Source organism: Chelonus insularis, unplaced genomic scaffold (genome assembly GCF_013357705.1).
Source record: "Chelonus insularis isolate UGA/USDA-ARS -01 unplaced genomic scaffold, ASM1335770v1 contig_284_pilon, whole genome shotgun sequence".
Classification (NCBI taxonomy): Eukaryota; Metazoa; Arthropoda; class Insecta; order Hymenoptera; family Braconidae; genus Chelonus; species Chelonus insularis.
In genome coordinates this window covers 1-118809 of record NW_023276468.1, presented here as the reverse complement: position 1 = coordinate 118809, position 118809 = coordinate 1, and the positions used below count along the sequence as shown (strand labels likewise).

Below are 118809 nucleotides of genomic sequence, written 5' to 3'. Positions count from 1 at the left end.
TTATTTCAAAAGTTTTTTGTTATAGTTGATTACCACATCAACACCTGATGTTATAAATGAAATATTTTTTATTTAAAATAAACATTTGTCTTTTACATGATCTAATCATGTCACTCTTTTATCAAGTCACGTTACCTGTACTATTTATAGCATCATTAGAAAAAAGTTTAGTTCGTATGAAAGTGTCAATTATTCCATCATATCTGTGACATTTTGATCTTTTTTTACTTTCAAAAATTAACTGTCAATATTTAGTTTGAAATTTTGCAATATTTTATTTTATTACTACAAATGAAAATGCATGTAAAAAATAAATGAGGGAACAATTGTTAAACATCACATGATGTAGACGACATAAATTAACTTTTTGCTGAACAATATTTACTGATAAATTTTAAACAAGTTGGTGAAGATTTCTTAGACGTAGACAAGACTCTTGTCGAGGCTACAAATTGAGTCGGTAAGAGTCGATCGATCTCAGAAATGAAGCAAACTCTGAGAGTTGTGGCGCCGACGAGTAGACAGGCAGCGATGAAAGAAAATTGAAGACGGAAAAGCACTGAGTTATCTCTTGAAAATTTACTCTTTGCTTTTGAGAATGTTTCTTAATTCCATTAATTTTTTTATTCCGTAAAAAAAATTCTAACGTTGCATTTCACTCTTGAAATAATACAATTATTAAATAAAAAAAAAAAAAAAAAGAAAGGAATCTTAAAAAATTCAATTTAATTCAATTGTCAGAATTCTTTCCAGGTTTCTTGGTTTCTCTTAATGTAAATAACTCGAGAGATTCATGAAGATCATTATTATAACTATGAACTATTTTAAACTAGAAATATTTCAAGATCTAACGATATATTAATGTCAATAGAAACGAAGTAAATGAAGAACATAGTAAAAAAAAAAAAGAGGTTATAATTCTATTTCTTTCTTTCTTTTTTTTTCAATGAATAGAATAGCAACATTCAGATTCTTCTCCTAGTCTATTCTTTTGGTAAGTAGATTCATTAAGAATACTGATAAAATTGTTTTTATAGCAAAAAAAAATAAAAAAATAAAAAAAAAAAAAAAAAGCTATTCATCAAGAAAAATCGTCAGAATTTTTCATTATTTTCATTCAACGAAGAGTAAAGATTTTTTTTGTTACTTCCTTCTCATGTTTTTCAAAAAATCAATTACGAAAAGACATTGTTCTCATCATTTTTCAACAATTTTCCCTGCAGGTCCTCCATTTTTCCACGTACATAAACATTCTGCTATACTTCAATTTTCTTTAACAAGATCAAACTACCCCGTAGTTCTTAGTAAATGTAGCGAAAATGTAATATTACCTCGGAAAGTTATTATACGTCTTTTAAAATTCCTTTTAGAAAATTTTATTACGTCAAGAATTTTTCGTTGTTACATTTCATAAGATAACTTTTTATTAGATATTTAATGAATAATTTACTCTATATAAAATTAATAAAATGAATAATAAATATTATTTAAAATGTTATTATATAAAAATAACTTGTTTAAAATTTATTCGTACATTTTTTTATCCATTCCATTAGGGTTGATACATTAATAGACGACAGATTAAAACCACTAGTTAGTTTAAGTCTGTCTGAAGAAGATAGACAACTTTTTCTGTAGATACATTTACTTAATAGCTCGTATTTTCAGTGTGATCAATTGGTAGAGAAGATACTTTTCAAGTAAATTATTTGTTTTCATTCAATAACCCAGCCAAGCAATCACTTGCAACATTAATTTATAATTACGAATTAATTAACACTGAGCAGTAGAATAATTTTAAATTGTGCATTGAATGAATTCATTGGATCAAATAAACATACGTACAACGTTCATAATAATTTAATAGCAATTTATAATAAAAATTTAATTACTCATCAATAACTTATTAGTGAATTGAATAATTAAGTTTTATTCTTCATTAATTTATTATTAATTATTTAACTGAAATATTAAAATTTCTGGTCTATGAAAAATCTCTATGTAAGAAAGATAAAATAAAATAATTAATTGGAATAATAATTTTCAATTATGCATAGGATGGTAGTCATAATCTATTACTTGGTGGATGGTAATGGGCCATTTGGGCCCATTTAGAGTACATTAACATTAAGATGAATTAAATTTACGTAGTTAAATAATTATATTAAATAAGTATGTATCCATAATTGGTTGAAATGAGGCATGAAAGTCAATTTATGCCAGGCACGATCCACAGTGGTCCGACCGGTACGTCCACTACTACTCAGCAGTAGCACACAATGCAGAGAAGTGCATCGTGCAGGTGGTACCGACAGCATACAGTTCTGTATGCTCTAAATTTGCGATCGCGGACTCTATTGTCGTCCTATGTTTTGACTCAGTACCGCCTACCATTGTATCTTCATGACAATGCCATGATGAGCGACCATTCTGTCCCTGAATTTCCTATTTGCTCATCAATGACTTCAGGAATGTCCTCATCACTTCCATCCATCTCAGCATGTCAAACAAAAGAAACTCCAACAATGCTGAGTTTCAAGACTTATCACCAATAATTGATCATTTATTTTATCTTAATTATTATTTTTTTTTTTTTATTAAAATGATTAATGGGTTAGGGGTCATAATGAATCTTTGCACAATGATTTTTAAATTAATATTGTTCTTCAAAAATAAATTCTCTTTCACTGGACTAAGAGAATAGACATCATTTTCAAATAATAATTATCTATTGATTATAAAGCTAAGCTTTAAAGCTAGAGAATTTTTTTTTCACATCATAAAAAAATATTCTATGAAAAAGATTCACAATACCATTTTTTAAATTATTTCCGAGATTGATCCTTTCACTTTTACCTTTAAACAATGCTTTGATTCTCTATTTTTGCCTCTTGTTCATGTCAAATCACTAATACCTCTCTAAAGTGTTCAACTTTTTCCTGACAATTACTTCTATTCAAAATTTAAAACAGTCTTTTTAATAATGTTGTGTTAATAAAATAATATTTGTTGATGTTTTTAGATAATTGTTCTGCACCATAATTGAAATATTTACCATTTTAAGACAAATAGTTAGATATAAAACTCTGTCATCAATTAATAAAAAAAAAAAAGTAATAGACTTTCTTCAATTGGATCCCAATACCAATAGAATTTTTTGTAATAGTTTTCTCTAATGTTTATACAATTATAACAATATTACAAAATTAAACCAGAGCTATATTTTAGTAAATTAGTGAATATTTATTTCTTATCAGTAGGTTATTTTATTTTCCTATTTTTAAAGAGTAGATTAACTGACGATAAAACTAAAAAAAAATCTGATTTAATTTCTCCATTATTATTTTTCAATCCAACCAATTAATTTTGAATATTCTTCTACATACAAAGCTCTGTAATAACGAATAATTTTACGAAGCAGATAAAAAGTCTTCTTATACCAAATTACTTTTCAAGTAATAGAGATTTTATCATTTCTCAATTATAAGAATCAAGAAAAAGCCCTCCTAAAAGAAAAAAAAAATAAAATAAGGCAAGCATAAAATAAAAGCATCTTATTATTTCTCCAAAAAAACATGAAAGAAACTCGCATATTTTATTTAATACAAAAATGTTAAGTAATGCTTGGCATTACGACAAAAGTAAATAGTAACTGTAGTCAAATTTGAGGGGAAATTATCGTTGTTGTGGAAGTAACAACTCTAGGGGATTTGTCTCATCCAAGAGGATCGAGACGGGCATGGGGATTAGGATTTGATTTAGATAAGCTCACGAGCTCTTTCAGAAGCTTATCCTGAGACTTCTTTAGTCTCAATGGGGAAAGAAGAAAAGCTTGAACGCGTACCAGGCTATGAAACAAGGTTCTAGAATCTTGAAGTGAACGACTTTTGAATACTCTTTGAATCATGGTTCTGGACATTGATAAATATCCTGCCAACTAGAATAATCTGACATATATACAGCTCAAGCTTTTTTTGAATATACTTATTCTTTTATTTATTATACTATTTGAATAAATAAATAAATCCCTGTTATTTGTCTTGAAAAGCATTTGAAAAAAAAATCATCATTCAATTGTGATAAATTTAATTTTTTTCACAGCTAAAAACTATTTTATTTTCCAGAAAAATGACTCTATCAGTTAATATAGATCTTCATTCTTGCATGTTCGAATGTTTGCAAATCAATTTAAAGCAAAAAAAACATTATTTCTTAAAAAAAAAAACTCTCACGTTCCCGATGTACTTGTTAATATATTTCCAGTGACTTGCTGCTGCAAATTTGAAAAAAAATGTCTTTAATGTATGGCAATAGTCGGGAAATACGATGTTACTGTGAAAATATATTCTATAGTTTGTAGAGGAATTTATCTCAGCAAATAAATCCTTTCCCTTGAGCTCTCAACCATGTCTATACTTTATGAAACAGACTCATTGTTTCTCAAGCGTGAGATCAAAAGATTTCTCTCAACAGAACTGAATTCGAGAACTTGTAGCTTCCTCTGTGCATCTTATTTGAAATGACAAGTATATTTCTTGGCTAATAAATTTTCTCTTTTAATTACTTTCTTTTACTGGATTCTAGGTGAACATTGACTAATAATAAAATTATTTATTTCTGTGACTTTATCAACAAGAGTTCATGGTTCTTGGAGATGTTATTGCTTTTGGAGATGCTATCTTTGCCAAAGGTATCAAATAGTATAATTACTGATGAATGATCTCTCGGAATAATATTTAGAGAAGGTAATATCTTAGTAATTACATAAATACAAATTAGTATGTTTAATAACCAAAAGTTGGATGAGTTGTTTTCATTTATATCCTAATAGTTTAACATCAAAGCTTATTTCATTTGTTGAGAGCTTGATTATTTACATACTCAGTTAGTTAATAAATAAGCTAGATTTATGAGTCATTTTTAATTTAAAAAAAAAAACATTCAAAATAATACTTGATGCTTTAAGAGTAATTTAAATGCAATAAAGATTGATATGAGTTTGGATTTGAAAATAGTAAGATGAATACTAGTTGAGAAAAGTTAAAAATTTAGCAGTCAAATATTATCCTTAACGGATGCTTTGGATGGATCATTTAATTGTAGGGGGAAATAAAAAATAAAATACCGGAAGAATGAGTCTCTTGGGGTCGATACGTTGAGTAGAATCACCACAAACAATTTGACACGTGTTCGAATTCTCCATCACTATCTTTTAACTCACATTGCTTTCACCCACGAGCTAGTAACTCATGAGCGTTTTACAGAAGCTCCAACACGAGCACTCGTAAATTTCATTCCATGACTCTCTGGTTACCCAGACCTCTCTTTTGGTGATGTGGGAGTTCGGACATGCGGGAATTACGAGGCAGTTTGCGTTCAATGAGAGAACATCACGAGATATATATTCTTTTGTATCGCACAAAAATGTAATCGAACTGTTATAATTCTTTCATTGTTTAAAATTAGTAGAAAGTTGGGATAAAAAATCTACTTTATAGCCTTCCAACTTCTATTTAAACTTTTAGCGATAAAAAGTCTATATTTGATCTGTGGAAATATTTTATTAATGGATTTTGTCATTTTATTTGAAGCTTTAAAAAACATTTAGCATTGATAAAATTAAATCATAAAATATTTCTCTTGATATGATAAAGAGAAAATAGCAGGTGTTCTAAAAAATGGTTCAGAGATTTGTTTGTTTGTTCAATAAGCTAATATTCAGCATCAATATTTTTATGAAATTTTATTGATTCTGAAAATTACCAGTATTAATATTGAAATGTGAACGGTTAAATTATTCAGGTATTTACAGATTTTTATTTGAATGTTATTCCTCCTTTTTGATGTGCCCATTTACTTTTAATTACTGCATTTGTCATTTTCATTATCATTGCTATATAGAATAGGACTTTTAAAAAGTTGAAATTAAAAGGCTACTGACAATTTTGTAATTATTGCGTAAAATTCATTCAACTTTAATGACTCCAGTTAATGATTCTATAACTTTATTATCAGCTCTTCAACATAGAAAAATTGATTTCAATAAGCTAATTTTTTTCTAAAATCATCTTTCATCATTACTAGTATTTTTAAAAATTATGATTCAAAATTTAAAAAAGGACCTAGATGACAATCAAACTCAATTCTATAACTGTTGATAGATGATAGAACAAGTGAAAGAAAGTAATAGAGAATGCAAAAAATTTTTCAAGCTGAATTCTAAACTTATAGTTCACAAACATGCAATGTCAGTGATGCAAAGTTCAATTTAAAGCAGAAACTTCCAGTTACTTACTTCTCACGAAAACTTATTATTGATGTAAAAACATTAATTTATTCTGTGGACATGAGAGAGCTTGCAATACTATAGGCATTGTTAAAGACAACTTGAAAGCAAAGACTTGAGAGAAAGGAAAAAGGAAAGAGCAAGACAAGAAATAGCAAAAGAGTTAGCTGAATCTTCAACTCAAAGGAAAACTTAGCAAGGGAAATATTTATCATCCTGTCTGTGTGGATGATAAAATATCTTATATTTATTATCATATTTGATCTATAGAATAAATTAAATTGAGTTTTAGAGTTATTTAAATAAAATATTTTAAACTTTGTATTTTCCTATGTCAAAATAGATTGAATTTCAATTATTTAAGTACTGAACTAACTCCATTATCTACAAACTAACTTGCTACAAGACATTTTAAAGTAATATTAATGGATGTTAAAGAATTCTCTAGCATTTTTAGCAATTTTGTTCGAAGAGTTCATCACTTTCATTAAAATTCACTGGAAGTTAACCAAAGAAATTAGATAACCATGATTGACTAAGAGCTTTTGGGTTAGCAGAGCTATTTGTTGCTGTTACTCGTAATGTTAGAACTAAATTGTAACTAAATGTTTGTATTTAACAAATAGATCAATTGTTTGGTGATGGTACAAATGTTGTTTGATGGTGTTTTGTGAAAACTGATGGAATAATTTTTAAGTAAAGCTTAATTGTTGATGTTATCAAATGTTACTTGGTATTTATAATATCCTGAACTAAATTTAGTGTACCATTCATGAGTTATTATTAACTTTTTATTCCCACGGTCGTTTTTGACTCTCATTTATTTCATTCGTGGGCCATTAACTTTTCAAGTCAGTTTCATTTGGTACTTTTAAAGTTCTGAATGATGCTTTAGCAAAGTAGTACATTGAAAATCATCATTACTATGAGAAAGAATTTATTACTGATTTTAAAAAAAGTTTATTGCATGTCTTAATTGTTTTAATGTAGCATTAAGTTAAAGTTGAGAGCTAAAAGCATCATAAAAATGTCAATAACCGTAGGAAAATAGTTGAAAAATTTAATTAATCATTAAAATGAATATAAAAATAAACATGCATGTATTAAACATTGAGTTTTTTTTTTAATTATATTGAGTTAATTAAAATAAATTTTATTGTAATGGTGTGTAGGAGTATCCCTGAATAGAAATCTTTGGAAAAATATCAAATACCAATAAAGAGCGTCATGTTAGAGGTTTTATCAGATTTGTATATAAGAAAATATATAATAAAATAAGTAAATATTTGGTAAGAAAAATAATTGAATTTCGATAAAGCAAACATTTTCATCGATGTGAATAAAATACCAACATAAAAATATTTCTACAAGAGAATTTTTGCTTTATTAAAATTTGGTTCCATTTATCTAACAAGCCTGAGGGATCGAAATTCAATTATTTCAACATCACCAAAATAGTATTCTAGAAAAAATACCAAAACTCACTTTAAGTGGTGGTCTTGTGGGATCCTTCCGATACTCTGCATACCTTGCTTCAAAGCTATCATCCCAGTATTCTCTACTTCTCATCCAAGAAGGCTGAAAAAAAAAGAATTCAGAATATAAAAAATGATTATTTAAAAAACAATTACTTATCTTTTATTATACACAGACGAAGAGGCCATCAAGAAAAAGGTAATAAAAAATTTCGAAGAAAATACAAAAGTCGAGAGAGAAGGAAGTAGAATTCCTCCATAAACATTTCCAAGCCAGAATTGACTGGAAGGAAGAGAAAAAGACCCAGCTGGTCTCGAGAGTCCATGATCCTAGATATAGGTGCACACATTCAACGCCATTTTCCAAAAGTCTGTAGAAGCCCTACACACAAACTCTGTGATGCAAGAGAATGGAAGAGAATGTGAATCCCATTCACGAAAGAGTTCTAAAAGCTTTCCAGACGATTTAAGCGGCGCGACCGAGATTCGTCCGAGAAATTTGATAATGGACGAGACATGGAAGGCTGGACAATAGAACATTGCCGGAAATTTCTCGGCCAGAGCATACCACATCCTCAATCCATCGAATGTTCTAAGGGATCAACGTTCAAACTATCCTCTTGAGGAGTATCCAAATGGCTGGAGATCTTTCCCGAATATCTCTCGTCTCCTTCTACGACAATCCAATGCGCTTTAACGAGCCTCACGGGAAGCTCCTGTCGAGTCAATATAGAACCTCTCTATAGAAAGCTCCAACATAAAAATCACGCTCGCTTGAGGTGGTCCGCGTAATCCACGCCTGTGATCCCTAGGGCCACATCTGTAGGGATTATTGAGCTTCCGCTTGACGATTGATCGACTTTTCAGAGCCTTCAATAATCGTTCAGATGACAGAGGACTTATGAATTTGTCTACAATCGCTTCCTCCTTGTCAGAAGGGAATTAAAAGGTGTTCTTAGCTTTTCTCGGTAAGGTTATTTCATTAGGGGTCGGGGCTTTTTTTTTGGTGAGAGTCAATAAGGGAAAAGAGACGTAATTTGATCAAATGGTAATTCTGTTTTTTTCCCTTTAGATAGATAAATGGATTTTCCTTATTTATGTACACACATATATTTTTTCATGTTTATTTTGAACAAAAAAAAAATACATTGTTACTTAAAATATCTTTTTATCTCAAAAATTTATTATCATAATAATCTTTTATTTACTCTTTATTTAAATTAATAAATAAAACTTATTTTGTAAAAAAATTACTGTAAATAAATGTCATTAAATAACTTTTTTAAAAACATTAATTATCAGTATTATTAAAAATAGTATAGTTTGAAAATTTTAATTAATATTTATTCCACAAATTATCATTTAAAGTACAAAATTATTATTTTTTAATTTCAAAATTCTCAATCAACGGTGGAAATTTAATTTTAATTCCATTCTACACGGAAAAAATTAGAAATATAATCAAAATAAAATTCAAGAAGAATAGCAAGAACAATATTTGTGGTTTGCATGAGAGTTTTCGACAATATTTACACAAATGAAAAATTCTACAGTAATATTTACAGATGCATGGTCTCATTGTCTTCTTATGCTTTGAAAATTTTAATGAATACCCACAGGAAACACGCTTGGTACGGTTAATTATTTCCAAAATTCAAGAGATGCACATTACAGGTTTTCATGTTGTGCCATCTTTTATTTGAAAATATGTATTATATAAAATGCATAAAAAAAGTATTTAAAAAAGAATCATGACCCAGAAATATTCAGCAACTGAATGGACTGTGATAGAGATCTACTTATTGCTGGTGAATTATTTTTTACAACAAACTCCAAACTATTTACTTGATTACTTGAGCTATAGAGTGATAAACCTTTGTGATCTTCATTAGTTAATAGAAGAGATTTCCAATAGAAATTGGCTGTATAGAACGCTATTGCTATAGAAAGAGACTTGAACTTCTGTACCATGATCCAACCATACTTTGGCTTAATAGCTATGGCTTTATCTACTGCAGGAAAGTTTGATTCAAATCTTGGATGCTTCCTTGGTAACCATGAAGTACTTGGTTAGCCAAAGGATGGAAATAAAATTTCTTCTTCAAAAAAAATTAAATTATGATTATACGTTATAATATCTGAAAAGAAATCTAATTAAAATATCTAATGACAATGTAAAATAATAATTTTAAAATAAATAAATGGAACTTTCTATCTGTCTTTTCAATTGTTTTGAAGTTAAGAAGAGTTTTTAATGAAAAGAAATATTGTTTTTTTTTTTGTGGATAAAACTCTAAACATCACTTAAATCTTGTAGAGAAAATTAAAAGTCAACTAAAAACAATTTAAAGTGAATTTATTATGAAATTTATTATTATTTTGTCAGAAGTAAAAGTGGGAAAGCTCAATGTGTTGGAATTTTCATCGAAATTCTTTCCAACTTTATGTGTAAAAGCTGATAAAATTTCTCTAAAAAAAAATAAAACACATCAATTCTCTAAAATATTTACATCAACTTGAAAATTTTCTATATCAACATGTATTCATTTAGTAGTTGTTGCAAAAAAAAAAACTCACTATCAATATATTCAAATTAGTTGACTTTGTGTTCTTTACCAAGCTCCATAACTGACCATGTGTCATACCTAAGGATAATTTATGTGCTAATTAAGACTAATTGATGTATTAAATGAATATATTGGATGGACATAAATCAAACTGCAACAAGCTAATATTTCAGAATCTAGACTCGAGGTGTAAATTAATAGCACGAAGGTAACAATAAAAACTGTAATGAGAAAATTGAATTAATTATACTTCCAAAGAGATTCTATCATCAATAATAAACTCATAATATTTCTTCTTCCAGAACCACTACACTGCTTCAATCAAATTCACAACAAATTCTCGATTATTAATCAAAGAAGAAGCGGATATTAATCAACATCAATATGCAGCCAAACTACAAATTGAATATGCTAGGATGTCTTAACTAATCATCAGCAAAGAGAACTTGATAGTCATCATCAAAGATACATTAACCTACTAAATAGCCATTGGTTTCGGACATGGCTATATTCTCCAAACTCTAGCTAGCAGAAAATGCGATTCGATCACCATTAACCTCGAAAGCTTCCTCTACATCAACATGGAAAAGCTTGAAGATGTATACTTGGTGGATATGCTTTTGAAGAAAGCTCTGTCGTAGAGTATCTGCAAAGAGAACGAATAACGATGGTATATAGGATAAATAGGAGGAAAAGAGAGATAGTAACTATGATTTATAGCCTGCACAATGTCGACGAGAATGCCAGGAAATATATGGAAATACATTCTACCGCACATCGTGGAGGATCAAACTGCAACTGAATAATAGCTATGGAGTGCAATAGAAAAGAGAAAGATGAGGCCATATCTGGTAGTCTACCATGTAAACGGCACACCTAAGTACTCGTCAGCATTAAGACCAGCCGAAAAAAAAGAAGAATTTTGCAAAAAAATTTTTTTCCTTCAATTTTATTCTATTTTTAGCTACAGCAAATGCTTCAGATACATTCAATCCTTATTTGCGAATGTCTTTTTCATCTTATTCTACTGCTTACTACTTTTCTACTCGAGTTTTAAATCGCATTAACGTGTTCTTGTGTTTTATTGACCTGATTCTTTTTTTTTTGTCTACCATTTGGAAGAAGAATAAAAATTTCGAGAAAGAAAATACCCAGAAGTTGGATTTTCTGCTCTTTTAAGTTGAAAAAAGTGATATGTGAGAGAAAATAGGATGAATAATATTTAAACCACAGAAAATAGTGGCAGAGTTTTTGTAATGACAATTCCTCGGATTTGTTGAAATTTTTCTAAGTGAAAAATGTCATTTTTTTTATTTCTTTTAAAATTAAGTTTAAAAGAATTATAATTAAAATTATAATTATAACATACTTTTAAATGTATTAGTTAATTAAGTGTGAATAACAAGAAGGAATTTAATTTCATTTTTGAATTATTGTTTTGTTAAATTAAGGCAAAGGAAATATATTCTTTATTTAATTTACAAAGTTGAACAATACCAGAAATTAAGTTAAATCATCATTTAGAGAAAAAGGGTGCTCTCTTATTTGCTCGCTTTTGTCTATTTTACAAGGCTTTTAACAACAGCAAAACTTCCTTAACTTTTTACTTTATCTTACCTCTCTGGCATTCAGGATTTTTTCCAACATTGTTACTGTACTATAAGGCATTTAATGAGCAAACTTAACATCAAAGATACTTTCATTAGTAAGTACTCAACGAAAGCGTGAAGTGATATTCGACACAACTAGTTAAAAAATAAATATTATAATTTTATAAATAAATATACAAACTTTTATAATCACTACTGAAATATTTGATAGACTCATTCAAATGAAAACAAAAAAAGAATTTCAAGCATTTTTTTATTAATCTGATAAGATAGAAGAATTTTAGGAAATGTTTCAAAGTAAACTCGACAAAGTATCTTAAATATTACTTGAAGAAACTTGGTTTTTTTTATCTCAAAGTTGAGATCAAAAGACTGAAAAAATGTGCAAATCATAAAAGTAGAATTCTTTTTTATTGATAATGGTTTTCATCAAAATTCAGTCTATATATAAACCATTGTATATCTATGTACATAGGAAAGCAAGTTTGATAATCTACCCCATGGGAAGTTAAAGTTTAGTTATCGTGTTCTCAAGGGCGAAACCCTCTTCGAAGGGTTGATCGTTAAGGGGTTGTTTTGCTTCCAGTGATCAGGCTTGTAATTATGATAATTATCTGATAAGTGATGATACTGTTATATATAGTAATTTCATTCCCCATCATATTATTTTTTCAAGCATCTACTCATGTAAATCCTCTTTCGTGATAATTATTACCTACTTCTTTTTGCTCCAATGAACTGATTACCTATTATTTGTTATCAAAGCACATACTTAGGTATTCTTTCAATTATTATTAATTTAATGAATAGTTCTTTAGGTACTAATATTTTTCTATCCAATATACATTTTACTAATAGATAATTTTTAAATGAATATGAATTCTTGTTTGGATTGAAAATAATCTGACAGGGAAAGATTCCTTTGTTGCCTTTGATAACAGTAAAAATAAAAAGGATAATATTTGGGCAATATGATTAATGAAAACAATGAGGAAAAATTTTTCAATCCAACTGTATTTATAAGTTGTAATAAATCTTTTTAAAATGTTTTAGTTAAATAAAATATCACATTCTCATTAAATAAATGAAGAAGATAATTATAATCTGCTTTTAAATTTAATATCCTACTTTTAATTGAAGTGGAATAACAATGCATAGTAAAAATATTCAGGGGAATGAAAAAATTATTCTTTTCAATATTTAACTGTATCTCAAGTATAAAAATGAATTTTTATCATCAAAATAAACCAACTATCAAAAATCTTAGCAGCAAACTTACTGATATACTGAATAACAAACACATTCAACATGTCATGAAAGTTACTCTATATATCATAATAAAAAAAGAATATAAACTGATCAAGTTTTATTTAGTAACAAAAACGATAATTTATTTTTGAAATTGTATCTAACCGAGTCCATAACTACAAATCATCTAATTTCTTGTTAGTACTTTCAATTAAATTTGTTCTTGTTGACTTGTCGCTTTACTCAGGATAAGTCATGATATTGAACGTCTCAAGCTTTATCTGCTATATATACTGATATGTTGTTGGAGGAACTTATTGCCAGAAAGTTCTAGAACTTGGATCTTTCTTGTCTCTGTATTGATGCTTTCATCAAAGTGAATCCTTAGGAGTAAGTGGGATGACACGAAGACGATCGCTAAAGTGGAAATACGATACGTTGTGTGAAAGAGAACACCAACGTGTACAATACATCTACACGTTTGGAGTCTTCAATTCTACAGAAGCCTGGCATTTTAACTTTTTTCCAAAGTTTCCAAAAGTACCGAAGTAAAACTACGAAAAAATGACATTCCAAGGACAAAAAATAAAGTCAATAAGACCACCAAAAGCAATTGAAAAAAAAAAAAACTTGAAATAAATTTGAATACTTATGGAAAATTCAACTTTCAGATCTACTTTGTTTGTCGAGAGTGATTCACTTTATAAACTGGATAATAAATTTAGGTAAATTTACAGTTTATTCCAATATTTCTTTATCACGTCACTCATATGAACATGATAAACCCTCAAAGACAGCTCTAGGATTTATTGTTCAAACTATTTTTCAGCCTAGTTTGGTTTGCCACTTTCTGTTGGCAATGGGTTGGGGAGACTCTATGCATTCCCCACAGTCTGCTACTTCGTTACTGTAACCCGACAAGTGGTCAGTACTTGCCAAACGTCTGGATTGTTAATGATATCGGGGAAGCCTAGTATGCTCAGTTTCCGGTGAAGAGAATGTTACTCCTTGCATATATATATATAACCCTCACACTTTCTTGGTTTCGTTCTCAAAGTTATGTGCACATTGAGAAAAAAATTTACTTTATATACAAAATATTTCATTTGATCATTAAAATCGAAATTTTAAATAGTCGTAATGAAATATTTCTTTAAAATTATAAATATTTTAATAAAATCATTTTATTTAATCAAATAAATAAAATGGCATTTTTTTCAAACTTGTAACATTAAAATGAATGACAAAATGTGTTTTTGATAACAATATTATTGGATCAAATAAAATATTATCTTGAGAATACTTCAAATTCCTTTTATTGATTAAATAAAAAATTCTTTCATTTTTTTTTTCAGTGCAGGAATAAATGAAAGAAGAACTTAGAACCTCATGAGTATTTTTATTTTTTTTTTAAAAAAAAAGGTATAGAAATAAAATGTAAAGAAGACTTTGATTTATTATATAATATTTAAAATAGATATAAATGTGTGGATATGTGATCCATTTGTATTGTTATAAGTAAGTAAATGGAAAGAAGAAGAAATAAAATAATAACTGATGAAAAAGAATCTTTAAGAAGAACTTTTCAATGGATATTTTATAGAAAATAATCCTTCAGAAGAGTCTTTGGGGTAAAAATAAAACAGTTGTTGAGAAATATAATTATTTAGAGTGAATATATGATTTTTATGATTTTAGTGAAAGTTGAAAATAATTATTTGAAAATAATGAGTCTTTTCATTATTATATGAGATCAAATGAATGTTATTCATAGGAAGAATAATAATGTTATCTAAAAAACAGAGGGATGAGGTAATTTTTCACAATTGGGACTCCTGGCATGCAGATGTAGAATATTTTTTGCTCTACTTTTAAGTTTAATATGCTGTTGTTAATTGAAGTGAGATGAAAGAGCTCTAAACAAAGAGAAAAGTTTTTTAATTTTTTAAGTTTTTTTTAATTATATCTCCAATATGGAGTGTTTAATTTCAAATAATGAATATTAATGTAAATAAGTAATTTTATTAAAATAAAATTAAATAATGAATGAATAAAAAATATAAAATTGATTTGGTGAAATGTTCATAAGCAATTTAAACGACCTGACACAGAATATTTTGCTGCATAAAAAAAGGAAAAAAAAAAAGAAAAAACACATTTTGAGACTTCTTATATAAACTGAGTAACGTATTAGTATTATATTTCTCGTCACGTATCGAGTTCGATTGCTTTTGGTAACTAGATTACTTCCTTTTCTTACTTTCATTTTGCTCTTAGAGTTGACCCAATCGCTGCTAACCTTTTGAAAAGCAGCTTCTTGTAACTTTTCTTGATGAAGAATCCAATTGTGATGTACATTTCTCTTAAATTTTTATAAGTTTGTGAGCTGAAATGCTGAAGAAGGAAGTAGAAGGAAGATATGAGAGAGATAATAAGAAGTTGAGAAGGAATAAAATCTTTTTTGCTACCAATTCTCTACTCACTACTACAACTTTAAGATACCCATTATATATCATTTTTATTGATACATTGAAACGAAATGAAGAAATTCTTATTAGCAGTATAGGAATCATGAACTTCATTTTCGTAAAAAGTGTATGTACCTTAAATTACATTTTACATCAAATAAATATTCTTGGATAAATTACTTAACGATTTGGATAACAACATTATTAATTCGATTAAAAGAAATAATCTTTTTTAAATAAATTTTTGAGCAATGAAAATAAAGTATCAATTGATTTTTATCAAATATAATATGACAACTGATCTCTGCATTAGTTTTAGAGTAAAAAAGGATGCATGTAAGCTTAAAATTATAAATGAAAGCAAATGAATATAATATTATTACAAAAAGCTCAACTTAAATAAATATTACATAGAGAAATCTGTCAGAGAAAAGTATATAAATTTTTTAATAAAGATGTGCTTGACATTCTAAGTGGCAGACTGCTGGAATAAATTGAATTAAATGGGGTCAAAAGAGATGGAGCGAAATGAATTTACATAGGACGATGGTAGAAATGCGTGCGAGTTGGTTTAAAGGGTACACGCATCCCTTATTTCTCAACTAGCGTAAGTACTGGTTATGTGACATAAATAGAAACTCATCTCCCTTTCTCTCTATCATCCTTTATCATTTTCGAGGGGTTGAATAATACTAACACATTATACGTCACAAGGATCTTCTCCTGTTTTCCTGATAGTAATTTAATATCGCCTGGCTCAACGTTTAAACTATGTATACGTAGGATAATAGGTACACGCACGAGGTTTCAGCCCCGGATTATCGATGTTATCGTTATCGAAGCTGACATCACTTTACATCACTTAAGCGCGAATTGTTGCAAATGGCTTCCATTTTCTCTCAACTCCACTCTTATAAGATAGATTTAAAAGAGTAAAAAAGTCACGTCTATTTCATGTTTTAATCAACATTTCTTTCGTTGGTTCGTATATTACTTTTCGAGTGCTGCCTTTAAAGCGTTCAACATTTTCCGAGCTTTTGTTGAAAACAATTTAGCTTTCGATATAGTGATTTTTAGTTTTAAAAGAAAAATGAGTTATAACATTGAAAATTGTCATGTCAATTTGATTTTTCTTATTTGATTGAAAAAAATTAATTGAACCATTTTTTTGTCCTTAATTTATATTTACTTTTTCTCATATTTTTGAAAAAATGTTTGAGAGAAAATTCATTAACTTTAAAAACTATTTTAGTTTTGATGAACTTGTTTCATCTAGATTAAATTTTTCTTTCATTATTAATGATCACATTTTTATTTAATTGTTAATTAAAATTTTAATAAGTGACTATTACTAATATTAAGGGCAATTTTTTTTCCAATTATTTATACTCTGTTTGAATTAGTTATTTTATTAAATTTTTGACAGAAAAAATGATTGATTTAAGCATGATGAATATTGTCTTTGAATTGAGAGAATGTATTATGAAAAATGGTTATTACAAAACCAACCATCGAGAAAGATTTTATTTAAAAAGGAAACTATAGTAGGAAGTTGGTTGTGAAAAGTAAATGATGAAAAATTGCAATGGAATCTATTCTCCTTGAGTCTACTTTTATTAAAGAGTGATCTCATGGATGAAAAATAAATACTCACGAGACAAATGTATTTCACTATTGATATACTTCAATATTAACAAAAAAAATTCAAACACTATTCAAAATAATTTCCACTCTATTTATTATTAAAAAAAAGTATCATGTTCTTTGAAAGCAATCTGGCGTGAAAAATTCATCCATAAAAATCCAGGTCTAGTCGTATCATTGAAAGTAAATAGTGAAAATGATAATGAAATCAGTACACGAAAAGTGCAAAATGAATACTATGATAAAAAAAAAAGATGCATTCAACTATAGATAGAATGAGTGAATCAATTAACTCACTCTGATGTTCACCAAATCGACCTTCTATTTTTATTTGTCAGTGCTCTCATGCATTTTCAATTTCCGGTCAGCTTAATCGATTGTGATTCCGACCTTCATTGTTAATAAGTACATTGTCCCGGTCTTTTTTTGTCTCTCTTTTTACACGAGTTATCGTTAGCATATTGATTCATATATTTTTTTACAATCAACTTTGATGTAAATCATGATTTAACTCTTTTTAAAAATTTATTTATCATCAATTATTGGTGAGATATATTTTTATAAACAAATTATTAAAATAAAACTAGTTGATTATTAATTTATGGGCAATAAATTTTTTATTAAACATTAAGTGCACTTAATGTTGATTATGATTCTTTAGGTAAAAAATTAAAAGTGAAAATAAAAATTTTTGTGTTTAACCTAAGTAGAGGATAAAAGGCATGTAGAGAGGATAGGATATATCTATTATGATGATATAATATTAGGAATTTTTTGGTCTTCATTCATTCACACTCATTTAGAACATTACTAGCAAAAAAAAAAAGGAACAAAGTGCAAATGAGTGTAGTATAAAAAAATAAAGTACTTTTTCTCGTGAAAAGAATGAGACTGGGAAGTAGAAGAGAGAAAAAAGTTTACGCCGTTCGCCTTTTAGTAAAACGGATGGTTCACTCTTTTTTTAATAAGTGAAGCAAATCCAACATTCTGCGTAGATACTTATTAAAGAAGATCCAAAGAGATGAAAGAGAGTTTTTTAACTTTAATGATTTAATATTATAATCACATAATCGTATTTTTTTCCATTTTAATTACAAAGAGCTTGTGTCTATTTTATAGTCAAGTGTCTTCATTATTATTGTCATATTTATTATCAACAATTTTATTATTTATAATTATTAAGATTATTATTTAATCTTTATTTATTTCTATTAATTACAACCATTTTTTTTTAATCAAATTATCAAACCATTAAATTTTAATTTCATTTTATTACAATTACAATTTAATGTAATGAAGATAAAATATAAAATATTAATATAATGCATAAAATCAATATTCATAATTATGTACACTGTAACTTTTAGTGTTTTATTTTAAAACATTAAAAGTGTTTAAATATAATGTCACCTATTTGATTAACATTGTCTCGATTTTAAAACATTTTAAAATGTCATATTAAAATACTTTTAATGTTTTAAAATAAAACACTAAAATCTACAGTGTAATTACATACAAAGATTATAAAACAAAATAAAAACACCCAACTTTACTTTATTTATATTTACATTTAAAAAATTCATCAAAAAAAAGATATATTTAAAGAATTTTTTACTTTTTGCAAAATGGTCACAATGCTTTTCATTTATGTTCTTTAAAATCGAAAGGATAACTGTCATCATGATCCTGGACAAAGGAATTTTAAAATTAAGAAAAGTATTAACTTAAAAAATCGCGTGATCATCTACAATCTTTCAAGATTTCAATGAAATGTAGATATACTGGAGTTACTGTTCAACGAACATGCTCTCAGTAGCCATTTATTGTCGCATTTGAAAAGTCGCCACCACGAGTTATCGCAAGCGAAAGAATCTCCATTCATTATACACTTTGGTGAAATTCACTAGAGCATTCAAGAGAATACTTTATTCCGTTACTGTCAAAATTAATGGTCCAGTAAAAAATGCTAAAGACAGCTATTTAATCAATTCTAAAAAATAATTATCGTAAAAGCTTCAGTATAAATTAGAAATTTAATCAATCCTTCAAAAATTCATGATAAAGGATGCTGTTTTATTTTAAATGAAATAAAAGATGAAGAAACAAAGAAAGGGGGTTTCTTTATTCAGTCATTAAGAAGAGAAATTTATCGCGGAAATTTTCTTAAATTTCTCGTGACAATTAAATTTTCTACGCAAGCAGATAATTGTTTATTCAAGATGTAAATACAATTCATGATGATACTGTGCTAAAATTTTATCTCTAACGACAACATTAAAGGCCCGACCTACTAACATTATAGGGGGTTGGAGCTTTCAGATGAAGCTGTACATTATTCACAGTCAAAGTGTCTAGTCTTGTACATTCACGAAAATTTGTTATCTTTATTATCATACTTCTGAACATTAACTGTTTCGTATTTTACTTTTCTAAAATATTTAATAGAAATTTTTCACTAAAATTTATTTATACAACTGTTACATATTACAGCTGTAGTTACGAGAAACTATGTTTAAATAATTGAAATTTTTTTTTTTAAACCAACATAGCTTGAGGGAAGAATTTTTTAATTATTATTTTTTACTATGTAAAATTAAAAAACAAAAAAGAATTTCATTGAAAAATATATTCCTACAACATGTTTGTATTCAATATCCTAGAGATCTTTTGACTTAAATGAAGGTTTACATGAATATTGGAAAAGTATCGAGTTTTCCAAATGCTTTTATTCGACTACACGGAATCAAAGTGGTATCGAATGGCCTAAAGATGAAAGACCAAAAGGTATGCAGCAACAAACAAAGTTACGATGAAACTGAAGTATGTAATTGGATTCAGTCATACATTGTCGAACACTAATTCCTCCATATGGATGTGATAGAGAATTGAATCCATTTATTAACTCAAAAACTCTGTTATAATAACGAACTGTAACTAACTGTGTCTATAGATACTAATAAAAGCTACCAAATTAAAAGAGTTTGGATACTGAAAAAGTTCGCAATTAAATGAATAAACAACTTGTCATCATGGAAATCAGTCAATCCAATTCTTGAATATCTAAAAGTTTATTTTTCTCATTAGGATTAATTTAATAATTTCATTTAAATATGTTTTGAAAATTTATTTCAATACAATTTATTATTTTATATTTTTTTTTCACTAAATTATGAGTTGTTTTAAAAGTAACATTTAACTAAATATAAACCTGAATGATTAAAATAACTGAAAGAGAATATAACGCAAGCTATTATATAAAATAACAAAAACAATAAATAAAACATATTGTTAAAAATAATTGAAAATAATAGAATGAATGTATAAACTCAATTAAAAATTTTTTTGAATTTAGTTCAAGTATGTTAGTACAGACTTAAACTATTTTTATGCTTTGCATGCTTTGAAACTAACAGGAAAATATTAAACAAAAGTCCAAAGCAGTATTCTCCTTGCAAATATTTGCTCTACAATCGATACGTGACTAAAAATATCACTAGAATGGATCTCTTGGAAATCGATCATGAAAAAGAAACATTGATGAAAATGAATATACAGAGAGAAAGGTATTATTTTCTGGTATCATTAAGTAATTATATTTAAAATAGACACAAGTGAATTACTAATAGACTGCAATCAACAGTAAGAGGTATAAATAGTGAAATTATTATAAGGATCAACTGTCCTAAGTATACTCAATTTAAAATTCCAGACGCATCAACTTACATTACAAATGCTTAACACCGTCTCATCTATTAGTTTCTACGACTTTGGCAAGCAATCTTACTGACACATTTGCCAAGTGTGCCAACAAATCTCATTCAGTATTAAGCTCATAATAATTATTCGCCATTTGCACGATCTTAGGTTACTTTTAACCATCTTATAATTAATTCAAGAAATATATTGGCAATTCTGATGATATGTTCCCTTCAAGTCAATCAGTTAAAATGATAAAAAACATTGATTGTTAACTGACTATCAATGCCAACCTGATTACTGATTGAATCACAATCAATGATGGACTTGATGGCACTGATGATCAGTTGCTGATTTGCAATCATTAATACTGATTTATTTGGAAAAAATGATGACGATGGTTGTGCATAGTAGTAGAAAACAAGTCTGGTCTATTCTTGACCTACCAATGAACAGGTCTTGCTTCTTACTAGGGTGGCAATAGTTAAGTTCTATGTTGTGATTATAATAATTATTCTAATGCAAGTCAAATTAGTGATGTAAATGACACCCTGCTACACTGAAGAAAAATAATAAAAGGTTGAGTTTTACATGACATGTACTGCTCTATTATAAGACATTAATAACATTGAAATGGTGGATGTCTTCTAGTTAAAGTGATTGATGATTTTCTGCAACATCAATATAGCAGTTTTAAGTTTGACTCACATTTATAGCTGAATCTTTCTTGAAATTTAATAGAAGTTGGCTGGAATCGTCTTCAAATAAATTTTCAAATCCCACGAGATTCTAAAAAAATTTCTTCTGCTAACATATTGCATTAGTTCACGCAAGTTTAAGAATTCAAACATTTTACGTAATAGCAAGTAAAATTCATTGAAATAAGGAATGTTTAATCGATATGGTAGTCAGTGTGATATTTTTAACAAGATACACTTAACGATTGAAAAGAAAAAAGTTGTGAGACCCATTAAAAATTATTCGCTCGTAATTCTAAATAAAGAAATTAAAATATGCTACCGGAAGTAGTGTAATCTATAAAATAACATGGTATTATGCTTCTTTAATCGTTCTCCCTTAATGCTTCCGTCTCAAATTTTTTTTCCTTCATTTTTTTTTTTTCATCTCGCTTTTATACTCTGGTCTCCTTACGGCTTTTAAAAATGTAATAATGCAAGGCACGACGGAGTGCATGGCTTATCGAGACCTAGGGTATCACGCGAGTTCCGGGGAGAAATGAGAACCACGCCCTCTAGCCTACAGCAAATTGAAAGCTTGGTAAATCGAAGACGAATGAGATGCGCGCAGATGCCAAAGCTGATGGTCGATTTTTGCTTAATACTTTTTCACAAATCACTGCGTTACTGGAATTGAATTTTTAAAGCAGACATTTTTCAAGATGGTCTTCATGTTGGAGATCATTAATATATATTCCACTCTATGTAAGCAATATCATCATTCTCCAACACACAAATAGAGTTACAGTCTAGTGAAAAAGAAAAAAAATATAACAGAATTGCATTTAGTTCATTCTTTTATGCTGACATATAAGTTAATGATAACTTACATGACTTTTAGATAAATGAGGTTTATCCTTTCATGAGAATAATACTTGAAAATTAATTGGATTAAAAATGTAATTGAGATGATGCAAGTCGTGGTCTAGATATGACTCTGAATGCAATAATGATGTCACAATTTCGAACAAAACTTATTCAACTATTTTTATGTAACTTCAGGGGAAAATTGATTTGTTTTTTTTTTGTTAAAAGATCATCTTTCTCCTTGAATAACTTGGAAACGACTTATCCGATTTAGCTCAAATATTAATCAGCTCCAAGTTACTTCATGTTGTAGGGAAGATTTTGGATCAAAATCCGTATGATGTATAATATTGTTCAACAAAATGTTTATCCATGTAGACTGTATTCTTAAAATAAAAAAAAAAAATATAAAAAATAATCTTCTAAAGTGTTGTGACGTAAAGAAGAATTTTTTCATTTTTAATTAAAAAAAATGAAACGATCAATTGAAGATGTGTAGAAAAAAATGTAGCTGAAGTTTTAAACGTTTACGGTAAACGGAAAAAAAGAATAAATGAATTGAAATCCATTAAGGATGGACACTCTTCGCAAATATAATATAAATAAGCCAATAAATGCTAAAGAATGGTTAATAATAAACCATTATGCAAAGAAGATTGGAGAAAAAAAAACAATAAATGGTTATATCGACTCAAAAATAGTCACATATTATTTCGGTGACTTTGAAATCATCTTACTAAGACCCCTGATCCTTCAGATGATTTCAAAATTAGCTTACTAAGACCACATATTTTTCCAAGCCCCGGAACACCCTCTCCCCTCTTACCCCCTTTTTTTATTTATTTAAAAAAAAATACAACAAATCATTATATCGACTTGAAAATTGTTATAAAGATTTCTCTCGACTTTAAAATCATCATACTAAGACCCCAGATTTTTACAAGAAAAAATATAATGAATGAACTAAATGTTACAAGTCGTTAGATCAAAATAGCAATAATTGTGATTTAAGTAATTTAGTTGGACATAAATTTCCAAGAGTTCATTTCAACTGAAACGTAATTTTTTTAAACAGTTACGACATGAAATGTCACATATGTTTCATATACGACAACTACTTCTGTCATCTATTAGTGTGCGTTGACAGCTTTCATGGTTCCTCAACGATAACGAGCAATGACACTACTGTTAGCAACAACGGATGGCTGGTTAAAAATAATTGTTATGTTATCATTGCTGAGTTAATTACTATATTATAATGACTATAATGTTTGTTATACATGCTTTACCTTTTCATCTCTTCTAATAATAAAAAGATTCATAATTATAAACACTATTTTCATTATTTACAAAATTCTTTCAACTCTTTTCAACTGACCATATGATCATTTATCCATGTAACAATAGATACTTATTTGTTAGAATTAATTATGGGAATTAATTGAGAGTGTTAATTAGTTCAGGTAGTCTGATGTGGTTGATATCTTTGTGATTAATCGGTGGATTTAATTTTCGTTTGGCTATTATTTTAATTGATGGCTTCTTTTATGGTCTCAGATAAAAGAATGTTGAGTTTGTTATTTTTATTTTTAAAATTAATTATTTTTTTGATAAAAAAACCTTTATATTTAATAAATAATTAATAAGTTTTATGTCTTCAGATTTTTTTTATCGATTTCAGTAAATTAAAATGAATATTTAATAAAATCTAAAGGTCTTGCAATAATGATGAAAGTTTGCTAGAATTCTAGTGTAATGTAAATAAATGCTAATTAATTTTATAAATTTAATAAGAACGTTTTTTTTTCTAATAAATTTAGAAGATATTGAAATTAAAATTAATTTTTTCGTGATTTATTACTAAACATTGTATTGATATTTGTGTTTAGATGCAGTTTTTATAATAAATTACATGAATAGTATGAAAATTTATGCTAAAAATAACAATTAATTGTCCAAAAACTATTTTTCACAGAGATATTTAAATTGGGACCAGGCGATAGATTAGCATTTATTTACATAGTACAAAAATTTTGTTAAAATGTTATCATTATTGTAGGATCTTTAGATTTATTTAAATTTAAAAAATTGTTGGTAATGATAGTAATTATTTAAAACAAATTAGTAGAAAAAACAATTTGAATACAAGACATAAATATTTAAATGAAAATAATAATAACAATCTGTCATTAATCTATTTCCAAATCCCCAAGAGTGAAAATTCTCTCGAAAATGGCGAAATACAATACGATAGTTAGGGAAAAGGACACTGCATAAGTCAATTAAAGCTTTTGAATAGCCGTAAATATCCTCACTGGCTAGACGCTCATATTGTACAAAGGGCGACGCGTCGCTAAGCTCGTTAATCGTCGCATCGTTGAACAACACGAAGCTCATATCGAACGGCTTCAAGGGGTGAAACAGAATAGAAGAGAAATGGAGAGAACGAAAGAGGATGATGTAATAAAAAAATATAAAGATGATAAAAAATATATAGAGATATAGATATGTATGTATATATACACTGAATCCCTCTCATCCCTCTTGTGATGACATTCTATTGCTCGGTGCTATACCTTGCTGTGAGCAACCCTCCTGCACGTCTCGTCGTTTCAGCATCAGCACCGAGCTTTCATGCTAACCCTCACAATTCCTCTTGCCTCTTTTGGCCTCTCACAACGAGCCCGATAAGATGCGTCCCGGACGCGCACGAGGGAAGTTCATCCCTCTTGGACAACCCTTGTTCTCTCTTATAAAACCGTCACTAGCTCGATCTACCCCTTGTCGACCTCCTCCACCCAACATATTCTACGCCCCCGGGCTCCTTTATTTTCTTCTCCCAGCGGGACGTGGGTGATCCTCGGCCCAAGGGTATTCACTCGAGTGGACCATGTACACCCCGTCACTCCCCTGTCAATTCTTGTCTCTCATTCTCCAACTCTCACACTCGTCAGCAACATCAAAGGAATTATTATTTATTTAAAAACCTGAATAAAGCTCAATATGAAAGTCATTATGTAGCGACGAAAAAAAAATATCTTTCTTATGGTAACGTATGTATACTGTTGTTTGCATTCTCAAAAAGTTTGTGATGATGCAGAATTTTTCAACAAGAACACTGATAGCTTTTTTATCGTTACGTGATGATAAGAAACTGCTTTAAGCTTCTTTTCGAGTGTGGGCGAACCTACAAAATTATACTTTGTATAAACATGCTTGCATAAAATAACACTTTACATTTTTGATCATTGTACATATGAGATCAATTTGTAAACCAAAGATAACAGTTTACTCCTTAGTCTTGAATTTAGACGAGAGAAAATCATTTGTTAGTAGAAATGCTAAAATTCCCTGCATGTTTTACAGAATTTTTATTATACTCCCAACATGCTAGTATCAAAGAATTTTTTTCCGTTTTTTTATTAAATTGAAACCGCGAAAGAATTTATTGGTTTTTAATCAATCAATGGATATTTTTTACACAAAAATTGAAGGTATTTACAATAGTTTATTATTTATTTGCGGAATAAAAACAATTATAAAGTTGAGAAAATTTTCAAGAATAATTGTTTTGATGATAGATTTGGTATTTTTTACCGGAAATATATTTTTTTTTTTTTATTCGAAACAAAAAAAATACTTGAAAATGTATGCCAACGATGAAAGAGTATTTTAAGTTTCTTTGATCTCTTTGAGAGGAATTTTAACCGATTTTTACTACAATGCACTTGAAAGCGTATCTGCAGTATAAAAATTATAAAAAATCACGAATAGGCTTATCTGTAGTTTGAAAAGACGATTAAATGTTCATAAAAATGTTCATAAAAAAAAAAATACGTAACAGTAGATAAAAAAAATTCTGAAAACAATCAATAAGTTTATTTTTTTTTACACTGAAAGAAAAAAATTATAGCATCAAGTAAATATGATTACTGTAGGAGCAAGTTAATAATAATTAGTGCTAAGTAGAAAATAATTTATTAAATAGTTCATATAATGAATTGTTTATTTAGTACAAGTAATTATTTATTTACTTGATCCTACAATAACCTTATATTTATATAATACCATAACTTTTTTTATCAGCGTTATTTTTTTTTTTGCATGATTAGTTTTCCCCTAAATAATAAACATAAGTGTAATATCAATTAAACATAAACCATTAATTATCTGCATGTAATAATTAATATTTATCAAAAAAATATCATACATTCCGACAAAAATTAGTTTTTAATAAAAAAGAATTTGTTAATATTATAAATATTTTTTCTTTTATTAGACTCATGTTAGATAAGTTGGATTAGACGGTGACATTAGTAATTAATATAGATTTAATAATATGTACCAAGAGTAGACAAGGTAAGCAGAACTGAATTAGTGGTATCGACCGAAATACTTGCTTTAACATCAACTGATTAATGTAAATATCATTTTATCCCAAACTGTGCTTTAATTTACTAATATTCATTCCACTTATAAAATAATATATGATCACATTTAAAATTAATAAATAAAATTCCTGTTTACTTAAAGAAAAATTAAAATAATTATTTTATTGATTGTGCAATGTTGTAAAACTATTTAATGTGATAATAATATTGTAATTTTCTACAAAGTTTATTATCAATTAAAAATAACTGCAACATACATCACTAGATAACTTAATGGAAAACTTCCAAGACTTTACGAAGATGAAGTTCCAAAAACTATGTGATAATAACTTGCAACAGTATAAGAAGAATGTCTAAAGGCAATGTAAACTTTATAGAAAAATTTTCATGAAAATTCAAGCATGGATTTTTGTATTAGAAAACTTTAGAACTAGCTTTAATTTATAACCGTATTATTTTTCCTATGAATTAATTACTTTATATCAAGTTGAATGATTAATTTAATGAACTTTATAAAGCAAGTTAAAGCCTTCATCATTTGTTTGAAATACAAATAAAATCAGTAATAGTCTATATAAAACTGAAGGAACAGTCTAGTCTCATATCATTCATCCCAACTGCCATGAGCATTCGTGTTTCATTTGATCCTCAAAGTTTAAACCACAGAGAAGGGTAACAAAAGTTTATTCGCTCTATTATGTATATACTTCGACAGGACTGGAGTTTGTATTTTAAATGCCAAACTCCTGAATTAGAATTGAAGGGTCCACTGTACTAATGCCAGTAGAATTTGCGATGACGCATAGTTTCTATATGTGGATGTTATTTGTACACACTAGTGACACAGGGTCAAACGAAATTATTTGCTTTACAATAATTTAAATTTTAAGCTCAAATGCACACCTCATGCTCAGTTGAATGTGAAATTTTAACTAAATACTTTATACTATTTTTTTTTTTTTTATTATTATTCATTCTTTTTTTTTTTCTTGCATTCAATTTATTATTTATTTATAAAAATTAAAGTATAATAAATAAAAATATTATTGGGATATGTTAATTTAAACAATTTTTGAATGTATATATTATTTATTAATCCATTTGTTAATTATTCCTTCTTGGAATTTTTAATCATTTTTTCAGTTAATAGAAATCATTTTATAAACTTCCTTGAATTATTAATCGATTTTTAAATTTACATTTAAAAGAAAATTTAATTAATTATTTCATCAACATGATTGGATAAATAACACTCGATATATACAATATTAAATAAATGAATATTTTTTTAAAATAACAATAAATTCATGAAGTTTTGTTACTGGTAATAAAATTGATTGTTGAATTAAATAAATACTTTTTTGGTAAGCTTAGTCCAAATACAATGATTTATAAAATATAAATCATCTCTATTCAGTCCGAATCAATTCTCTAGAGATTTTATAAATAATGTAACATTGGAAAATATAATACAAATACTTCTACTCTATATTAAAATGATATATTTAAATGAATATATAAATATAAAAAAATAGGATTATTTAAAATTAACAAAAAAGAAGTTATTTTTTACTACATCTCAATTATTTATTTCGAAATAACATTATTGATTTCTAGAAAAATTCAATTTCATTTCTTTCTTATCCCATATTTCATTCGATATTTGAATTTTCTATTTAATTTAATCTCGTACACAAGTTAAATTAAAGTTAATATTTTATTAAGGGGTATACTACGAATTTTAAGCGAAAAAAATAATTAAATCATATTCCATTTTTAAGTAAATTATTAAAAGAAAAATAATATAAGGTAAGTTTAAAAAATAAAACTATTTTTATTAAAAAATGAATTCAATATATGAAATATATGTGTTTTTATTTTAATTTTATTCTGAATGCTGACAGATACAGTCATTTATCTCCGAAAGTGCAGTTGAAAAAGAACGAAGTAAGCTACTATCTCAGTATTTTCAATTTCTTCAAGAACTCGATGCACTCGTAACATTTACAGTGCTGTCAACGCGAAGATGTATTCGGATATCGGTATATATCAATAGCAAAAGAGGTTGGAGGGTGGTATAGAAGGTGGTACTAACGTGAGCAAGAGGCAGATGGTTGTGAAAGAAAGTTGGACCGAAGTCTCACGAGCTAGAGAAGCTATATAGGAGTAAATCGTCGTCTCAAGCAATATAGAAAGTGATTCAAGAGGCTCGTTGAAATAAGACCGATTGGATCGGAAGATAGTGAAGGACGACCAGAATCAAATATTTTTTTTACTGTTTTTTTTTCATCTTGTAGTGAAGAAGAAATCAATTATCCTGCATTACTTTCAGTTCAGCTTTTTTTTTTTATTTTTCTAACATTGTTGATTTAATACTTAATCAAACCTTTTTTACAAGAAAAGTTTAAAAATTTTTCTCTTCGTTCAATCAAACAGGTACTATACCGTAAAATTAATCAATTCAATTAATTTTTTGCAACGATAATATTAAATATGATATTAAAGTTTTATAAATAAAAAACAATCATTTTTTTTTTCCTCTACAAACTATTAACAATAAATAATTGTTATATTTTTCTTGATATTTTTTCGATTGTTATTAAAGTCGTAATGAACAATTGAAGGCTGTATATTGATGAAAAATAAAAAGAATAAAAATGATTTTTGTCGGGAAAGCTTTTTAAAATTCGTAAGAGAAGAATTCCTTGACATTTTTAGATGAAAGAAAGACTTTGAAAAGAGAACAAGAGTAAGAGTGCTTTTTACGTGGGCATTTCCGAGAGTCTTAAGACTGCATTATCCAGTGAACAGTTCTACGGCTCTTTAGCTTCGACAGGATATAGGTTGTCGCAAAAGCAAAGACGTCGGACGACGTTGTGGCAAAAGAGGAAAGCAATAAAAACTATAGCAGAGTAAAAGAGTAAAGCACCAAAGTAAACGTCAAATCTCGTGAAAAAAGCCAATGTAAAAAGGAATTCAGATTGACGTCTAAGCTGATAGCTGACCTAGGTTAAAATTTACTTAACGTTATTGCTAATTTGATGATGTTGAATAGTTAATAACCGAAAAGTTAGCAGAATAAAATTAATCATTAAAAAAAATTAATACCATTGAAAGTTTTATGATCACCTTTTTTATTATTCTTTCATGTTAAATTTTTCATTAATCTTCTCATACTAAAGTTGCTATTAATAGCAAACTTAATAACTGTCATTCTATGGTTAAAGATTTTCAGGATATTTTCGTTTGAATATATATTTTATTATAACTCGCTAGATCTTTGTCGAAAGAGCTTTATTTATGGTCCCTATAAATGGGAGCATTATTTGGTTTAACAAGCCATCAGAACTCATGTAACTATATATAAATCATTCAACAGATTTGAATTGCTATAAAAGCTGAGCTGTCTGCTACAAGATCTGAATGGTCTAATTTTTGAAGAAATTTATGCTAAAGCCTATTAGCTTGTGACAAATTTATATCCATTTGTAATGAAACATGATGGGTGTATTTTATCTCATGTATTATGCAACGTAATATTCTAAATTAAAATTATTTCTATAATAAAAATTATCCTACAATTCAGGTTATAACCCACATACAATGCACAAAATAATATTTATCTTGCACGATGATTAAATTTTCCCTTCTACTTTGTAGAAATCCCTCTCTTGCAAGATAATTCTCCTCTGTCTGTACAATGTACCTGGGTTACCTTGAATTGCAGAATTATTTTTACTCAATCCTTTTCTCTACGTAATTAAGAAACTTTTCCAAGTAATATAATGATTTTGTTGATAATTAATAATATCCTCATACTATTAAATGCAAAAATAACTTAGACAAATACAGACTTTGTTTAAGGAAAGATTATTAATTTCGCATGTTTGTTTATTTGTTTATTTTAGAATATCAAACAGCCAAGGGCAAGTAATAAGGTCACAGAATGTTACAACAAAAGCACATACCTACTGTAGCAAGTAATTTAAACTCAAGTTGGCTAAGTACACTACGAGCTAAGTACATATCAAGCTGAAAAGATATTACTCTATTTAATATTAATGTTAATAATGTTTAATGAAAGTAATTAGGATATTGCAGTTTAATTAAAACCACATAGAAACTTTATCTCAACTTTCTTCCATTATTTTTATTTTTATTTTTTTTGTAAGCACATTAAAAAATTATTTCGTAACATTTATATCTCTGACCTATTTACATCAACTTTTACTAAAGTAAATTTAATATTAATATCAATGACTGATGAATAAATTATAATTTAACCCATATATTTTTAGATAGTTAAACTAACTTTAATACAAATTTATCTGAAAATTTTCATTTATTTCATGAAAATATTTTATAAATTATTACTCCAAAAGTAGAAACTATCATTAATCGAAAATTATTAATATTTCTCGCTAAATTTAAATATCAATTATTTACGATTTATGAACTTCACATGGACAAATAGACTATGTGTAAAAATATTATCTATAGATACACAAGTTAGATTAATTAAAATATAATTATCTAGACAGATTAATGAGATGTCAAGAATTACAAATGAATAAAATGTTGAAAAGACATCGATCATTTATTGAAGATAAATTAAAATTAAAATCAACATGAATAATTAACTAATTGACATTAATTAAATACATGAATAACAATTGATAGGAGCAGTAATGAACGAAGGAAATGAAATATTAAGTAAAATGTAGTTTCAAGTGTTATATTATTGAAGAAATGCTTCACTAAGTATCATGACAAGGAAAAACAAAGTAGGGTGAAAATTATGAACACAAATGTCGACACGGTTCGCTTAATCGTTTTATTATTCTGTGTTTTTCATGGCAAAGAAACCGACGAGAAGTCGAGCGAAAAACCGATGAGAGAAAGAAAAGAAAGATAACAAGAAAAACGTATAAAAAAATAAAGACATTACAGTGTACTTTATGAGATGGAAAAGAATATCATCTAACATTGAAAACTCGAAGAATGAACGAAAGAATATTACATCTTTAGTATCATACATATATATATATATATTATCTTGTAAAAAATTGTCTCAGTTTGATAGGATGTACTGGAGGTTTAAAAGATCAAAAACTTTCAGCGATTTTATGATTTTTCCACGGTTTTAAAATTTATTATTATCCATATAAAGATTTATTAATCCTGTTATCGATCACGTTTTTCAACTTCTAAATAAACTTGGTTCAACTATAAATTCTTTTTTATTAACTAGAACTAGGGGGGGAAAAAATTATTGATGTACTTTTTAAATAATTAATTGGTGATACTTGTCTTATAATACATCTAGAAATCTAGACCAATAATCTCGAGCTTATAGGTTACATACAGTACTTGCTTGTTATCTAACATGTTTTTTTTAATTTTCCTGCACACTTAACACTTTTTAATCTATAGATCAGTTTTGTGGTCTCGACAAGAATTAAAAGTCTTGCAGCAGAAATAAACTTTTAATCAATTGTGAGAATTAAATAGATTCAGAGTTGGGATTTTTGTGACTGTTTTCAAGACATCTTGGTACAAAGCTTTAAACTTTTTTGAAATTTATTGCAATTATTGACTCCTAAAAATATCTTTAATGTTTGTTTTAGATGCAAATTCAATAATGGGAAATTATTCTACCATTTTTTTTGGAAATATTTTGGATTGATTATTTTTTTGTGTAGCTAATTTTTTGAAGGAAAAAAAAAGCTTTGTGAATATTTACGTGAATTCAGAAGTGATGTTTATTTTTCAATCATAAATTTACAATCAATAAAGAATCTAAGGACATATTTATCACAAAACTGAAACTATTTAGTAGGAACTTTAAAATTTCTTCTCAGACATCTAATAAATAAATTAAAATGATGAATTTAAGATGATTGATTCTATTACTGGGTACATTAATTATCAATAAACAGTTGACTTTTAGAAAATTCTTTAAATTATTCATGTAAAATAATAAATGTAGAGGAAAGTGGTTGAATATGAAGTAGTATACTTGATATGGAATATCATCATTTGAAGTATACAGAAATTCCATATTTAAGCACCATTCAAAATGATATTCCATATTTAGTCATTTTCCTATATTAATTAATTAAATGGATACTATTTTTAAAGGTTATAACATTTTTGTTAAACAAACTAAAAGTAGAAGTGTTAATTCTTGAGAATATTCTAAAATGTGCGATAAAAAAAAATTAATTTCAATCTTGAAAGAAACAAAATTGTTATTTCCAGGGGTTAGTTTTGTTTTATTGTGAGTTCAAAAGAGAGAAATTGTAAATCTATCGAAAGAACTATTGAAGTAGAAGAATCGTTAAAAATTTTATGAAGTGGACTGAGGTTATTTTATTGTCCGTAGAAATGGAATAATTCAAATGGCTTTGTTCGTAGTAGCCGAACAATGAGTTCTCATAGTTTTTTTTTTTCTTCCTTCTTCAATTTTTTCGCCACTCACGCCAATAAAGGGAAATCCCGTAAGTGCTGAGCAAGCAAAAGTGTTGAGGAAAACGAATGAAATTCTTACTGTTATTTTTTTTCTACTGTTGTAACGATAATAGCAATAACATCCCAAACAATGTTCTATCATAATACTAACTACAATGGTTTCAATACACAATATAGATACGAAACTACTACAAGGATCAACAACATTTACCCTTTTATGTGACTTCGATATTCATCCATTGAAATGAATGGATATTCAATAGAGATTATTCGACCAAAAATTTCATTTGCCATCGATGGTTTTTATGATTTAGCAATAGAAGATAAAAATATCAAATTGGCTTTGAAGCTTTGAAGACTCGACGAGTTCATTCAATCAAACTAAACTCATTACAATACAATCTAATGAAATATTTTTTCCATAATTTTTTAATTAAATAAATAAATTTTTTTGATGTTATGAGTAAGTTTATTTAGTAAAATCATTCATCTGAAGAAATAAACAAATGATATCAGTATATTTAAACTAAATTGTACGTCTGGCTAAGCAATATAAAATTATTATAAGCCAATGGATCCAAACATGTTGATTAAACACAGTCACTGTTGACAATATGCAACAACGAATTAATTTCAATTTCCAAACTTCACCAATCAAGTTGAAAGATTTGTATAAATATTGTTCTCAAATTGATAAAAATGAAAATTAATAAAAATATCAACATCGGATATATTTTGAAACATTTTAAAACATGGTAGTTGTTGCACCTGTTAATTAAATTTTACTTTAATTTTATTGAACGATGAATCAACTTAACATAAAATCAATCAATTTCACACAATTAACAAGTGAAATATTTTTAAATACATTTTAATTTATGAAGTAATTTTAAATTTGTTCTGTTCAATCATTGTACACAAACAATTTTCTGCCATTCATCAGAAAAATTATAATTATTATCTTCATGAATATTAATTGGTACGAAATGCTGATTTCAAAATATCTAGACATGAAAAAAATAGTAAACTAATAATTCTACATACTCCAACCAAAATAATTAATGCGTCCATTCATCGTATTTATCTGATATACATTCAACATGAATTAAACCACATTTCAATATCAGAGTGGACGTTGCATTAACTTTGATAAATAGAAATTTAATCATATTTCATGGATAACAGATGAAATAATATATAAATTTATATACATATGAGTACAAATTGAACAATTCTATCGAAACTAGATGTTGTGGGGCTTGACTATTAGATATACGTTTATCGATCCATAGGTTAGCAGTGGATGGGCTTCTCATCAATATATATTTAGCTGTATTCTCTTTAGTGTTGTAAAGTTTGATTTAAAAGCAATTTGGATCTTGTAGTGGTTAGAACCGAACTCTAAAGACAAATTAGAATTGATTAGAATGGAAACTGTTCTCCAAGATGAACTATAGAAGTTTATTCTCAGAAAACCCTACACTTGCTACATTCTCCATTCGATTGGAGAACAATTTGAACCTTATTCAAGAAACTGAATGACTTTTCATGAATTTTCAGGTGTTCTAAACTAAGCTCTTTTAGACGAAGCATTAGTTATGCGAATTCAATTGAATAAAGAAAAATTTATGATAAAAACTTGATGATTAGTTTTATTTTGTAAGATCATAAAGCACATGCTTTCAACACCAACTGTTTAATATCAGAATATAATTATTAATCAATCAGAAGAATGTGAAGATAGCTAGCAGGATTGTAATGTCATTCAGGTTCAATTAATTTAATGAAATTTTGGATAAAATAACTGGATCAGAATAGCTTCATTTGGAATAAAATCATATTTCCAATACTAGGATCTCTAATTTCTGAATTAGTTTGAAAGTCTTGCCTGATTGATTATCTTGTATGAAGTAAGATGTAATATAAAATAAGCAGAGCATCAGGAAGTTGATAGAAGAGGCATTTAATTATCAATTACTCAATTATCTGAACGTCCAACCAGTTTCCTTGATCTTCAATTAGTCTCAATAGTCTTTGTCATGAAGTCCGATTTTACCTTGATGAGAATTACAACTGTGTGGTTTAGTATTACTACCACAAATAGATTCACTAATCAAATTTATTGGGTTTGATAAAATCTATTGAAGCATCTTTTGAAGTTTGTAAATATGGAATAGAACCATTAAATAACATACTTTATTGAAATTCACATGATGATCAGTGACGGTTATCAAAGGAACCCAACTAATACAGCTGTATCAGAAGGTATTTCGGAAGATTTTCCATCAAATTTTAGTGATGAATTGATGGCTTTCAGTAGTAAAATTTTCATCTACTAAAATGATAGCTCTTTTAAAGAATCATTAAAAAAAATACTAGGAAAAAGTTGGATGATCTTCTGAGGTTTGATAATGTGATGAATAGCGTTAAATGATTCAAGTGATAAATGGTAATCAGTAGTCAAAGCAAATAGAATAATTAATTATTATCTTGTAAAATAATCTTCAAAAAAATTCATCATCTATTAATAAATTTTTTCTGATTATTTAATCACAGCAAGGTGATTACTAAGAATGATATGGATAATAAAAACTTGGCAAACTTGGAAGGAATTTATCATTGATAAAATTTGTAGATAAATAGAACAAAAAAATACCAAGTTAGTTATTTCTTATCAAATGAGTTTATGCTCAGGCAAAATTGTAAAATTAATTTATCCCATTCAACTCATTTTTTATAATTTCTACATATTAAACATTAGTTTTCAGGTATGTTATCAGTTTGACTCCGACGAATATAGCAATTTTCAGTCATAAAGTTCACCTGAAAGTGGCAAATCGAGGTCAACTACTACTATACTAAGATCCTCTGCATTCATGTCTTTTACGAATTTCAGGAAAGCAAATGAATGTACGTCACGCGAGGTCACTGTTGAACCCGTCAGGAAAACGTCGCACAAGGCGTCGTTGTTGACGTTGCATTGTTGTTGGGTTGTCTTATTTTTCTTGTTATTTTATGTGTTTGCTAGACAGAAGACAAGTCTTACGAGACCTTCTGTTGTGCTCTATGAATCTTTAGAAGCTTCCTACTTCCATCTACAATCCACATTTCAGGGATGATAAATTCCTTTATGTGTCACAAGTTTTCGTTTGTCTAGCCTGTCTAGCGACATGTCTGTCTTACGCATCCTTATGTTAATTAATGAATTCTTCTTATTGCGAATAATTTGAATTTAAATTGGACCTCATTAACTTGAATTTGTTTAAATATATTTTGTGTTCAAATAGTCTAGGGACTTTAATTCTAAAAATAGACTTTGAAAATTCTAAAATTAAATTACTTGCTTTTTTATTCAATTGAAAATATTCTGCTACTCTAAAAAATCTATAAATAAAGTAGGTAATGATATTGTGTTCTTTTTTATGACATTATTGTCTTTATTGAGGGTGAATATATTTTTATTATGAGTTCAATGATATCATTCCAACATAAAAACATCACTTCTAGATTCTTTTATGTTGCAAAAAGGTTCCCTAATCTAATCATTCACCAGAATTAATATACGTGGAAATTAAATTATACTTTGTTACCTCTTTTTTTTTTTTAACGTTTAGTCAATTTATTAACCAATTATTTTTTGTCTATTCCTCTATTGTCTTCCTGATTGGTACATTTTTATAGACTCGTGTATTGTACACGTTATTGTTATTATTTTTTTGTTTTTTCAACGAGGCAATTCCTTTTATTTCTCATATATTATTTCAATGATTAGACATCAGAAATCTACAAGTTTTTTTATAGCTGTGATTTTAAACGACTATAAAAAAATAACAGTCACGCAAAACATGGTTTTCAAATGAAAAATTCAACAAACTTTGATTATCTTTTACATTAATAAATCAATCTCTTTCTACTGGAATTTTAAAGCGAATTTTTTTTTTTCATGTATCATCATAATTTCTTTTAGTTTTTCGTACAAATTTTATCTTCTTATCAATAATAATCGGATTTTAATGAAAAAAAAAAAATATTTCCAAGCTTCTAAATGGTTCATAGAGATTATAATCACTCTTTATGGTTCAATAAAAAATAATAAAAGCTTAATTTCCATGAAACTTATGAATGCTATGGGAAAAATGCACGTTACTGATTGAAAAATTATAAAAAAAAATTTAGAGTTTAAAAAATTTGAGTTATTTTCAAATGAATTGAACAGAATAATTTTTTGAATAAATATTTAAATAAAATATTTTAAAACCTTTTTTGTTTATGACTAACAGCTTTCAAAAGGGGATTAGCTTCTGCCAATTTATTTATAATAACAATAATCTTGTCTAATTATAAATATAATTATAAGTAAAAAGTCTTAAGTGAAATATTTATATTAATGATTTAAAATAAATAAAAAAATTTGATGATAAATAAACTAGAATGTAATATTTTAAAATTTTCTTCAAAGAAATTAAATAAATCATCTACATGAAATATAATAATTGTTTTGGTTTTGATAAAATTTTAATTTGTTATCAAGTAAAACTCTGATGAAAAAAAGAATACAATTATATTTTGATGATTATGTCAAAATAGTCAAGTGTAAGAAAAGATTAACCCTGTGGGATTATTTAAAAAAATTTTTAAAATCCCGTGTAATAAATTAATTGACAAATCTCATCTGACAAATATAACAAATGACAGGGAATGATTTTTCCAATTTGCCATAATGTAAAATAAAATGGAAGCAGTTGAGAAAAAAGATAATCTAAAAATAAAAAGAGGTGAACAAATGAATAACTTGTTAATAGAGGTAACGTGTAAGTATGTTAAACATTGATCAAATAAATGTGTAATTTCAGTAGTATAGTTAGTATATACGAGTGCATCACATCATATTCAACCATTACATTTTAGTCTGCGCGAGAAACGATTAACAAAGAGAAGAGAAGAGGGGTTGAGTGGTTTGCATAGAACGTTGATCGCTATTGCTTTTATTCTAGTAACTCAAGCGTATATACACGTATAGTATTGATTTTGTTTAAATGGCCGAGAAGTGGTCAAAGAATAAAAGAGAAATCTGTCAGTAATATAATAGTTATTGGCACGAGTTTAGTCTGATTATACATATAATGTAATCATTGTATTTGCAATCTCTGTCGTCTCCTTTCTATATTTTTCTTATCTTTTCTTCCCTTATTTTCTTACTGGCAACACCGGGCTAGCGAAAATTACACGACCAATTTGCATCTTTAGTACTTTTTCAACGTTTTCTCAGACTGAATCCAATGACGTTGAGCCTCACTGCGGTGTGAGGAAAGGAAGAACACAAACAGAAGAAAAAAAAAAAAATTTCTATGAGTCTTTTCTCCACCAACAAGACAAAGGCGAAAAGCTCTTTCGCGTGACATTTTCACGGCACCTCTCCTCCTTTATAATCGCTCTTCTCGACTGGAATAATTTTAGCGAGCACTAAAGAGAAAGTGGGCGTCTTTAAAAGGGTACTCACAGCTGATTTCTTTGAAAATCTTCAGTTAGACCTTGTAAAGAATTTCAAATATTCTAAAAGTAGAAAATTACTCATTCAAAATTATATAAACAAACTTAACATTCATTTAGGTGTTATTAAAATTTTCTTACATTAAGAAAAAATATTTGTTAAATAATCATGAATCTTTTTTGTTTGTTTTACTTTTTGTCTTTAAAAAAAAAAAAAAAAGAAAGGTTTTTTTTTGTTTCGTTGTTTTCCTTTTCCTTCTCTCAGAGATGAAAATAGTGAAAAGAAGAATGTACGAAAAATTTTTACGACGAGTAAATACGTATATGGTACAAGGACAAAACGATGCTGCAGACGCGTCGTTTCGTTTCCCGACGTACGCCAATGTGTCACGTCGTCCCATAGAGTCGGCCGCGTGTAATTAAAACGAATCGCGGCACTGCCCGAGGCGACATTTAATCGAGTTGCCTCGGTATACCACTGTCTCCGCACTTTTCCACGGCTCGTACTCGTAATTATTTTATTCGCTTCGGATGAATTCGAGTGGAACACATCGGAAAAAAATCGCGACAAAAATACGACAATGGAGAGGAGAAAAAATTTTATATGTTATTTTTAAGTCTTATATATGGACTGTTAGGAAATAATTATTCAACAGAAATCCAAACTATGTAATTGAACTATTTAAATTTAGAAATGTTCTTTATCATAACACAAATAATTAAACAAATCAATAGTTGGATTAATTTTAGAGAATGAGGAGTTAAGAGATAAATAAAAATGTTGTTGAAGAACAAATAATATATTCTGGCAGTGAAACAGAAGATAATCCGATAAATAAGATAATTAAGCTATAATTGTGATGTTGCTATAATGAACTTACCTGAAAGTCAAACTTTGAGAATTCCTCCTGAGTATCAATGTCTGCATTTCGTGGTCGTGTTAGTGGACAACTTTCTGCAGCAACTCTCGCGTCAGGTGGTTCACTGTAGTCAGGCACGAGGGTAGTTAATGGTCTATCGTATCTCACACCCACAGGTGCTGCTAGAAGTGGTGTTGCTTGACCCGTCGACGGTGCCTGAATCTGACTCACGTAATATAGACACAGTAACAAAGACAACAGGACGACACATAAAATAAACATACGGCCAGAGCCGCGACGAAGAAGTTTATACATTTTTTTGACAGTGAGGACGGCACTAATTTTTCCACTTTCTCTATTCTCGCACAAATTTACTGTACGGCTTTTCTCAACTCAGACCATTTTCAGGAGCCCATTAAATATGCAGGACAACTCGTAATTGTTAGCTTCATCACATGAAAACTTTAGCAGTTCACTTTTTTTGACGTCATTACTCTTTCTATCTGTAACAGATGAAAATAATGGACACACTTTATTTTTTGAATGCTTATAAAGTCATCAACAAATGCGGTGATTTTTTAAATTCAATTGATAAATAAAAAATTAATTATTTTTAATTCAATTAAGCTTACATTTTTCAAGTAATTTTATTTTTTTATCAAATTATCAATCAATTTGTTTTCCAAAACGATCCAAAAATAATAAAAAATTCATAAATTCGAATAATTGTAAGTAATAAAATATATAAAATATTTTATTTATTTGAAAAATTTAATAAAAATTGTATTTAAATTTTTTAATTTATTATTCACATCAGGTGTAAAACTAGAATTAAAAATAAAATAAAAATACTCAAATGTCTTTTGTTGAGATGATCGAAATGAAATTACTGAGAAATATTTAATAAAATGATATCCTGTCAAAATGACAAAGATGCTTTACTATTTTTAAGAAGGTCGATTGGGGTTAACTCCAGGGTCAACTTGAGTTTACGTGAACCAAGCAAAAATGCCGGTCCCTGAGGCTATTCACATAAACCACCCATCTTTTTCATTCTCTCATCCTTTCTCTATACCTTTATTCATCTTTCTTCCTCTGTAAATTATACGTACCACCGTAGTCACTGGTTGATTAAACGCCGAGCAAAAATTATGACTGATCGATATTGTAGCTACAATTACACGCAAGAGACCCAGAATACGTACGTTGTAAAAATATACACGTAAACTATATCGAGTCAATTTTTTATCGTACAAGTACTGAATCAATCATTGCTTTATAATTTTCTATTCATAAGATAATCAATCAGTCAAGAGTATTAGAAGAAAAAATTTATTCCAATGTTATTCAAATGTCATTAAAGACTTTTATTTATGTTACAATATTTATTTAAATTAAAAATAAAATATTTTTTTTTTAATTTAAAATTGAAAATAAAACAAATATTTTTAATTCACTAGTAATTAAATTTTTTTTAAAAATAAAAAGTATTCAGGGAGATTTAAATTAAAATTCTTGATTAAAAAATTTGTAACATTCAGCTGTTTAAACACTGAAAATCCGGGAAAATTAAAATATTTGGTTATAAAATGCTTAAAGTCCTTAATAATTAAACACCTAAATGTTTACAATTTTGAACGCCATAAAAAACAAAAGTTTAACATTGTAATCACTTTAAATGTTTAGTTTCTAAACACTTAGATTTACAGTGGAGGTCATTTATCAAAACTAAACAATTAAAAATGTCAATTATTTACAGCAATTCCATTGTAATACTCGAAATAACTTTTGTATAAAATACTATTGATCATTTTCCTGATTACCTCAATCAAATGCATTCGCTAAATTAAAATCATTACACACTACAATTGTGATAAAGGTAATAATTTTAATTATAACCACAATTGCCACTTCTATTATTATGTTATTTCAGCTACATCGCATATTTTGGATCATTGAAAAATTAACTTTTACAGTGTCAACCAAATTTGATTCATCACTCAGAGATGCATTGTTAAAATTGGAATAATATAAAGTCAGTAATACTGAATGAGTTATTGACTCCATTAATACCAACTTAGCCTAATTGTGTCCAAGAGTGGATATTATTAATGAGTTTTTAATATTAGTTGATCAATTAACCGGATTAGTTACACTTTCAAACTTTATTATAGAAATTTCCAATAAAAGTTCATCATCTAGGAGATCATCAATTTATTCTGTCTGAAAGCTGATGCCTTATAAAAAAAAAACGTTGTTATAATTAAAAAATTATTTTTTTAATATAATACTCCAAGGTTTGTATTCATTATTTCATGTAATGGATTAATATTTAGGATTCAAGTTTAGTCTAGACGTCTGAATTAATTTTAAACACCTTTTTTAGCGTTCAAAGATGCAATAATTATTCTGAATTCAGAGGAAGGCTTAAAGGTCAGTTTTGGAACAGATAGAGAACTGATCGAGCTTTGCTCTGGGCTTTATTAGTCTTCCTGTTTGTCATTATTCCACTAAACTAACAAAACATCAGATACAAACTGTAAATCGAAGGTGTGTTAAAATCTATAGTTTGTTTACGAAGTTTAACATTGAACACGTGTAAATAAATTTACTGTAACACCTTGGGTTTACAGTGCACTCAGAAAAAAATTTTTGCTTTACAACAAAAAAATCATTTAGTAAAAAAAAAAGATTGTTAATAAAATATACCATTGAATTGAACAACATTTTGCTTGAAAAATGTATTTTGATATTTGGTTAAAGATTATGATAAGTTTAAATAAAAGTGACATTAAATTAATTATTACTTTCTGAGACACCATGGGACTTGAAATAAAAATGTTCAATTTAATGAAAGATTAAAATAAACCATTACTCAGTTAATTATATTCAAAATATTCGAGCACAATAAAAAAGTATTTTTTAATTATTCCAAATAACTAATTAGAACTGAATTTATAAAAATGTTACCATACCAATTTCAAGTAAATATTTTATTGCGACTGTTCAAAATTTTGATTTTATCAATTAAAAAAAAATATATTACTTACTAATAGTCAAAAAAAACTTTTTCAATTAATATTTACTATACAAGTATTTCGTTATAAATAAATGAAAGTAAGTAAATATTTAGTTTTAAATATTTGAAATAGATATTTTTCCGTTAGAAATAATTCCTCTTTTTTTGCATATTGGTTGTTCTAGATCTCTCGAGTACTTGTATCCATTTAAAAATAAATTCTTCTCAACGAATCCACGAGAATTACAAAATTCAAGCTGATCCTCAAAAAACATATTTCATGTTTTCGTTCCTCACCTTTCCTGTGGAGCACACAATTCATATGGTGTTATCCACGCCAGGTTACTTGGTCAGTTTGTTGAGATTTGAGATTCTCAAGAGGTTGTAGATCGCGAGAAGAATTTTCAGTGAAGATGGTTGGTAAAAGCTGAGCTTAAATGTAGGATAGAAGCCGTGAAAAATGAAAAATTCTAGAAAACGTCGGCTTTACGGAGAAGACCAATTTTGCCGTGCACGGACGTTAGAAGCGACCGCGACGTGTCGAGGATACTTATCGCGATTCACTCGACGACGACGACGCCTTTGCCTACCGAGTTCTTGGATAGTAAGAAAAAAAATTCGAGTTGAGAGGAAAGAAAAACGATGCATTCGTCTTCCGTGGAAAGTTCCGCAAGGATGCCGACAGTGTAATGAGATTTTTCTTTTCTCACTTCACTTGCACACGATCTTTTTTTTCTCTCCTATCTTTTTATTATTTTATCTCTCCTGTTTTCGTTTAGAATTCTTACACTTCCGGTTATTCGACCAATGAGATATTTTTGTTTTTGATGAATTATATTGAAAACAGTTAACACATCTCTGAAACAAAAAATATCATGGAAAATGATATACATTCACGCATGTTAGTTCAAATTGTTTTTAAATCATTAATAAATGTGCGGCGTCACTGAATAGAAAATACGAGATCAAATTCAACGAATAAAATGAACGAAATATGCCACGTGTTTTTGCGAGACAACTCACTAACTGTAATACATTTTTTAAACGATTTGACACTCCGATGTACAGAAAAATGTTCATTCATGTGCGTTTCATGTTTGTTCAAATCAATTATTACAGATAGTACTTGTACTTTTTTCCTCTTTGTTACCACTTGTTTTTGTATTTTAATTCACTCATCCGTTTTTTTTTTTACCACAAAATTATGATTAACAATATTAATTATGAAAGTAAGACATAATTCTTCGTAGTTGAAAGCTTTTATCTAGCAAGTTCTTTTTTTTTCTTTTTTACATCTAAGAACTTGAGAAATTTTTTTTAAGCATGTTTCGAGTACACGAAGAAGAGGATTTTACAACAGTTAACAAAGTTTGGTGATAGTTGAGAACGTTCTGAATGAATTAGTTAAAATCACCACGGATTAGATAATATTCATTAAAGTTAAAAAGAAAATGACACGTTTAAGATTAGTAGAATAAATTTACAATGACAAAATAAATTATTTATTCTAGCGAAAATATTATATGCTAGTTTTATGTCAACTGCACTATTGTGAGAAGCAAATGTCGGATAACGAAGTGAACTTTAAAATACAACAATTACAGAGAAAAATTAAAATTAATAACAAAAAAATTTTGAACACACTAAGATAATAATATTTAATTTAATAATAACTTTTTTAAAAACTTTGAAAATTTTTATTTAATCCTCTATTATCATCCCTTCATTTATAATATATGATGGAAATTCGACAAGATTAATACAACGTCAAGTTTTATCACTTTGATAAAATGAATTTAGGGAAAATATTTTTTGAAGAAAATTAATAAAGATCAAAGTTTGATCGATTAAATTGTTACTAGACCAAAATTGTTAGTATGATAAAGTATTACATGAATTATTTCAATCAATTTTAACTCTTATAATATACCAGATATATTCAAATTTCAAGGCCATTTACTTTCCATCAAACATGATTTATTCTATAAAACCGCAAACAGACAATGTGTTTTTGAAATACATTAGTTTTTAATATGGCAATAAATTTTAATGATTTACAATCACTTGGGGATTATGTATAAAAAAATGTCATAAATTTATAACAAATATGTTTTGAATTTGTTTTTATTTAAAAAAAAAGCAAAAAGCAATGTGGTTCAAAGCAAGATATATTAAATAAACAACAATGCAAAACAAATGAAAAAGTAAAATTAATAAATATCTAAAGTAAGTAAATTGAAGGAATTACGAGTAAAATTTTGCACGAGAAAGTTGTATGTTCCAGTTTGCATCGTCTTAAAAGTGACTCGAATCTCCCAAAAGTCGTGCAAGAAAGTCCCAATAGAGTAACAGCTTCTATTCTGTGCTTGTAGAAACTCGAAAGTTCAAAGTTAACTCAAAGAAAAATTTCCCTCGAGAATGCATCCCACTTGGTTTTCACCTTTGTTGTGTTTTCTCGATGTCCTCCCTACTATTAAATAAGACGAAGTAAACACGAAACACACTAGGCTAAAGATAACACCGGAATTGATGTTGTCGCGAATTTGATAGAAGACGTACGTGGAAGACGAACCACAACGTACTACTGGTGAGTAGAATGCAATGGTTTTGACACGCCGTCCGTTACTCGTTTTTGAGACATTGCATGAAGCGCATGTGCCAATAATCTCGTGGCGCAGGCGAGTGAGGGAGGAAAGAATATGAGAAGGGATAGTAACGTGTACAGTAGAAAAGGAAGCGTAAAGCAGACGTGTATAAAATTGAGAAAAAAGTGCCACGAGTGAAAAAGAGAGGACATGGAGTGTAGAAAAAGGTGGTAGAATAAAAAAGATGCTGCTTCACTATACTGCCGGCTCGATTTTGTGTGACAAGTGTCGATCAGACGAAAGTTTGTGATCTCATATAACCACCTTAATAAAAAAAAATTCTAATATTTAATTTATATGCAACTTATATGTAGAATTACAATCAAAGTTTTTTTTATTTATTAATAAATAAATTGCATTCTATAATATAAACAATTTTATTGAGCTTTAATAAGCTTTTGAGGTTAAATGATTCTTAGAAAAATTGGTTGCAATATTTCTCCCATAATTGATTGAAAAAAAAATATAAAAGATAATGATTATTATTATACTAATTAAAATTAATGATAATTCAAACATGAAGAATCACTTTAAAAAAATCAATAATCTTTTTTATTACTATCATCCATTTTGTTACCCCCAAATTTCTTCTCTTCGATTTATACATTTAATTGTTCGGAATATTGGTTTTATATTACAACAGAATAATTTTATAATATCATTCCAACGTAAATTACCGAAATTATTAATAATCGGTATTAATAAAAAATTAATTATTTCAATTATAAAATATTTTTTAATGATTTAATTAAAATAACTGATACTTAAAAAAGCATGTTACTAGTGTGAAAAAGAGTAAAAAAATTTTAGAGTAATTAAAAATATGAAAGCTATATTTTAATATGACTAATGAATGTTTAGAAATCGGTTTAAACGCATGTTTAAAGTTACTAAATTAATTCATGATGTATTTATAAATCAGACATCAAATATTAATTAGATTTTATTCATGGACTGTAATTGACTGATTGTCCAAAATTTATGTTTTCCCTCTTTACTACAGCATAATACAATACCTCAATTTTAGTAATTTGATTGCCAGATAAATTTAGGAGTAAAACAGAAGTGAATAACTCAATTCCAACTGAAATTTCAATGTAAAATGAATGAGTTTGTTGGCAATGCCCAAAGGACAAGCAATCACATTTTCGAGAATTTTTCGTTCCAGCTTTTTTTATAAGTTGAAAAGTGAGTCAAGAGGTCTAATTTATTATATTTGTAAAATTTCAAAATAATACTGGACTCTATAAAAAATCTAAAATGCCAAAAAAAGAGTATGACTTTTATATTTTTTATTAATTTATCTTTTAATAAAATAAATATCCGAAGAATTTACTAAATAAATATCGTAATGTGAAAAGATGTATCACGAAAAATGAATACCAAGTGAATGATTGTAAAGATTAATTTAAATGGGCCCGGAAGCTCTCAAGTCTTTTGTTTCGCCCAGTTAGATTACAAGGGAGAACTATAAGAATCAAGAACACTACATTGCCATGCACCAAAGTATGCAGGAAGTCCTCATTGTCTTCGTTATTCTGTGATTGCTGTCTCAATCTTTTTCTCTGTTGCTTTGTTTCATCCATTCTTTTATTCTTTCCTTTTCTTTCTCCTTCTCTTAAACACTTGTTCGAATCTTAACTTTCAGTTGATTTACACTCATCAGTAATAATTTTTTTAACTTTTTCTTCCTTCCACTTCCTTTCATCCTATCCCTTGTTTAAAACCCTTCAACTCTACAGACCAGCTCAAATTCGATTAAGAAAATGAATCACACTCCCTCTTACTTCAGTGAATAAGCTAACTTTTTTTTTATTTCCTAATGCAAATGAACCACTCAAACTATTTTTCTTTTAGTGTTAATTTGTATTATGAAGTTTCCTGCTCAAGTTATGGTACTTATCAAATAATAATAATGATAAGAATTACTTTTAAAAAAGTGGGCTTTCAAAGTATTTCCTTAATTGTTTGTCATGTATATTGTAAAAGAATGACACGAGAAACAATTTACAAAGAACTAAAAATTTATTAAAATAACGAGAAAGATTTTATAATTAAAGAAAAATGTTTGATGTGTTTTAGTTTCAGTTTTAAACCAACATAAATAAAATAGTCAAGCATTGTTAATAATAAATTCAATTGTTAGTTTATTAAGATATAAATAAAGAGATACAATAATTTAAAATGTGATAAAAATTTTAAATATTTTAAATAAATATTTGCATTTTATTTAGAATTTCAAAGTCTCACTTAACTATTCTTGTCTTTGTTTAAATTCAACGTGTCGACATCCATTAGCGTGCCAATTACCCACGTCCAATACACCTGTGCCATCATTCGCTTTGCACCTTTTTTACTTGCTCGTAAAAAGAGTTATAAAAGCACAAGAAAATATTAACTATCAGATTACAGTAAAGATGACACGCTTCTAATGTGATTAATTTCATCATATTTTTTGCTCTATTTATCGGAAGAATGTTTACCGTTTAAGGAAAAAATTACTCTTGTATTAAAAAAAAAAAGTAACCTCATAAATAATTTTGATTTATCTATTAATATCAAAGTGGAATTAATTGAAAAATTATTTATTTTAATATTAAATATTGATTTTATTCGTGAAAAAAAGTTTTTAAAGTGAAAATAATATAAGATGGTGATGATGAGAGTAACAAAAATTCTCGGAAGAGTAATAAAAAAGAAAAATTATTAACCATTCAGTACAAGTGGTAATGAATTTATACTTTAGAGGCCATATTTTAAGAGTAATATATCAAATAATATACAGCAAGGCAGAATGTCTTTGAAAGATGCTAAATAATTATAATTACTTAGCGTTTAAAAAATACCGCAAAACAGTTATCTTAATTACATATATGATTTATATTTTAATGAGAATAATAAAAAAAAATACCTCACTTTAACTTAGATTCATTAAAAAATATGTTTAAACATTTCATTTACATTCAATAATTAAAAAAAGAATTTCGACAACAGTTATTTTGTCATATAATTTCTTCAAAGCTTCTTTTTATTAAAAAATTCCGACTACTGACCTTAAAGAGGTCATATGTAGGTCTTTTACAAAGTGTTTCTAGTTTTAAAGGAAAATTTTTTAATCGTTCACAATTATTGTCGAATCACACTGTAAATTCTAGTTTTCCAAAATGCTTTATTTTAATGCAGATAAGTGTGTTAAATATGACGTCACCGATTTGATTAACATTTTAGTCACCTTTAACGCAGTTCTAAGTGTGTAAAAAGTAACTACAATGTTAATCAAATGGGTGACGTTATATTTAACACACTTATCTGCATTAAAATAAAGCATTTTAGAAAACTAGAATTTATAGTGCAACTATTTCTATTTTAGACAAATTTAACCTTTCAATCATTTTATTCATAAAATTAAAAGAAAATTGCTATCGATTTATTCCTCTCTTTAATTCTCTGTTCAATATTCTCTCATTTTCTCTTGTTCTAGAATTGTCTGAATAAAAAGATATCCTTTATTGATAAAAATATACAATACTTGTTTTATTTTAAAAAAAAAACAAAAAAGCATACTCGCAGATATTCTACCGTCTAAATATGTATTCCTTTCAAAAACGCCATTTTTTATCATTTATCATACATTTCAAGTTAAAGTACGAAAAATATTTAGGTCGATGAAAAAGGTGATTGAGTGTACTATAAATGTAAAGTAAAGTGTTCGATCGTTAAATGTCGTTTTTTCTTGTAATGGGGAAGAAAGTAGACTGCAAAAAGTCTTATAAAGTTATTGAACAAAGTGATCTTTGAACTTAGAAACCTAGGGATTTCAATGTACTACGACCAGACGCATTACTAGTGGTTCTCTCAGAAATATATATATTTTAGTAGCATGTTTGAATTTAAGACCTGCGTCTACCGTATGTCGTCCTGAAGATGGAGTTTTACTGCACGCTCGGGAAAACCTATGAAATAGGCAACGCCCGCAACTCTTTGTCGTTATTATTGTGATGATGAAAAAATGTGACGTGGCTTCTCTCTTCTTTATATACAATTTGTTCTAACAGCTTAGAAAAATAGCTAGACAAAACAGTTTCAATGATTGATTGGTTAAGAAAGAATTTTTTAATCAATTGTAAATAAAAAATAAAAATAAAAAATAAACCAAGTAATTGGCCTCCTTTTCTCAAAATAAAACAGGCTATTTTTTAAAGAGTAACCAAATGCGTTTGGAAGTACGACAAATGGCCTCCCTGATCGCCTATTAGAGTTGAAATGCAACATTTTGTCTCCGTTACAACTACATACTATTCCCCTGACTATCTATAAACTCTCATCTACCCTCTTGCATTTAGATGCACTGGAGAACTGTTCTAGTAAACTTATTTATATACTTTAAATTAAAAATAATTGTACGTAAAAAAGTTTTGATCTAAAAGTTTCTTTTTTTTTTGTTGTTGTTAATTAAGAGTTATTGTCCAATAATTTTTTAATGTACTTGAATTGATAATAAATTATTTTGATCTTGATTCATTGTTATCTATAAAATTAAATCAATTTTTCTGCATAAATCTTAATAGAGATTAATAACAATTTTTAAAATTTAATTTAAAATAAAATGGGTATATACAATTATTTATTTAAGATTTATTAAAATAAAAAAAAATTATAATGAAATAATTAAATTCATGGACTGTACTGAAAATATAAATTTATTAAATATCAAGTTTTAAATAAACTCAGGAAAATCCAAGTTGTTAAATATTTCATACGATCTAATTAAATAAATAATTTACAGAAAATATTTATAATCCTTATGGAAATTTTATATCTATAAAGTTCATTTCTGTTTTTTCATCCAAGAAAAAACTAGCTAATTATATAAATGAATTATTTTTAATATTACAGCAATTTATTTGTAGCTAATTTATAATTCATAATAATAATCAATATTCATTAGATATTATTATCAACAAAATAATTTAATTTCCAATTTAATAAAAATATCTTTATAAATTTAATTGGTTCTGTTTATTATACATTTTATGTTAATTTGTGTTCTTTTACTCTATCAGTTGAGATTATTTTTCTTCATTACTTATTTAATACCTTTCATTGATCACCATCAACATTGAATTATAAATTTTTACTATTTCAATTTGATTTTTTATGATGAATAAAAATGAAAAAAAAATATATAATTCCGAAACAAATCACGAAAATAAACCAGATTATGTCCCTTTCTATTTTTAATTTCTGTAATTGAAATGAAACTCCAAGATTGAAAGCTTAAAAGCTGAGGCTATCTAATAGGAAAAAGTGCAATTAAATTAGGTCGTATCTTGGCCAGACTAATAGGTCATAAAGAGCATCGGTCAGAGACGGTATGTCGAGTGTTTCACTTCAGTCTTCTTCAACGGTGCCATACAGACTTGGCTTGTTCATGTGGTTAGGGGATGACGCACGTAGCTTGTTCTACTCTAAACAGAGTATAGTAGTAGAGAGGAGAGTGCGAGAAACATGGTAGACGGTCATTCATGCAGTTGTCTCAGCATCCAACGCAAAACGATCATTCTCCGCCGAATCAGTCGAGCATGTTACGCTCGTAGTCTCAAGCCAAAAAGTCTCTTTACATCTTACTTCCTCATGTCGTACGTACGTACTTTTCTATGTAGTACTCGTTACCAAATTCCCCAGGGCACGTTCCAGTCTAATTTCAGCTCACATCCAAGACTTTATAGCTTTTCTAATTACGTTAATTTGTTGTCTGCTTTCCAAGTATTTCATGAGCCCATGTCTTGGGTATTTTAATACTTTCCACAAGATTATCTGTTATATTTGTGACTACTCTTCTTATCGGAAGTCATCAATTTATTACTCTAAAATATCGTAGGAAAAAGATTTTTGTTTTTTTTTCAATTTGATACAGTCACTTGCTCATACCATCAATAAATCATAATATTAAAATGATTGTTTATCATAACAAGGCTTAGGATATTGCTGTATGAAATTTAAAAAATCTAAAAATCATCCAATATTTAAAACAATACTTTAAATAAATTATCATTATTATTTTTAACCTCATTACTGTTCATATGTTGTAATTTTTTTCAATAAAATCCATCTTGTAAATAATCGGTATAGTGTGAAAACATAAAATAAGTTTTTAATATTTTCTTCCTAAAAGAATTTAATCCAAGAGTTTCCTGATTTTTCGAAAAGCTTTATTCTACATTTAATATTTTGAAATTTTATCAACCAAGTAAAAAGATGTTGTAGCAAAAAAATGTACAAATTTCTTTCAAACTTTAGCTTTTAACATTTCTACAATACAGTTCTGAAAGAGATGACACGCCTGGAAAAGTTCACATCTAACTCGATTGGCCTTGAACCTATCTCTCTCTCTCTCTCTCTCTCTCTCTCTCTCTCTCTCTCTCTCTCATCTCTGGTTACTTATTTTATATATCTGAGCTCCCCTTTCACACGTCTAGCCAGGATTTCACGCAGTTAACCATAAAGATACACCACCCTTTTTTCGACAAATACTTATTCGCAACATGAATCAGAGTGTAACTTGACCCTAGCTCCAATACACTTGAGAGCTTTTATCATTTGAACAAATACTGGAGTTTAAGTTCTTTCAAACAGTATTTATTTCAAAGGTTATCGAATGATCTATGATATTTTTTTAAGGTTCAACTTACTTTCATTATTGTTACAATCACAAATTCAATTACTAACTTCACAATTTATTATAACTATTCTTAATTAAATCTATCATCAACAATGTCTTCAGAACAATTGAATTGACGTTAATCACTTAAGAATCAATCAATCCCAACGATATTGGAGATGAGAAGTTTTGAATTCAATCCAACACAACTTGGAGAATCCACAGCATGTCATAGCTAGGTTATCGAAAACCATCTATTAACAATCAGAACTTTTTTTTTGAATTTCAAACATTCTGATGAAAAAGTGATTAGAAAAACCAGTTCAGGATGTTTAAAAATAGTTTACACTCAATTATTACTGAACATTAAAGTAGAACACATCATATATTGAAACTTTGATCAACATTGATGATTAAACTAGTTCTTTTTTGTGAAAGTTTGATAATAAAACTTTGACTTTATGACAGAATATTTTACTAAAAAGTTTACTTTCAATTATAAAAATATTAATATGAACTTTCTTGATTTTATTATTAACCTAAATAAATGATTTACAGAATTGACTTGTCGTCGTGAAAAAATCCATCTCAAAACATATCACAATGACTGATAAATTGTCAGGATATTTGGCATTAATTGCCTGAAAATGATGCTCCAAACAAATATGACAACAATTTGATGCTCGAAACCTCAAAGAATTTAATAATTGACAAAAAGCAAATATGAAATGACATGCACTCTCTAGTTTAGTTAAGGAATTCACATAGCTGGAAAATAGAGGTTTCTCTCTGATCTCTGAGCATAGCCACACGACATGTGTCGCTATGTTGTAACGTAGCCTGTTGGTCACACATGTACACTAGGGAGTAAACGCCATACCAATTCGCAAACCACCCCCAAAGCATAACGTTGTGGTTATAGAAGAGGTCGTGGTGTGTAAAGATGTAGTAGCATTACAGTAAGCTCTCAAACTGGTCACCGAGTCTACTTTAGCTCTAATAACGAGTATCCAGGTCTAAACAGGCCACTGAACGAACCAGTTTTAGACTCCTGCTACGGTAGTTAGCGCTTGATTTATTTTTGTAATTTAACCTGAACTGGTGGACTTTCAGAAAAGTTAGTAAATCGTTCTAAAGTATCTTCTAAGTAATCCAGGTGGCCTTTGTTTGTTGTTGTTGTTTTCTCTTAAGTACTTTCCTCGTTTTACATTTCACTTTTCTCCACGTTTTTACCTTATATATATTTTTTCTGCTTTGGCTTTACTCATATTTTTAATTCTTTTTCTTCTTTAAACTTTAAGACAAGTTACTTTTAACTGATTCTAGATGTTTTTAATTTAAAGTAACTTCTTTCTCTGACACTACATTATTTATTAATTTTATACTCAAATCATTTAATTAACCAATAACTAAATAGTTGCAGAATTCAATTTTATAACAGTTGAATAAATCCAGTTAAATATCATTCTATTGGAGATCCAAAAATTTTTTTATTTTTATCAATCATCTATTTATGCTCCAAATCATTTTTTAATTACCAATATATAACTATGATTTATTTAATTGGATTATCAATTATTTTTCATTTATTTCATTATTCACTAAAAAAAAAGGTGGACTTAATTAAAAAATAACGTCCTAATGAGAAGTTAATAAAACTCATTTTTAATATAATGTTTTCCATATAATTACGCTTTCAAAACATAATGATGTTGATAAAATATACGTTTCTCGAATTACATACGAATAAATTCATCGAACAATACCTGTATTTATTATTTAATGTATGTTGTCGAGTAAATAAACTCATGTACAGTACGATCGAACTAGAAAATCTGATTTATTAAACAATAAATTATTCTGAAAATCAAACAAATTTAATTTATTAGAAATGTTATGCTTGCTTCTGATTAATAGTATACAAGTACCATGTTCATCATAAATTTTAATGTACAAAAATTTTTTTACAAACTAAATTTGGAATTTATAATCAAGTTTCTAATCAAAATTAACATATCTATGTTATTATTATGCATTCATGTACTATAGATCTAGTTCACGCCATTAATAATGACTAAATTTAAACAAGGGACTTATTCAATCAATACTTACTACATTATAATGCATGATCCATCCAATACTAATTCTACATAAATAAATCCTTCTCTCTTACACAACACCTGTCAATATTTTTTTTAAGCTTATACCTTGAAAAGGTTCTCTTTTTGAATACAAATATGAAAGCAATGCTATTTCAAATAATCTTCTGAAATATAAACTGAAAAAATTTATTTTAGATTAAAAAAAAAAAAATTTTTTTTACTAATAAAAATAATTTTTTTAAAACTTTTTTATTTTTTTCTTTTTTTATGTACTTATTGCATTGAAAATGTTATCATCAAACTGTCAAACTAGAAAAATCTATTTCTATTCACATTCTATTTCTATTGCCATTGACAACAAACTTGAAAGTGAATAGTACGATAAAGAAATTGATGTATAACTTCAGTACTTCTGAATGTCGTGAAATAGTAAAATGGAATTGCCAACTACAGAATGTACATTTACTTATTTTAAAGGACTGAAGCTCTTTGGAGTAAATTTCGCTTTGGTACTCTCGAGTCATGTACTGGTTTCACTCTAGCATTATACGTATGACTACAAAGGTCTGTACTACTGAAATGTACTGACTTGCTACTTTCATTTACATTAATTCCCTTTTTAAGATGCTTTGTTCTTAATCCGTTTATCTTTTGGATTAATTTATCTTGTTATGTACACCGTAATAAATAACTTTAAATTATTTTTGTAAAATACGTCAAATATTTAAAAAAATCTTTGAATAAATTTTATTAAAATAGAATCAGTAAATATTTATTGATTGTCAGTACCAGTTTAATTTTTGAGTAAATCAGTAGTTGAAATGACATTAATAATCAATTAATAATCACTGATTCTCAGTGATATTCACTGATTTAATTTAAGATAGTGTGATAGTCAATACCTAATTAATGTCTTCATAAAAATTGGATTAATTTTTGATAAGAATTATAATATAATAAAAAATACACTCTAATTATGCAGAAATAAATCAATATTAACAATTCTTTCTCATGAAAATCCTGTAAATCTGAAAAAATTCAAGTGTTTAGTAATAAGACAATTAAAGTGTTCAAGAATTAAACTCTTAAGTGTTTGGAAAAATAAATCACCAAACCAAACAATAAACAAAATATAGTATTTTGGTAAACGACAAGAAACGTTTAAAGTTCGTCTACAAAACTACTATAGTTTGTTCATGGCCGCTTAACATTGTGAACACTTTAAGTGTTTAGTTTTTAAACACTTGGATTTGCAGTGAATTTAAACATAGTACGCGCACTATTTTTCTTACTTTAATCTAAAATCAAGTAATACATTGTCATTATTCACATTTTCAACGTTTTATTCAGCATTTAATTTAAAAAAAAAATATATTGCAATTAATTTCAAAGTGTATTATTCAAATACATTACAAGTCCAAGGTTCTGAAATATATCTATTTATTTATACATTCATATCCAATTCCACAATTACTTCTCATTTGGTGTAGAACTATATATATATAATCATTTAGAACAAATAAATTATTATCTTCATTTACGAACAACTAAATTGAGAATTCATTGAATAGAAACATCAGTTATAGCAGATAACAAACAAAGTTGTGAAATTCTTGTGCTATTTGTAAACATGACCCTAATTTAGATGTATTTTCACTATACAACTTGATGTCATTCAGCAAATGGAGTCGTGAGAAATACCATAATTCTCTAGTCTCTATGCGTGGCCTACCGGTTTCCTATAGCATGACCAGAAGCCGTAAATTAGCATCCGCGGTTCGCCTGATACGTAATCCCAGTAGCACCGTAATAATGCCGACACTAGTTTTGTCAATTGTAACAACTTGGTATCAAAATAGAGAATAAATATGTGTAATAAAATACCTAATTAAGTTATTCATTATTGATAAAGTATATTATTTTTAAAATTATAAAAGTATTATTTCATTTCATTATTTGTAACATCAACTGTTGCATATTCATTTTGATATTATTGACTGTTGCTTGATAACTGAAATGTATTATTTGAATTTAATTCAACATTTACAGCTTTTGAAATGTCAATCATTTATTTACACAGATAATAAACGGTGAATGATAGCTGAATAGATAATTTTACTAATAACATGAGACATTACAAATAACCACTATACTCTTCAGTATTTAATTTACGATATTTTTTTTAATAAATTTTATCATTATGTAAGTATTAGAATATTAAGGAAAAGCAGTTATTTTATTAATTTATTAATGAACTGAAATATTAAAATTTTATATGAACAATTTATTCCAATGAGTTATAATTAATTGAAATAGAATTTTCCATGTAATATATATTACAAATAATTTCGACTCTACAATAATCATTTTAATGATAATAAATTATGATTAATTATGTAACATAAATTAACTTGAATTAATGTTGTTACGTTTTGTTATTTTCGAATTAATAAATGGCAATTGATATGAAAGCTTTGGTGATTATATGTGATAGTATAATTTGTAAGTTTGTGGAACATGACTCAAGCTCTTTAAAACTTCATTATAAAGCTGTCGAAAGTTTAAAAGTTTATTGACTGACTTAAAAAAATCATAAAGTAGACGTATTTGTCGAAAATGCTTTAACAATCAAACAACAGAAAAAATGGTAGAAATTTAAATTCAATTCAAGAGCTATAATTCTTCATAAAATATCATTCATCTACAAAAGGAATAAGTTCTCATCTTTCACTCATATTTCTTGAAAAAAAAAAAAACTCCCATAAGAAAAATAAAAAAAAAAACTGATCGAAAGTTTCTCATTAGTTTTATACTCAAAAGACATCATTTTGAAAGTTTTTACAAGTATTATCGCTAAAAAATTTATTTAAGAGATGAATTTGAATAAAAAAAGTTAACGGAAAGTTTGAAAAGTAATTAGTAATAGAAGACAAAAAATGAAAATGATTAATCAATCTTTCTTTATATAGTAATCCCTATATAAGAATGTCTGAGGAAATTCATAAAGTTCTTTATCATTTGTTAACCAGAAAAAGTTGCCCGCAGTGACAAAGCAAAAGTTTTGCGGCAAAAATTCCTGGAGAATAATTTGCAACGCCTCGGAGGTTTTAAATGGAAAATTTGGAGAAGCGAAAGTAAAAAGGCCAGAAGAGCTTCACAAAGGAAACTGAGACAGTTGATGCAACGAAAATAGAAAAAAGGTAAAAAAAATTAAAAATAAAAGATACGCTAGAAGCTATGCTAAGTAAATGAGCTCTGAAAGGATTAGAAGATGTATATGAAAATTTTGCCGCTTTAGATATTCGTTATCTTTTGCGTTAAAAATTAAAAAAGTTAAAATATTGCATATTATTTAGCCTTCACTGTACGTGACACAAGTTTACGGGTTTTATAATATTATATCTATATACATGTGCTATTGTTTTACACGAGTACACGTTACTCTTCTCTACATAACTGAATAATTATTCAGTGGCCAAGAAATAAAATGATGTAGACTTAATTTATTATTCTGTTTAATTTACTAATATAATATTTATTAAGGTTGATATAATGTTTTATTACAACATATCCGGTTTATCTTAATTACAAATAAAATAATCACGAGTTAGCAAAAAAAAATAAATAAGATGATAATGTTTATAAGCATAAATAGAGGTTTCATCCTGTAAGTAATTAATCGAATAGAGTAGATATTCGCAGTTGACATGAGAAATTTCTCGTGTATTAAATGATCTCTGGGAATCAAATCACGTTCGGGATTCAATATCAAGTTAATGATTCGTGACAAATTAACCAGAATTGTACTACTACGTAATCAGTCACAATGCATTGCACAATCGACTGTTACTTTTTATTTAAAAACAAAAAATTACCAACATTTATATTTTTACAGAATCTTTTTTTTTATTTTTTTATTTTTTAATAGTAGATGATAGAGAATAGTATTTATTCATGCATGGTCACAATAATTAAACTGTTCAATAAAAACCACAATAAAAGTTGGTAAAAAAAAATATTTTTTTAATTAATGTTTTTAACAAAGTAGTATTCTGTAGATTTAGCCAGACGAAAGCAATTAAAAAATTTCAAAAGTTTCCTTCATTACTGAATGGGACATTTCACTTTAATTTTAGTTAAAAAAAAAAATGATGTAATTAATTATTAATAAATACTTTATGCACGGGGTTTTTTTTTTTAAATAGATACTGGAAAATATTAATTACATTTCCTCAGAAAGTACTGTTTTTAGAATAGTGTATTGTAATGGGATTTAATTGAACATTTGCTTGTTTGGATGTTCGAATATAATAGTTTTTGGTTTTTCAGTTGTTCATTAAAGCACTGAAGTATTACTTTATTATCAGAGAGTGCAGTAATTGGATAATTACTAAAGTTTGCTCTGAAAATTCAGAGTTTAATATGAACTGTTACAAGTTCATAAAAAAAAAAACATACATATCTAACCTGTCTATTGGATTTTCTGAAATACAAGCTTAACTAGCTTCAGCTATAGATACAGAAAATAATAACTTAACTTTTGGTTTGATAATTACAAACTGATACGACTCGATTATTAAAGTGTACCTGATATGCTACAATTTTTTGCACTGACTGGTATTTATAAGGTAAAAATAAAGCAACTGAAATATCTAGAGAAAGAAAGAAAATTTTATCACATAAATTCAGTTCTAATTTAAAAGTAAAGTTATTTTTTATTAGTTAATTTGTGTATTAAAAATATCCAGCAAAAAGTGAATGTTAAGAAAAATATTTCAAACTATATTTTAATAACAGTTTGATGGATTCTAAGTATAAACTATTTTTTCAATGTACAGATGTAATTTTAAATTGATTAAATTTTGAACAGCATCCGTCAGATTACTTTAAAAGAAATAAATAAAATAATATGAAAATAACTTTTCCAATTTTTACTACCAATATAATCGATTTACTTTGAAACCATATTAATCTAGGATTTGATCAAAATCGTTCACGATTTGATATAAAAAATGATATGACATTTTCTCTTAAAACATTAGAGTAATTGTTCCCATAGAGAAACACTTTATTGAACAGAGATATTGATTATTCCATTGACACAATGTTACATCACTTTCATTAGAAACGAATTAACAGAGATAAAGCAAAACGCCAGTGCTATAATAGCAGACTAATATTGCTGAAAGTGATACGATTTAATCAATATTTCGGCAACAATTAATTATCGAAGAGAAGCATAATTAACTAACGCAAATATTCCACTTAGTATCATACTATCAGATTCTAGCTTATTTAAAATTCCACTTCTCCAAATAATAAAAAAAAATACTTGGCAACTGGTCTTAATTGTACTCGTACTAACGTTAGCTTTAATAATCTTATGGCCAATAAAATCGAATGTTCCACTTCTTGAATTTTCTAATTTTAACAACAGCATAACAAGTGAGTGAATAATTGTTATGACTCATAATTATAAATTATAATAAAATGTAAATGCCAGCAATTTACTAGGATGTTTTATTTAGAGAATAAATAGATAGCAATCAACAAAATGAAACATCTGAAATAGTTAAACAATAATCTAACGAAAATGGAGGAAACACGTAGCGATTGTAGCGCGACACGCAGTCGGAAACAAGCAATTGGTCACAGTCATTAGTAGTCCGTTAGAAAAGCTCGAATTGAGTCCTACAAGTTAGAGAGCAAGATAAAGGTAATGTATAGAGTAAGAGAGAAGATATAACTACAGTGGCTGTAAATGTACACCATCAGACGTGCTGTATAGGCTTCATGGAGTCGGCAATTTGCGAATTAATTTCCCTCAACTGTGCTCGTCAGGCGAATTCTATTTCCCCTTGGATTATAACCAGCTCAACGACCTGGTGACCCTGGAAAATCATTGCTGAAGCCACGGACAGTCACTATCATGTTTCCCTTATGCCAAGACTCCAGTACACCTTCTGTCGTCTAATGATATGCTTTTATCTTTTATGACTTTTCATAAGTATCTCTTCAACTATAATCTCCTTTCTCTTCATTTTAAACTCAATGTAACGAGAAGGAAAGTGCTGGGTTTAAAAATAAAATTAAACTGTTGTTTTATGAGAGGATCATCATAATTACCATCAGTGTATGAAGTTCAAGGTCTAATCTGTGAATGAGTGTATTGAGATGCAGGTGTGTTGAATAATGCATTTCATGATATTTTTATGCTAAAACGTGGGAAGATTTTATTTTTTATTTATCGTGAATTATTGAAGGAGGCTCGACAATTATGTTATACCAAAAGTATCCTGATAACATTATGTTTATAAGAATTGATTGAAATTGATCCCTTAATCTTTTGACATGATTTTTCATTTTAATCTGCAGAAAAATAACTTCCTTAGTAGAAAGCAAGAGTGGCTGCTCAAGATTGAATTAAACTTTAAATGTTAGTCCAGAAATATACCAATTTCACTTTCTACTAGGGTTCTGAAGTGAATAAATGTTGAAAAGTTTTTACACACCTACTTATCTAGATTAGATCATTGTTAGTTGATGTTACAATGAATTAATATCAACATTTTACAAATTGATTTTATTTTTAGAAATAAAACCTCCATGCTTTTTCACATTTTTATTCAAAGTTTCTACCAGCATTTGTTTCTTTGATTGTTCTAAACTTCAGTTAAATTTTTATGCTGATCTAAACAACTTTCTGTAAAACTGAATGTTTTTGAACTGCTTTGAATGGAACCAAAATTAAAGTATACTTGACAATACTTTTTCAAATTGTTGTCAACTTTTATTTTACAACTAATAAAAATCCCCCAAAATTTTCCTTTCAAATCGTCTGTGCAAAATTTATTATGAATCATAAACAAACTTTAACAATCTCGAGTAATTTATAAATCCAAAAAGTCTGTTAGATGAATTTTAAAATTTTTATATCAACTGAAAAATAAGATAAAATAAATTTAATAGGATATTTATTTTACTGCATTGTTGACTTTCTGTCGCAATATTGAATTGCATCGATGCTTTATGAACTAAAAGTCGATATGAAAATTTCATTCATAACCCAGGTAATATAGACTTGTGGATAGAGCCAATAAATTTCTCTGCATTGGGACTACGTCATAACTTTATGGTATAGAGTAACTATATTGTAGTACCTATAAGTGTATATATTCGTGATATAGAGAATCGACAATCGATTATGACTAAAAATTTTCGTTTCTCTTGAGAATGTCTTTCATTTGTCTCATCTTGAACCGAAATATAGATCATATTCTCCAAGAAAAACAAATTTTCTCAATTTTTCATCGCTTATGCAACAACTTTAGATTATGAGGAAGAAATTTTTTTGTTAAAAAAAAAAAAAATCTGACAGTAAAGAGAAATTTCATTGAAAGTTATTCTCGATAAAACATTTTTTATATCTCAAAATTTCCGTCTAGTGAGTAATAAATTATTTGAAATTGCAATATTATTACTTCTCAAAAATATTTATAACATGTAGGATTAATAAATTTTTCTACAATTTATTACATGACTAGAATACATTAAACTAGTAATTTTTATTCCTTATACTTTAAATATATTTAGTTTTTCTTTTTTTTTAAATTAAATTAATAAATTGAAAAATTTTTGATTAATGATTTTTAATAAATGCACATGAAGTGTAAATCTATCATCACAAGTCAACAGAACAATTCAATGAGATTTATTGAATTTGCGGTAAAATACAGTAAAGCTAGATTTCTTGTAAATTTATCTCCCACAGAAGTAACTTCACCTTAATCTAACTCTACTTATCACATTGCCCTTCTGCATTTCAACAGACAAGAGAAACTTGTGCAAATTAAACTCGAAATATTAATAGGTTAAGATTAAATCAAATGGTGTAATCTTAGAAGGAGATATGTTGCTTTAACTTCCATGAATCAACGGTGTATCAGTGGTTTTAGACAGAGAAATACACTAGCCTAGGGTATAGAAAACGGATACGAAAAACACTGAACAAGTTCCTGTGGTGATAGCTTAAAAGCCAACGTTACATTATTTGTGCACACTTGCCCTTTTTCTTATCTTAAAATAAAAAATTATCTTTCTACCATTTACATCAAAAAATAATTTGTTTTCAACTAAATTATTTTTTATATTTTAACGATGAAAAAAAAATAATATTAACTTACTTTTATTCCCATCTTTTACTTGTCAATTCAATCTATATATTTAAATTTACTATCACTAAACAACTATTTTATATAAAAAATAAAAATAGCAACATTAAAGTATTTCGATCGAGATTGATTTTTTCTTAAGATTTTTTATTAGAAAATTGAACATTTGTTTAATAAAAAAAAAAAAACCGATTAATTGTTTAAAGCTCAAGTTATTTGACATCAAAGTTCACTCTTCTCTTTATTTAAATCAATTATAATTAACTACAAGACTAGGTTTTCGTAAAAAAATTAAGGAAAGGTGAGGTAAAGTGGAACACCAAGAAAAAACGTTATCAATAAATTTCCTAATATCTTGACAAATTTTAATAATTTTTAATGCATTACTAAATTAAAAAATTGATAAACTGAAAATGTAATAAGCGTTTTTAAACTTATTTTGACAAATTAGTGCATTTTCTCGAGTGTTTCATTTTGTCCCTGCGTTCCATTTTATTCTCCCTTTCCCCTACATAATGCGAATGCATTTGTAATGATTGCCTCATCAAAAAAAAAAATCAAGTTCTATCGTTCAGTTCCTAAAAAAATAAATAATTAATAATAATTTTAACTTAAATTCTTCAATAAAATAAGCATTAACCTTTTTTTATGCTATTCAAAATAATAGAAGACAAATTAATTAATATGCAGGAAGCTAGTGTGTATATTCAATAAAAAATATTGATTTTATTTCAAAGGACCCTGGGTCTTTTTTTTTTTTTGAAATACCTTAAATTAGAATAGTTGATTTAAACAAAAAATAATTATTTTAAAAAAAAGATCTCTTTTGAAAATTAGATTTTTTTTTCAATATTCAAATTCTTTCAATATCTTCGACATAACTCTCAACAATTGATCCCAACAATAAATATTATTTCTCTACACTTCCCTAAACATCAATCGAAAAAAAAATTCCCTTTGACAACATCATTTTCCTCCATTCTTTAAAACCTTTCACGTGAAATTATATTAAAAGTGCCCTATCACATGAACACGAGTCTGATTGCGAAAGTTTCTAAGTGAATTAACCGAGGATCACGATCTCTGAGAGTAAACCAGGTGTAGAGGGATCAGGAAGCAAAGTAAGAGAAAGGGGAAGCAACCAAGTGACCATCCGACGCTTCGGGAAATGCACTTTTCCTCTAATCCGTAGCCACAGGCAAACTTCTCTTCACTCTTCCTCTCTTACTCTACTGGTGTCCCTAGTGTATCTGTATATATCGGACGATGAGGCGAGACTACTAACGTGCCGGTTGATTTAATGAGTAAGGAAATTGAGATGCCGTGGGAAATTAATTCTGAAACGCGTTGTGAAGAAAATTACGTGAAAACAACGAAAAATGAAGTAAGAGAGACGATGAAAAATATTTATTCCTGGTCACGAAAATGAACAAAAATGATAATAAAAGTTAAATTTACATTTACTAAATACATTTTTGATATTTATATTATATTGCCAATTTATTTAACGAACCTGAGATAAAAAATTATCATTCACTATTTATTTTCGTGTTTAATAAATAAATATCAACAAAAAGTTCAAAGTTTTGAGAATGTTTGGGTTAATCCTGTAAAAGGTACATCATTCATCGCTGGAATTGCATGTCACTTTAATCCTTGACACGAATCTTTAGGTCTAACGAGACGGTCGTGAGATTTAATGAACGAGGAAACGAAAACGAGGTTGTAAATTAAGTTAACCAGTCGTAGTTGCCGACGTTGGTGTGCTACTGTTCACCATTCGTAAAGGATTTAGATATGTACCCAACATAAAAGAAAATAAAGCTGGTAGTAAGTTTGTTGTATCACTGTTAAGCTTCTCACAGAATTTTACACAGACTTTGCTCCATTTCTTCAGCCATTTTTACAAAAACTAAATAGCATATTAACTATAATAAATTTCATGAAATTATTACTACTCCTTCTTTTTATTTTTTTTCAATTGAATACTTTATAATCACTTGAGCTGGAAAAATAATTATCATTCGAGTATCATGCTATTCACAATTAACCTTTTGCAACAAGACATTCTAGAGTAAAACATAAATGCAAGAAATTTAGTTTGTTGCTGCAGTGGAAGAGAAATTTGAAATAACTACTAACAAAAATAGGTTCATTTCACAATTTACTCTGCTGTTATTAATTGTCAAATTCTCTCAAATTTTAGTGCATTGAAATGGTTTCAACTAAAATCCATGTAATTAATGATGATTAAGTTTATAATGGACAGATAGTTAAGCTGCTTTTCGCAGCATTTTACGATCGATAACCATTACGTTTATAATAGACCAATAATGTGTAACTGATGATGAACCAATTATGCTTAATTTATTTCATGGTTTTAGAATTAATACAATTATCTCATTGATGGTGAAGATACTCACTTCAACTGAATGAATTCATAAGTCTATTGAATATGAAAAAAATTGTTTGAAATATAATGATGCTTTATGACTTTACTCTTAATCAATTGCTTTCACTTTGCTTTAAAATAGAAATAGATTGAGCAAAAATGATTTTTAGAAATTGGTCAATTATTTTCATTTCAAGGCTATTTGATAGAAGAAAAATAGGATTTTGCTTGATAAGAGTTGCCATTAAAATAATTATTTTAACTTGAAAAAATCAAGTAAATACATAAATAATAGTTACTTATTTCTTCGGGTTTAAATTTTAGTTTGAAATTTTGAAATATTTATCAAACTCTAGGCCTTGAGAAGAATAAGTAAATAAAAGTAAAAATCCATAGTAACAATTAAAAAGTAATTTTTTTTGGGATCTCAAGGATTTTTAAGTCAAATTAATCTTTTTAATGAAAGTTGAAGCTTCGATAAAGAGAAAAAAATAGATAAAGTGATGAAAGAAATGAAGAGTTTGATTAAAATGAAAAAAAAAAAACAAGTTTGAGTAATAAAAAATCTTATCACACTAATATATACGAATGTTTAGGATAAGTCAGTTAATCAATAGGTTAAAATGTAATGTAAATAATCTTGAAAATAGAATAGGAACAAATACAATCAATTTGAGCTGACGCTGAATCACGTTCCAGTTGTGGTGAGTGGATGAAGAACAAAAAAAATAAAAAGGGAAAAATCATTCGGAATCGGAGAAGATTCGAATGCTGGACCAGAATGTATATTGTAGATACATGTTCAAACAATTTAGAGCTTTCTGTTGGATACAGTGTATCTGTAAACACGATGGTGTGTTCGGAAAAGCCCCACTCATGATCAAAGAGGCGAGCAAGAAACGAACGAGTGTGAGAATCAGACAGTAACGGAAATCGGGGAAAAAAAATAAATAAAAAATATATTGTGAAAAATATTTCCCAGTGTCGTTAGGAGGAAAAAAATAATCCGGAAAATTTTTCAAAGTAATGATGAGTAAAAATAATTATTTTCAATTCAACAAGCAAGTTAATTATTTTAATTGGGTTGTAAATTGTCTTTGCTTTATGTTGGTTTTAATCTATTCGATATAATGTTACATAATGAATAAAGTAGATATAAGAAACTACATATTTTAATGAGGACTTATTAGATGGCTAACCATTTACGAGAAGAGTTTAAAAAATATTATTTAATATCAATTATTATCTTTATCACTAATATAAAAATTACTATTTAATTTTTCCGATATCTTTTACCATCGTTATGATGTTATATAACATAATTGATGATGATAGATTTCCAACTTTTAGTTTAAAAATAAATTCCTGAGAATTATTGAATCGTTTAATATCATTATAGAGACTCGGAACAATAGGATTTTTTATTTAAGTTTTAGAAGTTAAAAAAAAATGATATTCAAGGATGAATGCTATAGCTACTGTTGATCATCATGCTAGGAGTTTGAAACTATCTGTGTCTGACCTTTATAGACATTTCTACTTCGGTTGCTACTTGTTCTAAGACAGATCCAAACTCCTGAACTGGAATATCTATCCTCACAAATATCCTTATTTTTCAAAACCGTTAAGCATTATATAACATTATTAAGATCATATTCTAACATAACAATTTAATTTTGAAAATATCAGTAACGAAAAAAAAATTATTTCTTCTTTATTGATAAAATAATTGATACTTTTGGAAATTATTTATAAATAAACAATTCAAATATTTAGTTGATAATAATAATAATGTTTATTCCAAGCTTCTAATGAATTCCATACTATTAGAGGATGAAAAACAGAATAAAATTGAAAAATTCTAACAAACAATCCGTGTCGATAAAAATGAATTGAGTAGTATTTTACAAAACATCATAAATTGAAGTAACTAACACGAATTAGATTTTATCAATTTAATGAATGGAAACAATAAAAGCTCATAAAATGAAGTGAGGACTCAGCTTAAAATACAATACAGAATTTGATCATTTGTGAAAAAATACAATTGATCTTTATCAGTATCCAATCGAATTGAAATACGAAAAAAGAATAAAAATTAATTCTTCATCCTGATAGGTGATTAAATAGAGTTGGTGCAATATTACTTCTTTACCTCTTTTTCCAATTTTCTCTCACGAAGTTTGTAATAGAAGAAGTGACAGGATACGTTGAAATGAAATGAAAGAGTAGCGGATTAAAGAAAGAACGGCTTCAGAAAGGTAAACCTTCAACAACTATACTAAAACTACCACTACTGCCATCGTTGTTGAATAAAAGTAAAAAGATGAGGAGAACGTAATTAAATTCGAGAACTGGATAGAAACTTGAAGCTTAAATTTATTGTTTCAAAGCATATATTCATTATATTCTCAATTCAATTCTGGTCTATACTATATTTGAATTTGAATTTGTCAATATGTATTCCCAGTTTAATCAGTTTAATCGACAATATTATTAATGTTAGTAATCTCTAACTGATTCTGTTCATGTAAATATTATGAAAATTATGTTTGTTTTGATAACTATTCCTACGTTCTCTAGATTGATTTGAGATTTGAATTAAAATTTCAATTTCATATTGGAAAATGTATTTAGCTGTTTATAAATATTATTATTATTTATAGATAATTATTTGAATTTCTTAAAATATTTCGTTATCAACTATCACGTGAATCTTCACGATAATTAATTAATTATTATAAAAATACTCTTTTTAATATTAAAATATTAAAGGGACTATTTTCATTTCTTTTAAATTCAAAGTATGAATATTAGATAAATTTGGTTATTATTTTAGATTACTTAAATATTGAAAGAATATTTATTTCTGGAACATTATAATGGTTGGAATAATTGATAAAAATTGTTATTATCTCTAGAGCAACTCTAGTTGATAAAAATTTAAGAATATAGGTACAAAAAAAAGCAAAAAAATTTTTGTATTGGAGCTGAATCGATTTGCAGTCAGTCATTGTCAAAAACATTCTGCTCCCGAAAGTCTTTCAACGACGGTCATCTAGATCAAAGCATCTATTGTCTGAATTTTTTTTTACGCTGAACGATTCGAAACACAAAGTTTAGGATCAATCCATCATTATTGCTCAACATTCAGCGGATAATTTATTACTCTTAATTTATTTAATTAACTTTTATGTCTTGATTTTTAAGGATTTTAAAATTTTTTTCCACCTACATTGAGCAAATTCCAAGTTAATAACAAACAGATGAAATATTTTAGAATCCTTAAATCCACAATTCAAGGAGATTAATTAACTTAAACGACTAATTAAAGAAATAGACAAAAGGATTATAACGGTCGTTTTTCGACAAATCTCCAAGGGATTTTTCCTTTGATAACACACGCGAGATTAAAATAAAAAGAAAGATAAAAAAACGTGCAAGAGAAAGAAATTATAAGAAGAACAACGCTATTCATTCTGAGATCCTGGTCCCTGTTTCAGGAAATTTCCACATAACCGAGTTGGAATCGAACGCGGATACCCGGAATCGAGATAACGAGAACGGAAAGGGTTCCCTCGGGGTTAAAATTGCCGAGCGGATTCCTGTCTTTTATCTCTTTTTGCTTTTACTGTCGATGACTATTTTTTTCGACAGTTAAAGCACACAAACTGAGAGAACTGTTCAGGTTTTTTTTCGCTAAATTTTACACCGCATGACGACGCTTTAACGCGAGAATGATTGCAAAGAATAGTAGTTCTCAAATCTCCCGAAAAAAATGAAAAAAAAAATAAATAAATAAATGTATATCAACACTCTTTTTTTATTAGCAAAGGAAAACTCGTGATAAGAGTATTAAATTGTTATATTCATTTAATGTTACACAGAAAATATTACTATTCCTTGTGAACTACACGAGATGGATCATAAACTAGGAAAACATATAAAGCATCACATGAAAACTGTAATAGTATGGAAGCTTTGAGATGCTAATAATAGTGTAGAGTGTGATATTATAGACATTAAATAGAAGCAAGAAATAATTAAATAAACGATGCAAAAGAATTATGAGAAAAAAAGTGCAATATTTTGACGCCTTCAAATGTATATTCTTAACTAATATGAATACATTACAAAGTATTTTGCAATGAAAGCACTTCATGATCCGTAATACCTTCTATTAGAATCATGTTCCTGCATTTTAATACACGACGTACATGAGATGAATAATGATAATGCCGTTAAAGCGACGGAGATGACGAAAATAAAACAAAACATTCATCATTTTTACACGTAACTTATTAACACATTATTTGAAAATTTTGTTTATATTAATATTTTATTATTTTTATTTATTCATTTCTAAGTAATAAATAAATATTTTCCATTCTATTTAAAGTATGTTCAAAAGATAAAATATTCAAAATAGAATGTGAGGTATAAATATACGTTGTATGCAATTACATTTGAAGGCAATGATAATTATTACTATTTTAAACTCCAATAAGTTGTACAATGAGAACGATCTGATCTATATTATTCAAACTATGGTGAAAGTAAAGACTAAATAAAGTATTACATTTGTATTCTGGGTTGATATCTAAATATATATCTATAATAACATAAAATGAAGGCTTTATAATTGGTAAAGTAATGAACATATAATTTATATATTGCTGCCACCAACTGTGAGCAATTTAGTACTTTCAAATCCACCTGCTTACTTATTATTTTATTTTATTCAATGGTGATTCTTACGTAATACAAAATATAAAATAACTCTTTATCTCATTATTTAGTCTGATTACATGACCACACATGAGCTTGTTCTATAGAACTACCACAAAGCTGAGTTTATATACAATACTAAAAGAACAAAGTGACATTTAGGTATTTCAAAGGAATATTTTAAATTAAAAACTATAATTAAACAATGAAATTAAATTTCGAATTGAATATTATTCAATTAAAACTATATTTAATTCTGGTATTTTATGTTCAAAAATTGATACGAAAGATTTTCTATTTCCTTGAACAAGTAGAATAAAGAAATGATGCAAAAGTTATTATACATGAGAGGTTGATATGACAAGAGGTGTAAAATCAGCTTCATATCGAATTCAAAATCGGTGTTTGTAGTATGCAATACATAGATATAATTACATATCTCTCCTTAGACTTAAGACTCAAGAGAATACATATCTGAATGCCTGAAGCACTTGAAACGAGTTTTCCTATCCTTCGTTTCACCAAAGAACCCTTCTTCATGTCAGTACACATACAACTATTCTATCAAGATACTTCCAAGTTGTATCACAATCCACATTCTGTTCAGCATAAGAGATGCCAGTAGAAACAGGGTTATAGACGTATTGGAGTTGGTGGTAAAACGGTTTGTTCGTTGCATGACCTGGTTTCGTTATTTATGAAGAGTAATTGAGTATTGTCTGTTTTGCATGCAGTTAAACCATATAGTTTAATAATGAATTTACTGTATTTCGTTACTCTTCAAACGAGTTTGTACAACTCAATTATATTCCAACATAATCTGCATATTTTTCATTAAATTTTAGTTTACGTTGAATAATATTGGTTAATTATTAAATTTAACGAAATAAAATTCTACGTTAGTAAATAAAATACTTGTCTCAGTATATCTACATTTGAAAAGGCTTGTTTAAAACTTTATACACTTTGAGAAAATTATTTCGAGAGAGATTTCAATATTTACATATTAAATACATTTTTTTTTCTCATCTTTCTGCAATTCTATAAATAAATCAGTTTCTCTCTCAATAAAATAATATTTTAACTTATTTACACAGAATTCACATGGAGAGTTTTTTTTTTTAAATGGTTAATTAATTTTTCAACATGAAAATCAACCCTTAAATTTTTTATTTCTGTATTAAAATAATTCTTTTCCAATAAATTTTTACTTCAAATTGAAAACTGTTGTTTTAATATTTAATTTTATTCGATTAAAATAATTTCTATTTTTTTTAAACACTCTATAACGGTGATTATTATTATTTTTTACCGTAATTACTAATTTAATGACACGGACTTACTTATTCATCTATCAAAAGTAAATAATTTCAAGCAATAAAATGAAATTATAACCCTCATAAATGTCTCAAAGAAATTTCTACACAATTTAATAATTATTTAATACAAAGATAATCCTATGCAAAGTTTAATCCAGCTTACAATAATAAACGAGAGATTTAATTAATTAGAAATGATTGAAACTTTATGCATATATGTGCAAATGATAATGATACCATAATAAAAATATCATTAAAAATAAACTATTCACTAGATGATAAATAACATGATAAATGTTAGTGGAGAAGAGAAATAATATAAAAAGAAACTCAAAGAAATGGCAATGAACTCACCAATTCCTTTTATATCGTCCTTGTCGAAACAAATTCGAGAGTAGTTTGCCTTGGAAAGTAAAACTCATGGTACTCCATCTCTCACATTCTTACGTTGTTTTGATCGGTGTTTTTATCTCTTTAACAACTTTCACGAAATTCAAGTAATCGTTTCACTATGAAAACTGTAATTTGACACCTGAAAAAATTCAATTACAGAGATTAAAACAAGAGTGGAATCTACTTTAATTTAAATAGAATTTTTTTCCTATTGTTTTACTTTATTTTTTGTTCGCACTTGTTAACCTGGAACAAGTGTATGATGCAAAAAGAGAAGTTTGTATTCCACGAACATGATATATACATTATTATGAACATTTTGCAGACATTGCAAGAATAAATTCAATCACAGAGTTTATAAATGTTGAAAGAGAGAATGAGAGAGTGAGAGGAGATGGAGAGGATGCATACATTGAATGAATACCACTCGTACGTCAACGACAAACGAGGGTAAGTATACGTGGCCTTAGGGGTAAATCCATGAAAAGCTTTTTGTTTGCACACACCAAGCACCCTTCCCTCACTACGATACCACACTTTGGTATAAACTTGTAGTTTCACTGACAACTCTTATTTGACGTAATGTGTTGGTTTTAAATTACCATAAGTGACAGAAACACAAAGACGAACAACAAAAAAATAACATATCATACTATTATAATTGCCGCCGGTCTATGTTGGCAATTTATTTTTTTTTAACTTTTTCTTCGAGAACCCGGGTTAAATTTACAGTTGAGCTTTTGGTAACAAAAGAACAGTCACAAGAATGTATATGAAAAGAGGAGAATTATTTTCTTTGAAATTCTTTGTTCATGAGAAAGAAGGATGGACGCAATGTAAATAAGTGTGTTTATTAAAAATTTCAGAGACAGTCACCTAGAGAGAATGTCTAAAATTATTTTCTCTTTTATTAAAAAAAATTTTGTTTATATTTTTAGAATAAAATTGGAGTTTAAAAAAAAATTATTACTAATAAAATTTCGTATAAGATAATAAATAATATTTCTTAAAACTCTATTTAATTTTTCCACGTCAAAAAATTTTTATTTCCAGTAAATAATCTGTCATTTTTTTACCAAAATGATATTTTTCATTGCAACACTTTTTTTCCGAATAAATATGAGACAGTTGAATTAATAAATATAATATAATTGAATGAAATATGGGAAAAAAGTCAAAATAAGCCGGATATATTTTATTAATTCATATTCGCAATGATATCACCAACAATCCGAGATGCAAAATACAATTTTGCGCATGAGAAAACGACAGACAGATTTGTTTGAAACGGATATCTACTAGTCGGTATATATGGATTTTACGTTATACCAAGGTTTATAGATTTGTCTGGTCAAAAATTGTGACATACGCGAATCACGAACAGAATAGAATTTAAAATTGTTTTTCACATTAGAATCAATAATTATTAAATGTCATGTTTTTATTGAAAAGTTTTTTTACAATAACGAATGTCAAGTTCCCTTGTGCTATAATTTAATATTTTTTATATAAAAACTTCATTACAACAAACAAAAATCGTTTGATGAAAAAAAAAATTCACTAAATAACAACATTGAGTTTCAAAATAAATTGAAAATACATTAAAAATAAATGTATATCAATTATTGCACAATTTACAACAAATATCATTTTTAATTAAATCTCTCTGATGTAAAATTAGAAATATTTCGATTAAATTGTTCAATACAAACATAAAAAAAAAGAGAAAATTATATCCAATTATTACAAATAATTGCATGCAATTGCAAACTGAACATAAAAAAAATGAAATTTTTTAAATAACTTTTAAAAAAGCAAAAACGATTGAAGGATAAAAGTATAAATGGAAAAAACTGCAAGTTAGAATTATTAAAACGATTCAATTTACAAAACAAATGACTAACGACCGCGATAACTCACAGGTGATTTTTTGTCATTTTTTATCGTCTTTACAGATCAGTGATTTGACGATAAAAATAATACCACGTTCAACAACTAACGTTCTGGTGTTTACAACGCACGCAACGGAGAAAAACTGAATACATATGAATTGGCTACGGTGCGTGGAAATCCAAAATGCATGTTATATATTAGCAACGACATAAGGAAGAATACCATATACAGGATTACAGACACAAACAAACAGACAAGGATCGGTCATTGTCTTTGACAGTTATTCTGGAGAATATAAAGGCTATCAAGTAACTTGTTTAGAAATAAACTCAGCAGGTTCAAAGAACTACGACCGGTCATACAGGAAGTGAAAAAACTCGATGATTATGGAGACAATTTAATTGATAAAAAGTCATTCAATAGCATCTAAAAAAAAAAAATCGGCAATTATTGTTAAATTATGGAGTTTTAATTTCTTGGGCAAAAAATATAAATGGTACAAAAGCTTAATGGTTTTGGTCGTTGTTTGAGACATTAATGTTCGGTTGAAAATAAAAATTAAAGTGATAAAAAAAATTTGTTTGCAAGAATGAGATAAAAGCATTTCAAAAGAGCATACTTTTAACTGTGCAATACTTTTTGAACTGTCTTTGAACGATTATTTTTTTGGAAGTTATTAAAGTTAAAAGTCAAAAGTGAGGATTTTACTTTGACAGTCTGAAATCTGAAATATAAAAAAAAAAAAAAAAATTTTAAAGAAGATATTTTAAAGGACAAAAATAAGCTAAATGTAATCCATAAATATACAAAAATAAAAATATTTAATCTATTAATTTTTTTTTTTTAAATAAAATTTGAAATCATTATCACCTACAAAAAAATAAATATTGAATGAATATTAATAAAAAAAACATTTTAAATAGTTTTAAAATTAAATTAATTTTTTTCAATTAAATCTTTTTTCACGCAATAATTTCGGTTATTTTGAAAAAACACAAATAGATGTATATCAAAATGAATCTGATAAAGACAAAAAAAAAAAAATAATTATAGTCGACAAACATAAATTAATTAAGCAAGGCACAACTGGTGCAAAAGTATGGACCTAATCTAAGCGTGAAATAAACAAATGCTGTCTTGCCATACTGAAATATTCATGTATCCATCCAGGAAAATAGCGTGCAATATATGCACGTAAATTAATGAAAACGCATGCGAATATGGAGCCCCCCATGTGGTTTACGTGAAGTTTATGCGCATACAAACCTCCATCAAGAGTATATGGAACGAGCAAAGCATAGGGATAGAACGTGCATTGATATATATCACGTTACATATGAAAGTGTAAGCTATACCGACACATTTATCGACTCGATGTTAGCTATCAGCTTTCGTTGCTAAGCAATATCTGCAGATATTCACGTTAAGCCTTCGTTCACTATTTTTTTCATCTATTTTTATCTGTTTGAACTTTCCGAAAGCAAACTAAAATATGCCTAGATATTTTATCAAGAAAATTTAATGAAAATTTTCTTTTTTACATCAAATATTTTTTTGCTATGTAATTAAACCAATATCACTAAGTGGGCTGCTGAGAATGTTTGGTCGATGAAATTTTTTGTTAAAACATTTCACGAGTATGATAGTCATTATTTTATATTGAATTTATTGAATGCCTTAAAAATGCCATTAATTATTTAAAGAAAAAATCAAATTTCAATTATTAATAGAAAAATGTTTTTTTTTTAAATGTCAAATTGAGTTTAAGTATAAAATGACGAGTAATAATGCCTTTTGAGGAATAATTTTAAAAAAATGTAAAAATTTTTTAAAACGAAAAGTATTTTTCAGTTAATTAGCAACTATTAGGGAAGTTATTAATGTATTGGAGATAAAATATAAGACAATTAGAGGTTCTGTAATAAGTCAATTTTTTGTGTTTATTTATCCACAAACATACATTACTTATTTCTCCTCCGGCAATATCGGAATTTCTGCTTTACATTAGCTCATGTTAAGCACATAAGTAAAAGTCAATAAATAATAGATATCATACGTACTGTAGTACTTTTTAGAAAGACAATTAAATGTTTAATAAACTAATTTATCCCTTGATTAAAGACTCCAAGTTAATAAAGATAAAATTAATAATCTTATCAAGTACATTGATTGAATATTTTTTAATAACAAATAAGCTCGATAAGAAGAAAATGAATATAAAGATAAGAAATTAAATAATTTAATTAAAGAACTATTTTGACTTTTTGCAAGTTCAATTTCAGCAACTAAATAATTTTTTATTTCAACTTCTATAAAACCACTCTCATTTTTTAATTACAAAATATTCGTTTATTTTTATTTCTACTTCAATTTCATGAAAAACAAAAAAAAAAAAAAATCAAAAAAAATTAACTTTAATCTGAGTTTGCTAAAGTTAATTTGGAATCCGGAAATACGAGAGAAATCTAAGTCTCAGTAAGAGAGCCCTACAAGCTTCTCATCCTTTCTACATACACATATACACGTGTACGATACTACGGTATATATACACGAAAAAAGGAAAATTGATCTGTAAGTTTTTTAATGTGACCTGATACTAAAATTTCGAAACTCAAATTTTTTTCTTTCAGTTAAAGAAAAAAACTTATTCCTATAAAAAGCAAATGGGATTATAAACAATCAACCTGTAGCATCATATTGTCATTTTTTTTTTTTTTATTTGTATCATCAGATCAATGAGCTCACACTAATTAGATTTTTTTTTTGCAAGTATCTTGTCTAAAGAAGGGAAATAAAAAGAAAAGTATAAATAAAAAATGTAAATAAAAAGTAAAAACATATTTACGAAATGGTGATTCCACTGGGACCATGAGAATAGTATTTGTTTCAAGTTTTGTTTTTCACACTTGTTAATTACTAACCAACTTCTTATCTACATGGAAAGGATATTATATTGCCGAAAAAAGGTAAAAGTTCTAAATTGATAATAATCTTCATTCAAGATAAAAAAATTATAAGTCTTAAAGTTATAGTTGAAATTATTAAATCATAATTTCTGTGATAATTATATCATTACTTTTTATTATAAATAATAAGTTTCAACTAAGAATCAATTATTACAGAAGTAACTGGAACTCAAGATAGTACTTCACGGAAAAAAATTACTTACATGGAATAAAATATATTTAAAATAAATTGAAAAAAGACACCCTTCAAAAATTTAATCATGTCATATATAACGTCTACAAAACAATGTCTTTCAGTTTGTTTAACAAAAAAAAAAAAAGTATTCTACTAGTAAAATAAAATTGAAATGATGAAAAACTTTAGAACTAGATTTAGCCATAAAAAAATTTTTAAATTTTTGATTAACTTAAATTCCCCACCCCCACCCTTCTCTAGAAGTAATTGAGTTATATTTGTTGCAAAAACAAGAACCAATAACTATAATCCATTGAAAATCCATTTACTACTTTTAAATGTACTTCCTAAAACGTTTTATTCAGTTGCAATAAAGCATAATCTCATAAAAAGTTTTATTTACTATTTCGTGTTTTTCACTCTCCGTAGATTTTACATGAAAAAATGAAAGAGCATTTTCATGTTTATGTTAAAATGTATAAATTACTGTACAAAAAACGTGTAACATCATAAAACATATCATGACAGAGGAAAAAAGATAAAACTAAAAAGTGTATATTTAAAAAATTTTATAAAAAGTGGTAAAATTCCACAATAGAGGATTTTTTTAAATCATAAACAATGAAAAAATATATTATACTTTGTATAATCACGATTTATTGTTAAACCGTTAAAAAAAAATATATATATATATATCTTCAAAAGGAAATTTTTTTTATTTCACATAATTGCAAGGTTTGATCTTTAATTATTCTCAATAAAATGTGAAAGCCAAGAAAGAATTGTAATGATTTTCTCATTGGTGGGCCTATAATCTGCAATATGGTTTGCGTGAATCGTTTACGCCAATGGTCCCGCGAGAAACAACTTTTTGCAAGCAGATGTTCAACTCCCTAGTGTGTTTCTGTTGCCCGTAAACACCACCATTGGAATGTCTAATGAGAGAGTATTCATGTTCTCTAATCGTGATGGAAACTTTTTCGGCAGACTTGTAACTTGTGATATCTTTGCGTAGTCTCTTTGTTCATTCCTTTCTCTTTGACCACCTCCAAAGGTAGCTTGTGAAAATAAAAACCGGCTCCAGTCCAAGCAATTTTATTCCACGCCAGTCTGCAATGTGTAACTTGGCAACTGCTGGCAACTCCCTCGTTATTACTGCCAACTACCAATTTTTTGTATCTTACTATTGCTTCTGACTCTCTTCCATTTCCCTCTATTTCTTCATTAAAAATAAGATATTTTTTTTTTTTCCACCGGAAACTAAAAATTAATGGACGAAAAACTCTTCATTATCGTGTTTATATTTAAATCCGGCTCGTCATTCTTTTTCATTGGCCTTGAAGAAAATATTCATGTCAATATTTTACCAATTAAATGTTATCTATTTAAAATAGAATATTCAAGTAAAATTAAATCACAAATTTTAATATCACATTGCATAATTATAATTCTCATTAAAGTGATTATATTTATCAATTATTAACAATCGATAAATAAAAATAAAAATAATTTCTAATATAAAAAAATTTATCTTTAATTGCCAATTACTCTTGTATAGAAAATTCATCTTCATGAATCATCGTCAGATCTTTTTAATCAGAAATTAGCTCAGCATTTCTGTATTGAAAAATATCTTTAGAAGAAAAATAGAAGATGATAAACATAAAGTAGTTGAGAAGATATTTCATAATGAAATTTAATAAAAAGAATCTGACATGTGTACATGATCAACAATCTTTTATTTATCCAATGCTCTAATTGGATGACTAATTAATAATCTGTTAATTCACATCTCACCTAATTCCATTAACTGATATTATTTTTGTCCCACATTTCTCGTCTTTTTCTCGCTCTCTTTCACTGCACAATTTCACTCAAAATGCACGCAACAATATCACACACGAGCCTTTCATGGTAAAAAAACGTGTAAGTTTCTTTTATAAAAATAGTTATTAGTACATCCATTGATAGCTTCAGCACAGCATGAGTTGGAATTTTTTATAAATAACCTACCATTAGCCTATCAAATGTAATATAATAAATGATTCAAGAGCTACTTACACTCAAAAAATTTCATACTATTTATTCTTTATCTTCAAAAGGGAATAAATTATCAAATAAAATATATATTTTAATAAATCCCAGAAGTATTTATTATTTACAGAAACCATTAAAAATTCAGTGACATAGAAAATGATTGCTAAACTTTTTTAAAGCTCAATATTATTAAAAATTTTCAAAACTTTCGACTTTTAGATTAAACCCGGAGGAAAAATGTATATAGGAATACATCAGGTAGTCAAAGCAGATTTTTTAACGATCTTACGAAACAGATAAAAACCCTCTATAGTATCTCAGAACTTTTCACAGTCGAAGAAATAAAAGTAAAATTCTTGTCTGACAATAAAACGTAAAAAAAAAATCGAATCATTTTTATTTAACTCTTGAATCTTAAAAACATCCTTTACTTATTTGACTTTTCTTATTTAATCATCAATTCTTCGTAGAATTAAGAATTTTCTACTCCAAAAATGCTAGACAAAAAAAAAATATAAACAAAAACTAATTAAGAAGTAAATATGAAATGTAATATTTTGTATTTGACCGATAGAAAAGAGTTTTGAAAAACATAAAAACGAAAACACTAATTTGAAAAAGTCTACAAACAAAACTGGATTCCAATTACGAGAAGAGAAATGAAAATTCCTGCCAAGGTAAACATAAATAATACGGAATATCAAACGTAAGGACAGAAACTAAATATTTATGAATTAAATAAAAATTTTATATAATATAATTTGAGCCTATTAATAAATTACAAATAAAAATGATAAATAATAGACAATAACATTGTGAAATAATTATTGTAATAATTGTTAAAATAATTATTTATAATTAAATAAATAATTAAATTTTATCAGGAAGTTGAGTGATTTATTAATAAAATATTGACATGAAACAGGAAGAAGATCATTTTGTTTATAATTATAAATGAATTATAATGGAATTCTATATTTAAATCCCTTATCCGAGACAAAGTTGCTTTGAGATAACAGGTTATCCCAGTCACGAGATAGTATGTAAATCAGGAAAGAGTATATGTAAATCGAGAACAAAGACTCATGTGTAAGATGAAAAAAAATTTTGTATGCTTGTGAAATAATAGAGAAGACATAAAGAAAGACTCATTAATAAAAGTTACATCATAAATAAATGATGAAGATTTTACATGAAAATTCAGTAGATTAAAAAAGAAATATGAATCATCTTTTGAATAATTACCTTCATAATTGTATGTTTGAGATAAGATTGGTCATATACATATAAAATTTAACTGAAATTTTACTTGATAAAAAAATGAAATGCCTTTTAAATATGTATTTATGACAAGATGTAAATTATAAAATGCATCTAATATAATCGTAGTAAAATAAAACTAAACTTAGATCAGTTTAATGGGTTCAAGTTATTGCCAATATATACAATATCACCAAAAGGATGACATTTATATGAGAAGCAAAAAAAATATTTTATCAAGCAGCAAATTGAGAGACTTGAGTCTTTGACAAAATATTACCATCATAGAAGAAACTAAAGTTGTTTGTGACTCAATGTTTCGATTATTATAACTATTATTGCTATCAATGGACTTACTTCACGATTTTCTTGCAAAAAGAAAAATAGTCGATAGAAATCGAAACAATAGTCAAGGTAATAAAAAATAGCAGCCAGAATAATAGATTATAAGAATGAATAATAGAGAGTAATTTATGAGTACAATGTGGAGGGATAAAAATTAATTGAATTTTTATCTTATTCTACAATTCTTATTTCTTCTAATTAAAAAATTCTTTCAACTGCTATCTTGATTATAAAAGCTTCTCCTCGTTCTCATCAGTGCAAAGTTGATTCAAATCTGACACCTTGGCACTATGCGTTTAGATCTTTCGTGATTCTCATTTCGTTAAGTACTCAACTTGACTCCTTTACTGTCGTCGCTATATAAGTACAAGATAGATCGTAAATTTGTGGCAATTATCATTTGCCATTTTCTCTGCCTCGACACGTAACATTAAAGCCCGTTCATCAGCAAAAAGAGAGCAAAAGAGAAAGAGATCGTGCCGACTCTGACTGCTATTCGAGCATGACCCATAGCCACTCCTGCACGTATTTCTTCAGCCGCAAAAGTCACCTCCATAAATTTCAGGAAAGCCATGGAGGAAGAAACATTTTTATGACTTTGATGGCATGAGAAGTTGGCAAAAGATCAAGAAAAAAAGATTTTTCCTTTTTAATACAAAATTGAACATCATTTTTTTATTTTGCCCTAAAAATTCAGTCTGGGTCCGAGGTATGATTAAAAAAAAAAGAAAAAAGAAAAAAGTAGAAAATGTTTTGATGTTTACTTTATAAATTTACTCTATACACATATGTATTCATATCTCGTATCTCGCGTTCGTTATTTCTGAGCTTTACTGAACTGAATAAAAAAACGGATATCATTAATTGTTTAATTTAACTTCTCGTACAAATTAGAATAAAAAAGAAGCAACCCGCGCATTCATTACAATTTAAATTTAGTAAAGATGAATTATTCCAAAATGTAATAAGAAAATTTTTATACTCATTTTTGTAATACATACAAAATTATTTCGACCGACAATATTTATAATAACTTCACTAATATTTATATCAAACGTCAGATGCAAAAATTTATCTTCCAATCACAACACATAAAAATATTTAACTCCAAACTCCATTAAGACTTCTATTGACTTCATTTATACACTTTCAGTAAACAAAGCGTCGTTCAAGAGAAAAAAAAAAAATTTTTTCTAAATCAATTAAAAGTTGCAGTAGTTAAGCGAAATGAAAAGAAAAATAAATTACTATATAACACTCACCTTTTCCAAGTAGTTCGTAGTTCAAAGGTATCAAAGGGATGTTCACTTGTTTACAAAACACTACAAAAAAAACTTCCCGCCACTGACAAGGTTAAGTAAACCTCTTTAAACGGAGAACACGCGGGCAATGTACAGATCCATTTGACGTTTCCCATGCGACCTAACCTCCAACGCGTCCCTCGACAGTCTACTGGGGTCGTCTACAGGGAAATTCTCCACTCGTTGGCCTCGCATCAGCGGCGCACCCGCTGTCAATAACAGACGAGTGGCGCCGATGGAACGAATCCCGCGCATGTACAAGTACGTTCTGATGTTTAACTACGTCACACTATTTATCCACTTTTACACTTGAGTTTTGTGTACATGAAAAAGCACACTCACCAAGCTTATTACTTAGAATTGAACCTCTGAAAGCTTCTCTACCGCGCGATACATACAACCATCACATAACCAAACAATGTACCCGCACTCTACGAAAGGACTGTCTCTGTTTCCTAAACGCGTATCTCCCTACTCCCGCCACTGATCCACAGTGAATGCCGGTTACCTGTGGAGGGGAAGCAACATTCGCGAAACGTGCAAAGGGAACCAACACGAGGGCAAGGACAAAAGAGTTTAAACTTTATATACTTTATATAACCTTAAAAGGAATATTTGAAGAGCTAACGCATCACTCGTTTACTGAATGTGTTTACTAACTTTGTGAGTTGCTCGAAAATTAATTTACGAAATTTTGTGATGTTAACAAAGTCAATCACCTATTAATACTTCCAACGAATCGCAACAAAAATAAAAGTTTATTCGGTTTAATTTTAATCTAAGATTAATTAATTTCAAATTTACGTCGATAATGAATTGAGAATTTTTTTTGTCAAATTCAGAAGAATCTAATAATGATATTATTTAATGTTGATTAAATAAAGAGAAAATTCGAGAAAAAATTATAAAAGATTCGATAATCGATTGGGCGAATCGATAAAATAAAATCAAATTCGATTAAAAATGGCTACAGCCGACTAATCGATATATTCCAAACGAATCTTGTCAAAGCTAATTAGTTTAATGGAACGTTATCTTTTTGATGTAATTACTTGAGTTTATCATAAATTATTGAATTATTTGGCAGTATTTAGAGGAAATCTGATGCCTGATGGTCTGATCGACAATGAATTATCCCCTTAAATGGAGTACTAACACGAAATATAACAAATTAAAGTTTAAAAATGGATTATTTTGAAAATCGATTCTCATCTAATTATCTGCCAATAATTTATAATTTAATAGTCTATCATGACCTTTGCTTTCAATTAAAATGATTAAAATTTAACGTACTTGAATTACAATGATGATGTGCTGAAACAACAATTGGAGGTAATTAAGACAATATTTTACATAAGCATGATTCTAAGTCACTAACGAATAACTATTATTCTCTTTATGTAGTGTAATTAATGACAAAAGCTGCTTTGGATATTAACGCGTTCAGTAAATAACAAATAAACTCGGAACACAGGTGGTAAATGAATGAAATACGCGGGATTGTGAAAGATTAATAAAATTCAAACATGAAAAGATGAAACTGGAGGGCACCACTGGTCGTTGTTGATTTCATTATCACTTCATACTTCTTTAACAACTGAGCAACAGTACGCTTTATCCACAATGGATGCTGATGCCGTTTTATTTCGTCAAAAACACAAGGAGAGTACGTGTTCAGGATTATTTATAAAACGTAAAATCACACAAAAAGGTTTGGTAAATCATGTCATTGATATTAATAATCTTATAAATAGTTTGAAATTTCCATTTTTATCTATAAGTAGTTTTAGCTTGAATATAAGTTGAAAAATGATAAATAAGAATAACAAAAACTTTTTTCTTTAGAAGAGCAAATCAAATGAATTCAACAACTTATTGGTTATTTTGTATCAAACAATAATTTAAATTTATTTTCAACTTTTATTGCAATACTTTGTCATAAATACAAGATATACAGCAGTTTACATTTAAATTATGAATAGAAATGTTCTCGATAAAAGGTTTTTCAAAGACTTGGTAATAGTTCAGAATTTCTGCTTAAAATGTTGTACATATTTTAATTTATTTCATTAACTTTTGACGTTATAAATTGAACTAATACAAGTTGATATTTATTACTATAACCTTAAATGTAGCTTCGTCTTAGTAATTAGTCAAATTAATTTTCAACATGGGTGACAAGGTACCTCACCCTCAATTAGTCTTTCGCCAATTGGCTTATAATGCTGACGTACCTGACGCTGACGTGAAGTTGCTTTTCTAGAATATAATAATCAGCTTAGTGAGCATACAACATGAAGGAACAAGCTCACATGTTATCTTGGATTAAGCATTACTTGCATCATGAAATAAAAGAAAAAAATGGAATGACAACAGATGAAAAATTTTATTTTCTCAAAACCAGTAAGAACACTCAAGAAAAATGACATTTCACAAAAAATGGCTGCAAAAGTCACTCAGAGAAAAAAGGAAGAAGTGGAACCGACAAAAGCCGAGCCGAGCATTAAGAACAGATTGAAAATTGAATTATTAACGAGGACGACGACGTCCGGCATATAAATCATACGGAAATATTACTTTTCTTCAACGGAAACATGACCATCCGTCTCAACTACACTGCCAATTCTGTCCCCTGTTTTCGCTGTTTCTTTTTCTTTCTTTTCTTCAAAACTTTTCTTTTTTTTTTGCTCACTCTCTTTTAACTTTTCCATTTTCTCTAGAATTTTCATCAAAGTCTCAGTGATTTAACGATTCAAAGCTGGTTCAATATCAGCTAGTAACACTCCTACTTTTTATCTCTCATTCTCTTCTATTTTCGCTTCTCAATCTCATCTAAGTAATAGAGGCAGATTTATGTATTCACTAGATCTATGAAGAGCTACTCAATGTTCATTCTTTTCCCATAAATTGAAGAGTAATTATTGCAAGTAAACACGAAAAATTCATCTTTTAGATATATAAATATATAATTTTTCATCAGATTTATGACGTTCAAGAATTATTGATAAAATAAGATTGTCTTTTCTTTTATTATTGATTTACTTTATTAGCAATTCCAAGTTAAATTATCGTGTAAAAAATGTAAGAATTGTCTGACACCAGTGCATTTTTTATGACATCATTAGAAAAAAATTATTTTGCAATTCAATATGATTGGAAATAATTGATGAGGCATAAGTCAATATAAATTATCATATAATATGATTTTTACCTGACGATATAAAATTAATATCGTAAATTGATATTATTGGTTATCTTTTTATAGCACAAAAGTTAAGAGGAATAGTTCATTTGAATTCTCTAGTGTTCATTGATCAAGATCGGATCACTAATTGACATTTACCTGGAATATGTTTTAATAATTGAGCACAAAAGTATTATCTATTCAAAGCTTGTTTCTTATTATTTAAAAATGCATACTGAAATTGGAGCTTATAATAACTTATCTGATATTTTTTTTTTCAAATGAACATTTGAGTCATTTTTAATTTCAATAAAACACATGACATTTGACACAAGTGAGTGCCATTGACCACAAATACCGCAGAGAAATGCGCATTGAAATCAATGACTAAAACAATAAATGTTGATTTAAATGTATGAGGACTTTTATTTGGACAAAACACAAATAATTTTCAATAACAATCAAGCAACACAGTACGGAACTTTTACAAAAAAAATCCTGTGAAATAATTGTAAACCTTTGTTAGAGAGTTAAAAGTTTTCAGATAAACGTATTAAAAATTTTAAATAAGATATTTTCATAAATAGTTTCACATTTTTTACCTGACATGCGGTGCAACTTTCAAGCGCACAGCCCACGGCTATGTGAAATGAGAATGCAGCACCGTCTGTTCGTTTCCAATATCTCGAAAACGAGTGACAGATGCTAGAGTACGAACAGCCACAAATACGTGCCATCACGAACGATATTATGACACTTTCTGAGTACTAACCACTCATTTTCAAGCTTCTTCCTTTTTCTTTTTGGAATCTTTTAAACTATTTTCTGAATAGTTGAAGGAATTTATTGATCTTTTTGAGAATTTTTCCTCCAACTTTTTCCCTTGAACAAGTGCCAAAAAGAAAAGATGGTTCATTTGATTAATAATAATATTCTTTTTAATCAAAAAATTTTTAAAGCCAATAGAAGATTATTGATGAATGGCGAACTACTTCTATTACTTATAAATCATAAAACTATCTATTACCAAGTCAAGAATAAAGTACAATTATTATTTTAGAACATTTCTTAATACTAAACTACTGTTTTTGAATAATTAAATGTTATATTTATTTAAAGTAAGTTTAAAATAATAAAGCTTGATAAAACTTGTGATCATGTCTAAAATCTGTTATAGGTAAGAAACACAACTCCATTACTTTCACAACATTTTTCATCTGATCTACGTTACCATTATCCTAACGTAATATTGAATGTCATCACCGAAGACATAGTAGCCTAGGTTGATCGGAAATTACAGCAGAGATTGCGGGTAGGATGTAGTTAATGCACCGTAACCATTTGGGAATCCCGGAACATCATGAAAGTTCAAAGGGACACATGGGAAACGATGGTTTTCTCCAATGGCCCTATAGAGAAATTGCACGGATATGGAAAGGGATATAGAAATCGTATTAGCTTCTAGAGCATTTTCATTACAAAATTTATTAGAAAATAATTGTCTTAAGTAGAAATATATATTTATTTACAGTACATTTCACCATAATTATATAAAATTATTTACAAATAGAAATGTATAAAAATAAGTTTCAATAATTCAACAACTATTATTTAAATTATTCAAATTCATGTAAACTTTGTAGAATGCTATCGAAAGAGGGTAAATTTGCATTCATAAATAAATCATGGAGTGAATGTTCTATAATTACCGCAAATACCAAGAGAAGAAATTACTTTAAAAACTTGAAAAAATAAAAAAATAGTTAATAAAAAGTAGTCAAGTCAAAAGCTTTTAATAAAATTAGTATTTAACAATGACTCTTTGTCATCTAGCAACAGTATTTATAACTTAAAAAATTATACAATTATTAAAACTCATCTAAAAATTTTTATGAGTATTATAAATTTATATACAATATTTAATATATACTGAGTATAAAAATAGTATAAATGGCAGGATTTTATTCAACAAAATCATTGATTATTACTCTAGAATGAAAGTTACTATCAACTTATTCTGTATACTTAAGAATTTCATTCTTTCCCCAAAGAAATTTCCTCTCAATGTATTTGCAAATTCATGTACGTGAAAGTTACATCAGTAATCTATCGAGTTGATGGCTAAGCCCAAGTGCTTTGCATAAAGGAGCAGATTGTAGCTTGAAGTAAATTTGTTAACTTTTAGAAAACACAAACAAACATTTGTATTCTCGGATGTGAATAGCTAGGTACACAGTTCAGCCAACCCCCAAGTTATTTATTGATTCAACCTTCATGTTTCACTTCGCATGCTATGTCTCTAAAGAGAAGGATGCGTAGAAGACTTCAGATATTGTTATATACTTTATAGTTTAGCCTCTTTGATCGCATCAGCTTTGCTTCACATGCTTTAGGTGCTTAGGGAAAACTTCAAAACACTTAGCAAGATTAAAAATCTTATTTCTTACACTAAACTCTCTGAAACATAAACAGAATATTAAATTAAATTATTTTACTTCTAAAGTAAATGCAAAGTATAATGAAAAGTTAAATTATAAAAAGTAATTTATTTGAATATTTAATAAAAATAATTGAATATTATTATCGTTTATCTGGTATCCGTAAAATAAATTCAAACAACTTTACTAACTTTACGATGGTAATCAACATTATATAAAATATCATATTAAAAGCGAAAATGATAAAAGTAATGAAGAATAAGATTTATACTTTTAGTATTAATAAAAAAATATAGCTACAAAGTTATGCTTTTGTTAAGTTTGTTTTTAACCGTTTGAAGTTAAAGTTAAAAGGCAATAAGTAGAGAAAATTTTTAAAACTTTTTTTATTACTTTGAGTTGAGTATTAATTTGTGTATAAAAAAAAGAAAAAACAAGTAGTCAAGTGAAAAAAAATTTCTTAAGATTTATATTAAACAATAAGAATATTTAATTTTCCTGTGAAAGTGTCTCATAAGCAGCTTTGCTGAATCCCTACCAGGGCGACAGAGAAATTTATCGCGACTATTTCATAGTTTTAGAGAGAATCCTTATGAATTAATTCTCCTAAAACAAACTGAGTTGTACTATACCAGATTTAACAAAACTATCCTCCTAAAGATAAACTTTTATACTAGACGAACTAACGAGTAAGAAAATAAAATACTAGATTATTATTCATATTCTTTGGTAAACTTTCACTGTTTTTTTTCTTTACAGATTCATTACCTCTGGTTTATCAGCATCAATATAGTTCAATCCAACGGCTTCAGGAACTTGGAGTTCATTGTTGTCTTCTTTGATTCCGAAAGCAACTCGATAAAGGGCTGCTGCCAGAGCAGAGCCTGTTATTGGTCCGAACCAGTAGACCCAGTGTTCCGACCAAGAATTATTCCATATGGCAGGACCGAAGGATCTAGCTGGGTTCATGCTGCATCCAGTATATTTCCCAAACACCATTGCAAGGCAAGATACGGCTAAGCCAAATCTCAAGGCTGTAGAGTCTGTATTAATCTCATTCCGCTTGTCCCATACAGCACATGCAATTGCCATCAATACCATGGTGGCAAGAATTTCCGCCATCAAACCTTGAGCCGTTGAAATCATGGGATTTAGGGCTGTTATACAAAAATTGTGAGCTGCTTCTGGTGAATCATGGAACATCATACCTGTTGGAGTGATCAGCTGTAAGTAGATAACTTTTATTAAATGAAACTATAGTAAATAGAATTGTCGAGAGTTTTATATCTATTTTACTCGAGTACAAAAAAGGATTCCCCTTGGGAAAATATAACTTCAAACAAGGGTAGTGGAGTTCTTTCTTGCAAACTATGTCAATATATTTAAATGTTATTTTTTCTCTATTTCGATTGAAGGATCTTTTATTTTCTATTTTATCATTCATTGACAAATAAAGTATCTTGAATAGTTTTTTGATATAATAACAACATTTTTAATAGAGTTAAAGAAATAATTATATGAAATTATCGAAATTCAAACAGTTAAAAAAAAAACATGATAACTTATAAGGCTTTTTTAAAAAAAAAAATTCAATTATTCCATTCAGATTTTATTATATGATTTTTTCTGGATATTTTAGCACACTCTACTTTGATTTCAATTTTTAAAAAATGCTTTTATTGGATTAGTACTCATATTTTCAAAATTACATCTATTACTCGGAGATGAAAATGAACATCAAAGAAAACTAGGTCATTATCTGAATTTAAATATTCCAACCAATTTTTAAATTAGTGATATATCCTAAAAATAACTCTGAAGATATTTTATTCAATCCATCTCTCAATGCTTCTACTTTTATTTGATTAAAATCGAATAATTTGATAAGTACTTTTGAGATTAATAATAATTTCATTTAATTTTTAATATGACCATTGTAGAAAAAAATAGCTTTCACGAAATGGATTGGAAATCAAATTAAATTTAATCATTTATTGAAAGTATAAAAGTATAATAAAAGAAAAATGTCTTTATCGAATATTTTTAATAAAATCATTCTTCAGTTCAAGATTCTTTCGTCTTTCTGAAGAAACGTTTTTCGTTTTCATCGTAATAAGATGAAATAATTCAGTTGTGAAATCAATCACAAGACGCATAGCAAGTGGAAACGTAGATAGAACTTGTAAATGAATGCAGATTAAGCTAGACCTTGAACTGAAATAGTTTATATCCACAGTATTATAATTTCTACGTACAAATATCAATAATTTTTATCAATACTGTGTAAAAAACATAGATAAATAGTTGATACTAACCTTTAACAGTCCATAACCCATAACTGATCCCAGCATCTGAGCAACTAAATACACCAAACCTTCAGCTATTGATTTTTTCCCTAATACAATAGATCCGACAGTGATTGCAGGATTAACGTGAGCATGACTTATATGTCCAAAACACTGGAAAATACATTGTCTGTTATTAAATTACCATTCATGTGTACATGCAAGTTTAACATACACTTGATAAAATTTATTATTATGACTCATCCGTCAGTTTAAGATCATAGAGTAAATGTGAAATATTTTTTATTGATTTTTCAATTCTTGAAGTTACTGAAGGTTACATGATAACATTTCAATCAAACATATCAAATCAAGATGAAAATGTCAATCATTTTTCGCTTTAAAATCTACCAGATTTTTATTTTTAACTGATGAGTTAAAATTTTGTCGTCATTTTGACAAGAAATCATTTGAATGTTTTATTCCATTAAAATAAGTTTTAATAAATTTTTCATAAAAGAACAATTTATATATTTAATTTGCTAATTGATCTAATTGTAAGTGAAGGATTAAAACCTCAAATGTTTCGTTTTAGTGAAATAGAAATCAATTCAGATATGAAATTTATTACAAACCTGTATAACGATCATTACTGCCAAACCAAATGTCAAATTAGCTTGTAGATAGGACGGCACAATTCCCAAACTTCCAATGCATCCTCCACATCCTAGCAACACTAACATCGCTGTACCCGCAAACTCTGCTGCACCACACAGAAGCGTGTCCCATATTTCACCGTGGCCATACATCATCTTATGTAGCTCTGGAAAAATTTATCTTTCTCAAAATAATGGATTTCACCAATAAGTATCTACGATAGCTGATAAATGATGGTATAACAGAAACTCTATTATTAGTCATAAAATTTTTTAATAAGTTGTATAAAAATTAAAACTTCATTAATTTTACACTAAGTTTTGTATAAGAAATTTATCAGTTTTATAGTGATTTATGATGTTTATGAATGATTAATGAGAATTAACTAGAACTTAACTAGTATTATCAAGATTATATATTCATTCAACTAGAAATTCATTCGATGATAAAATCCAACAGCTCTGGTGAAATGGCTTAATTATTGAGCAGCATTTAAAACAAATATTTCAAGAAGAGTAATAAACCATTAACTAGTTTCATTCTACTAAAATTTCAATGATAATCTCTATAACTCATACTCTAGACATTCCTAAAAATAGTTTATTTATTTCTTATCTTGAAGTAATTTTTTAATTGATCAAAATTCTATTGTTTTAATAAATAGTTCTGTAGGTTTCAGTTAAACAATTCATTCCTTTAAAAAAAAAAAAGCAATTTCTATCGAGTATTAAAAACCTTTTATCTTATCCAAATATTGATTACATACTCACTTATCGTAAGTGAATGTCTGTATAATTAATTAGGTTATTCCTAGTTGAATGGAGTGAGTGTGATTGATAATCCTTCAAAGATCAGTAGAATTTATGATTCAATCTGTGGTATAATTACTCGATTTTAAATCGCACCTGTTACGAGACAAGCGATTTATGAGTCGCAATGTACTTCCAGTGTTTCTATTCGAGAAACTCGGTTGGGATTGTATACATGTGTAGACAATACATACCTACCTAGTATACTAGAAAACAAAAACACAAACGGAAATATATAAGCAGCCTCCGGTGATAACGTTATCATCATAGTTTTCTTTATGATTAATTCACATTTCATTTTATTTTAAACAATGAAGAATTTTAATTAACCATTTTTAATCAAGGTTATTGAGAACTTGATATTGCTAGTTGTCACAGTATTCATTCATATTAAATCAACAAACACAATCTTATTCTGATCAATTATTCATTTTTTCTAATTGATTGTCTATGTAAAGATCTAGTAAATTATTACTATTTATCATAAGAAAATTATTCTTAAGAAGTTTTCAACATTTTTATTTAGTAACAAAAATGAATAAATGAGTAAATAATGATAGATACAATGTTTTAAAATAATCTCTTATTTTATAAAAATTTTTTCATCCAACTATTTGTCATAATACTTAATGTTTTTTCTATTTGTTTTTCTAGTTCCAGTAGTCATTGAGTCAACAATTTTTTTTGGGATAACAGATTTTTTTATTGAATCTACTATCATGTGAGTATCAAAAGTCATGTTGATAAGTAGTTAAGGAATGGGTGTTAAATTTAGACTTTTATCAAAACTTGAACACCTAGCCATCTAAAAATATCATTGATATTATTCACATTCTAAATAATCAATAGTCAAATGGTTTTTCAAAGTTAATATGTATTTTTTTTTTTAGTAACTTTGATATCAATAAGTGAATGATGTTCAAAATATTATTGTTGATAATTATTGACATTGAATCTTGCATTGAGTTGTTGCTTTTATAAAAAAATAATTCTTTTATCAATATTAATTTGCTGAGTTGTCATTAATCAATGGTCACTTATTTTTTTAAAAGTTGCATATTACTGTTTAAACATTTTGCAAACATAAAAGTTCATCAGGTCATAACTGATATGATTAAATGATGTAATATTTGTGATACATAATTTTCTTTTCTCCATAAGACACACCTAATCTTTAGCATGGTATTATTGCGAATAAACATTTACGAGTGAATTTAATAACACGACAGTTCACAGTATAAAAAAAAAAACTTATATGTATCCACTACTATACGAGCACACATGTGTTCCATTTTTTTATATTATCACTCTAAGCCTTGAAATTATTCATAAACGTGCATATCTGTATATGCACTAAAAAAAAATATAAACATGTTTAAGTATGCCGATTTTTAAATAGCTTTTCAGTATTCTGTAAACAACCAGAGCATTCTTTTTAACTTTAAAATCACGTCTAGCTGTGATGAAGTGACATGTTATGTGTGTTCAAAAAACAAATTAGGTGTTAAAAAATTCTCTTTTAGGATGTTGAAAAGTAGATCTTTCACCTACTGGTCAGACTCAATTTATCTTCAAGTGACGTAGTCAGTTGCATAAATGTGATAATAATTTTATCGGGTTCACAAGTATTTAAAACATCTCATTTTATCAAACTTTCTAAATATAATTCTACAAAAAGTTCATGAGAAATACAATCGATTAATTATGTCAAATTTGATTTCACAATAAACTAATTTATCACCATTTTTATCGTTTAGGAAATGAATAATCTCATTGATTATTAATGAGCATTAAATATTATTAATAATAATTTTGAATACAAGAATTTTGTTGGAATGTAAATTTGAGCATGAGATGAAGTTATTTCGATAAAAGCATCAATTGAACAGTTTAATTAAACTATTATGCTATCGCTAACTTCTATGTCCATTAGAGTTCATTTAAAATTGAAATATTTCCACAAGTGTTTTTAATTTTTTCAAATATAATATTCCATTAAATATTATTATCATATAAACTAAGTATAATATTAAATATATATAAAGTGTGGATGATTATCATCGAATAAGCACTAAAAATTTTAAATGAAACCTTTTAACACATATTGATAATTTAATATCTGTGATAATAAATTAATTAATTAAGTTATATTGGTAAAGCTGGATTTAATTAAATTATTATCAATTTTATCTTTGATTGAAATGATTGTTAACAATATTAATATTTGACCGATTGTTGCAACTTTGATGACCTCTGAGTGTTTAATGAAGCTTAAATCGACATTTCGAAAGCTAACCAACTAATTCTACGGCATTCATGTTAGAAGATTAGGCGTTGATTAGGTAGCATGCGACGAAGCATAGGATGTCAGTGCAATCTCCCTATTAGCATCAACGACCAAGGCCACTGTGGAATCGGTGACTACACAAATTAACTAATCACTTAAACAAGAGCATTCTAACTTCCATGTTTCTCTAAGTCTCCTTAGTCATCTTCAAATTTCAACAAATCCTTGAAACTACCTGGTAATCAGAATTAATGTTCAATTGATTTTATATTAATAATTCATAAACCGTTTTTTGCTACCGATTTGGTTGGTTGAAACTTAAGGTTCGAATGTATGAAAGGTTGCAGGGTCGAACATTAAAATAAAAGAATCGATGCGATCGGGGGAAGTTGAAAGCTGTCGAATGCATGCATAATCTAAAAGGTCACAAGCAGAACTCACTGTGCATTTCATTGTAATTTTTAAATCCACCTCAATATCTTAACTTTGATGTACTTGGTAATTAAATAGTCAAAGTAGGTAGTTACTATCATTTTAATATTTCAGATTTTAATTAAACACTAGTTTCTTTTTATTAAATATGAAAAAGCAAAAAAAAAAAAAAATTCTTTATATTTGTTCCCTTGTACTTGAGTTTAGCTTTATTATTATTGATGTCACGTGGATATAGCTGTGAACATTAAATGAAATTGCCACAAGTCTAACCAGTTTTCCTTAATCATGTAATTTGAATTCACGAAAGTTATGTATTTGAATACATAGAAATTTAATTGAAAAAATTAATTGTCACTGTTGTTTTAGATATTTTAAAAATTGATGTTTCACATTTTCTTTCTTTTTATTAACTTTATAAACAACTGATTATTATTTAATTTAATGCACCAAGAGCTACCATTTTATTCTTGTTTATTATTAACATACATTATTTGTCATTATTGTCGATTCTGTTTATAAATCAAACAATAGTTCATATTCTAAACAGATAGTTAATTCGTAATTTTGAATAACTTTTCGTAGAATTAAATGAAGATCCTTGAATTTATAGTAAAGTAAGCATAAATTTGAATAATCGAATATTATTTAAAGTTTTTAATTAAAAATTAACTCACTCAATTTTCAGAGGATGCTTATGATAGCTTGGCTGCTTTGAAACTATTTATGCAAGAAGAGATGAATATGAATGATAGTTTCACAAAAAATGGGCTAATATAGACTTACTCGACTTAGATTCACGATTAGACATCTTTCCTGGTGATTTATTGATCTTGCACTAGATTAAAATTTGTTTTATGAGAGATCTATCACAAGTGACTTTTCAAGGAGAAAGATGATGCTTTCGAGAGAGCGTCTTACTACTGTTTGTCACTCGAAGCAACAACTCGCGTTGTCAATTTTATCATGCAGAACACCCACGGATACCCGATTTTTTCCCCTCCATTCACTCGATTCCTACGTCCAGTGGTTACTGAAAGTACTCGGTGTGCTGCGTTTACATTAAAAAACACGTTATTTTATTTACTGATTGTATTATTGATTAATCTTGATGTCAGCACCTATTACAACAAACTTTTATATTATTCTTCGTTATAAATATTTAGAGTACACTGGAGAAAAAATTTTTCTTCAATATATAAACAGATTTTTTTTTATAAATATTCTTGTTTAAAAGATTTGTAATGATTATATTTAATGCATTATGTACATTATATTATAAAAAATCTTAAATATACAAAATTATCACATTTTCTTCGTGGAAAAAGTGGGTGATTTATAAATAACTTTGTAACAATAAGTAATCAACGAAAGAATAATTAAACAAAAGATTCAAGTTTATTAGAATCATTGATAATAGTAGAAATATTCAGTATAATTTATTATAGATTTTTTTATAAATATTTACATTTCAGATGAATAAAATAGAATAATAATGTTCATAGTTGGAAAATTTTGTCTTGGATTGTATCCATTTCGTAGTATTACCTTCTAATGAATTATTTAGAAATTGAACTCTACAAAACAAGCTTTAGAATAAATTACAATTTGTTGTACTATCTTTCACTCACTGAACAATCATTAATTAGTAATGTAATAACATTTTTTTAGGATTGTTGTCATTAGTTATGAAAACAGCGTAGCTGTTCTATTTTTCCAATTGTAATTCGCTGATTAAACAATCCAATTTTGGGAGAAATAATTTATTTATAAGGGTGAGCTAATAAACAATTCAATTAACAATAGAGTTAAAATTATAATGATTTTACTTTACGATTTTCCTAGCAATTAAAGTGTACTAACGAGATAGAAATACGGATTAGCACACATGAGAGTAGGATATAATAGGGCAGGTAATAGTATCCAACAGTTGTTGAAGAATAAATAGATAAATGGATTACAAATGTAAAGTAGATAAAACAGGAACAAATTAATGTTGAATAATGGAAGGTTTAACAAAGAGCACTTATTGCCAATAATTATTTAATAGCCAGTTGTTAACACTTCGAGTATTCATTTCTCCTTTGCTACGGTTAATCAGTTAAGCTGTTAGTTTAGTTGTCAGTAACTCTTATCAAGTGAATTCTTCTATTCTTTACTACATAATTATATAGTTAAGTTTCTGAATATAACTCATGTGGATGATTTAGACACTTATTATTTGAGAGTTGATGTTGAATCTGTACAACTAACCGTGTTTAGTAACAAGAATTTGTGGAATTATAAAAACGATTTTTTATATCCATGACTGACGTAATGACTCAAATTATATTTTTAATATAATAAATTCTATTTTTTTACGCCTGAAAAATGAAAAAATTAATTTTATGAAAGAATGTGTAAATAGTAGATAAATATTAGATAGTAAAACTTTCCATCTATTAAATCCAAGAGAAATATATTTTTTCTTGCCATTTAACACCGCATAATATGATAATACGCATTTTTTTCACAAAAAGTTTCGCTAAAAATACGAATGTATTTATAATGAGAAGTTGATCTCATTTTTATAAATAATACGAAAGAAAAAGCATCTTTGCTACTCATATATTACTCAAAATAAAAATTAATATGTGATCAAAAATAACTTACAATTTATATTCAATATTTTTTCAAGTATTTACAAGTACACTTAACTAAAGAATGCAACGACCATGAATGAAAATGACAAAGTCATAATAAGAATAGGTATTGATAATATTCAACAAGTTTTATTTTATAAAAAATTATATTAAATATATTTAATAATAAAACGTATACAGAATGATATAATTACATCTCTTTTTTTGTTTTAAAGTAAAAAATAAACAATTTATTCACGAAAGTTTATCTCAATATTTCCAAAACAGGGTTATAGACAACGCTTAATTCGATATGTATATTATGTACATTTCTTGTTATTTTACTCAAAAGCTCAAGTGAATGTTGCAGAGTAGTAATAATGTTCCAATTAAAACTTCAACCGTTGATTTTATAATTAAATGATATATTTAGAATGCAATAATGAGAATTTACTGCAGTTACTAATTTTATGACAATTAAATTAATTAAGCTGTTGAATACTCTAAACTCCACTTCAAACTCTGCAATATTCTTAATTGATATTTTTATTATTTACTATATGAATCTATGCCAAATCTTCGTATGTTTTAATATCTCATAATATAAAATATTATTTACTTTACAAACTAAAAAATTTTTTTTCAAAATATTTTCATCTTAAATTAAAAGCATCATTTGATACTGTTTTTAGTCTTCAACTCCAAGAAAGTTATATCTAATCATTTTTTTACAGTATTAAAAAAACGAACAATATTTATATCACGTATTTTTTTAGTCTTTTTTCATAAAAAAATTCATACCTAACTGGCAAGTTATTTTTACCAGTCTTAGTTTATTAACTATCCTATGGAATATAAATGGAAGCAATTTATGTAATTTTTATGAACTGAATGATTGTATTGTGGAAGCTTTCTGATGCCAACAATTCTTTCATTTTTTCCAGTTGTGTTGTTAATTTGAATTTCTTAAATTCCTCCTTTGGCATTCTTGAATCCATTCAAATGAAATAAACTATGTTTAAAGCTAATGTATCGAGGAAGTTCAGAATTAGATCTGAAAAGAATAAAAACGAAATAGTTAGGAAAAACTATATTGAATTTTTGATTAATTGTTTTTTTATATTGCAGAGTATTACCTCAGCCTTTTGTGAAGTTGCAAGTACACTGCACTCTTCTGAATTACACTTGGTTGGGGAGAACATGGATCGATACATAACTGATGCGAGAAGTGCACCACCAATGGGTCCAAACCAAAAGATCCAATGATGTGTCCAATAATTATTCCATATTGCTGGTGCTAATGATCGTGCAGGGTTCATACTGCATCCTGTGTATGGTCCAAGAGCCATGCAAAGCACAGCGACGGTTAAACCGAATTTAATGGCTGTTGAGTCGGTATTCCTTTCATTACGAACATCCCAAATCGCACAGGTCATGAACATGAGAATTGCAGTAACGATTATCTCTCCAAGCAAGCCTTGAATGATAGAGATGTTTTCATGTAAGTCGGTTACGCAAAAACTGTCTGTTGTTGATGGTCCACTTGAACTATAAAGGAGTATGGAAGGAGTAACTGCCTGTAAGTAATTACAGTTTCATTAGAAGATTATTACTTGGTCTTTCAGCTAACAATTTATCCTTTTTTAGACTTAAAATAATTTTTCATTTGTCTGAATCACATTCATAATTTTATTTTAAATTAAAATCTCATTATTTAATGTTGTAATTAGCAGAAAAATAATTCAAATTTTATCAGAGTTTAACTTTCTTAAATTAAAATTACAGTAGTCATTGATTGCATAATATTTATTGATTTATAAGGATCCATTTTTTTTTCATTATTGCCAAGTGTTGCCTTATTGAAAAAATATTGACGCCAAAAAATTAGATAACTTTATTCTTAATTAACAATTACTAACCTTGAGCAAACCATATCCTAAAATAGCACCAGTACATTGAGCAAGGAAATAAACCGATGCTGCAGCTAGGGTTTTTTTTCCAAGTACAACTGCACCGACAGTAATAGCAGGATTAATATGAGCGCCACTGATGTGTCCAATACTCTGTAAAAAAATTTAGTCATTAATAGTTCTTGTCAAGAATTCGTTACTAATTTTTTTTTTCTTTTACAGAATCTCTTAGTGCTAATTTACCTGGATAATCAGCATAACAGTGAACCCAAAGACGAATGAGATTTGAAGTGGAGCTGGTTTGGTTCCTAAACTGCCTACACATCCCATGCATCCAATAAAAACAAGCATTGCAGTTCCTATAAGTTCAGCAAGTCCGCTCTTAGCCAAATCCCAAGCTGAACATTCATCTTGAATTAGACTCTTGAGCCCTGAAGCAGATAAACGATGATATGGTAAGAGATAATCAGATTAATTTATTTGATTGACTCTTGAGAGTGGAGAATTTAATTATCTTGTTACATCAAAAATTATTGCAATTATAACTGAGGTATTATTGAAAGGTCAATGAAAATTAACATGAAGCTACAAATGGTGCGGTAGAAATTATCAAATGTTGCAGGAGCAGTAGCCGCAAGCTAAACTGCAACAATCGACCGCAATTCAATTATACAATGAGATATGATAAATAATCATTATTTCACTTTGTATCATTTCTATTGTTGCTCAGATTAATCAAAATTAATCAAGCTAATAATTATTTTTGAAATGTTTATAAAATACAAATTATAAATAAATTACTTTAATTGATGAGTATTTATTATCAATCTATTTTACTTTATAATACATAAATAATGTGCTCCAGATTATTTCAATGAAAAAATTATCGATTAAATAAATATAATTGGAGAGATAAATCAATTAAAAACTCATTAATTTTATTTTTATTAAATCAAATGAGTTTTATGACTGTAACAGTAAAAATGTCTATAAAATTCATTTAATGAGATCATTTAATGTTTTCTTATTATTAAAAAAAAAGTAAAATATTCAGAGTTATTAGTTGTTTCAAGTATGTTATACAGCATATATTAATTTGTCCTCTAGTGAAAACATATCCAACTGATGTTTAATATTTATTAGTTCATGGTCATTTTCGTACATTTACATTCAATGGCAGTTGATAAATTTATTCAAATGATTTTCATTTAGTTATGCAGATAAGTTCAATAATTTTTATTTCTCTAATTATATTCATTAAAAATAAAATAAAAATGTCTGGAAAAAAAGAAATCAAAGTTGAGAATTAGAATTCGTTAATTATTGACTTTTCATCAAATTCCTTTAATTATTTATCAATTATTTCAATAGTAATCGCTAACTTGTCATGAACATTTAAATAGACTTTGGAATGACACTTGAATGAAAATAATTCCTGCTACTGAATACTTAAGGAATCAGAGTTATGGTAGTATCTGAAAATCTCTAACGAAAATGAAAGTAAATAATCAACAATTATTTGTACCTTTCACTTTTCATCCTAATCTTTTCTAAAGTAATTTAGAATTTTTCTTTTTTTTTTGTTTAATAAGAAATGATAAGATCACAGAGAAAATTGAAGTTGAAGCTATCATTAACTCTTAATTATGAAAACAGCAAACGAACCATGGTGGTCAACAGATTTTCATCTCCAAACAAATAAAATTTTCAATACAAGAGATGTCTATCTGTATGTATAATTTAACTTACTCATTGTTATTTAAGAGAAATTATTCATAATTTGCAAAAATATACTTCATATAGGTTCATGTTAGTTTACCACAATATCTGTAATTAGAATAACGATATTTTTTCATAAATTTTAAATTTAGAATACTGATAACAGGTAAATTTGTAAATAATACTTCAGTATGAAGTGGCAGAAACACGATAAAATTGATTTTATCGTCGGTAATTCACAGGTAGTTTCCACAATCTATCATTTACCGGTAAACTTTTAGCTACTGATAATCACTTGCGAAGAGATTTCAGTTGCGATCAAAGTAGATTTCTCTGTCATTAAGTCATTTAATTCACAAAAGAACAATAAAATAATAACATTTGTCACGATTTTCCGGTTTTCTTATGTAATTTTTTTGTCATAGTAAAAATACCTATAATGTCACGAGTTAAAATTCAATCATTGAATAATATCGCATAATTCTTGCATAACTTACTATTAAAACAATAGCTTGTGGCTTTGTAGTTTCAATTTTAAGAGTTAATAATATTTGTAAATTTAACTTCCTGAATATTAGTTAATGAATTGACTTTAATAGCATGGAAAGTCGAATCATCAATGCTGACAACCGCACAAGGAAGTAGTTCTTTGATGAATTCAATTTTGATATTTTTAAAAATAAAAACAATGAGATAATCATCGTAACAGTAGATCCTAATATTGTAAAATCAGATTTGTTCTCTACGACTAGACAGAATAGCAATATTTATGAGAAATTTCATACTGACAAATGTCTTGGAAATCGTTTGACCTATTTTGATTACTTGTAAGTAGCTTTTTAATCTAGGTCTCCTAGTATAATACATTACAAATCAAAATTTGAGTTTAATTGATTAAATTCATTTCAGGTTAAACAAATTAACAACATTGTTAACGATTTATCAATAATGATATTTTAACGATTGTGAATAATTTCATTAGTTATGTAAAAAATTTTGTGAGTTTCAGATTATTATGAAATACTTAATACTTTTAAAAATATTATAGACTATAAAAATTAATCAACACTTTTTTTATTATTGTCAATAAAAAGTTTATGCCTGTCCAAGCAACCAATACTAGAACTGATATTTAAATAATTAATTTTAGCTTGTGTTGATTTGAGATACAAACTTCCCTTTTTATTCTTCTACGTTTCAGAATATAAAAAAAATCTTTTCAAACATTATTAATAGATGTTTTTCACAAACAATTTTTTTTAATCTTTAATCATTAAAAATTATATAACTAATTTTTTAATTTTATATGAATATGACATATTTTATCATCACCTTAGAATCTTAATTATATAATTTTTTATCATTAAAATGTCTTTGTTTTAATTTTTTCTTGTATTTTTTTTATCAAATTGAAAAAATTCCATTGAAAAAGCTATAAACTTTGCTCGCATATCTATAGAATTCTTCACATATCAAACTTACTAAGAAAGAAAAAAAATATGTTCAATAAATAAATATTTTTTCATAACATCGCAGAAAATATTTAATTGTTTAAATGATTTGTTTACAGCCCAGATGGTCATCATTACATACTATGATGTTGAATGGATGTCTCTGATTGTCTCAAATGCTCAAGTTTTAAGGAATGAAGGTAGCACGAGTCATTGTAGGTCAAGTTCAACAGGCCAGTGGTCAATGACCATAGAGTAAGTTTCGTCAATAATAAACAGCTTTGGTAATAAGTTTAAACACGTTTATATGATTCGCACGTAAATTTATCTATATGTGGATGTTTCGGAAGAATTCTCATAAATTAAAAGACTGGATCTACTTTTTATTCTATAAACTTTTACAAAATTGAGGCCACAGTGCTAATAAAATTTTAAAAAAATAAAGAAACTACATCAATGACAGCAGATTTTCACTATACTTAACAAAAAACGAATTGGCACGTGTAAGAAAATTCATTAGAAAGATCGCAATAAAATACCTGCTGACAATAACAAATAAACATTCTTGTAGAGTTATAAAAATAGAGTTATTATTTCTATTTGTGCACATTTTTATTTTTGCACTATAATGGATTAAAGTCACATTATGAACAATAATTATACACTTGTTATTCTGCAGTTAAATAAAAATAATTCATTATCAAATATTAAGTGTAATCAACTGATGTGTTGATAGTAAATTTACGTCACATGCCTTTGAAGAAAAACATCTGTTATTGAATAATTTTTCTATACATCGTTTGGTGTTTAAAAAAATATTTAACAATTCAATCTATCAACTTCTTTTAAAAGTAACAAATATAGCTGTTTAAACAAAAGAAAGAGTTATCATGTAATATGATATAATCGTTTTGAATTGCTACATCAATAATGGAATAAAAAAACGAAAATAAACGAAAGAAAAATAAAAGAAATAACTGAGCAAAGAAAAGTCTAGAAAAATGGTCTTTTTTGCATTTGCAGAAATGTTTATAGCTATTATTATTTCAAGTAAAAAATATTTTTTTCATTTCCTTCCTTTTTTAATTAAGTAATGAAGAAAGTATCTTAATTTGTTCATTACCATTAAACTTTTTTAAATAAATACCTGCCATTACAGTAGACTTTCTTTTCGTAATATGTGTGCAAGAGTAATAGTAGAATAACAGAGTGCCCATTGTAAGAACAATAATGTAGCAAATATCTTTGAGAAATCTACTATTCTACTTTCATGGTAAACAAACGAATACAAACAATAAAAAGATAGATGCCGGAAGAGAAGAAATTAATCTCCTATTTTGCATGGATTACAGTGAAATTTCGCCAATGTTTATTTATTCTCACGAATTTTTTTAGACCATAAAAATTTCAAATACTTTATTTGTAACAATAAAGTACACATTGATGACTTTGCCAACTATTTCCTAAGATAAAGTTCTCTATCAAATTTATTAAAAACACAAAGTATCCTTTAACATGATTTTTTGCAACTTTTTCCCAACATTCATGTAGCAATGTCTATTTTTTATGTATTTTAAATGAACAAATAATTTTGAAATATCTAAATATACATAGTTTCGAAACATTTATATATTTTTATTTTTTAGCAGACGTGCTGTTGTCTGGTTCAGTACCATTTCAATAGCTACATCAACACTGCCTCCAACGGATCAATATATACCAGCACAAGATGATGATAACTCAATGGAGATAAGTCTGATCATTCCATTTCATTACATTACTGATTTTTATTGTTAAACATCAAACATTGGAATGAATTGTTTCTAACTTACTGATTATCAAAAATTGATTAATAATAACTAAAAGCACTTCTGTTTAAGTTGAAAAATGAATTTAAAGTTCAACTTGAGATAGTAGCCAAGATATTTCAAGTGTGCAGTTCGCTCATATGATTGGTCTCAGTCATAAATAAATTATTTATATGAATAAATATATAAATAGTTACGTCAAAACACATATACTTTGATGAAGAATTTGATTTAATTAATACTTAAAGTGCCATTATTGACACCGGAAAAAAGGTTCATCTGATTAGGTGCCAAGGTGACTATGCTATTTGACATGATTAAGAAAGAACTTACTAGAGAATTCATGAAAAATCTGGAGCTGACTTTCTTCTTAGTTTAGTGATAGAATAGTGATATATTAGTGATTAAATTTAAATTCTAAGTAAACAAATATTTTACTGATATCGTGAAAAAATGGAGTAGTGACCACAATATTGATGATCTTTAATTTATTATTGAGTTCAAGATACTTTCTATTATAACAGGAACATCGTCAGAAGTATTTTTGATTAGTATTCTACCATTGAGTAAATTATCTTATCTTTTCATTTACTACCTTATTCTAACAATTTCAATTGCATTAAAATTCGAAAGATAAATTTTATTATATTCTAAATATCACACATATGTATATATTTACTTACATGGAGCGTTAATTTTAGCTGCGTTACTAAGTTTAGAGCTTGATGGGAGACCAATACTTCTCTTAGATTTGGCAGTGGAATTTTCAACGTTGCCATTTGTAGTGACTATGGATATATTTCCTTGTTCCATGTTGATAAATTTTGATGATTCTTCTGATGTTGTAGGAATATCCTAAAATCAAAGACAATTTTTTTTTTTTTAAACAAACTTATAGTTTTAAATCACTTATTTTTAAAAATTCTATGATAAAAAAATTTTAATACAAAAAATTACAATAAAAAATCAAAAACTGATTTTTTCTTTTTAAGAAAGTAATAATTTACTTTTTAGTTAAAAAAATTTTAAAACTGAGCAATCATTTCATTATTCAGTACAATATTTATTAGAAAACAAAAGTAGAAAATTTATGATGTTTTTAGAAATTCTCACTTAACAAATATTCTTTTCAATAAATAATTTTCTATTGAAAAAAAAACCACTATCACTCACCAATTCAACACAATTAAATCGCGTTGATATTTAAAATTGTTATTTTAAAAAATAGTAAATATTAAATTTGTAAACCATAAAGATAAAAATAATTTAAAGTTGCAAAATACAAATTGTTTATATCAGCTGAGGACTTGAACAGTCGCGTGGTCTACCAGAGACTGATTCAAGCTGGCAGGCGTACACTCGACTATATGTAGAAGCTCTCACTGCTGTTAACGACCCGCGTTCAGCCTCCCGTTATAATACGCGCTCGAAACTACGCACAAATCGTTAAACGTGATACATATGAACCAGCTCACGTGCTGCCGAATGAATAAACAAGAATGTTTTTCAAATTTATATTTTAAATTACATAATTTATTGTATTTTTCATCCTCTTGTCATGGAACATAACTAATTTTATTCATACTTTAATTCAAATTTTACATTAATTCAGTTAAAATATTAATTAAACTTTATTTATTAAATTGAGACTTTTAAATATTTCGTTTAACTATTATATAATATACACACGCAGTAGTACAACTAAACCCTGTCACATGGTCAATTGAAATACTTGATCATAGCTCCAATTGAAATGCTATTTATTTAATCTATAGTAAATAATAAATATTTTTATTCATCTAATTAGTATTATATATTTCAATTTAAACTTTAACCTTTACTTCTTATTTAAATAAATCAGTAGTTGATAATTTATTTAATTCAAATCTCTTTATTTCAGTACTTTGTTCCGGTCCAATCCAGCTACGACGTACTCCACTTTTATCACTTGCTTAAATCTCGACATTTTCAACACTTCAAGATCACTTGATGACTTTTTAAAATTGTTGTTTGCCAAATTAAATGATCACTCAGTAACAACTTCAGTGGAGATAATTTGGGAGAAAAAAAAACAAAATAATATGGCGTACCTTTGATGAACATTGGATCACTTCACTATTTTCTTCTAAAATGGATTTATCCATGATAAATTGGCACTGGGTTACGTATTTGAATAATATCAGGTAATTTACGTCAGTAAATATGAAATTATTTTATAGGTAGTTTGTCTTAAGTTAAAACATGAGCAAAATTGATAAATAATGAATACTGATTGAGATTTTAAGAAGTACTTTGATTACACAAACTCTAATTTTTAGGGTGCACGAAAATGTCGTGCGACATTTGAGCAACCCTGGCTAGCATGTACTCCAAAGTAGGTCGACCGAGGTCACGGTAAAGCCGAAATGCAACGTAGATTTCCGAGGATTGACGAACAACCCCCGTCAAACACACAACTACAATTTATCGATAAGTTTACACATAGTAATTCATGTCATGCAATATTTCATTCATCCCTTATTGTTACTAAAGCTTAGTATGATACCTATTGACCTACTACAGCTACCTGCAATGTCACATATAGTTTATTAATCAATAGTATTTTTTATTTCATTCAAGATCATCACAAGAATTTCTTTGATCAACTTATAATTAATTTATACTCTTATTAATTCATACTGCTTTTCAATTTTACTTGATCGCGTGATAAAAATAAAGTATAACGTCTTGAGCTGGTTTACTTTATTAAAGAAAATAAAAAAAGATGTTTCATAGAACGTTGGAAGAAGATAAAAGTGAAATGGCTAAATGAGTAATAAACAAAATTTAATAGTTTTTATGGGAAGACTAAATACAGTCTATGTTAGGTCACGGTCTTTTATTTAAAGTTTAATTCTTTCTCTTGGTCAAGGTTTCGTTCATTACTTTCTTCAAAGAATCTTTAGAAAATCAGGAAGACAAAGAAATCTGAATCATTTATGATTTTATAGTCTTATAATAAACAAATTATCCATCATACATTGAAAAAAAGTATAAAATTTATTCTTCAATAGTAATCCTTTCTCTAGATCAACACAAAAATACAGTAATAATCTTTTGTAATATTTTTTTTAATTGCTTCATGTACTTTTCAATCTTCGATTAATCAACTCTCATTTACTTACAATGTATAATTACATGTTATATAAATTATTTATTCATCTAAATGTATTCACGTGAAGAATAGTCTAGAAAACCTTTCTCCATTAGTCTACCCCTTTCATTTTATGATTTTGTAGTCAATTTATTCTCAATAATTAACATTAAAACTTCTTTTATGTTAAACAATTAAAATACATGACATGAATTTTTTTTATTACATATACAATTGAAGAGAAATATTTATATAATATTATTCATCTTATTTAACAGTATTTGCTTTTTAGAGTAAAGCTTTCACGATCAGTATAACTTCATACTCAAATAAATCTTAATTGTCTATTCGTATCATATTGTTCTGACATAACTTGCTATTGAAGTCAAACTTATATTTGCATTGAACATATATTTGAACTATTTCTTCTTAGTTTCCTGTTTTTTTTTTCTATTTTTCTTCATTAAACATCTGTTGCTTAATTTTGAAAAACTTGGAATCATTAATATTAACTTGAAGTCTTTCTACACTTTTTCTCTTTACTTTACTTAATATTTATCTTTCAATCAGAACTTTGATTATTATTTACTCAAAGCATCTACAGCTGTTTTATTATCAATCTGCCTTATCATCAAATCATCAGTGACATCAATCTTACCTAGTAATCAATTTAGTAAACTACTTTAGTAAAAACGTAATTAGTTGATCCATTCTATTGAAATAAAATAAAAATATTAATGAATTAATTAAACTATTGAAATAGTTATTTAATTAAATTTTCAACTAAATTAAAAAAAAAGCTTTATAAAATTAAGCTTTAGCTGGCAAATTTTTGTTTTTATTGTAAACATGTTTGAAATATTTTTATATAACAATTTATCATGATATATTTCCTTTCAACTGATAATTAATGGAAATGCTATCATCATGAAGATGCATTTTTTAATCACAATTAATCTCTTTCTCATTGAAAAATTATTTTTCTCTTAATATACATTTTTATTTACTCGTTAGCATAATAAAATACTAATTTCAAGACTGCTCGACTCAAGTCACGGTCACTAATCAGAAAATTGTTGAGCTGTTAGAGCATGCAGAGTGAAGAAAGCGCGTATATCATGCTTTGGAAACTAAATTCCATGCTGCACAAATGATTACACTGTCATTAAACTCGTTGTTTATTAACTTGTTCTTGCCAATGTGCTGATTGTTCAGCCTTACCTCGAGAAAAAACAGCAAATCGATCACAATCGACAGATATTTTATGAAGACCTCGGGAATTGAATGATCGAACAAATCTCTATATCCCTGAATAGATTGATAGATGAACAGCAACTGAATAATGATCAACTAATGACCCCGATTACCTGTTGTGTGGCATCAAGAACAACGTTCAAACATGTTGAGTATCATCTGGAATTGACTAAAAACCACAGGATGTAGACATGAATTGAAGTCTATCATGCTGTTTAATATTTTGAATATGTGAGTGCGGGATGTCACTTGTATTTTCATTGAGCAGTCTCGGATGTAATGGAACCCACTGAGTGTTGCTGGTATCATATGACTGATGATAAGCAATAGAATAATTACGATACCACGTAAATACTGATGTGATTTAAATCCAAAATAATTCATTACTTCCTTATTAAGTGTGATTTGTGCTGACTTATAATTGGAGCAGAGTATTTCTGCATACAGAATTATGTATCAGGAAATAATCATTTTTAATGATAGATCAGACTAAGGAAGATCTAATAATCTTTCATTTTGTTTCAGTAAGTTAAAAACAATTATTTGTAGCTGTGAGTTACAAAATGAATGACGATAAATTGTTCTGTTTTCAATTAAAAATTTTATTACAAGACTTAAAATTACATCAGATGATGAATAGATGACATCTTCGTATATTTTGATTTATTTTAGATATCTTACAAAAAAAAATACGTATGATCATTGAATAAATTAAAGGAAAAATTAATTCATGTGGAAGTGTATTAAAATGTGAATTACATACAATTTAGAATTGAATTAGATCACAGTTTTTGCAATAAAACAGAGGAATGATTGAAATTATATGATGAGTAAGAGTAACAATCATCAATTTTTAATAAACTCTAATGGCATAAGACATTTTGTACGCATTATTATTTTTTACAGTAGTAATACTTGATTAATAATAGTAATTTAATTAGAATTAGTACTAATAAACATCATGTGAGTGATATTAATTCGTTATGAATATAATTTCGAGATTGCTCAATAGTCATCTTTACATAACAATTTCTTTTTTGTTCGCCGAATAAGTAATACCTCAGCGTTCTATGCTAAAAGCACGTCAGAAGACATAAGTCATCTATATTATGAAATGCATTTAATAAAAAAGTGCATATGCAACAAATTAATGACTTTGTAAATTTTGATTGATTATTCATTATAAAAGCTCCAAGTAGTTGATTGATCTTCAAAAAAATGCAATCAATAATTGATCACTTGATTATTTTATTCAATCTGATAAAAAAAAAACTAATAAAAAATTCAATTAAGATTGCTTGTGAGTTATGTATTTCTGTTTGTTATGGATTAAACTGCATTTTGAATAAATATTGTCCAAACTGAAGAATGTAATGATTGTAAAGCATGCAATTGTTAAATCGATTAACTAAAGTTTTGCAACCTTGAAAATGCATATCAATGCATGATAACAAAATTTATAGTAGAATTATGTGACTTGAAGTTAATAAGTTAAATGGGAAGATAATTTTCTTAATAAGATTTTCTATTTTCGTTAACTTTGAACGATTGTCAGGTTAAAAAATGATTAAGCTGTAAACAAATATGCTTATCAGATTGTGAATTGCACCTAACTTGGAGTAAAAAGCGTAATTTTTGTTTAATGAACGTTTATAATTTAATTGCTTGATATTTTGAAGTATAAATAGTCTTCGTGGATAGAGAGCAATAAACCTAAGTAATTTAGCGAGTAGTTACTCCAAAAAAAAATTTGAATCATTTTTTACTAATGAATTTATAAATGAAGTCATTTTTATCTGTTACTCATTTATTTATTCAGTAACAACTTATTAAAATTATAAGAATATATTTACACAAAAATCCAATCAAATCTATTCATTTATATTTAATGATAAATTTATTTTATAAGCAAAGATTTTATACAAAAGGGAAATTTATGATTTCAAGAAATTTATGTTTTTCTTTTATTTTCATAAATTAAACATAAATCTTTAAATTAAATTATCATTTTATTATATTTTTATTTTTTTTATAATTGTTTAATATATTCTTTATTATAACTGATATTAATCAAAAGTTCGATAGAATAAATAAAACGGATTAAAATTAATAATTTCAATATAAATTGAAATGAATAAAATATTAAATTTATGAATGAATGAATAACTATAAATGATCTGAGAAATACAAAAATCATATCTCAACATTTAATTCAATTTAAATCAGTAAAATTAGTGAAATAAACGTAGTCAATTATGTGAATAAAAATACTCTAGAAATAAGTTTAAGTAAATATAATAAATAACCGTTTCTAATTAGTTTTCAACCGAGACAAACACTTACGACAATCAATATAAATTATGATCCGCTTTGGATACATTACTCTTCATGTTTTTTATTATTATTTTTTTTTTTTTTAGGTTCACGTGATCTATTTATAGACCAACTTTATTTGATATTTGTCACAGCCATTAAGACGTCAAATAATGGCCTACATATAAACACAACTCATTCTTCTCATAAATTACAATCAAAGGAAATCCAGGACTTTGTTTAATTTCTTGAGGACACCATTCACTTTCTCAGGAGGAAAAATTCTTGAAGAAAGATTCACAAATATCTTGACAATAAATAATTATTAAATAACAATTCGGTCACGGTCAAGTGGCAAGGTATCATAGTGGATCCACATGATTCCAGGAGTTATGGAAGATTTGCTAAGTAAATTATTGATTTATTGTCAACAGAGATTTATTTATTGCAATGTGGAGCATCGTGATAACAATACCTCAGTTGAACTAAAAGTAGGTTTCTTCAATCATTCATGTAATAAAATAATTAAAAACCATTTTTATATAATACAATAATTATTGAAATAACTTAATGAAAATTTGATTTTCTTATCATTGGTTTTTACTGACAAATGAAAAATTTATTGCATTTAATAACTATATAACTAGACAGTTAGACTTAAACTCGTTTAGTAAATGATTGTCATAGTTACTATGATATATCACTTGCTATAAACATACAACTGAAAACAGTATAAGACTTACTAATGTTTACATTTGATTGTAATATCTATTTTTTTAACATTTGTAAATGATCGTAATCATTCAGATATACACAATGTTTTTTCTTATCAATAAATGTTCATATTAAATTAAAAAACCATAATAATAGAAGTAAAACAATAAAAAACATTAAATTATAATAAAGTTATACATTTCAATTAAACATTAAAAGAAAAACGATTTAATTAAAATCATGAGTTCATTTAATAAATTTGTTTTGTCTCAATAAAATTTTCATTATTGTCAGTTCAATTAAATACAGAAGGAATTAAAAACATATTTTCTTTTACAGGCATGAGAATCAACGTGACGTAAGAGTTGTGGAAAATATGAATTAAAATGATTCGTGAAATGACGTAGAAAAATATTTTAATAAAAGACCATCAATTTCATTCATTAATCTAATACTTGTATTATGCGAATGCTGTGAACTTGGCACACAAATCGACCTCGCGACAGACGGAAACTTTACAATCTGCACACACGCGAGTCTTTTATTTACAGTGAGAGTAAAGTGCACACGTTACTTAATTGAACTTGAAACAGTAAGATAAGCGAGTTTAAGTGAAAGCATTAGTTGTTGCCATGTTCATTAAATCTGTGATAATTAATTTAAGACACAATGTAAAGAGTATCACGAGTACGATGATATTACTAGACTGATAACGAAAAATAATCAAGCCTATCATATAAATTATTTTGATATGGGACAATAAATGCATTGTTGATAATTATTTTTATAAACTTTAAAAAAATTATCTTTCCATCAAAAACAAGGAAATGAGCTTAATCTTTCATCTTAGTTTTAACTATTTTATACTCGAGCCCACTTACAATTAAATCTCTACAATACGAATTCTTAGAGCTAAATTAAATCAAACATGTGTGGATATATATATCTTGTTGATTGTCATTGTTAACGTACGCATTAATATACGCACAAATGCATAAGCGTATTCTTTTTTAAATCGATCATAACCCAATGTAGATATCATTGACACGTTATTGAGAGCATTCACGTTACTTATGTTAGTTTGATTTATTATTATATACTTATATTCTATAAACGTATCAAACTAGTCACGAGTTGCGTTTAAACGAATTTGATTCTCAACGAGTTTACTAACGACCCGCTTAAAGTTTATTGAACGAACTAAATTTGACTTGCCTTGATTTTTTAATATTTTAGATTTGTATTGCATCAGCCAAGCATTAATATAAATTTCTAGTTTTTATTTCATTACAATTCATTTAAACTATCCCTGTCGCTGATATGATATGATTCAGACTCATCGATTTTATATGACTAATTGTATAGATCAATTAAAAGATTCATTTTGAAATAATATTGAATTTAAACAGAAATTACTCAAATAATTGAAAAAAAAAAAGAAAGAAATAATCATATTGAGTAATAATACCATAAAATAGAATAAAAGTTTATTTTTCTTGCATTTATTTTAGAAGTAAATAATACATTTCCCACGATCACTTCAAGAGAGTGACTCAAAAGGTAAATACATTCACTGACCCTGGAATTTACCTGTGATAAATCTGATCTATGAATTGAAGTATATGTTACTCAGTGTCAAAGGTCCATTGTCAGTTCTCTGAAAAAAAAATTCAAACAAAAAGAATCATTACACTGCCCACGTATTTATAATATATTTATGCAAAAGTTCTTTTATTATTCCACAAGATGACCAATGAGTTAAATTAATCAAAAAAATTACCTATAGCTATCATCATCTCCACTGAAAAAAATTATTTCTGGCTACTTCCAAAGTTATTAATGGTATTTTTTCTTGCAGAAATAAATAAAATAAATATGAATATATGACGAGTGTGAAATTACGCATAAGATTACAAAAAATAATGGTGAAGAAAATGAATATATAAATGAAGAATATTTAAAATGATGATAGAATCTGTTCGGTGTGGCATCAAATCCTTCATCTAACCTTGGACTACGGTATAAACAACGTCACAATACGTCTCCTGGTTTACAATATTTGTAAAGACGGAAGTTTAGAAAGAAGATGGACTACCGGTGATGTGTTATATATGTATTGTATGTTAAATTCATGGCCAGTAAGAAAAAATCCGTGTGAATTTATAATGCTGTCGCTTCCGTTTGATCGAATAAGTATTGCAAGACTGCGGAAGTAAAATTTGCAAGCATTTCTACCAAGCTATTATTATTAGATTGCTTAATTTATGGAAAACATTTCACTTTGATACATTGTCAACTAATCGTTTAAAAATTTTTTATCACATTTTTTCAATAATTTTTCACACGTATCATTGCAATAAAAATGTTGGCTGGTTCAGCAACATAAACCATAAAATTTTTCATTTCTCAAAGAAATAAAAACAGAAAGCCATTAAATATGAAATATAAAAGAGTAATAATTGAGTATTTAAGTATTTAAGTACACGGAAGACACTAAAGATGAGTATTAGATGCATTAAAATGTCTGAGTGAACTGCTGAAGCATAGAGTAATAGTCTTTATAATAATAAGTAAGAAAATTAAATAAACCGTGACATTATTCAACTCTCATTCTAGAATTACGATTACTCTGCTGGTCCAAGTATGCTGACTTCTATTATCTATGCCACACGAGACTTTTCCAAGCGCAACCTACTTTTACTAGTGAATCAAGAAAGTACGAAACTAATGAGCCAAAAGTGCATTTCAAAATCGAGAGCACGTCCAACTGACTCAAGGTTCTTTAATCATTCTCCTGTGAAATCGTAAATTCTTTTGCTATTTTTCACTCGTCTCTCAAATATTTCTTTATTCTTTCTCTCCATATGAATAATAAACGTGCTTTATCAATTATATGATTATCAAAGTATCATGTTTACTAAATTATTGTTGATGATATTGATGTGACTTGGGTGTTGTAAAACTAATGAATATTTATTCACATAGTTTGATTGATACGTTACAAATTAATTACTTCCTTTTTGATTTAGCATTGCATAATGTCATTTAGGCCATAAGCAACATTCAACATATTTTATAGCTAAGTCTATCTTGCTAACCGTAGGTAGGCGCATTCATGATTAATTATACTCTCTACTTCCAAGTTACCTCTGAAGAACTGCGACACTTCTGGGTACCTAAGAAAAATCCATTATTAAAACATTAATTAGTTATTAGGAAACATTGAAAATTTATTACTGATCAATGATGAAAAATAGTTTGGACTTAGAATAGCTAGATTTTGAAAATAAATTGAGAAATTTTTTTCACTATATTGCTAATTAGAGTTAGGGTAAAATATTATCTCTCCAAATCTATATAAAATCCGATGGTATATTGGGTAATTCTTAATAATCATAAAATCCTGGATTAGAAAGAAGTACCAGTTTGACGATATATCTCGTGGGGAAATCATGAAGAAGGAATATTCGATAGTACGACAAGATAATGAAATATGTTTTATAAAATAAACTACATGTATAAGGATACTAGAGTAATCGTTCCAGATAGCTACTCAATAAGGCTCTGATTTATAACCATCATCATGTAAAATTTGAAACTATTGAAAAGTTTCTTGCATCTAAACGACTAAATAAATTATAATTAATGTCCGTTTTATTTAATAGCAAAAAGCTATTTCATGGAAATGTAATAATTATATAAATTAAATGGGAAATTTAATGGTTATGTAATGAATATTGACCCCTCAACTCATCATTTATCTTCGCTACTAATATTCTCTGCAAAATTTAATTAAATTATTTTAAAAATTTTTACTAATTACAAAAAATTCGAAACACTTGCATCAATCATTTTGACCTTATTGCTGCAATTTAATGATCTTTATAAATTATTGATATTGTGAATAAAAGTTTTTTGATGCTGGAAAAAAAATGAAATATTTGAAAACATCTATGTTATTAGGTAAAGAAATAAAATTGCAATATGAAAACTTTTTCCATTAATTAAAAAATCCAGAGTTACAATTCAATAATTTTTCAACTCAATTTATATTAATTAAAAACAAATAAAAATTTAGATACAAGTCCTAAGCTCCATCAATGTAGCTGTGATTTATACGAAATTAGAGAAGAGAGAACATTACAGAAGTCCAATGCTGTCTTAAAAATCCGGACGGAGTTTCGGTCAACATGTCGGTAATCTCAGGTCACAACATAAAAGTTTCTGTGAACCCATCAAGTGATGGCGCTGCAACAGTTTATTCTAGCCGTGCCCCTCAATCAAATGTCGTATTCGATTTAGGGTTCTGAGGACAAGGGGTTAAGAGAGAAAAGAGATAAGATTTGTGTTGTTAATTAATTAGATAATGTTCTAATTGATTTCAATAACAACAATAGACGGATTATGAATATATATATGTATATATAATGTATCTGAGCATAATTTATACCAAAATTATGGCCATTTCCGGTTTTACCTCCATCCCCCGTCAAAAATGCCGTATCTCGCTTAGTTTTCGAGTTATGAGCGTTTAAACATTTTTATATGTTTTATTGGAGCATAGCTTCATTTTTCGCTGATAACTCACGATCTATGAGACACACATGAACAACAAGCATATCAATAGATTCCTGAGAGCAAGAGCTTTCCAATGCACTAGTCAAAATTATGATCTAAGCATAATTTATGCCGAAATTATGACCATTTCCGGTTTTACCTCCATTTTCATTTCTACGAGTTTTAGAATGAATTGAAATTTAAGGTTGAATTTCAGAGCAGCGAAACGTACGGAAGATCCTCCAATCATCAGCGTTAAAGAAATTTCTTTTCTAACCTAAAAAAAATGGAAAAAAGGTATTTATGCTTGGATCATGAAAATAACGATGTCATTGGTAAGAGGGGGACGAGACCGTTTCCAAACACTGGCTGTTGACTGTATTTGGTTAGTAAAATCAGGAGATATTCTTGAAAAACTGCAAAACATAAAAATATGCATAACTTCTATGTTAATGGTGCTACGGGGTTGATCGAGGGCTCATATAAAAGATCTGGACCTAAGTAAAAAATTAGGCTCCCCCTATAGGATATCCCCGTCAAAAATGCCGTATCTCGCTTAGTTTTCGAGTTATGAGCGTTTAAACATTTTTATATGTTTTATTGGAGCATAGCTTCATTTTTCGCTGATAACTCACGATCTATGAGACACACATGAACAACAAGCATATCGATAGATTCCTGAGAGCAAGAGCTTTCCAATGCACTAGTCAAAATTATGATCTAAGCATAATTTATGCCGAAATTATGACCATTTCCGGTTTTACCTCCATTTTCATTTCTACGAGTTTTAGAATGAATTGAAATTTAAGGTTGAATTTCAGAGCAGCGAAACGTACGGAAGATCCTCCAATCATCAGCGTTAAAGAAATTTCTTTTCTAACCTAAAAAAAATGGAAAAAACGGTATTTATGCTTGGATCATGAAAATAACGATGTCATTGGTAAGAGGGGGACGAGACCGTTTCCAAACACTGGCTGTTGACTGTATTTGGTTAGTAAAATCAGGAGATATTCTTGAAAAACTGCAAAACATAAAAATATGCATAACTTCTATGTTAATGGTGCTACGGGGTTGATCGAGGGCTCATATAAAAGATCTGGACCTAAGTAAAAAATTAGGCTCCCCCTATAGGATATCCCCGTCAAAAATGCCGTATCTCGCTTAGTTTTCGAGTTATGAGCGTTTAAACATTTTTATATGTTTTATTGGAGCATAGCTTCATTTTTCGCTGATAACTCACGATCTATGAGACACACATGAACAACAAGCATATCGATAGATTCCTGAGAGCAAGAGCTTTCCAATGCACTAGTCAAAATTATGATCTAAGCATAATTTATGCCGAAATTATGACCATTTCCGGTTTTACCTCCATTTTCATTTCTACGAGTTTTAGAATGAATTGAAATTTAAGGTTGAATTTCAGAGCAGCGAAACGTACGGAAGATCCTCCAATCATCAGCGTTAAAGAAATTTCTTTTCTAACCTAAAAAAAATGGAAAAAACGGTATTTATGCTTGGATCATGAAAATAACGATGTCATTGGTAAGAGGGGGACGAGACCGTTTCCAAACACTGGCTGTTGACTGTATTTGGTTAGTAAAATCAGGAGATATTCTTGAAAAACTGCGAAACATAAAAATATGCATAACTTCTATGTTAATGGTGCTACGGGGTTGATCGAGGGCTCATATAAAAGATCTGGACCTAAGTAAAAAATTAGGCTCCCCCTATAGGATATCCCCGTCAAAAATGCCGTATCTCGCTTAGTTTTCGAGTTATGAGCGTTTAAACATTTTTATATGTTTTATTGGAGCATAGCTTCATTTTTCGCTGATAACTCACGATCTATGAGACACACATGAACAACAAGCATATCGATAGATTCCTGAGAGCAAGAGCTTTCCAATGCACTAGTCAAAATTATGATCTAAGCATAATTTATGCCGAAATTATGACCATTTCCGGTTTTACCTCCATTTTCATTTCTACGAGTTTTAGAATGAATTGAAATTTAAGGTTGAATTTCAGAGCAGCGAAACGTACGGAAGATCCTCCAATCATCAGCGTTAAAGAAATTTCTTTTCTAACCTAAAAAAAATGGAAAAAAGGTATTTATGCTTGGATCATGAAAATAACGATGTCATTGGTAAGAGGGGGACGAGACCGTTTCCAAACACTGGCTGTTGACTGTATTTGGTTAGTAAAATCAGGAGATATTCTTGAAAAACTGCGAAAACATAAAAATATGCATAACTTCTATGTTAATGGTGCTACGGGGTTGATCGAGGGCTCATATAAAAGATCTGGACCTAAGTAAAAAATTAGGCTCCCCCTATAGGATATCCCCGTCAAAAATGCCGTATCTCGCTTAGTTTTCGAGTTATGAGCGTTTAAACATTTTTATATGTTTTATTGGAGCATAGCTTCATTTTTCGCTGATAACTCACGATCTATGAGACACACATGAACAACAAGCATATCGATAGATTCCTGAGAGCAAGAGCTTTCCAATGCACTAGTCAAAATTATGATCTAAGCATAATTTATGCCGAAATTATGACCATTTCCGGTTTTACCTCCATTTTCATTTCTACGAGTTTTAGAATGAATTGAAATTTAAGGTTGAATTTCAGAGCAGCGAAACGTACGGAAGATCCTCCAATCATCAGCGTTAAAGAAATTTCTTTTCTAACCTAAAAAAAATGGAAAAAACGGTATTTATGCTTGGATCATGAAAATAACGATGTCATTGGTAAGAGGGGGACGAGACCGTTTCCAAACACTGGCTGTTGACTGTATTTGGTTAGTAAAATCAGGAGATATTCTTGAAAAACTGCGAAACATAAAAATATGCATAACTTCTATGTTAATGGTGCTACGGGGTTGATCGAGGGCTCATATAAAAGATCTGGACCTAAGTAAAAAATTAGGCTCCCCCTATAGGATATCCCCGTCAAAAATGCCGTATCTCGCTTAGTTTTCGAGTTATGAGCGTTTAAAACATTTTTATATGTTTTATTGGAGCATAGCTTCATTTTTCGCTGATAACTCACGATCTATGAGACACACATGAACAACAAGCATATCGATAGATTCCTGAGAGCAAGAGCTTTCCAATGCACTAGTCAAAATTATGATCTAAGCATAATTTATGCCGAAATTATGACCATTTCCGGTTTTACCTCCATTTTCATTTCTACGAGTTTTAGAATGAATTGAAATTTAAGGTTGAATTTCAGAGCAGCGAAACGTACGGAAGATCCTCCAATCATCAGCGTTAAAGAAATTTCTTTTCTAACCTAAAAAAAATGGAAAAACGGTATTTATGCTTGGATCATGAAAATAACGATGTCATTGGTAAGAGGGGGACGAGACCGTTTCCAAACACTGGCTGTTGACTGTATTTGGTTAGTAAAATCAGGAGATATTCTTGAAAAACTGCAAAACATAAAAATATGCATAACTTCTATGTTAATGGTGCTACGGGGTTGATCGAGGGCTCATATAAAAGATCTGGACCTAAGTAAAAAATTAGGCTCCCCCTATAGGATATCCCCGTCAAAAATGCCGTATCTCGCTTAGTTTTCGAGTTATGAGCGTTTAAACATTTTTATATGTTTTATTGGAGCATAGCTTCATTTTTCGCTGATAACTCACGATCTATGAGACACACATGAACAACAAGCATATCGATAGATTCCTGAGAGCAAGAGCTTTCCAATGCACTAGTCAAAATTATGATCTAAGCATAATTTATGCCGAAATTATGACCATTTCCGGTTTTACCTCCATTTTCATTTCTACGAGTTTTAGAATGAATTGAAATTTAAGGTTGAATTTCAGAGCAGCGAAACGTACGGAAGATCCTCCAATCATCAGCGTTAAAGAAATTTCTTTTCTAACCTAAAAAAAATGGAAAAAACGGTATTTATGCTTGGATCATGAAAATAACGATGTCATTGGTAAGAGGGGGACGAGACCGTTTCCAAACACTGGCTGTTGACTGTATTTGGTTAGTAAAATCAGGAGATATTCTTGAAAAACTGCAAAACATAAAAATATGCATAACTTCTATGT

The 118809-nt window shown here is 27.6% G+C and overlaps 3 protein-coding genes and 2 long non-coding RNA genes across 8 annotated transcripts; 2 read left to right on the top strand and 3 right to left on the bottom strand.

The window, feature by feature from the left end:
- Nucleotides 1-7771: 7771 nt before the first annotated feature.
- LOC118065263 (uncharacterized) lies at nt 7772-81845 on the bottom strand (the record flags this gene model as incomplete). The annotated part of the gene is made up of 3 exons (XM_035080434.1): nt 81119-81845; nt 39772-40253; nt 7772-7864 (listed from the first exon to the last, which is right to left on the bottom strand). Coding segments are annotated over exons 2-3 (387 nt in total), but the record flags the coding sequence as incomplete, so codon positions are not given.
- A 231-nt stretch (nt 81846-82076) lies between these two features.
- Nucleotides 82077-85630, top strand: LOC118065264 (uncharacterized). The gene is made up of 3 exons (XR_004690151.1): nt 82077-82489; nt 82562-82868; nt 85519-85630. It is a non-coding gene; the product is annotated as an uncharacterized lncRNA (long non-coding RNA).
- Nucleotides 85631-85975: 345 nt separating this feature from the next.
- LOC118065260 (aquaporin AQPAe.a-like) lies at nt 85976-94271 on the bottom strand. Of its 2 annotated transcripts, none has more exons than XM_035080433.1 (5): nt 93927-93974; nt 89700-89887; nt 89095-89238; nt 87548-88003; nt 85976-86798 (listed from the first exon to the last, which is right to left on the bottom strand). In XM_035080433.1, the coding sequence occupies exons 2-5, from the start codon at nt 89874-89876 to the stop codon at nt 86790-86792; spliced, it is 786 nt and encodes a 261-aa protein (XP_034936324.1). In that variant the 5' UTR covers nt 89877-89887; nt 93927-93974; the 3' UTR covers nt 85976-86789. The 2 variants fall into 2 exon arrangements, with proteins under 2 accessions (XP_034936324.1, XP_034936323.1); XM_035080432.1 differs by lacking the exon at nt 93927-93974 and adding an exon at nt 94036-94271 and having other exon boundaries at nt 85977-86798.
- Nucleotides 94272-96698: 2427 nt separating this feature from the next.
- On the bottom strand, nt 96699-105088 carry LOC118065259 (aquaporin-like). Of its 2 annotated transcripts, none has more exons than XM_035080430.1 (6): nt 104849-105088; nt 103442-103613; nt 98024-98211; nt 97790-97933; nt 97007-97447; nt 96699-96924 (listed from the first exon to the last, which is right to left on the bottom strand). In XM_035080430.1, exons 1-6 carry the CDS (start codon nt 104900-104902, stop codon nt 96919-96921), a joined length of 1005 nt encoding a protein of 334 aa, XP_034936321.1. In that variant the 5' UTR covers nt 104903-105088; the 3' UTR covers nt 96699-96918. The 2 variants fall into 2 exon arrangements, with proteins under 2 accessions (XP_034936321.1, XP_034936322.1); XM_035080431.1 differs by lacking the exon at nt 104849-105088 and adding an exon at nt 103932-104135.
- LOC118065261 (uncharacterized) lies at nt 98136-105487 on the top strand. Of its 2 annotated transcripts, none has more exons than XR_004690150.1 (5): nt 98136-98235; nt 101070-101205; nt 102600-103053; nt 104659-104941; nt 105077-105487. It is a non-coding gene; the product is annotated as an uncharacterized lncRNA (long non-coding RNA). The 2 variants fall into 2 exon arrangements; XR_004690149.1 differs by having other exon boundaries at nt 102597-103053.
- Nucleotides 105488-118809: the final 13322 nt, after the last annotated feature.

Bases quoted from the DNA above. Each gene is read 5' to 3' on its own strand.
- LOC118065260 (XM_035080432.1), bottom strand. From the start codon at position 94,060: ATGTCTAATCGTGAATCTAAGTCGA. The intron at 89,888-94,035 runs GTAAGTCTATAT...AAATTTTTCCAG, and splicing joins TAATCGTGAATCTAAGTCGA to AGCTACATAAGATGATGTAT. The intron at 89,239-89,699 runs GTTTGTAATAAA...TGTATTTTCCAG, and splicing joins CAGTAATGATCGTTATACAG to TGTTTTGGACATATAAGTCA.
- LOC118065259 (XM_035080430.1), bottom strand. From the start codon at position 104,902: ATGGATAAATCCATTTTAGAAGAAAATAGTGAAGTGATCCAATGTTCA. The intron at 103,614-104,848 runs GTACGCCATATT...CTTTGATTTTAG, and splicing joins TGATCCAATGTTCATCAAAG to GATATTCCTACAACATCAGA. The intron at 98,212-103,441 runs GTAAGTAAATAT...TATCTGCTTCAG, and splicing joins AGCTAAAATTAACGCTCCAT to GGCTCAAGAGTCTAATTCAA.